General features: G+C 37.7%; 3 protein-coding genes across 15 annotated transcripts in view; 2 read left to right on the top strand and 1 right to left on the bottom strand.

The window, feature by feature from the left end:
- Nucleotides 1-27,130, top strand: part of cux2b (cut-like homeobox 2b) — a gene marked incomplete at its 5' end in the record, with an annotated part of 152,519 nt that extends 125,389 nt beyond the window's left edge. The window contains 14 exons of the mRNA XM_081348362.1: nt 3,301-3,349; nt 5,369-5,473; nt 5,714-5,911; nt 6,849-6,907; nt 6,990-7,038; nt 7,313-7,412; nt 8,336-8,980; nt 12,692-12,790; nt 15,532-16,346; nt 17,374-17,539; nt 19,706-19,987; nt 23,104-23,292; nt 24,235-24,511; nt 25,871-27,130. Coding sequence (XP_081204488.1) covers nt 3,301-3,349; nt 5,369-5,473; nt 5,714-5,911; nt 6,849-6,907; nt 6,990-7,038; nt 7,313-7,412; nt 8,336-8,980; nt 12,692-12,790; nt 15,532-16,346; nt 17,374-17,539; nt 19,706-19,987; nt 23,104-23,292; nt 24,235-24,511; nt 25,871-26,513 — 3,676 coding nt within the window. The 3' untranslated portion in view covers nt 26,514-27,130. The remainder of the gene's footprint in view (nt 1-3,300; nt 3,350-5,368; nt 5,474-5,713; nt 5,912-6,848; nt 6,908-6,989; nt 7,039-7,312; nt 7,413-8,335; nt 8,981-12,691; nt 12,791-15,531; nt 16,347-17,373; nt 17,540-19,705; nt 19,988-23,103; nt 23,293-24,234; nt 24,512-25,870) is intronic.
- A 5,096-nt stretch (nt 27,131-32,226) lies between these two features.
- On the top strand, nt 32,227-67,174 carry mtmr3 (myotubularin related protein 3). Of its 13 annotated transcripts, XR_014028992.1 has the most exons (23): nt 32,251-32,378; nt 39,060-39,141; nt 40,207-40,285; nt 42,935-43,027; nt 44,544-44,660; nt 47,550-47,570; nt 48,032-48,114; nt 49,814-49,980; nt 50,154-50,250; nt 50,451-50,564; nt 50,905-51,107; nt 51,390-51,521; nt 51,605-51,716; nt 53,922-54,117; nt 56,201-56,386; nt 56,485-56,655; nt 58,703-58,848; nt 59,463-60,831; nt 60,937-61,047; nt 62,468-62,556; nt 63,390-63,416; nt 64,006-64,059; nt 65,190-65,239. XR_014028992.1 is itself a non-coding variant. In XM_081349774.1 (22 exons), the coding sequence occupies exons 3-22, from the start codon at nt 40,283-40,285 to the stop codon at nt 65,359-65,361; spliced, it is 3,636 nt and encodes a 1,211-aa protein (XP_081205900.1). In that variant the 5' UTR covers nt 32,251-32,378; nt 39,060-39,141; nt 40,207-40,282; the 3' UTR covers nt 65,362-67,174. The 13 variants fall into 13 exon arrangements, 9 of the variants coding, with proteins under 9 accessions (XP_081205899.1, XP_081205901.1, XP_081205903.1 ...); XR_014028991.1 differs by lacking the exon at nt 47,550-47,570 and having other exon boundaries at nt 32,227-32,378; nt 65,190-67,169; XM_081349774.1 differs by lacking the exon at nt 63,390-63,416 and having other exon boundaries at nt 65,190-67,174.
- A 4,413-nt stretch (nt 67,175-71,587) lies between these two features.
- Nucleotides 71,588-125,526, bottom strand: citb (citron rho-interacting serine/threonine kinase b; the record flags this gene model as incomplete). The annotated part of the gene is made up of 37 exons (XM_081348091.1): nt 71,588-71,948; nt 73,960-74,133; nt 74,219-74,297; nt 75,215-75,295; nt 75,925-76,053; nt 76,313-76,421; nt 76,567-76,659; nt 76,792-76,931; nt 77,399-77,534; nt 77,657-77,737; nt 77,963-78,132; nt 79,019-79,123; nt 79,716-79,804; nt 81,300-81,474; nt 82,731-82,868; nt 83,864-83,887; nt 84,806-84,967; nt 86,178-86,376; nt 86,703-86,810; nt 87,557-87,697; nt 88,519-88,623; nt 88,699-88,834; nt 89,711-89,904; nt 93,001-93,198; nt 97,824-97,877; nt 99,409-99,606; nt 101,157-101,331; nt 103,404-103,513; nt 104,998-105,114; nt 105,402-105,497; nt 107,017-107,142; nt 110,949-111,089; nt 112,266-112,319; nt 112,529-112,582; nt 112,667-112,837; nt 125,183-125,302; nt 125,383-125,526. 37 exons carry the CDS (start codon nt 125,524-125,526, stop codon nt 71,588-71,590), a joined length of 4,887 nt encoding a protein of 1,628 aa, XP_081204217.1.
- Between the last annotated feature and the right edge of the window lie 7,193 nt (nt 125,527-132,719).

The following is a 132,719-nucleotide window of genomic DNA, read 5'->3' as shown; positions in this document are numbered from 1 at the left end:
TAAGACGCTTAATCACTGTGGCGACTGAAAATGTGTCCATGTTATGCTGATGTTTGTTGTGTTTCCTTTCTTTGTGATTTCATCTCAAGCTACATGTTTGATTTGTCTGAAGCGGAGCGTCTATTTTCGCCTCTGTTGCTTCTGTGAAACACAAAACCTCCATTACCATTTCCAGTCTCATCCAAAATTGAACTTCTCTGACCTTAGTTAATAAAGGTTTAAAGTTAGTCAAATACACAACCTAAACCAGCTGACATGGGTTCAAAATCTCTCCAGAGTTCGGGTGCATTGCATTATGGGATACCGCATCTGTTATGCACTTCACAAAATACTTTGCACATACACTACCGGTCAAAAGTTTTAGATCGGTAAGATTTTTCTAGCTCTGCATTTATTTGATTGAAAAATACAAACAAAAAGTCATATTTTGAAATATTATTACAATTTAAAATAGCTGTTTTCTATGTGAATATATTTAAGTGTAATTTATTCCTGTGATTTTCAGCATCAGTCTTCAGTGTCACATGATCCTTCAGAAATCATTCTAATATGATGATTTGATGCTCAAGAAACATGTATGATTATTATCAGTGTTGAAAACATTTTTATTTCATGATACTTTGATGAATAGAAAGTTCAAAAGAACAGCATTTATCTGAAATCTAAAGCTTTTGTAACATTAAACACTACCATTCAAAAGTTTGGGGTCAGTAAGAATTTTAATTTTATTTTTGGGGGAAATAGTTTTTTATTTTTTTTCATCAATGATGAGTTAAACTGATCAAAGGTTACAGTAAAGACATTTATAATGTTAGAAAATATTCTATTTTAAATAAATGCTGTTCTTTTGAACTTTCTATTCATCAAAGAATTTTGAAAAATAAATTGTACACAACTGTTTTCAACATTGATAATAATAATGAATGTTTCTTGAGCATCAAATCATCATATTAGAATGATTTCTGAAGGATCATGTGACACTGAAGACTGGAGTAATGATGCTGAAAATTCAGCTTTGATCACAGGAATAAATTAGATTTTAAAATATAGTCATTTTAAATTGTCATAATATTTCGCAATATTACTGTTTTTTATTTATTTATTTTGTATTAAATAAATGCAGCCTTTGTAAACAGGAGACTTCTTTTAAATACATAAATCTTATCTGATCGAAAACTTTTGATCAGTAGTGTATATGTAAAATACAATTATAACTTAAATAATATTACATTATATACAACTTAATGCTCATGCAGACCTCTTATACCCCGTCCTTTAACATATTTGCTCGTCTCAGAACATCATATTAAACCTGAAATAAATCTGGTCCGGTTCTGATGTGGTAGACCTGAGATGGCTCACCTCCTGGGCTTTGTTTAGTTCAGATCCAAGGGATATATTTTAATTTCTGTTCAGCTGATAAATTTCCATCTGATTCTCTTTCCGCAGCAAACAACGGCCGCTGATGATACGATTGCATTAGCGATCTCGACTTAGAAAGACTGAGAGACTCAAAGGCTCGCGAGCGCACTGAACGGCCCTCTCTTCAGACTAAATTTGTCTGATTGTGCTCTTAAAGCGAATCTCGTCTAATTGAGAAGGTATCTTTGTTTAGCGTAACCTCAGAGACTCACATGTTTAATCAATCTTTCACTTCTCTTTATTCCGCTGCCTCTCCACCTTTTGAAAATCAACTCCCTGATGGCTGAGAGGAAACCGTTGAACTTCAAACAAACCTTATGAATAATCTCCCCGAGACGCTATTCAAATGAGAGCTCTCTGATTGTGCCGAGCGCACGCGTGTGTGGGCATGTTGGGATACGATGATGCCGAACACGGCGCTAGATAAGATATGACTCACTCGACTCTAATGACAGCAAACCTGGCATTTTAGTGACTTCATTGTCTCCCTTAAGAACTTTTGAACTTGTTCGTTTATTTATTTCTTCTATTTGTGGTGTACGGGTTTCTCTGGAGTGCAGCGCAAGGACCCTTTTTAGGCAGATTCATGCGGACCCCAGTGTAAATACTGGAGTTTGGTGTTGTTTCTGCTATGTGATTTACATGCCAATGCTTTTAGCAATGTAGAATATCAGTGTTTTCCGATATCCAGTGATGGTGAAAGAAACTGTGACGTTACATCTTTCTCTCGCATTGCCTTCGCTTGCATTGCAACCAGTTTTGTGTATTTAATCTTATAAAGCAATTCTTTTAATGAATCACTCAAATAAACGTTGCCAGTTTGAATCAGTCTGATGAATCTTTATCCTAATGAACTGGATTAATATGTGAAGTTCTTACTTCCAGCAGCAATGTCCTACTAAAAATGCAAGACGTTTGTGAGTTTAAGTAGCCTACATGATATGACAACATATAGTTAAAAGTTTTTTTGTTTGTTTTTTACAAATTTATAAATTTGTTTTTATTTAAAAATATGAAAAATGGAACATTATATAATATCTGATTATAATATATAAAGTGTAAAAATGAATAACTTTTACTTTGAACTTTATTAAAAAAAATAAAGATTTATTAAAATATTTAAAAAAGTAAAATATTTTTAAATTAATATTGTATTTAGTAAAATATCATGTACATATATGTAAAATCAAATTATATCATGTGCATATATGTACATAATATTTCACTAAATACAATATTTATTTAAAAATATTTTACTTTATATATTTTAATAAATCTTTATTTATTTTTGATTAAGTTAAAAGTAAAAGTTATTCATTTTTACACTTTAAAAACAGTTTATTATTAAACACAATACATTTATTTTGGTCACGCTTTAGCTTAGGGTCCATTTCTCACTATTAATGACAACTTTTGCCCCAATCAACTCCTAATTACTGCTTATTAATTAATAGTTTGTAAGGTAGTTGTTAAGTTTAGGTATTGGGTATGATTAAGAATATAAAATATGGCCATGCAGAATAAGGCATTAATAAGTACTAATAAACGGCCAATATCCTAGTAATATGCATGCTAATAAGCAACTGAGAATTGGACCCTGAACTAAAGTGTTACCTTTATTTTTTATATTTATAAACGCCATAATTATCAGTATTAGGGTTTTAATTAATTCATAGCATCAGGGGTCTGTTGACCCCATCTAATCGCTGTTCATTTATTTTATGTGTAACACAAACATTTCACACAACTTCCTCTGGTTGGTGGCCGGTACTAAGTGAACCCGTCGCTCTGCACTTTTTATCACTTTAGTGGCATGAATCTGTGTGCAGTTGCGTGTGATGGTGGTCGGATGTTTAACGTGTGGTTTGTGTCTTCCAGAGTGGAGGAGATGGGAGCTCTAATGGTGAACCTGGAGAAGGCCAACCAGGTGAGTGTGTGCCCTCCTCTCAGCCTCTGATTGAGACGCTGTCGTCGTGAAGATAATCACCTTCCTAATCAAGCTTTGAGTTTAATTAGACCCTCTTCCTCCCCCACCACCCTCCTCGTCCTCGCTCTCGCAGACCCGTGATTACCCGCCACTCTTTCCCATGATGCCGTGCGAGCGGCGGAGGACAGGAGAGAGATGTGGCGAACGAGGAGGGCTGTTAGTTACTTCATTGCGCTGATTGCTTCCTTTTTTTCCACTGTGATTTGCTTTTTCTCCCTTTGCCAGCAGCTCTTAGATAAATGATTCGAAAATGAGTCATTAATTAGCAGGCCGAGTGTGACAGAGCAGGTAAACAGTTTGAGAAGAAAGTGCCTGCAAGTAAACACGCACCTCAGCAGAACGGAGCAGACGCGCGCTCGCTCTCGCTGTTTTACCTGTGGATGTTTCTCGCCACCTGGAAATCTCGTCTGATTGGGCTTTCGAGGGCGTTCTTGTTCCGTTCGGCCTGATTGTTCATTTGATTATGGATCTCTGGGAATGTTTGGCCTTGATTTGTATTGATGCTCAAATTGCCCTGTATTTGACTAAAAAACAGTCTGCGTTAACGTCGACTGAGAAAAAGAAAATCATTGCATGCAAAATATCAAAGTGAGCATCATTTATTTTCAAGAAAGACACTTTGTCAGAAAACAGTTTGAAATGATAAAACAATGCAAATCAAGACAAAAAGTATTGACACTAGAGTTCTACTTATAAACGTGTGAATGCCATTGTGTTAGAAATAAAATATCAAAGCAAGTGTCATCCGTGCTCAAATGCTGGAGGAGCTTTTCTGGGAACTACGTCCTCCTGGGAAGCTCCTGTGTACGAGTTGGGAAGTCATAATTATGATTCTCGTTCAAGAGATTTTGGTCTTAAAGTGTTTGGGAAATTCATATTTCTCTCTCTCTCTGTTTTCATCTTATTGAAAAAGACAGGAAGCATTTTTTAGCATTGATGCAACAGAAAAAAAAAAGATGTACATTAGATGTGCAATTGACGCTTTATCTGTGGCTTTTAGCATTTTTGTGCTGCCATAATGTAAGATGGAAAAGTAGGGTAGTATATTATCACAATTATTAAACCACACTGACCCTGTAAAGCCTGACAAAAATGATCCAACAGTTATTAGACAAAATATTTACAAAATGAGAATCATATTTGAGACATCAGGCTTTTATGGCTCATATGATATAGTGAGGATATGGAGCTCAGACTCACAGAGGAGAAAACATTGCAATTTTAATCAGAGGCAAAAATATGCAATTTGATGCAGATGCTGATATTTTTATGGCCAAAACACATGAAATTCTGATGCTTGTAATGTAAATCAATGAGATCTTTATAAGCAGATACTTGCTTATAATGCATATTAATATCAGCTGTCAACTCCCAATAATATGTCTTAGATATTTACTAAGATCAAATGTTTTATGATCAAAGCTCTGTAGTCTTAAAACATGTAATGCAATGCAATAAAATGATGATTGATAGATGAACAAATAAACCTTCCTCAAAAGCCTGATGATCATATTTGATACTCATGTATTTTTCTGGATAATAATTCTGGATAATCAAGTAAACCTCAGTTGCTTCAGTCCAGTAAGTGTTCATCTAGCAATATTACTAACAATATAAAAGTTATTCTTATGTTTACTTCATACAAATCACTGCAGATTTCACATCATATAGACACGTGAACCACAAGATGGAGGACGTTTTTACAGTTACACTAAAACGCCTTTTACTTGCTAAAAGACGACAGAAGGCATGTAGTTGATTGTGTGCAACCATTTTATCCTCATTATGAGGATAATTTAAAAGCCTTCGAAATTTGAGTATCACAGTTTCAGTTTCATTTTTCTGACTATTATTTGAGTGCGATGCAAGTGTCTAAAAACTTTCTTGGGGTTACGGTACACACACAAGCTGGATGTTCAGCTCCTCTAAAGTTGTCCAAACTTGTGTGTTTGATGTCAGAGAGCAGATTTGGCCCAGAGGGAGGTGGAGAGGCTGAGGGAGCAGCTCGCCGGCACTCAGAGCACTTCTAAAGGGACCGGCCCGTCAGAAGACCGACCCAAGGAGGTAAAGACCGAGTCTCGCTTTGAGATGAAAGCCGGACGACTCGCCTCGCCATAAATTGCCACCTTAACATGTCCAATCTGAAGTGGGAGGAAATGATCACTTGCTCCCACACCACTGGAACCTCATTAGTGGCTCTTTGAGGCGACGTGATTATAGGAAGCCAGAGAGCAGGATGGTATTTTGAAGTTGAAAAGAGAGTTTCATGTCCCCCTGATCTCCTCCTTTCATTGGTGGTCTCAGGAGAGGGAGCGCGAGGAGCGAGACGAGGGCGCGCTGTCACGGCTGGAGGTGGTGCTGTTCTCCAAGGACAGAGAGATCCTCAGACTGCTCGAGAACGTCCAGAGACTCCAGTTCACCTTACAGGAAGTCCAGGACTCGTCGGCCAATCAGATTGCAGAGCTGGAGCGGCAGCTGGCCTATAAGTCAGAAGCTATAGAGGTGAGAGCAGATCAAACTTCATTCATGTAGCTATAATATGAGGTCAGTCTATTATAGTTTAAAAGTATACTTTTACCACCAGCTTAATTGTTTCTATGCAACTCGATAACCACTGTTGCAGATGTGTTTAGGTTTAAAGAGGCGCATTTCCTTCATTGACATTTTCCACCTCTTGCATGTTGTTTATTACATATTTTTGGCTAATTTGATTATGATTTCAGTTTGATTTCAGATTTCAGTCATATGCATTTACATACATATGCATAGAATTCTCAGCTCCAATTTACTATGTTTACATTTACAGTACTTTATCTAAAGGAACTTACATTAAAGTATGTCAAATTGTGCAAAGATTGTGTAATAAACAAACTTTTTGTGCTCTTTCTGTAAACTGCCATTCAAAAGCTTTTTTTAAAAGAAATTAATATGCATCAAAATTGACAAAATATTTCTATTTCAAATAAATGCTCTTCTTTTGAACTTTCTGTTCATTAAGGAATCCTGAAAAATAAAATGTATCAGTTTCCACAAAAATATGAAGCAGCACAACTGTTTTCAACATTGATGATAATCAGAAATGTAGAGTGATTTCTGAAGGATCATGTGACACTGAAGACTGGAGTAATGATGCTGAAAATTCAGCTTTGATCACAGGAATAAATTACATTTTAAAATGTATTCACATAGAAAACTGTTCTTTTGAAATTGTAATAATATATCAAATAAATGCAGTGTCTGTGAACATAAAAGATGACGCAAAATGTAGCAATTTTTTATGCATTTTTAAATCAATGTGTGTTTCTTATAAATTTTGCAAGACACCAGATAGATCAGACTACAACACATGGGTTGTTCCTCCATCTGTTGTCGTTCAGCTTCTCTCATGACTGTATTGATTTAACAATGACCCATAATTAACATCTTGATTTGTGTGTAGACCCTGGAGGCCAAACTACAGTCCCAGATGGATTATGAAGAGATCAAAACAGAGCTCAGGTGAGGTATCCAGGAACACGGATATACTATAGCGATGACGTATCAGGATGATGATGTTAACGTGTCGTTGTGTGTCCTGCAGCATCCTCAAAGCCATGAAACTGGCATCGGCCAATGGAAGTTCATCCCAGGTGAGTGAAACAAGTGCTATTCCTGCAGAGAGCTTTAGGGTTTTTAACAGCTTTGCATTTTATTGACGTAAGGTCACGGACCCTCTCAACTAAAAGACAAATAAAGTTCCCCGTGAAAAACAGTTGTCAATGAGGAAACGCCACAGTGATCTGTGTGTAAACGCCTCACTAGCGTCATCCATAATGTAGATCTGCATTGATCACAAGAGTTTAACTGCCTGTCTGCCTGTGTGTGTGTGTGTGTGTGTGTGTGTGTGTGTGTGTGTGTGTGTAGGAATCGGCCAAAACCGCTGAGGCACTGCTGCTGGACAAAGAAGCCTTTCTACCCTCTCACAAATTTCTTGTGGATAAAGTCAGAGTTTTACACAACAGCGGTGAGGATGTGTGTGTGTGTGTGTGTGTGTTTCCGTTCACGGATGCGTCACTAAACTTTCCCCTTCTGTCTTTGAAGTACCTTGTAGAAGGGTTATTATAGTTAACTAAAACTAAAACCATAAAAAAAAAAAAAATGTTACTAAAATAAACTTAAAAAAAAAAGTAAAATGAACTTTAACTGAAATAAAATAAAATATTTAAAAAATATTACTGAAATTATTTTTATAAACCTTATTTTATTTCAGCTTGTTATCAAAGCAACGTTTCTCATTTTCATTTAGTTTAACTTGATCTACTGAAATAAAAAAATATAGACTTTTTTTTTAAAACATATAACTATTAAAAATGACAAACACAACAAAATTACAATTTACTAAAACTACAATAAAAGTGGAATATATATATATATATATATATATATATATATATATATAGCTAGACATTTTATGTGGTAAAGTATGTTGTATAATAAAGCTAAATTGTATCATTCTAAACTATATATATTGTCTGTGTTTTTATTTATTAACTGTTTTATTAAATTAAATAATTACTAATAATGTGTATATATGATTTATATATGTTTGTTAATATTAAATTAATCAAATATTTTTGTTTAATAATTCAAAACTGTATATATAGAATTTTATATATATATATATATATGTGCATACATTATTTATTAAATATATAATTATATGAATTTGATATATTTTGTTTATTTTGTTATCATTGCTATTAAACAGGTAATATAAGTCTAATAAAAACAGTCTAATAAAATGATCATTAAATAAAATAATTAATAATTATTTATAATTAGTACTTTATTTATTTAGTAGTTGTGTTTATATGGCTCATCCAGTCATATTTTAGAGAGATAACTATCAGTTTTTCCAGATAAACATGTGTGTTCTCTCTCTGTCAGATGAGGGTCATTCTGAGGACTCCAGCAAGAGCGTGAGTCGCCCGGCGGGGTCGTTCTCCTCTCCTCCGGGAACACTGCCCATAGATGGGCGCACTTCTTCCAGCCCAGGCCCGCCCGTCACTGACACGCCCTCCTCCACCCACGAACTGCCCCGCCCCTTCTCAGTGTCACCCTTCTCAGGCGAGAAACACCCCGGAGACCAGCTCCTGCAGAAGCAGCTCCTGTCTCCCCTCTTCAAGAAAGATGGCTCCTCCATCATGGCCTTCCCCACCGCCCTCTACGCTGCCAAAGCGGCCCTCATGTCAGCCAATCAGAACGCCTCTATGCCAGTCACAATGGAGACAGGCATGCCAAGCGACCAATCAGAGAGCGGGAGCTCAGGGGGAGGAGACGACGACCAGGTGGACACTGCAGAAATCGCTTTTCAGGTCAAAGAGCAGTTACTGAAACACAACATCGGTCAGCGTGTGTTCGGTCACTACGTGCTGGGCCTCTCACAGGGCTCGGTCAGCGAGATCCTGGCTCGACCCAAACCCTGGAGAAAACTCACCGTCAAAGGCAAAGAGCCTTTCATCAAGATGAAGCAGTTCCTGTCAGATGAGCAGAACATCCTGGCTTTACGCACCATCCAGGTCCGCCAGCGAGGTGAGTGAACCCGATCGACCCAGAGAAGCTGCGACACTCATTACGGCGGCGGTGGGACAGTCCTGCCTTTCAGTTTAAAGATGCAGTCCCCCTATTGACATCACACCACAATCACATCACAATCACATCAGTTATCACATTACAAACACATTCCCTATACCAACCTATATATGTGTGTATATATATATATATATATATATATATATATATATATATATATACAGGTGAAACCCGAAAAATTTGAATATCGTGCAAAAGTTCATTTATTTCAGTAATTCAACTTCCAAGGTGAAATTTGTTACAGCTTATGAACATTTTCAAAATTTCTGAGATTTTGAATTTGGGATTTTCATAAGCTGTAAGCCATAATCATCAAAATTATAACAAATAAAGGCTTGAAATATCTCACTTTGCATGTAATTTTCTATATAATATATTAGTTTCACCTTTTAAGTTGAATTACTGAAATAAATGAACTTTTGCACGATATTCTAATTTTTTTTAAGTTTCACCTTTGTATATATACAGTTTATATACATATACATAAATACATATATATATATATATATATATATATATATATATAATATCTGGTAATAATGCTTACATTTATATGACAATAAAGCTTGACCTTATTATATATAACTTACTTGGGTTAAAAAAACATGGTAGTATTTTTGATAAATTTTGTGAATTTCTCATGTAGAAGATCTTCTTGAAGCAGCATCCTTATTGGTCTACACAAAATTCCTATTAACCAATCCTGGTTTACGTTTAGGTCATGGGCGTCAGTTTGGTTTGAAATGTGGTGGGGACAGAGACGCATTTGGAAGTGCATTTTCAGAAGTGCTGGGTACAATGACGCATTCATTTTTTTTCTCTCTTTCGCGCAGGTTATAATACGATGTCCTGTAGCTCAGACACGGCCCCACTTTTCAACAGGCCCACCCAAAACTTTCAAAAAAAAAAAAAAAAAAAAATTGATAATTAATAATTTGATTAAAAAATAATCAATAATTATACAAAAAAATCGCCAATAACCTCATAATTTGTGCTAAAATAGTGCTTAGTTTTAAAAAGCATTTTTAAAAGCTGGTCATATTTTGATGTTTCTGCGTAAGTTCAGCAGACAGTGAGGTTCGGGTTTGTTCCGATCAGAGTGGAGAGCACATTTCTGAATATTCCGCTACGCTCGTCCACTTCGTAAAAGTAATGATTATGAATGCGTCTAAATGTGTCTAAATACGCCGTGAATGTGAATGTGTATCTTTATCACACGCTCAAAAACCTTAAGCAAGTAGTATCAGCCCCCAATCATGCAAAATTAATCAATGAATTAATCTTTTTGAAAATATATTTTATATTGGCTTTTTTATATTTCATATAGCCTATACGTTTTTTTAATATTATATATTATATAGGCCTAATAAGATTTATTTTTGTTAATAGGCTAGGCTATATCTCCATTAGAGATATAATTAAACAAAAAGTAGTCAAAACACATCTAACAGAACATAGACTAAGTTGTTTATTTTTTACAACATTGTGTTCTTATTTTGTTTAATTAAGATGTATAACGGATTGTCACCTTATAAACAGTCCCTTTTTTAATGGAATGATACACCCTTGTAATAAAGAAAAAGCTTCAGTGATAAAGAATATGAACGCAATGCATTTAATTATACATTAAGCGTTTTCCTTCCATAGAAACCCTTTATTATTTAAAATAGGTGGCTCGTGTCTTTCTATGGGAGGATGGCATAGCGGTGCACAGCAAATATTCAATGCATTCGATGAAAATATTCAATGGTATTCAATGCAAAACAAAAATTAAAAAATACAATTAGCCAATAAAATAAACAAATTATTGTGGCATTAATTAGCCCATAAAAAATATTTATTTTAAAGCCTAAACGAATTTGTTTAAAGAAAAACACCAGCGTTTGGCGTTTATCTGTAGCTATAGGCTAAGTGTTTCAGACGACCCTTTTCAAACAGACGCAAGAAAATGCAACAGAATTTGATTAGTTAAACATGAAGATGATTATCCGTCTGGCATGGCCGCTCGCTCTAACGTTAACCTAAATGTTTGTTGTTATGAAGCGTATATCCGAGTGTTTGTGCGGAGTGTGGAGCGCGCACTATATGACATGGATAGAGGCGCCGGTGCCATCACTCGCATTTTCCTATCAACAGTTGAAACCTACTCCATTTCTGGTCATACAGAAAATAATAATACATCAGTCGCAACTACGTTTACTTGTGTAAACTCACAACAAAACGGTGTGCCTTTGTAAAATAAAAGAAAACGAACAGGGCGCGCTTTCATGATTTCTGTGAAATGGACCGCGCCTCAAAAATGAACTGACAAACAGTGTATAGACAAGCCTCACAGACATGAGAAATATAACAATAAAGTTAATAAAAAAAATGTCCACCAACGAAAATCGAAATCCAATCGAAAGCAAATACGGTAGCTACCATCTGATTATGTAATCCTGTCCGTATAAAAGGCGCATCTTGGCTACATTACAGCGGAGATGTGGAGATATGTATGCAGGCAGCCTACACTGATTTAGAAAAGACTAGCTCATTAATAAACAATTAAAATGCATCGTTATTTTAAAACGACATAAGATTTCGTTATTAGACATAATTGAGGTGAAAAAATAATATGTGGCAGCAATGCGTCACCGTATGATTCTGCTATATTTACTTTTTAGCTATATAGGCTATTAAATCCAGGCAATTGGTTCATGAAACACTGATTAAAATTAAGATATAATTAATACAAAACGAAATTCACTTTAAAGAAAGGCAGCTGTTCTGTTTGAGGTGTCTGTGAAAGTTTTAAAGCAGTCTTTTAGTGCCGCTTTCAGACCGCTTTACTCCGTAACCGTAAACTTTTTTCCCTCATAAATGCGAACATGGAAAATAAAATAAAACGAATATTATAATGTTTTTTTGTTGGGTCAGACAATGATTACCAAATTTCTCTCTCATGCTCCTCACAACCACTGAAAACTGTCAAAAAATCGAACCAAAAGTCAAATTAATATGGACGGAAGTTAAAAGTGGTGGGTACAAAATGACTCATGAGGAAAACTGGTGGGTACACGTCCCCCCCGTCCCCCCCGAAATCGACGCCTATGGTTTAGGTTACACTTAAATATACTACCATGATTTCAATAACAATATCATCTTCACAGCCCTTAAAATGGCATTACATATATATATATATATATATATATATATATATATAACAAGAAAATTCTTTAGATTTTAGGTGAATATGATCCTGAAACGTTCTTGACAAGTTTTAAGAGAGATCACAACTAATATTATCCTCCTGCTGTGTCCTCTTATTCCACATTATGGAAGATAAATGTGTTGTTTCAAGTGTTTGAGCGATCCCACAGGCCCATCTGTCTCATCCTCTAAAGCCCACAGAACCGCTTCAGAACCCCAGAGAGAACCAGTCCAGGTTCCTGTACATCACTGTCTCTGTGCACAACTTCCGCACTGTGTTTGTTGTGATGCTCTCTCAGCGCTGTTTTCTTCCTCAGTTTTGAAAGTAAAGCTTTCACGTGTTAGTGCGCCCTCACTTGATGCCAGCTTCTCAAAGGCGGCCATTGATCTAGCAATCAAACGCAAGGCTTTGGATCTGCTCTCTGATCAGCCGGCCCACTCACCTCTCTCTCTCTCCGGCAGGGAGCATCACTCCTCGCATCCGAACTCCTGAAACTGGGTCAGATGATGCCATCAAGAATATTCTAGAGCAGGCCAAGAAGGAGATCCAGTCACAAAGAGGTGTGTAACGAGACGGCAAACACACACGCGGTTTATGAGCCGCACACAATAACACACAGCAGTGCGGAAGTGGATCTGCGCATATGATTGTTCTGATGTGTGTGTGTTTGTTGGAATCATCTACTCATGGTTCAGAATTACTTCTGCACTGCGCAAAAAAAAAAAAAATCTAAAATAAGATGCATTTACTTGAGAAACAAAATTGTCTCACTACAGAATATATCCTGATTCAAAAACTTTTTTTTTTTCATAAATATAAATAGAAGATAAAAATTAATCGTAAACATATGCTTAAATATATTTTTTAAGCCTAACTATAACAACATTTAGGGAGGCACATACAAAACATTTTTATAAATAAAATGTAATTAAAAAAGCCAAAAATAGATTCAGAAATATGTTCCCTGATAATAAGTTCTCTTAATGTCTCACGATGCTTTGCATCTAATCTAAATTCATCTTGTTTATTGAAGGATGTTGTGATTCAAAGACAAAAATATAGATTAAGAAAATATATTTTTTTAATATTTTGCATTCAACGACAAGGTCATGGGTTCCATTCCAATGAAACACGCATACTAATACAGGGTGCGTCATTATGCTATATATTATATGTTATAAATATAGCGTCAGCTATATTTAATTCTGAAATATTATAAATAATAATAGTTCTATTTATAATAGAAAGAAAAAAAAGTATGGATGCATAAGCATAATGTATGAAGACTTCAGATGCTAAAACCTCTAAGTCCGTCTGACATTTTTTCTTTTATTATATTGTTATTATTATATGTTTAGGTTCAGTAATTTCACTTTAATGACAATTAAAAGGTTATTAGTCAGTTATTGAAATGCCTTATTTTCAGAAATGTCCCTATTAAGAGTAAAATTAAAAACATAAAAACGACCATTTAAAATAGAAATGTCAGACGGACTGAGAGGTTTTTGCATCTGAAGTCTTCATATATTTTTCAGCACAAATAAAACAGAATTTAGTGATATATGTACTTAAAATAATCGTAATAATTTTAAAGATGTTTTTTCTGAAAATATATTCTCTAAATATCTTATACAATTTTGCTTTGCGAGTATATTTAGTTTCTTTATTAAAGAATGTTGAAATACCAAGACTAAAGTACAGATTGTGCAGTCTGATAGAAGCAACGACAAGATTACGGGTTTGATTCTCAGGAAACACACACACACTAACAAAAAGTGCATCTTATTCTTAAATGGGGCTGGTCATACACTTTACTTAATGGTCTACTTTATTTAATAATTAAGAAATTATTTTAAATAATAATAATTACTATTATATTTAGAATAATGTTTTTATTATAATGAAATATTTAAAAATTATTTTAATACATTATATTTTTTATTAAAATATATTTGTATTAAATATTACATTATGATAAAATAAAATGTTTTAATATTATAATGTATTTTAATAAATCATAATTATTTGGTATATGTTCACGTTCTAGTGCTAGTTTGGCTGTTTGCGTGTGTCTTGCTGTATTGTCAGCATCTCGTGTTTTAAATAACCCATGTTAAAGGAGAACTCCGGTCAATTTTAACATTGAGCTAATTTTTTTGTACATTTGGAGTGCTGTCAATACAGAGAACAACGACAAAAATCGGTGTTGCCTACACCGAGTTATTCTATTTTTAAAATTTGCACCCTGTTGACTTCAATGGGGCAAGTACTAAACCTGCTTTTAGCCTCTTATCATCCTTGATGTGTCATTACAAGTGCACAGCTAATGTGAGTGATTCCTTCTGAGTGAACACGAGTGAATCTGACTGCAGTAGATGTGAAAGATATGTATAAAAATTATGTTATTAAGTCCAAAGTAGTCGATTGCCGAGTTCACGCGCATAGGTTTAGTTACCTATGATCACGTGCGTGAACTCGGCAATCGATTACTTTGGACTTCAACCGAAAACAGGATGTAAACACAGGTATATGCGCTGGCTAAATTAACATCATTTTTATACATATCTTTCACATCTACTGCAGTCAGATTCACTCGTGTTCACTCTGAAGGAATCACTCACATTTTCTGTGCACTTGTAATGACACATCAAGGATGATAAGAGGCTAAAAGCAGGTTTAGTACTTGCCCCATTGAAGTCAACAGGGTGCAAATTTTAAAAATAGAATAACTCGGTGTAGGGAACACAGATTTTTGTCGTTGTTCTCTGTATTGACAGCACTCCAAATGTACAAAAAAATGAGCTCAATGTTAAAATTGACCGGAGTTCTCCTTTAAAGGTCCCATATTGTCAAAACTGAAATTTCCTGACTTTTTTCATGACAGCAGAGGTCTAGGGGCGATGAAACTACCATATAAGTTTCAAAACAGTCGATCCACAGACAAATGCACACAGCCTGCATTAAGTAGCTGTGCCTTTTCACGAGCCGTTGTGACTTCCGTATGAATGTGACGTCAGAACTACTCAGTCACCGCCTTCACCAATTGTGGGTCACTCAACAGGCCAATCAGAAGAGAGGCTCATGAATATTAAGTAGACAAATCGACCTGTTCTTGGCAGAGCTCCTGAGAAAGGAGCTGTAAAAATATATTGAGATGGTTTTTGGTACTTATACCGCAAATATATATTCTTAAGGACATCAAAACCTAAAATAAACTTCAGAAAGGTGAACAATATGGGACCTCTAAGGTAAAAGCATATTGGCCTGTAATGCGACTCTGGTGTGTGTGTGTGTTGGACAGGTGACTGTAAGTCGTCTCTGGGATGTTCATCGGGCCGGAACAGCTCTGGAGGAAGCAGCGGTTCTGACGAAACCATCAAGAGCATCTTGGAACAGGCCCGTCGGGAGATGCAGGCGCAGCAACAGGCCCTGCTGGAGATGGAGGTGTGCGGTCGGGGGTCCACCAGTGAACGTCTCGTCCCGCAGGATCCCACCAAACCTCAGCCGCCCCCCACGTCGCCCTTCATCAAGCAAGAAGAGGGCGTATCGGTGCCAGTGTGTGTGTCCAATCCCGCCGGCAGCCCTCAGACGCCCCTCAGCGTCCTGTCACCCGCCGCCTTCGTCCAAAACATCATCCGTAAAGTCAAGTCTGAGATCGGTGAAGCCGGCTCGTATTTCGACCAGCACTGGTCCGTGGAGCGCAGCGCCGTGGTAATGGGAATGAGCGGCACCTCTCACCCTTTCACCTCCGTCTCTCCCTCGCTCTCCTCCTCTTCGTCCACGTCGATGCCTCGTCCCTGGCCTCGGATGGAGAACGGAGACTGTCCTGTGAATGGCGAGGAGGCGTCCGCGCCGGAGGACGAGCCCGTGTTGAGTCGGCCGGTGGAAATTAAAGTGGAGCCGGACGCGTCGGGCGCCGAGACTCCCTGTGGAGCGGGACGGGTGTCGTACTTCCCCTCATACATCCCTCGAACCCTGAAGCCCACCGTCCCGCCGCTGACCCCCGAGCAGTACGAGATGTACATGTACCGAGAGGTGGACACCCTCGAGCTCACCCGGCAGGTGAAGGAGAAGCTGGCCAAGAACGGGATCTGCCAGAGGATCTTCGGAGAGAAGGTGGGATTGAAACGGCACAGCTGGAGAGAACGTTTCCATATTATAATGAGTCAAGATCAAAGCATGCATGAAAAAATCTAAAACTTATTTACACACAAAGCTGCCACAAATGTAATCTTATTGTGTGGAAACAGTAGAAATCTGATACCCACATCTAAACATTCATATCTAATTCTCCTCTTAAATTCAGATTTTTTTGTCATATGAAATCAAAACTACAGTAATATTTACTTTCTGGTCTTATTGTGAATGATTAATCTGTGCATATTGTTTAAAAGAAGAAATGAGAGCACAATGCTTGCCTTGCGGTTATTTATTTATTTTTGAAGAATTTGAACTGATATTTCTATTTCTTCTTGTTGGCGACCTCAACCGGGTTTGCATGCAATTACAATGTCTCATACTTCAATCCATGCAAAATAATACGAATATTACATTTCGAATAGTTTTTTGTCTTCATTTAGTACTTTATCTTCATTTTAAACTCTAGATCTATCATTTTATCATTTTAAACTGAAAAAAAAATCTAAGTGCCCTTTATAAACTACTGTTCAAAAGTTTAAGGTCAGTAAGATTTAAAGTTTTTGAAAGAGTCTCTTCTGCTGACCAAGGCTGCATTTATTGAATCAAAAATACAGTAAAAACAGTGATATTGTAAAATATTATCACAATTTAAAAGAATGGTTTTCTATTTGAATATATCGTAAAATATAATTTATTTTCAAAAGAACAGCATTTATTTGAAATAAAAATCTTTTGTAATATTATAAATGTCTTTACTGTGACTTTTGATCATTGCATCTGTTCTGAATGAAAGTATTTCTTTAAAAACAAATCTTCCTGACCCCAAACTTTTGAGTCCAGTAACGAACTGTCTGGAGCTCTTGTATTGTGTGTTGTGTTTTGCTGCCATCTAGTGGTCACTAGGATAGTTGATAATGAAAAGCAATGATGGTTTCTGTCCATGTGTGACATGACTTCAGGCTTATTTTGAATGTCTCAGCCTCTGTCTCTGTGTCTCTCGCAGGTGTTGGGTTTGTCTCAGGGCAGTGTGAGTGACATGTTATCCAGGCCTAAACCCTGGAGTAAACTCACCCAGAAGGGACGCGAGCCGTTCATACGCATGCAGCTCTGGCTGCTGGATCAGCTGGGTCACGGACTCAACCAGCTGCCCAACCACAGCCTCAGCCAGGGTCAGTCGTGCTTACACACACATCCCAACACACACACCGCCAGTGGGGGCTTCATAGGAGTTCTTTACAGGGTTCCCACGCCCACGGGTCCTTGAAATCCTTGAAAGTTTGTGAATCTGAAGAATTTTTTTTTTTTTTAAATAAACATGCATAGATTTACAGGTCCTTGAAAGTGCTTGAATTTATTTTGTGCAAGAAGTTTTCTGAAAAAAATTCCATATTATTCCCTCCGGTCCGCTAATGTGTTATTTCGCCAACACTTCGTGGCCTATGCACACTAGCTTGCTTGATTTACGTTACTTACGCGCATTTGCACCTGGTATGGTACCTCAACAACAACAAACGTGTCCCCACATTAAGTCCTTGAATTTGAGGGTATTGGACCTGGAAAGTCCTTGAAAGGTCCTTGAATTTGAAGTTAACGGAGGTGTGGGAACCCTGTCTTTAATGCAAAAGGAAGTTTAAAGGGACAATTCACCCAAAATTTTTAATTCTGTCATCAACTACTCTCATGATCATAGTTTAAATGTGAATAAAGGCATTAATTGAATGTTCATCAAATAAAGCGATCATGTCTTTTCTGAAGACTTGGATTAAATATTGATTATTTTACGATCTCTTTACTGTCAATGGAGGGATAGAAATCTCTCAGATTTTATTAAAATGTCTTAATTTATGTTCTGAAGAAGATTGAAAGTCTTATGGGTTTGGAATGACACGAGGGTGAGTAAATGATGGCAGATTTTTTGAGTGAACTATCTTTTTAAATTTTAAACTACCATTACATAATAGTGTTTGTTGTACCGGTTCAATAAAATCATTGCTTTTTTCTTCTGTATTTTGATAAAAGTTACTGTTATAGTAATGAACAAGTTAAACCAATCAGATAAACAAAATAAAATTATTATATATGTATATATGTATATGTATATGTGTATGTGTGTATATATATATATATAAATATATATATATATATATATATATATATATATATATATATATATACACAAACAGTATATTACGGTAAAGTGACTTTGGAATTCTGGTAATGATAGTTTTGGAGGGAAATGTGCTTAAGTTTCACGAAAATTATGTCAAAATGCAAAACATTAAAGTTAGGCTTCATTAACTGTAAGCAAAGTATGATTTCTTATTTGCTATTTGATTTCTGGGTAAAATGTTTTTGTTATCATTCTATAGACATGCTATTCCAGTCACACTTTCTTTTAGTTTGATGGTCACATCAGAAAATATATTTATATATATTAATAATAATTGTTAGGTGTGTTCATATTGTATTGCAGAACACTTGTGCTGCTATAGGTGGGATACGGTACGGTTAGGACAGGTGTGTAGGTTTAAGGATGGGTTATGGAGTAAGGGAAGGTCAACAGTGGAATTACAGGTGTAGTTACATGCAGGTATTTTTAAATATAAGTAGACTGGAATATACATTATGTACACAATAAGTGTATTGTATCAAATTTAAATGTCAGTAAATCATAGTTAAAGGGTTAGTTCACCCAAAAATGAGAATTCTGTCATTAATTACTCGCCCTCATGTTGTTCCAACCCCGTAAGACCTTCGTTCATCATCAGAACACAAATTAAGATATTTTTGATTAAATCTGAGAGCTGTCTCACTCCTCCATAGACTTCTAGGTAATCGATATCTGCCATCCCAGAAAAATTAGTAAAGACATTGTTAAAATAGTCCAAGTGACTACAGTGGCTCAAACTTAAGTTTATCAAGCGGCGAGAATACTTTTTGTGTGCAAAAAATAAGGACTTTATTCAACTCTTCATTTTCTTCTGTGTTTCTCTGAGTGAGTTCACGTAGTGTAACAGCGCAGCGCTTCTGGGTTGTACGTCAGAACGGAGGCTCACTATTGGCCAGCATCACACGCATCACATGACCAGCGTCGGCCAATAGTGAGCCTCCGTTCTGACGTACAACCCAGAAGCGCTGCACTGTTACACTATGTGAACTCACTCAGACCCACACAAAAGAAAATCAATAGTTGAATATAGTCGTTATTTATTTATTTTTATATACAGTGAGACCGTTATTGCATAGTTTTTAGTAGATTTACAGTATCATAACCTAATAAACCTAAAATGCTCCTGACCATAAACACTAATATGATCTTTGACGTTGGTTGTCAGATAAGAGCCCTGTGACGACCCGCTCGTCCCCGTCCCCTCCTGCGAGTCCTGAAGACGGACAGCCCAACATGAGCCTGGAGCCCGCGAGTCTGGCGCTGGAGAGCAGTAAGGAGAACCAGCAGCCTCAGCGTGCGGATCCTCACGGCCCGTGTGTGAGCGTCCCCCAGCACACACACACACACACACCGCTGGGCATCCAGGAGCTGGTGGCCATGTCTCCGGAGCTGGACACGTACGCCATCACCAAGAGAGTGAAGGAAGTTCTGACGGACAACAACTTAGGTGATTTACTGCACAATACACACGGCACTTTGTGAATGACAGGCGATGAGCGTTTTAGCGTGAGGTACACTGTTCAGAAGTTTTTTATATTTTTGAAGGAAATCTTTTATGCTCACCAAGGCTGCATTTATTTATTTGATACAGTGAAATATTATTACAATTTAAAATAACTTTTTTTCTATATGAATATATTATAAAGTGTAATTTATTCCTGTGATCAAAGCTGAATTTTCAGCATCATTACTCCAGTCTTCAGTGTCACATGATCCTTCAGAAATCATTCTGATATGATAAAGAAACATTTCTGATTATTATCAATGCTGAAAATATATTTTTCCAGATTCTTTGATGAATTGAAATTTCAACAGAACATGTATTTGAAATAGAAATCTTTTGTAACATTATTTTACTGTCACTGTTGATCAATTGAATGCATCCTTGCTTAATAAAAGTCGTCACCTTTGTTTTTATAGCACTTTATAATGCAATACCGATTTTTTTAAAGCAGCTTTACGTGATAACAGGAAAATGATAATTCAATGGTGCAAACAAACATAGATCAATTTGGCTGTAAAGCAGCTTTAAAAAGAATTGTTCGGCTGAAGTCATTTCAGTGTTGATTTAGTTCCGTTATAATTATTAAATGAGTTCAATTCGGCTATAAAGCCGCAGTGATGTCATTGTCCAGTTCAGTTCGGCTCTCGTACAGCAATGTCAGTACAGTCACATCAGTAATATTGTTCAATAAGCAAGCCAGAGGCAACAAAATGTGACAACATCAGGTGACAAAATGGAGAAAAACAGGTAAGACTTTACTTGAAGGGCTGTGCATAAGACTGACATGACACCTTCATAATCATGACGTGTCATACAATATGAAGGAGGTTTATGCATGTTTATGACAACTGTCATTAAGTGTCATTCGCTCAACTATGTCATTTTTAATGCAAATATGACATTGTTTGAGATGTCTTTTACCAACTTGACATTACCAATACATCATAACCTGTCATAAATGTGTCATAAACATGACATAGCAGATTAATCATCAGACTTAAGAAACTACTTGGCTTCATGGGTTAACATACATTATGTTTCTGACCACTTTTTTTCCATTGATACGAATTTAATTTGTCATTAAATTGTCGCTAAGTGTTAATACTCTCAAATAATTTTATAACAGTGTCATGAATATTTTTCTTGACCTCAACTACAGTGATACGAATTTAATTTGTCTATAAAATGTCATTAAGTGTTAATACTGTCAAATTATTTTATAACTCATACTGGAATACTGGAAAAAAAGTGGGCAGAAATATATTCATGACACAGTTATAATGGCCTCATGACAGCCAATGTCAAAACCAACCACATGACAGTTTAATGTAATGTTAACCCATAAAGCTAAGTAGTTTCTTGAGTTTGATGATTAATCTGCTATGTCATGTTTATGACACATTTATGACAGGTTATGATGTATTGTATTGAGATAAAACATGACAATCTGGGTCTCAGGTCAGGAAGCAGACAGACTGGCTAAACCGACCGTCTGCTAGCTCTCTCACGTCACCAAGGTCAGATAAATCCCATCACATAGAGCCTCTTTCACCCAGATATCATCACATAGAGACTGTGTCTGTGCCCCGAATTTGGAAATCCGAAAAACATTTCAACCCATCTAAGGTTAAAAATGTAATAAATTAAATTTAAAGGCTAAAGTGCCAACTAGTTTCTCCTTATGGAGGATCCCTTTACCACTCTACATATAAGGCGTTGTCGGGTAAATTCGGTTCGCGGATCTACCCCGAAGTGATAAAATTCTGTATCAAAAAATGTTAAGGCCAGACAAGTAGTTTTTAAGGCTTGGTTTGTAGGGAATTACAAACCTGCGCACATATATTCAAACGCGCATACCAATAGACTTGAACTCGTAATACGCATGTGCACGCCATCAGCGTTTCTCACAGGTTTCACGTTTAAAGTCTGTGTAGAGTTTCTTGTTAAAACGGTGTTGTGTTAGAGGCCCCTAAGTTAATAACTAATGATTGTTGCGGCGGAAGTGAATCAATCAAATTAACTTTAGTTGGAAAATAACTTTATTCAAGAACTACTATAAAGCCAAAACAATCTCTGTTACATTAAGCTCTCCTTGTATCTCTGTAAAGCCGCTTTGGAACAATCTACATTGTTAAAAGCGCTATATAAATGAAGATGACTTGACTTGACTATTGGTTTATGTCAAGTTGTCATAGCAAAGACATCTCAAACAATGTCATATTTGCATTAAAAATTACATAATTGAGCGAATGACACTTAATGACAATTGTCATAAACATGCATAAAACCTCCTTCATATTTATGTGTCATGTCATGATTATGAAGGTGTCATGTCAGTCTTATGCACAACCCTTCAAGAAAAGTGTTACTGTTTAAGTCCAGACTGCATCACAAGTCACAAAACAGATTGTGGATAAAGTAATAATTTATTTTAAAAAACTGTAGTGTTATGATTTCTAACATAGTCACGTTCTCTTGAAGTCCCCCTGTAGTCAATAATTGTATCTTTGATCACCAAAATTATATATTTAAATGCTTTTTCCTTGAAACAAATTCTTCATGCCTTAAAATATCTTGAATGTAACTCGACACCCTTGCCTCATTTAGTATTCGCCATTATATGAATATGCAAATGAGCCCCGCCTCAACTCACTCACTCAGCTCAGAGATCCACTGGTTGGCGATCACACGTTGATCTGATTGGTTACAAGGTAGTTTGTGACGTCAGAAACACCAGCGATTTCAAAGCGTGTTTTTGAGACTGTCTTTGGTTCACTGCAGTTTTAAGGAGAAAATACTCAGCAATGGATTCGACTTATGAATTTACACATGGTTTGTCTTAAAGCATATTAAAAACACCACATAGACACATAAACAACATTAAAAGCTGGATTTTCACCACAGGGGGACTTTAATATACACCCATGACAGGTAGTTAAAAACAAAAAAGTTTTGAATCTATTCATTGAAACGGACACTTTGATTCATGTCGAACATACAACTGAGGAGAATTATAAAGACTGTAGGCCAGGTCAGTAACAGTATATGTGTTTATGCAGGTCAGCGTCTGTTTGGAGAGAGCATTCTGGGATTGACCCAGGGTTCAGTGTCTGATCTGCTGTCCAGACCGAAGCCCTGGCATAAGCTCAGTCTGAAGGGTCGGGAGCCGTTCGTCCGCATGCAGCTGTGGCTCAACGACCCGCACAACGTGGACAAGCTCAGAGACGTCAAGAAAATGGAGAAGAAAGGTAATAAAGAGCAAACATCTATTCAGTTTTTCAGTGATTCTGCATCAGTTCACAATCAATTTTATTATGTGCACTGTAAAAATTACACTTATTTTTATCTTGTTTTCCTCTACAAATATCTAAACATTCTTAAAGCAAGATGCATTTACTTGAGAAGCAAAATGACTGAAGATATTAAGTCTTGTTTACCGATACAAATGTCTGCCTCTTTAAATGCTCAAGCTCTGTGAAGCAGGATGGATTCTGATTGTCTGTCAGTGTTAAATCAAGAAAAAAATGCTTACTAAGCATGTGTATGACCCACTTACTGTAAAAATGCAGTACTTGTAAAACATGCAGTAAAGTCATCTATCTGCTTAAATACGAAAAGTCTCTCTCTCTGAGATGTGAAAATCCTGAGGTTGGAGCTGAATGTCCTTTTTGCACCATTTTTCATGCATTTGAAAATTGTGCAAGATTAGAGCCTTAATTTCTGTCGTTAGGAAGTATTTTTCAGAGGTGTAATGAAACTTTATCTCTACGGCGTTATTTATTTTGGGGTTTTAAATATGTGTTGAAAAAAAGATTTGTATGTCAGTTGTTGAATTTTGTTTTAGACCAAGCAAAATTGGCTATTTATATAAGTAGGAAAAAGAAAGTCGAATCAAATTTGGGGCAGAAAGCAGTTGCTATGTTTTCAAACATGGTGCAAGCAAGAAGATTGATTGATTTTGCTTATTACAAGCATGTGGATGATCTTGTCACTTTTGAAGGTATTGAGGCATATGCAATGAGGCTTTGTGCTCTGTATTTGAAGGAGATTTGGTTTTTTTCACATTTCTTGTGATTTGGGGTGGCTCTTAATATTTATGCATATTGTAATTTAAATATACTGTGAAATGTATTTGTAATAAATTCAAATTCTCTCTCTGTCTCTCTCTCTCTCTCTCTCCTTTTCTCCAGCGTATCTGAAGAGGCGATACGGTCTGTTGAGTCCCGGCTCAGACAGCGATTCCCCCGGCGCTCATTCCGACTGCATCAGTCCAGGCCTGACCCCGCTGGAGCTCTGCCCGTTCAGCCAAGCCAAGAAACCTCGAGTGGTGCTGGCGGCGGAGGAGAAGGAGGCTCTGAGGAAAGCGTATCTCCAGGAGCCGTACCCCTCTCAGCACACCATCGAGATGCTGGCCGCACAGCTCAACCTCAAAACCAACACCGTCATCAACTGGTTCCACAACTACAGGTACCAATCTGATCCTTTCTGCTACTTATCTAGTCAAAAGTCAGCTAAAAGAGATGTCAAAGTTGTGTGCAAACTTTTTGAAGCTGTAAATGGGGTGTTGGCTCCCCCTGCTGGACATTTGAGGAGTTAGAAAAGAGAACATGATAACTGCACCAGTACTAATATTATTAAAGGGATGGATCGGAGTAATTTCAACCTAGGGTCGTTTGCACCATGACCTCGAGCCAAACACATCCCCCAACCCCAACCCCAGAAGCCTTTTTCCCCTTGGTCGAACATTATTAAAGTTAGAGCTTATTTCGAGATATCAGCCGGATGGCTTAGTGCAGGCGCTAATGGATCCAAGGATGTATCTCGTAAATTACCGCACTAATAATGCCTGGAATGGTACCAAACTTCTACAGTAGTACAAATAGGTTTCCCAAATCACCGAAGTGACCTCGACGTCCGGGTTAGCGTTTGCATTAGCTATCAGGCAAGTGTTATTTAAATAAACTCCTGATGTACTTTCCAATGCCTCGTTTTATGAGTACAGAACCTATCTGTACTACTGTAGTAGTTTATTAGTGGGGTAATTTACGGGATACGTCCTTGGATCCATTAGCGCCTGCACTAAGCCATCCGGCTGATATCTCGAAATAAGCTCTAACTTTAATAATGTTCGACCAAGGGGAAAAAGGCTTCTGGGGGGGTGTTTGCCTCGAGATTACTCAGAACCATCCCTTTTACCTTTGGTACCCCCAACCAGAGCACACTGTAAGATACAGTATCCCACAATGCATAGTTCTCAAACTGGAAGTCACATCAGCAGCAAACTATTATTATTATTTTTTTATCCATATGTTAATTTTCAGATGATAACTGGATGCACTGAATTACACATGCAATGCGGTGAGATCCAGTAGTTAGTTATTGTAGTATTGTTTATAAACTATCAGTATTTATTAATAGAATTTTCAGCTTTCATTTATTTATTTTCATTTTTATTTCCATTTTAATAGTTTTAGTTAACAATAACAACACTGATTAGATCACAGTAAGTGTATATTCACAGTAAATGTATAAGTAAAGCTTTACAATAAGGTTCATTAGATAACATTAGTTAATGTATTAACTAACATGAACTAACATTTTTTGTTACAGTATTTATTAATCTTTGTTAATGTTAGTTAATAAAAATACAACTCTTCATTGTTTGTTCCTGTTAGTTCACAGTGCATTAACTAATGTTAACAAATACAAACTTTGATTTTAATAACGTATTCGTAAAGCGTTGACATTAATATTAACTAAGATTAATAAATGCTGAAGTGAGTGTTATCTTTGTCCTGAGCTCGTTTTACCATCATCCGCCCACAGGTCCCGTATGCGACGAGAGGTCCTGATGGAGGGTCTCCAAGACAACGACACGGACGCCGAACACAACAACTACTCCCCCCTGGCGTCCCACAGCCCCGCGTCGGACCGGGACGACAGGAACCCGCTCCACGGTCGTCCTCTCAGCGCCGGCCCTCGCCGCTTCAGCTTCAAACAGGAGGACGAGGACGAGGAGCTGCGCGGGAGGCAGGCCAAGTGCTTCTCTGTGGGCGTCCAGTTCTCTCCGCTGAAGAGTGACCCGGGCCGAGGGGACGAGGATGCGGGCCTCAGTCAGGGTCCTCAGAGGAACAGCTCAGCGGAGTCGCCCGAGGATCCCGTCAGCTTCAAAGCTTCGTCCGAACCGTCCCGGAGCAGCCTGGAGGTGTCCCTCAACTCGCCCTCGGCCGCGTCCTCACCCGGCCTCATGATGTCCGTGTCCCCCGTCCCGTCCTCGTCCGCCCCCATCTCTCCATCACTGCCCTCCCTTCCGGCCCCGACCAACTACAGCCTGGAGTCGCCCTCGCTCAACCCCAAACTCAACAAAAGCACTCAGAGACGCAACGAGAAGATGGCCAACCTCAACAACATCATCCACCGGCTGGAGCGAGCCGCCAACCGCGAGGAAACGCTGGAGTGGGAGTTCTAGAAGGAGATGGTCGCACGAGCCGCCCTGACGAAAAAACCTGGCCGTCAGATATATTTATAAACACCTTTTAGCTATTTTGATAAAGTAACTTTGAATTCTACGTCACAGCACTAGCTGGTGTTGTTTTAAACAGCGGAGGAGAGCAAACGTAGCGGTGTCATGAAATGCACACTGACGTCTTGTAGATTGCCACTGGGTGAGATTATTCAAATAAAAGACCTCTGTCTTAAGCCATCAAAAAAGCACTACTTATTTAAAAAAACAACAAAAGAGAAAGACAATGACCAAATTTGCTAATTTTTGAATAGCAATTTTTCAACTTTTGTCTGTAAGACGGGACACGAAGTCGAGTGACGTGCGACAGCTTCACTTTGACCGAGGGATAGTCCTAAAAGACTCTAAATAGTGAACATTGCATATGTATTTAGTTTCTTGGTGACATGTTTTGGAACTTTTGTTATACAAGCGTACAACGTGTGATTGTGTGTGTTGTAGAAATCGTCTGCAATAGCCTTCTCTGAACAAGATGTAGCATGGAACATAATTTACCCTCTATTTCCTCTCTAGATAGTAACCTGTGATATACTTGAGCGATACTATAAAAAGAGAAAAACGGCAAAAAACAAGAAAAAAGGAAATGTTTTAAAAAAAGTCGGTGCGACGGTAGATGCATTTTTGATTTCGTGAACGTGTCATTTTTTTTTATTTATTTTTTATTGGATACTTTGAGGTTTTACACCAGGGCTCTTGTGCACAGTTCACACACTGCAAAAAAAATAATGCTTTTCCTACTCTTGTGTTCCAGCACAAAAATCGAAACAAAATAGATTTACTTCAGAAAGTGAAGTGAGAAGTTGTTTACTGAACAATTGCTCAAAATGAAATGAGTTTGTGCTTAAACCAAGAGGAAATATCTGTCAGTGGGGTGAGAATTGTACGAATTCTTGAATTTAATTCTTTCCGCCATGGATAAAAATACATTTCTCACATTTCTGAATTTTTTTCAATTTATATCTAACATTACTGAGGAAAAAAAGTCAGAATTGCAAGATAAAAAGTTTTTTTATTCTGTTTTAACTTAATTTTGAGGATTTAAAACCGTAATATCTTCAGTCATTTTGATATTTGTACTGGAAAACAAGAGAAAAACGCTAAGTTAGGAAATGTGTTTTTGCAGTGCACATCCTCAATAATTCATCACACCTGTACCTCACTGTCCCGACGAGCTGGTCTCACACAAACACACGGCCCAGTGCACTTCCTGCGACCTCGAACGCTTCAAACACACCTTTACGCCCAGAGAGGTTTGGATATAAATGTAAGATAGGTTTCAAAGGAGCCTGAGCGACCACCGACGGAGAGACTGCTGGGGTGGGACGGGGGTTATTAGCATGCATGTGTTTTAAACTGATCAGTGATCCAGTCGTGGTCTCGGGTGGTACTCGCTTTATCATTCTTCATCCATCTATCCGTCCATGTTTCCTCCCGCATGAGAGTCGTGGGCCTCCCTCCGAATGATGTCACTTCCTGTGGAGAATGACTGTATGCTTATCTAAGGCAGTGTAACACTTTACGTTCAGGTCATTTTATAATTAAGGCATTTTAGCAGGGAGTTTAAAATAAATGCACTTCAACTCACATACTGGAGATCAGACGAGAATCTGTTTTTTAGTGCGCTTTAATCGTTTCTTTATCATCCCATGAGCACTTGGTCTCGTTTGCTGTATTCCAGTGATTTTGATACTTATTTCCAGGTGCTCTTTCTACTGCAGGAGATTCATGGAAATTTTACTTCATAATAATTATTCAAAGGCCGGAAAACACACTCTTCTCAAGCTGTGAATGCTTCTTCAGCACATTTGCAAGAATACAGACTTAAATGTGCTGTATGTGAGGTTTTTATTTTATTTTGGAATCGCACACACAGTATTTTACAGATATCACAGAAATAGGTCTCTTGAGAAATCACAATCTCACAATCCTCTGTAGACGATAAAACAGAGTCAAGCGGCCTGTGGTTGTCAGCCAATCAGATGCTCTCTGCCTGTCAATCATTTTACATGTTCAGGTTGTTTTGAAGAGAGGGCATTAAAGGGATAGTTCACCCAAAAACAAGAGTTTCTTTGATCCGTTGAACACAAAAGAAGATATTTTGAAGAATATCAGTAACCAAACAAGTTTTGGACCCCATTGACTTCTATAGTATGAGAAATAAAATACTATGGGGCTCATCAAATGTTTGGTCACATGTGCTTGTGTTTATCAGTGGATTGCTTTCTGACACATTTCGCTCGTGTTGATAGAAATACTGGCATTCACATCCTCGCTTAGAGTCTGTTTCAGGCCTAATACTGAGTAACACTAAATCAAAAGCAGACACACTGAATGCATTTGAGGTCTGAACACAATGACCAAAGCAAAACAAACACTCTTTCCCTCTAAGGACGGCCTGTTTGTTTTCTGTAACCTAGCGAACACTGAAACATGCAGCTTTTTAGACCTCGCAAACCGTGAAATCCAGTAATAATTCAGATGAATCCTCATGTTTGATCAATCCAGATGTTCTCCATTGGTGCGTTTTTGCTGCTGTTGATTGAAATACTGTTTTTTTTATTTATAATATTATAAAACATTGACGTTTCTTTCCTACTGTATCATGTTTTATACTCGATATTTACAGCTACACGAGAAAAATACACGCAGCACTTAGAAAAATGTGAGAAAGTACAGCAATTATTCCGAATTTGTGTTCTTTGCCTTCATGTCTTGTCGAGGTTGTTAGAAAACACTTGCACATGTCTTAATAGTACTGAGGGTCGGATCTTAAAACATATGTAAATATATATATAGATATTACACATTTACTGAAAAGGATATATCTTAGGTCCTTGACACTAGCGTGCTGATGATATTTAATAGAGTGTACAGTTATATTAACCAAACACATAGAGCCAGGGGTGGTCTGGCAAGCTTGCCCATGTTCTAGAAACTTCTCAGGGTAGACTTGCTTCTCTAAGCTTTACAAAACCTGTCAGGTCGCACCACTGGTCAACGTTTACTGTTCCTAACCGCCGTTCGCTTTTCAGTTGACTGATTATGTGATTTGTACATCTGATCAATTGGGAAATAAGAATCTCATGTACTTTTAATGCGTACTCTTATTATTAATAACAAGCAACCAGACACCAACTTCTGAACAAAACAGAAAATCTGAATGCATCTCATCTGAACTCGTGACTGAAGCAATTAGTGCTGATTCAAATGAAACCTCAACGACTACTTTTCTCTCTCTCTCTCTCATGCTATTGTTCATGTAATGAAACTTTCCTGTTGACAACAGATGTTTTGACCATTTTAAACTGCTTTCATTTTCTTTTTAACATTTGTATTTTGCATGCCTTGTTTTATCTGCAAGGATCGGGAATGTTTGAGTGGGTTTCCCCCCCAAGAAATCAGCACTTACACATAGTTTCACTTCTTGCTGGTTATAATGGATGAGACTGTATTAGGCACTTTCCACAAATGCAGTACAGTGCTCTTTTTCTTTCTTTCTTTTTTTTTTTGAGAATGATTAGGCGACAAATTATCATTACATATACTGTAAATTTAACCAAGCATGAAAATTAGGTTGTTTTTTCTAGATACCACTTAAAATGCTCTGTCTCATCGCAGAGGTCTTGACCTTCTCCTGCAAAAATGTCATAATTTTGACCATTGAAAGTCTACTACTGAAAAAAAACTTGTACTTAAAGGGATACTTCAGCGATTAGCATTAAGCTTTGTATCAGTAGAAACCCGGTAGTATTTTCGAATGACGTGCTTCCCTCCCTCATGTCCCCCTGAGACGAGAGATTTCTGTATCGTGTGTCTGGAAAAAAAACTCAGATGACTCAAAAATCATCATTTATCGTCATCTGAGTCTCTTCTGTCCAGAGGCGAGAGACTCCAGCCAGTAGGAGGAGCTCGTCCCGCATGTCTTCAACCCGCCCATAGGGGGATCTCACGATAGAACGCCGTCTTTTCAGTGTCGAGTCGACTAGTAGCCTAGTTGTATCATTTCTCCCGACACTGCCCTCTGTAACCGGTAGGCGTGGCTTGGGAGTGGCCTCGTAGGGCAGCGAAGCAAGTGCATTCTGGGAGTTGTTGTCTTTCATCCACATGAGCCAAAAATACATTTTCAGGCTTTTCTCAGTCTAGAAGGCACCAACTTCTAAAATAATTTCACATTTCTACTACATAAATGACCCAATTTAAATACACATTCATCTTTCCAGCGGTGAAATATCCCTTTAAGACCAAAAATCATGTTTAGCTGTCCGTTTTCCATCACTGTTATCACATGATTTGACCCCAATGCAAATAAATCCTCATAAAATAAATAGAACATTAAACGGACTCCTGAGGATGATTATAAACATTTTATGAAGGTAACGCACCTCCTTTCACCAACTATTCGCTGAAAAGGAAAAAAAGACTTTGTTTCGTTAAGCATTTCAGGGCCTGTGTTGTACCCTGTTTGTGGAAAGTGCCATTCCAGTATAATAAAATTAGTGGGCATAAGTAACTCGGCCAAAACAAGATTATTTAATATCTGTGGTGCTTGAGTGTGTTTGTATTTGAATTATTTCAGAGCCCTAGGAAACACTGGCCTTTTCTTTATTTGAATAGTAAAATATTAAACCGCCTCACTGAAGAATTAAAAAACTCTCAGACTTGAAATCTTAATTGTCAGTTCTGCTTATGATTTAATGTGTGTGTTTGGAGTTTGTACTGTGTGTAAATGAGGCTCTGTGGTGAGTATGCGATTGAATTCGACACAAGCGGGAGGCAAATCTCTGTGTTTGGTTGTTTCTCTTTTGCGCATTTTTTTCCTCTTTCCAACGTTTGCGCACATTTCCCATGACCTGATGGCAGAGCACTTAAAGCTTTGGTTGTTAAAGAGAGGACAAATAAATGTCAAATGTCATGTGTCTTTTAATCACATATGTACCAAGTCATTATTGAATACAGTACATCATTGTATAAACCTTTTTTGTCTGTGTGTTTTTTTACACCTCATACTCTAGTAATTTTCACTGTAAAAGGCTTTGCATTGCCAAAGCATTGGTAACTTTAAATTACAGGCACATTACAAACAAGTCCAGTTGCATTAATGCCCTTCTTGTCATTTCATGAATTTGAACCAATTTGAAAATATGAGAAAAGTGGAATTAAAGTGGCTAACGGTTATTTAATAATGAAGTGTTTATCGGGTAGGGTTAGGGGCAGGTGAAGGGTTTTATTGTCCCAATAAAGCATTATTTATTTAATATAATTTTAACTCAATATGTTATTATTGCACATGCCTACTGTTTTATAATGTAGGCTTACTAAAATACACACGTGCAAATAGTATCTGACTACTATTTACACTTATTGCAAAGAAAATACATTTATTTGTACATGGTGTAGCTAGCCTAAATGGTGAATCTATCCCTATTTGCGCTTAGTGTAAATATTGCCACTAAACAGCACTTTCTCACTGTGATAAGTTGTTTAGGTATGCATGGAATTGACTCAAAATTAACCTGAAAAATATGTACTGTAATTATTTATTTATTCATGTATATAAGCAGCATTACTTCCACTTCAAAGCTTGTTTACATATCCGCCCCTCCCCCACAGCGCGCTCGAACGTGATGACGCAATTTGCGCCGTGACGTCACGACGTCGGGGAGGCTGCGATGACGACGGGATTCCACAGTGGGACGGGCCGACTCTGCAAATGGCTACGAGGTGCAATTTGTCGATTTCTTCATCGTTAATCTCCTCTCCTGCGACTCGGAAGAAAGAGTATACCCGCTCTGCCTCGCAGGCTGCCTTCAGGTGAGTGAGCTGTGTCGTTTTAACCCGAGATGCGGGTGTTTTTCGCCGTGTTTTGAGGCCTTATCTGAGGGGTCCGCCCTCTGCTCGCGACAACAACAACAACAGACGCCGAAACGGGCCTCGACTGAGGATACATTTAATAAACGCTTCACATGAGCTGTAAAAAAATCACAGTGGTTTAGAGGGTTGTGCTATTAAGTTGGTTTGATATACATTTGACCCCTGACAGGGGTAGAAATGCGGCCTTTTAGCTCAGTTTCTGTCGGTTACTTCGCTCGAGCTCCAGTCAGTGAAACAGCCGCCGCGCGACTGACTGACAGTTCGAGCGCGAGCGCCTTACAACAGTTCACCATGGTAACCAGCTTTATGCAATTGATATGGCTATAAAACTGCCACGATTACCAAGGAAGAGAAAAGAAAATGATATAAGCCATTTACTGCAGTAGTGAGGCGATAACTATGGGTGCCATGGTATAATGACTGTTATAAAAAAACAAAGCATTATGCATCATAAAGCAATATTTTCAGGTCATTTTTGTTACAATAACTGTCATGTTATCAGCATAATAACATATACTACTGTTGTTGTTACTACAGTAACTTCGCTTTTTGGAGGAGATCCTGTAATTACCATGACCTCACAGTTCTCTAATAATTATGGTATTTTGGTGGAGACTATGATTACTATGGCGTCGTGAAAATGATGCTTTATGTGTCTCCGTAACATATTAATAATACTCATTTAATAAATTATGTGGACAGTTTTATTGTTGTAGTAACAGCAATTGCCATGGGGAGACCATATTTTCCAGCAGAATGAATGGGACTTGTACTTCTGCTGCACTCTATACCCAGTAAACACAGTTTTACTGCAGTAACTACAGTGTTTTGAAGGGAATCTTCAGTAAGGCTTGCTGTAGAAAGGCATGTGTTGGGTTTGTTTGTTTCCGTCAGATCCGCGTGGTGTTGGACGGGTATAGATGATCCTTTGGCTCTCCTGCTCTTGTTTTGGTGTTGGGTTTCTCATGTGTGGTCAATCTGACTGACTCATGGTGTGACTCTGGGATAAAATGCATCATTAAAGGTTAACTCTTCTGCTGGATGAGCACAAATGCATGACTTCCAAACTCAGCGGTTGATCAAACCCGAATCACTGACTGTGTGTTTTGAGCCTGTTTGAGCAATCAATAGTAAACCAGAGTGACAGGAGGGCGAGTGGTTGAGTTTATGAATGAACTCCAGCAATGCTGAGAGATAATAATAATAAACATCTGTTTCTGCTGTTTGTTTAAGCACAGCACACCCACAAATAAAGCATTTGGACAATTACGCCATCCGAAAAAATGCCGTAAGCTGCAGAAGCTTTCACTTTTCTTCATCAGTTTGGAAGTCTTAATGTCTTTGGTGATTTGGTCTTTGGACTTGTTCCACTAAGGCTACGTTCAGACTGCAGGTAAATGTGGCACAAATCCGATTTTTCTGCTCACATGTGACTCCGATCTGTTTTTCTCATGACAGTGTGAACAGCACAAATCACATGGAAATTGATCTTTTAAATTCCAATTTGTGCCAATCCGTTCCAGTCCGACACAGGACGGATGTTTTGCAACGCGACCACAGTCTGAACAGTCATATAGGAATTCATGCGACTTTGTCCCGTTTTTTCCCGGGACAGTCCTGTATTTCAGATCTATTTTTAGGGTCCCGACCTATTATGAAAAAAAAACATGCTTTGTCCCGTATTTCTTCTTTCCTAAATTGTCTTTGCAGGGTGATTGTAGGGCTGTGCGATATAGCTAAAAAATGTATTACAATATAATGTTTCATATCGTTCGGTATCGATAATTAATGAAATTTTTATAACTTTTTTTTTTAAAGACAAGAAGAAAATTTTCAATTGAAAATGTATGTATCCGCATTATTAAGGCAAACAACAAATGATATTAGTTTTAGCCGTCAAAAAACTAAATAAAATGTCAACAAAAAGTTCAGTTCATCTTCGGAACACAAATTAAAGGGATAGTTCACCCAAAAATGAAAATTTTGTCATCATTTACTCTCCCTCAAGTTGTTCAAAACCTGTATGACTAAGATATTTTGAAGAATGTCGGTAACCAAATGATTGATGGACCCCATTGACTTCCATAGTAGGAAAAAAAAATACTATGGATGTCAATGGGGACCAGCAACTGTTTAATTACCAACCTTCTTTAAAATATCTTCTTTTGTGTTTAGCAGAAGAAAGGAAATCATACAGGTTTGGAACAACTTGAGGGAGAGTAAATGATGACACAATTTTCATTTTTGGGTGAACTATCCCTTTAAGATAATCAGCGCAGCACTTCTGGGTTGTACGTCAGAACGTAGGCTCACTATTGGCCGACGCTGGTCATGTGTGTGATGCTGGCCAATAGTGAGCCTACGTTCTGATGTACAACCCAGAATTTGTACAGAATATCTTAATTTGTGTTCTGAAGATGAACGAAAGTCTTACGGGGTTGGAACAACATGAGGGAGAGTAATTACTGACAGATTTTTCATTTTTGGGTGAACTAACCCTTTAAGAAAAAATAACTCAATGCAGTATCGCTCTGAATGACACACACCAGAATCTCTCTGACAGCGCGTGCGATCCCAAATTCAGTTTCCTTTGCACCTGAATAGTGAAATACAGTCCACGTTTGTTAAAATGCCCATCGTGTGGAGTACATATCTCACGTAAATACAATCGGTTATGGCTTAAGTGAACGTAAACAGCTTGGTGAAAACCAGCTAGGCTATAAGTCATTATTAGATCCTAGCGTTCTGTCTTAAGTGACAGCAGCCTAAAATATCTGTCTGTGTCATTAATGTTAATCAAACAACAAAAGATAAAATAAGATCAAATAAAACCTACTGTACCTGAAAAATGTAGTTTATTTAGATCTTGTTTTGTCATTTGATTCTTTTTTTTTTTCCTGTCCCATGAGAAATCTGGTCACCCGGCTACTTTTACATCACTCTAGATAGATATTCATCACAATTCTGCTCTCATGTGATGATAAAGATCTCTCAAAAGATTTTACATACCTGACGTTATCAAGACAGTTGTGAAATGTATTCAGTGGAAGGACAGTGATGTGTCAGAACTCATAAGTACTACAGTGACAACTAGGGCTGCACGATATTGAAGAAAAATGCAATAACTCGTTAAATAATGTGATATTCGATATGCGATACGATAATGCTTAAAGTGTGTAAAATAAACTTAAATTATCTTTAAAATATATTTAAAATTATATAACCTACATGTGTTTCACATTCTTTTTGTGACAAGAAAACATCCCTACAACTTCTGAAAGTGAACATCAGTGTTTTACTGTGGCATAATTTAACATCAGTGTAAACCACGGGTTCAGGAAGGCCTACATTAGGTTTATTTAACAACAGAAACTGAATAATCAAATGTACAAATATATTTAATTCATATTTCATACAGTGAAAACTTAGCAGTTTAGTTTTGACTGTATGAATGAAATATATACTGATTCTTATTAAAGCTACAAAAGTTATTCAGTCGAGAGCAGTGAGTGATTTTCTCTTTGTCTTTTGTTCACCCCAGTTATTGCAAGCCAATATATACATTTGCGATATTTCGATAATTTTGATATATTGTGCAGCCCTATTGACAACTCTTGTATCATAAATGTTTAAAAACTCTGCTCTCTTTTTTCACACCCTCATCTTTATTTTTCATATTGCCTGCACTTAATTTCGCTGGCTTCGGCGGCAAATCACTCTCTATATAATCACTCTTCACGGCAAATAAATGCGTAATCGTTTGCTTTAATGTCTTCCTTATTTACTTCCGTATGACAGTGTGCTGCGTGACGTCTTTTTATCGTTTTTTGCTTTTATCGTCCATAATCTGATATTGGCCACATTTAAAACAATACAATGCAAAATGATTATGTATTCATTCAGGCATTTTGAATGTCCAAATACTGATTGGAGCCATTGTATATTTTCCTGTCTTGCAAGTTTAGTTTATTTCCCACCGTTGCTGAATCTCCAGCACCACAGCAAATGAAATCATACTTTATTAAAGTTAGATAAAAAGGCTGTGTGCAACAAAATAATGGCACTACAAAAAAATGCTATTATTTTATAGATGTCCTTACAGGATGCATGCTAAATAAATACACCGTTTTTTTTCCCATTTATTTATTTCCAGTTCCAGTCAAATGATAAATGTTTATATAACACATTCTTAGAAATCTGAATGATTGTTTCTAGTTAAAATAATGACAGAAAAATATAAACGTGCCATGCCATTCATGAATGTGCCCTTTGACATGGGACAATAAGGAGGAGTAGCGTTAGGTAATCGCTGGTTGGTGTTTTAGTAAAATGAAACTGAATCAGTCCCAACGGTGGTTCAGGAATGAGAACACACAGTGCAGATTGACCTTTGGGACAGTAAGAGTGACACCTGAGATGGAAAGAAAAATACTGAATGATTCTTCTGTCCACCTGCAGTCAGTTGACCTAAAAGAAAGTGGAGAATTCTCCAGAAAACCGTTGTTTCTGAATACCCAACACTGCCTGAAACTTGTTTTGCTTTTACAGACCAGTTTGAAAATGGTTTGGCACTCCACAAAACTAAGGCCGTTTTTTATCCAGCTGAAAACGCTAGGTGCTCTGCCGAAAACGCCTAGCTATGAGCGCTTGAGAGCGTTTTGGCAGCGCTGCATTTTTTCCAGTTGAGACGCTTTGCTTGTTATGATACGGAATATCCGCGAAAGTGTTACTAGTTTCTCATTTCACACATATTTTGTTTCTGTGTTGATTCTATATTAAAATGTTGATACAATGTAACGTATTTTCTCTGGCTCTTGTTTTAAATGATTTTGTTCCGTTATTATGCTAGTTGTTGTCGTCTGTTGACGTTGTACAAGCAGAATTTGGCGGTGTGGTATTAGTCCCGCCCCTCCTCCACTGTGATTGGATGGTTAGGTAAAAGGTGACCGTGATGAGCGCTGCGTTTACCCAAGCGTGCCGCACAAGCCCTAAAAAGTGAAGCCAAAACATTTCGATCATCCCCCGGTGACTGGTCCTAGTATAGGTCATAAGCCCCGCCTCCCCGTGTTATTCAACGAGACCAACTAAACAATTAAATTACACTTAAAATATCTTTTTTCCAAAGGTGGTTTCTTTCATTTGCTGTCGTTTTTATCACGCTGATGTAAGTTCAAGTGTCTGTTTCAAAAATAAGTTGTTTTTTAGTTAGTTACGTGATGCGGTGGTGTGACGTCATGATTGACAGCTGTGATTGACAGGTTCTCTGAGCAAAGTAGTCACTGAAGCACCAACGGACATTTTTTCGGGATCTTAGGAGAACGGAGGAGATTGTATTTACTTTATTTTAACAAGCCTCTTGTCGTACTGCAATCAATTTTGAAAAAAGTGTGCAGAATCCACTCTCTCTGAGTGCATTCAGCGAGAGTGAGGGCGGAGCATTGATTTCGCGGCTTTACTTCCTGCTCACGACTGCGCAGGTCTGGTCCCGAGATCGCTGCTGCGCAGACTCAAGTTCCAATATGTCAGCGCCATATCGGGACACTGGCGGCTTCAGTTCTCATCAATTGAAGAGAGCGACGGGGCGTCGTCCATCTTTTTTTTCAGTCTATGGTTTTACCCAAAGTTGAACATTCTTCAACTCTCGGCGACACACGGCCTAACAGACTTTTTCATGTTGAACCGTTTGCATGTACTCAAATGATCCCACATTGCAAGTCAGTCATTTGTTCAGATCATTAGGGCCAATCAGATTGAAGACAGACCCCTCAGCTGTAGTAAACACGAGCGTTTGCCTGTTAGAGATATGTTTTATCAGTAGTTTCCAGACGGCTTCAATGTGGCCTCCACTTGAAGCATGTGTTTGAATGTTTTTGTGTATGGATGCTGTTGCCCTCTGGTCATGAACCAACTAAACTCCCTCCACATGACTCTCAGGAGACAAACCGGTCACTGAAATCATCCCGTCCATGACACGCTTTACTGCTGCTCTGTTTAGTCTATGACAATTTCGGTTTTGTTGTCTTCTGTGGAACAGTATCAGCTCATTCTTTATGCATCTTTTAGCACAGCTTCACAGATAGCGTTCATAGGAAGGATAGTAAAAACCGGTTGGTGTTGTCGGTTGATGCACCTCCAGAAAAGAGAAATAAATGACATAATGGTGTTTTTCATGTGTATTTTATGTACAGTTTATGAACTACTGGGGTGTCTGTGCTTGTCGCAGTGTTTTACTTGTTTTCTTCCAAGCAAACTTTGATTCTAAAGTACAGTTTATTGAATGCTTTGTGGCTGTGTAGTTTTGAGCTCATCCATATGCTGGTGTTCTCCTATAAGAAATGAACTGTTTTTGCTGGTAAATAAGTGATATACTATATCTTTGAAAAGCCTTTGAATCAATCAGTTGTGATTCAGCCTGAAATAATCTGCAATAAAGCTTCTGTTCCTGATGAGTATATTGACTGTAGATGAATGGCTGTGTAATGTCATGCTTCACTTCCCACCTTTGCCCACAGAGTACCTGGTGTAAAAAGTGTGAAAAGCTGTATTGTCAGCGATGTTATGCAGTGTTTGTTTGGAAATAGAGAGTGACGGATTAAAGTCTTTTTTCTCCTCTTTCCACAGGTTTCAATGTCATAACACTGAGTGACGGTACCAGCGTGGGATCGTCCAAAACAAACCTCACCTCATTGTTTTTAAGAGTTTGGTAAGACCCAAGTGTGTGTCTTTGAATTAAGGCTTGGTTAATATAGTTTGACTTTGTTTGCATTTGTATTCCCAATCAGAGGAACCATAATTTCAACCAAATCCATTATTGCTTAGTAATTACTAATTAAAATGAATTACTAGGGCTGCACGATATTGAAGAAAAATGCGATATGCGATAGGGCTGTCAAACGATTAATCGCGATTAATCACATCCAAAATAAAAGTTTGTGTTTACATAATTTATGTCTGTGTACGGAGTATAATTATTTTCTATATATAAATACACACACATGCATATATATATTTAAGAAAATGTGTTATTTATATATAAAATATTTATATATAATATAAATTATATATAATATAAATATATATACACAGTATATACATGCAAATATTTCTTAAATATATACATGCATGTGTGTGTATTTATATATAGAAAATAATTATACACCATACACACACATGTATTATGTAAAAACAAACTTTTATTTTGGATGCGATTAATCGCGATTAATCGTTTGACAGCCCTAATATGCCATACGATAATGCTTAAAGTGTGTAAAATAAACGTATTAAAATATATTTAAAATTATATAACCTACATACGTGTTTCACATTTTTTTTGTGACAAGAAAACATCCCTACAACTTCTGAAAGTGAACATCAGGGTTTTACTGTGGCATAAGAAGTGTTATTTTAACATCAGTGTAAACCACGGGTTCAGGAAGGCCTACATTAGGGTTTAACACCAGAAACTGAATAATCACATGTAAAAACTAAAACACTGCTTAGTTTTCACTGATTGAATTAAATATAAACTGATTCTTATTAAAGCTACAAAAGTTATTCAGCCGAGAGCAGTGAGTGTTTTCTCTTTGTCTTTTGTTCATGACCCCAGTTATTGCAAGCCGTTGCGATATGCATATCGCGATATATACATTTGCGCTATTTCGATAATTTCGATATATTGTGCAGCCCTACTAATTACATGACATTGTTATTTAGGAAAGTAGTAGACAAATTAAAAGTAAACATTGTTCTTTTTTTTTTCTTCACTCAGATTGAAGTCTCCGAGAAAGAGCTGACGAGTGGTTGAAGACACGACAGTGTTGCACCCGCACTCCTTCACCGGGGCTATGGTAAACAAACACCACCAACGTCTTTCTCTCTTTCCCTGCGCGTGACTCCCTGGCACTGGTTCAAATGCTGAATCGGAAACTGCTCATTGATTTCTCAGGCCTTTAATTAGCTGAAATGAACGCCACTCAGACAGTGTCAAAGTCCCGTCCTGACTGCTGTCTCAGCGCAGATCAATGCCCTCTTTAGACAGACAGACAGACGGGATGAATGGATAGATGTGTGCTAGTGTCATCAGTGTGTGCCGCTCGTTATAAAACAGTTCCGGCTTTAAATTCTGATGGGATGAAATACGTTCACAGCTGTTAGACGCATTAAGATAGATGATAGACGCATCATCTGTGACCAGCAATTGATTTATATATTAATACACATTCTATACACATGCTTGGCAACTGTAAACAGCCTACAGTTTGTAGAATGAATGAATGAATAAATGATCATTCATGCTTTATATCACATTGCTCTTGCAGCCGTTTTACTGACGCACAAGTCACTAGAGTTCTGAATTACAGTGATTTTTTTTAAGGGATTTTATCCGCTCTGCTGCATGTCATAACTAACAACGAGGTAAAATCACTGCAACTGGAATATAAGCTTTATTATGAACCTTTCATTTTGAGAGAAACCAACAGAGACATCATTTACTGTGATGGTTGCGTTTGAATCTGTATATGTCTGTGTTCAGCAAAGTGTACCTCATTTTCTTGTTTGCTGAAGTGTCAGGACAGTTTAACAAACGCCTTCGTTCTATGTGCGAATTCTGATTGATGTGTTTGTTTACACGTTCTTAATGAGTTATGCACATTATTGTTTGTTTGCTATTCCGTCCGTTTGTGCCCTGTAATGTTCTTTCCCTGTGCCCACAATGAGCCGCCCCGGCCCGGCCCCTCTTGTGTGTTTACTGAGCTGTGCTGAGGGCCATTGTCAGCATTACACACAGATGCCTATGCTGCTGATCCAGCAAATACACACAGATAGATAGATAGACAGACCGATGGATGGATGGATGGATGGAAAGATAGACAGAAAGATAGATAGACAGACAGATAGATAGATAGATAGACAGACAGACAGGTAGATAGACGCATAGACAGATAGATAGATAGACAGATAGATAGACTGATAGATAGATGGATAGACAACAGACGGATAGATGGATAGATAGATAGATAGATAGATAGATAGATAGATAGATAGATAGATAGATAGATAGATAGATAGATAGATAGATAGATAGATAGATAGATAGATAGATAGATAGATAGATAGATAGATAGATAGATAGATAGATAGATAGATTAGAGAACATTAAACGGATAGAAAAAGAGTACATGGTTTATACAGAACCACACCTCCTCTGATCATATCTCATCCAGTACACTCCTGTCTTTGACTGGGCAGCATTTTATGGCACAACCAGATCACTCCGTCTTGAGGACTCCCGTGTTTGAGCTAGACAACATGGCGACACAGCTGCCCTCTCTCACAGAGTCTCTCCTATTTGTGGAAACTGAGTCCAAACATTCTCTGCCAATCTGTACTCTCAAGGCGACCGCGGGCCGTAGCCTCTCATTCCTGCAGACAGAAGTGAATGGAGTGACTTTTGCCCTGCACATCGCTGTCATGAATCATGAAGCTTGTGCTGAACGCAGCACACAACTCTTAACAATATGTTTTGCACTGAAATTAAATTTATACACTGTCATGCATTAAGGTCGCCGTTTTTATTTGTTTAATGTTTTTGGTTTCTACATAATTCCCATACTTTCATTTGTGTTAGTTCGTTTTGATGACTACTATTATTCTAAGTAAGTAGATGTGTCCAAACCTTTCACTGGCATTGCATGTTTATGTGTCTCTCACTGGCATCTGTGTGAGTGATAGTAGTAGCCATGATTTACTATAACTTTTCTCCTTGAGAGTCTTATGTAAAGCCGGCTACTGTATCGGTTACAGGAGTGCCTGTTGTATCAGAAATAGCTGAAGTGACCTCAGAGCAGGAAGTCCTGGCAAACTCTCCATTTGCCAATTCAAATGTTTTGCTATTCTGAAGCCCAGCCAAAAATGGTATTGGTTTAGGTAACGCTGTGATCACTCTCTCCCCAGTTTAACTTAGATAATCACTCATTTAATCAGAGGTTTAGTCATGAACAATGTTTTATCCGTATAACAGCGTGGCTTTTGGCCCCCGGGAATGATAAAGCTGGAAAAGGAGTTTGTACATTTATAACGTGTGATGTCAAATATTTAGCCTTTGATAAAGACGCTCACACACTCTTGTATTGTTGCAGCAGAACATAAATTATGTGAAGTGGAGTGAATAATGAAAACATGTCCGTCTCACATCAGAAACAAAGAATAAATGTAGATTTATATGGGTTTATAATTTTTTTAAATAAATTATTTAAAGTATTTTGCATAAAGAAAATGTCTCCTTTTTTAGAACCATTTCGATTCTTTGCATTATATTGCATAGATTTTTAATGACATTTATTTGGCACATTTCCCTGCCAAATATATCTGAAGTATATATAATATAAATTATATATATATATATAATTAATTTATTTTTTAGCTTCATTATTCTTGATGGTATTTCACAACATAGTGTAATGCAGTGCATTACTTATCCATATTCTGCTTGACAGGAGGAGGAGGAGGGGCAGCAGAGTCTGGAGTGCATCCAGGCCAATCAGATCTTCCCTCGCAAGCCCCCTATCCTGGAGGAAGATGATCTTCAGGTAAGTGGGGGATCAAGACCACTGCCAAGATGAATGATGTTTATTAGGGTGTAGTGGGACCATTAAAATAACTATTATTTGATTCTGACCAAGAGGGGAAATTCAAAAACAAAAAACATTCTCTAACCCAGTTTATTGTTCATTGACTACTATTATTATGCCATTCATTGATTTATCTCCCCCAAAAGTATAAACATTGAAACCCCCCCCCCCCCCAAAGCACCATCAGAACATTGAGAGCGATCCGCTCAGGTCCGCCAATCTCTTTCCAGCTCAACCTATAGCGAGCGTTTGGGGCGTGGCTACTGTAGCAGGTGGCTACTGATGCATTACATGGGAAAAGACAGTCTGTTTTGGTTACAGTAGTGCAACCCAAAATTTGCTGCATTTAGATCTTCAAAGATTAAACAGGTCATGAACATGTGAAAGCAAAGCGGGCATTGCGAATCAATGCGCTACAATGGATGCTTCACTACATCATTATCATGCACTCATCCAGAAAGACAAATGCTCCAATTCATAAGGTTTACTTTGATGTGTCCAGTGTAAACAGCCTCAAATATGTTTTGCATGTGCTTAAAAAAATGCCCCCGGTGCAGATACATTGGGTGGGTTTATTATAAGCAAGACACTCTCGGTTACTCTGGACAGAGTGTTAATTAGCCTACTCAATTGCTTACTTATGACACATAGCAACACAGCTGAAAGTATACCTAATATGTTGGACCTTTTTTTTTTTTAAATAGCCTACTTTTACCTGTTGAGACATGCCTTCACAAGTACCCGTAAGAGCTGTGATTGAGTTTGGGGAGGCGCAACGTATCGCAGAAACTTCTGCACATTCTTCACCTTTAAGTCCGGTTTAAAGGTGGCCTGGTTTTAATCATAAATGTGCTCGCAATGTGTAGCCTGTCCCAAATAGTAGGCAGCTGCTTTGTTCAAAACCGAAGACTGCATTACTTGCATCTCGTAGAAAGCACTGTGAATATTTTTATTCAAGATAATATACGTGTCACACATGACTAACTATTAACAGCATTTCAAATCATTTAATTATGAGGTACAATTTCTGTTTTGATGATATGTCGACAGTAGAAAAGCGAGAGAGCCCACTAGGTTTCAAAACAGCCTTTGTTATCAGCACCCCTGACAGGAAGACTCGTGAATGGTATTTTTCTGCTGATAGTGTTTATTTTGTAAATGCCTAAATAATTGCACTGGTCTTATTTGAACATGTCAAGTCAAGTCAACTTTATTTATATAGCGCTTTTCACAATACAGATTGTATCAAAGCAGCTTCACAATATTAAATAAAATAGTACATCAGTGTTTGTTTCTAGTGGAAAACGTCCACGTTTGGTAATGCTGATCAATAGTATTGTTGATTGATTAATTAAATTAAGTATCCCCAACTGAGCAAGCCAAAGGCAACAGTGGCAAGGAACCGAAAAACTCCATCAGGTGACCTTATTTGAACATGTTGGATATACGTTTCTGATATTATCATCTGTTGTAGGTGCCCTTCCCAGAGCTGCATGGAGAGTTTACAGAGTACGTGGGCAGGGCGGAAGATGCCGTCATCGCCATGTCCAGCTACCGCCTGCACATCAAGTTTAAAGAGTCGGTTGTTAATGTGAGTGTGTGATTTTTCATCACTTTACAAATGTGCTTTATATTACCAGATCTCCTTGAACTGCAAATAGAGGTTTTAATAGTCTGTAGCTAAGGATATGAGTCTGGGAAGTATTATTTTTTATAAAAAAACATTTACTGAGTTGTTGTTGCCAAAGTTTGCCAAACACAAATGTATGAGCTCTTTGTTCTTCACAGAATATACTAAAACCTACTTGGCAGAGATATGAAACAAAGAGCAATGAACAGTTTACATCTCTAAGCAGTTGAAGTGGAATAAACAGATATTCTGCATCTAAACTAAATGAAACTAAACTGAGCAATGTTTGCATTTCAGGCATTTTCTCATTTGTTCCTCTTTTAATTCAGCTGGTTTTCAAAAGTACATCTGACTTGAATGTGGCCCAAATATAATTTTTTTCTCCTCATGCAACACAGCAATGCTTTGTGCATATTTGACAATGTGAACGGGGAAAATCACACCAAATCTGCTCAGTTCAATCTGGGCCACATTAATATGCGGAAATATATTGGGTGCCTTTTTTTTTTTTTTTTTTTTTTTTGCTGTGTGACTTTTATTTTTTCACCCTCAGCTGAGTGAAACTCTATCGTGTTGTGCTGTAGTGGATGTATGGCGTATAATCTAGCCAGCCCAGTGGTCACTGAAAGATACTTTTATGTGGTGCATGGCATGCTGCTATATTTAGAGCCTACAGATGTTGTGAAGGGTATTTAGGGACAGAGAGCCACAGTTACATCAGGCACTCTTAACACTGGCTAGTGGCCATCACCCTGTATGTGTATTGAACAGGTCTGTCTTTATTAGCTGTTCTCTTTCACAGTTTCTTCCTGGGTCTGTTGCCATGGTTGCGGTGGCTTTTTGATTGGGATTGTCCACCCCCATGCTTTCAACATGGCACTATATTAAGGTTTTGGTTACATACTAATAACCTGCTCTGCTGTACCCCTCATAGACCAGCAGTCATGATTCAGTGTAGCACACAGAGCTGCCTGTCCCTGAACGACTGCTGGAATGGTCCACAAGATGAGAGAAGGAATATTCTGGGTTAAATGCAGAATATTATCTGGCATTCTGTCAGAAGATTGTAAAAATGCATGTAAATTACATTTACAGTAATGCACTTACAATGGCAGCCTATGGGGACTGTTTACTGGATGGTTTAAAACGGATGTACAGCCACTTTTTTGTTTTGAAGATTAAGTGTGTAATTTATGTGCCATTTAATATAATTTCAACATTTTTTTGCATCCACTCCACTCCAAACTGTTTTGCATTAGGGTTCTGATCTCTGTTGGGGTTAATTTTGCATTAATGACTGTCTGGCTGCACATTATCCCTTAAATGTTTTCTGTTCTTGACTCTTTCCTGCTGAGCTTTCATTGTAAGTGCACTACAAACTGAGAGACAAAATTATTATCAAAATTATTGCCTGTGATAATTCACAGATACCGTTAAGTTTCAATTGTTTATACCGAAATATTCCTTCAACGTGTTGTGCTCTTCTGTTTGTTTAAATGCGATCTGGGTTTGTTTGTGGCTGGTGGTTGATCAGCTCAGTGCTGATTCATCAGCCACTTATTCACCAGAGTAAATGAGTGTGACGCGCTCTGTGTGCCTGTGAAAGAGGGAGTGTGTTGTGCGTGAGAAGAAGAGAGAGTGATGTGTGTGTTTGACACTGTGAGTGTGTGTCTACAGACCAGCCAGTGAGGCAACTAAGCTGTTGTACAGTGCTGGGACTTGAAAGAGGAAGGATATTGAGATAATGTGATTACTGTTGTTTCTGTTAAAGTGTCTTTTTTTTTCCCCGCAGAGTGCAGGAGTCTTGAGACGTGTTTTTTAAAGTTGAACTTGGCATGCCTTATGGATTGTGTTTAATAACAGGAACATTGCTTAGAGCAAAGGTTTCGAAGTCTGATAGTAATTGGATGATTTTCTGTACTATTTATATAAAATTTTTATATAAATAGTACGTATAAATATAGTTTTATATACATTTTTATATAAATAAGTAAAAATTAATTCCAAATGCTGGTAGGTATATATTTGTATATTCAAGAAGGTTTGCACACGACGGTACCTCACAAAAGTGATTTCGGACAGACTTCTGAGGCATCATAATGGTTTAATGATCTACAACAAAATAGAGCGATCTTTGGTGATAACCAAGCAAATATTTAATTAGTATGCATTAATTTATCACTTGAAATGACAACAAAAGTGGAAAAAGTTGGTCAAAAACGTACATTTGCACACAAACCGACTACCAACCGTAACTTTAATACGATATATATATATATATATATATATATATATATATATATATATATATATATATATATATATATATATATATATATATATATATATATATATATTTTTAGCTCAGTAGGCCCCTTCTGTCTCAAATCATGATCACTGGATTCGGATGTGCATTGTTGCCTTCATACCTTCTTTACATGTCCTGTCTTCAGCTTTCGGACTCAGCCAATCCGTTTTTTTGGCCATAGCTGATCACATGCCTGACTTTGATACCAACACACTTTTTAATGGCTGTAGTGCTGGTGCTTTAAAGGGGTTCAATTTAGAGAGACCTTTTTGGAGAAAAAAATACTAATCTTAGTAGTTAACTTCCTAAATTACTACTAGTTTGCCATCCATAATATGGATCAGTTCATATCTCACAAATGTGTTTTAGTGTTCTCTAACCCTTTAACAAGCGCCCTAGGAATGTTTGAGTGTGGCCAGATTAGTACAGTGGAATTTAACCGCAGCCCAGGAATGTGTGTATCACAGATGAGCCAAAACTCGCTGTGTACACGTCCACCTCGTGACTCTGTCTTCCCTCTCTTTTTCTTTCTCTGTGAACAGAATTGTTCGTGTGAGGTGTCAGTAAGTAATCACAGAACGATCTGTTTGTGTGCATGATGTTGCGAGCTGCAGTTTTGAGAGCCGTGGTCAGATGTGACTTGCATGCGGTCAACACGTGATCACACGCAAGTTCCAGAGCTTAAAGGGGAACTGCGTTTTCAAACGCACAGTTGCAATGCTGTCCACACATACTTGATTGAAGCTGATTGGCATGCAAGGCCGTTCAACACTTGAGCTGCAGAACAAAGAATGAGATTGTCTGAAATAAGCTGCAGACGCTAATCACTAACCGTGTTTGTAAACTCTAAGCCCGTCTAAACTTTCAGTGTGATTCATTCAGCAGGTTGATTTAATCATTAGCATTGGGTGGGTTAATGGTGACTTCCGGTTTAGTTGCTCCGTGTGGTGTGCTGAGACTCACAGTGCCAGTAATGGAAAAATAATGTCTGAATGTCTATTCTGTCTCTCTCTCTCTCTTTCAGGTTCCCCTGCAGCTGATAGAAAGTGTAGAATGTCGGGAAATGTTTCAACTGCACATTACCTGCAAAGACTGCAAGGTCGTCAGGTGAGTCTATCTATTAGAGCTGCACAAATCATCATTAAAGGGGTCATGACATGAGAAATCAAATTTGCCTTGATCTTTTAACATAGAAGAGATCTTTGTACAATTAAAACATTCTGCAAGTTTTATAACTTAAAACATCTTCCTCATAAACAAATTTAATCAGCCACGAAAAACAGCTTGTTTTGATACTGGGTGACCTATGATGTCACACTGGCAAATATATTTGCATAAACCTGCCTCCAGAGCAAGACATCGACGAATAGTTATACATCATCGCACCACAGGCCCCGCCCACTGGCGTTCAGTCACTTAATGGCTGACACTTCTTACACTGGTTGTGAGCGTCGCGTCAAAAGCATAAGAACCCATTATAATCTCTGATGTCGTCTACACTAGATACAGTATTCAGGTGCGCGTTCAGTTTCTGACATCCTTCACACGAGTCTGTCAACCACAGGACAAATGAAATAGTGAAAGAACGTTCAATTTGACATGTACGGTTTAAACGGCTTGTTTGCGTCTCTTTACAGACTTTAAAAGGATCCCAGCATCGGAAACAATTGGACGGTGTACATTAATGTCGCCCCGGATCGTGTTGAAGGATTATATGTTTGTTTGGAGCATTTTATTTTGTCAGCGAGACACAGTGTAATTGAGATTTTTGCAAATAAACTTTTGTTGAAAGATGAAGCAGCCATCCTCTGTATTGGATCTGATAGCAGCTGCATCATGAACCATAAGTAAATGATTTCATAATGTTTTATATGTAAATGACGGTTTTATATGGATAATGTTTTCAAAACACTTACTCGCATGCAATTGCGAGTGGGCGTTGATACTGTTTCCTATCCAATGACAGTAGCCAATCATAACATTGTCCGTTTACTGACAAGCCTTAAAGGAGCCGCCCCTAAAAATGGGTAAAAGGTTTAAAGTAATTGTTTTTTCGCATACATATTTGGTTTTTTTTTTTTGTGCAAAAACTTTATTAACATTATACATGTGCACCTCAAAGAACATATTAGAATAATAAGAAAAGTCCATGTCATGACCCAATCTTGATTCAAACACCCACACGATCCTTTTATTCCTAAATGACAATGATTTAAGTCTATTAAACCTTTGACAAGTACGATCACAGCAAACATTCAGATCTGCGTTCGCACTGCCTCTTACCCAGAGAGAGCAGTTGTCATGTATAGATATTAAACAGCTTTACAAACATAACAATAATTCATATGATCACAGAAATACCGGTATAAAAGTTTATATTTCAGATATAAAACTGATGTCTGTGGTAGCGATCAAAATAATCTAATCACATTTTGAAAGTAACTTAAAAGTAAAAAGTAGGTGGTGACAAGTGGCTGTTAAAAAACTAAATGTCATTGAATCATTCATTCAAGAGATGTGTTCAAAAACGCTGAGAACCTCTAGTAAATTACATGTTATTTTGTTTAGCTGTATATTTAGAATCATGGGAGAATCATGATCTATTTAATCTCATTTTCTATGAAAACGTATCATTGTTAGTGTTATTTTTAAGCAGAATGTCTTGAATGACTATTATTGTGACTATTGAAAAGCAATAACCAGTTTGTGCAGTAATCCAGGTCAGCCCAGTCTGTCTCTCTGGCTCTCTTTGATTTCGTTTCCCTGTGTCCCTCTGATGCAGCAGATCTAATGTGTGTTTTGACAGGTGTCAGTTTTCAACATTTGAGCAGTGTCAGGAGTGGCTGAAAAGGCTGAGCGCGGTGGTCCGTCCACCCTCCCGGATAGAGGAGCTGTTTTCTTTCGCCTTCCACGCGTGGTGCGTGGATCTGTACACAGGAGAGAAGGAGCAGCATGGAGATCTGTGTAGGCCAGGTACTATTTAACCTGTGTGCTTAGACGTCTCACAAATAGTTTTATCTATGCATTTTATTTTAACACTTAAAAGATATAAATAAAAAGAACCTCACTAAATTTGTTCAGTCCTGCAACTAATCCATCAATCGAACATCCTTCAGAATTCATCTCAACTTGCCTCTATCTTTCAGGTGATCATGTGACGTCACGCTTCCATAACGAGGTGGAGCGGATGGGCTTCGACACTCAGAACGCCTGGAGAGTATCTGAGATCAACAACAAGTACAAGTGAGTGTTTCTCTCTCAAACTCATAACACTCTGAGTTTAAGAACATCTAAGCAGTCCTGGACACTCAACCCCGTCCTGCTGCGCTCAGTGGGTCTGTTCAGGGGCCGCGCACAAGATTAGATGACCTTAGACAGGCATCAGTCAGTCTGATGCCCTGATCTGATCACAGTGCCCTCTACTTGCCCCCTGGCACTACCAGGTTGTGTTCCAGCTACCCTCAAATGCTGCTGGTGCCAGCCTGGATTACTGATAAGGAGCTGGAGAATGTGGCGGCCTTCCGCTCCTGGAAGAGGTTTCCGGCCGTGGTTTATAGGTCAGTCAGCCACATCTGTTCATAAGCATGGAGAATTAAAACTGCTCCAAAACCTAGTGACAATTTTGGTAACACTTTATTTTACAGTGGCCTTGTTACACATTACATGTAGTTAATATAGTAATAACTATACATTGTGCATGATTACATGCAACTAACCCTAACCCTATAGTAAGTACATGTAGTTAATTAATATTACTCAGTACTTTAATGCATAATTACACTATAACAATGACACCTTAAATAAACTATTTTTAATATTTTTAGTTTTGGTTAACAATGACTGCACAGCCTAGAACCTTCAGGTTAATAGTCCAGGTCTTTCACCTCTCGTTCCCAGGCACCAGAGCACAGGGGCAGTGATCGCTCGCTGTGGTCAGCCTGAGGTCAGCTGGTGGGGCTGGAGGAATGCAGATGATGAGCACCTGGTGCAGTCCATCGCCAGAGCCTGTGCCGTGGACAGCAGCACTTGTAAAGGCGTCTCCAATGGCTCCTTCTCCCGCGAGTACACTAACGGAGCTGACCTCTCTGATGTGGACTTCGGTCAGAACTGAATTCTGTTCTTATTTAAGCCATAGACACTTAGAAAGGAACATGGCCTAATTCAAATTATAAAGCAGATGGTTTTAGTTGTCAAATCTGATAAAGGGTGATCATGGCAACATAAAATATGCTGCTGCTCACCAATTGGAATTAAGTATTCCAGAGGAATTTCCTATGAACTAACATCTTAAATTTCCTTTTCCGTACATTGATTATTGTGTGACTTATGCCTGTATAATGTCTATGCATACATGTTTATCTTCTGCTTGTCTCTTTCTATAGACTCGTCCATGACTAACAGCTCAGAGGTGGAGACACTGGCCATCCAACCTCGAAAGCTTCTGATCCTGGACGCCAGGTCATACGCTGCTGCCGTAGCCAACAGAGCCAAAGGTGGAGGGTGTGAATGCCCAGGTACTGTCTCATAGATGCTCTTTTAACAATCACAATAAAACGAGACACCCCCCTCATTAATGGCGTGTTGCTCTCCCCTGTAGAGTACTACCCTAACTGTGAGGTGGTGTTCATGGGTATGGCCAACATCCATTCCATCCGCAAGAGTTTCCAGTCTCTGCGCTTCCTCTGCACCCAAATGCCCGATCCAGCCAAGTAAGTCTTCCAGGGAACATCTGCTGCGGTTGCAGTGTGTCCCTTTGTTTATTTATATATTTCGACCTTTTAGGGATATGACGTTTTTTTCTTTAATACTTCAGTATTGTCAACCTGTTCAAATTAATTAAAATCTAAAGCCTACTAAAAATGACCCTCTTAATCTTTGTCTGGAGGAAAAACGTAATGATATTCAAAATAGTGGTATTGATTTTTTTTAACATATAAACCTTTCAAGACAGACCTACTATGAGTGTGAGGTTTTATGACATAAGTTTATCATTATTTGTGTCCATTGTGACCTCATAAACTTGTAACTCCTGCCAGTTATCTTCCTAGAATTATCTAAAATAGGATTAACTAATAATGTATTCAACATGTGTTGTTATTGTAAACAAAAAAAAACTAAACTAATGAAATACTGAAATGGAGCAGAAAAAGATGAAAAATGTACACATTGCACTTAAAATGAAAATTAGAAATGTTGCCTTGACAACTAACTGAAATAAGTTGAAGTACTAAAATTACTAAAGCTAAAATATTTATTTAAAAAAACGAATGAAAACAATAACATAACAAAATCGCTAAATCTTAAACTAAATTTGAAACTGAAAATATAAAAATAAAAGCTAATTCAAAATATGAATAAATACTATAGTAGTTTATAACTAAAATTACACTGGTCAACAAAATGCTTCTTTGCTTTGAATCCAATGTTCTATTTAAGCTAATTGGTTTGTTACAAATGCAGAAGTGCTTTAGTTTCTTCATTCTTCTCTTCCCGTCTATTGTTATTTCCCTGGCATCATTTCTGCCTGTGATTTCCAGCGCTGGCTCGTGTTTGCTTCCTTTCCATACGCGCCTTTTCCACGTATCCATTTGTTGTAAAGTCAACAGCGAGTCTTCCAAGTGACTCTTTTTCTGTTTCTGTCATTCTCTCTCTTTCTCTTTTTAGTCAGTATGATAAACTCTGACCAAGAGCTGTGTTTCTAGGCAACAGACATGAATTGTTGAGAGGGGAAAAAATCCAATTCCCTGCTCTGATTATTCTGATTGTAAATGTCTCTGCATGAGGTAGTAATGTTCATACAAAGGTGATTTCCTTTTAAACGTGATTTTGATTCATGTTCCTCGTGGGAACGATTATTTCGAATGTCTCCTCCGGTTACCTGCACTCTGTGTTTCCTTGACTAATGTCAGTTTGCTTTGGCTGCGTTTGAGCATGTTGAAAAACTTTTATAATGATTATTGATTCCCACACTTGTCAAACCACTTTTTTTTAGTCATTCTCAGTTTTCCATTAAGATTTAAGCACTGTTTTCCTGATGTGCATAAAGCGGTTTATACTTCTTTGGTGAATAGAAATAGAACAGCATTTATTTGAAATATAAATATTTTGTAATATTATGTCTTTACTCTTTTGTTCAATTTAATGCATCCTTGATAAATAAAAGTATTAATTTCTCTATAAAAAAAAACTCTACAGCATGCAAATACTGAATTGAATTCTCTTTCACATCTTCTTGCACTTGAATTGACAAATTCACACAAAATGTCAAAATGCCCATCTTGGAGAGTATTTTAAATTTGATTACTTAATTCAATTTATGTACCTGAAGACTACAGTTAGACCTCCCTGGAAAACCTGGAAAGCACTGTTTATTTGTGCTATTGCTCATAATTTGATTATTTGTTCTAATTTTATTTACTGACTGTTTACTTGGTTTTAATAATACTGGAAATGTATATAGTTCATCAAGAATCTGAAAATTGGTTGTCATAACCCTATTTATTAAGGTTGCATTGTTCAAACTTCAAACAGTGAAAATTTTGGCAGGGCAAGTAAAAATCTGAACTGAATTCCTTAACATTGAGCCCTGTAGTGTATATGTCATCACTTATTAAGTATTCAGCAACTTAATATATGAAAATATGCCACCTATGTTATACACAGATGTTTGTCAGCCATATTGCATTGCATGTTGTGTCAAATTACAAGTCTTAAAGTAAAAGAAAGGAAAACTGCTTTTTTTTAATTCAAAATATTATTAAACTTTTTCGTGCAAGAAACCTTGTATACTATAACCTTATATAGGTAAACGGTACTGATCTTCTTTTTTTTTTCTTCTTCACTTGAACACATTTCAGCACCCTAATCTTTAGATGTGTAGAAGTGTGTAATGGTGAGTTTTGTTGTGTTTTTAGCTGGCTGTCTGCTCTGGAGAGCACAAAGTGGCTGCAGCATCTGTCCCTCCTGCTCAAGGCGTCTCTGCTCGTAGTGAACGCCGTGGACCGCGACCACAGGCCCGTAATGGTGCACTGCTCAGACGGCTGGGATCGCACCCCTCAGATAGCGGCGCTGGCCAAACTCCTGCTGGACCCGTACTACCGCACCATTGAGGTGAGCTCTGCTGTAATGAACTAGCCTGGATGCCAGCCGAACTAAGCCCCGCCCACAACATTTGAGGTCGGGAAGTTCAGTCTGGACTTGATCCGTTGTGGAGCAACTATGCTCGAACCAGAGCTGTTTGGACCAATCAAATTGTCAGGGAGGGCTTTATACGATAATGGACAGATGATCAACAGTAACGTAATCATCCACGTCACCAAAGAGCGATTGGGTTGCGATAAGTTCTGTTGACAACTATGCGTCGCTCAACATGCGTCACTTACTCCTCTGCTCTGATTGGTTGTAGGTCTATCCAATTGAGTGCAGAGGCATTTTCTTTCCTGGTTTGGCTGAAACACGAGTATGACGATATGTCAGGCTTGTAATGAACAAAAACAGAGAAGAACATTAAAACTCTCTGAATTATTACAAAAGGAATTTGTAAGATAGATCACATGCTGGAAAAATCCACAAGGGCTTATTTTAAATCCTGTGGTTTGAAATGCTCACAAGGACATGTTTACATTGACAATGGCTTAGAGGAAATATAAAAATATTTGTAATGTTTCCTGAGCTTGAAGCCTGTGATTAACATAGAGTCACGGATGAAACAATGGAGAGTCGTTCTTATGCTGTAGTAAATCCCTGGGTTTTTGTGATTTCAGGTCATCAGAATTCACGTTGTACTGACTCTTTGAGGGTTAGAGTGGTGCTGCTGCACTTTATCAAGCCACATTTGATTTTTTTTTCCCAAATAATCGAGAATAGCAAGCTGTCAAGATATGGCAAGAGTAAATGGAAAACTTGATAGAAAACTAAAGTCCATGGATCTAGTTGTGGATCTGGATCTCGGGAGGTGCATGAGTCATCTTAAGCACTGGAGGAGGCATAACTGTATTTTAAACAGTCATATCTAATTTTCTGATGTTGAATACATGTTGTGCTTTGAAGGTGTTTGAAAAAAAAGACCAGGGGATGGATTCACAAGAACCTTCTTAAGGAACAAGTAAAAAAAAATCTTAATTTACTGTAAATTCTAAGTTTGTGAGAATGTTGAAATTCTTGAAATTGCAACAATTCTCATGAACTCATGAAATTCTCAAGAAGTTCTCATTTCTTAAGAAGAAAATGACGGGCGTTGGTGCTATTTGATTGAAAGGTGGGTATTGCCTAAGACTCATTGAATAAAAAACTCCTCAAAGCCTGTATTTTTGTTGCGACTGGCTTGATATGAGTATCACTCTGTGTGGTGTGTTTAATACGCCACGTCAAGTTAAAATAGCTATTTTTAAATGGCCTGTCTCAAGGTGTAGTGGTCTTTCCCATTCATCTGCACTCACGTCTTTCTCGCAATTTATCTAGAGTAAATGCGTCATGCATGTGCTGCGTCGCTAGTTCTAGCTTGAGTGAACACATCATATATATCACTTTAGTGATCACTCTTTTCATGATTGATCGTGTCACTTCAGAGTATTCATCCACATTCTTGCGACTAGTAATATGTATTATATGTAGCTAGTTATTTAGTAATTTGATTACTTTTATTGATCTCCTCATTTGTAAGTCAATTTGGGTAAAAGCACCTGCATGAAACATTCTTTCATTATTTGAAACAACCCAATAAATTCATTAAACATCTTACCTTTGGGTATTAAAGACAGGTTGGTGGTCATCCTAACTTTAAGAAGTTATTTCCATATTTTTAAGAACATTCTTTTCAGGAATATGAATACTTCTTTAGAAACGTTTTTGGGAATACAAAATATTCGGTAACACTTTATTTTACAGTGTCCTTGTTACATGTACTTACCATAGTAATAACAGTAAATTATGCATAATTACATGCAACTAACCCTCAACCAAACCCTAATCCTACCCTAACCCTATAGTAAGTACATGTAGTTGCTTTATTTTTACACCTTAAAATAAAGTGTAACCCAATATTCTTATCTTTTCTCTTAAGTTAGAAAATAAAGCAGTTAAGAAGAATTTTATTCTTAAGAATGTTTTGTGAATCCGGTCCCAGAATGCTCATATTTGGACTCTTCATTGTGAAAGCTGTTGATATCATATAAACTCTCCGCTCCACTTTCAGGGTTTTCAGGTGCTGGTTGAGACCGAGTGGTTGGACTTCGGTCACAAGTTCGCAGACCGATGTGGTCACGGAGAGAACGCGGAAGACTTAAACGAGAGATGTCCTGTCTTCCTGCAGTGGCTAGACTGTGTGCACCAGCTCCAAAGACAATTCCCATGTTCCTTTGAGTTCAACGAAGCCTTTCTGGTAGGTCACAGTTCCTGCAAACCTTTATGTTTCTTGTTGTACTTCGATTTAACTATTTGTTGAACTAGCTCTGAATTCTTTCGGCTTTGTGTGTTCAGGTGAAGCTTGTGCAGCACACATACTCGTGTCTGTTCGGGACGTTCCTGTGTAACAGCGGGAAGGAGAGGGAAGACAGACACATCCAGGAAAGAACCTGCTCAGTGTGGTCTCTCCTCAGAGCTGCCAACCGCTCCTTCGGAAACATGCTGTACTCCTCTCATTCAGAAACCGTACGTCACCTCTTCTTCTCTCTTTTACTCATCACTCTTTTATGAACATTTGCTCATCTCTTGTGTAGTGGTCGACTGATACGAGGTTTTCAATAGCTTATGACAAAATCTAAAGAGCGGATATAATAGATTTTGTTTTTAAATAGTCTTGCGTAACTTTCAGAAGTTTGGTGTCACTAAGATTTGTTTTAATGTTTTTCGAAAGAAGTCTCTTCTGCTCACCAAGGCTGCATTTATTTGATCACATAAAATACAGTAAAAGCAGTAATATTGTAAATATGTTATTACAGTATAATGTAACTGTTTTCTATTTGAATATATTTTAAAATGTAATTTATGTGATGCAAAGCTAAATTTCTCTTCAGTCACATGATACTTCATAAATCATTCTAATATGCAGCTGCTTACTGTTTACAATGTTAAACAGTAATACATTTAGTTTTTCTATTTTAATATGTAATATTTTTATGTAAACAAAATAGAAATCTTTTGTGACATTATAAATGTCTGTAATTCTTTTGATCAGTAGTGTATAATATAATTAGAAAAGTTGAAGAAATGCTGAAATGTTAAACATTTATTGTATACAATTTTTATTTAATAAAGGAAATGTTTGCTCTGAAATTCAGACTTCTTGAGTACAAATATAATTAATAATATGAAAACAAAAATCTGCCCATTATTTGGCATGGCCCATATTTCAGCCCATTGCTAGTCATGTCTGTACTCCACTGATTCTATTCATAGCAAGGTTTTCTTTTCTTTTTTCTTTTTCTTCCTAACACCTTTACCTAATAATTCATACTGTTTTGTAAAGTGAGTACACATGAAGGGAGGCGTTTACTGGCTTCAGAACGAATGCTTGCATTCCTCTCCAGTACTCAAGAGACCCGGCGCTGTCGTTTCCTTTCATTTCCTGTTTCTTAGGAATAGTTCACACTGCCCCAACAAAAACAGTGTCCTGACTTTTTAGTAGATTTTTTTGTTGGTAAAAAAAAGGATTTCTATTTACTATTCATTAATTGGTATTTCACTTTTAAGCATTTAACATTTCAAGTACTTCAAATTACACTAAATAAAAATTAGAAATATTTTTTTTGTCACTGATCATTTTATTTCAGTTAATGTAATTTTTTTTTAAATTGATTTTGTTTTAGTTAACAATAACAACACTGTTCGTGGGTCAATGTGATGATGACAACCAATTTTTATGTAAATAGCCTTTTACAACAATTTTAGTTTTTGTACCTCAAACTTTCAGTTTCAGTGGTATATTGATTTACACTTGATAAAAAATGCTTTCTTGGGTGCCTTTTCTCTTTTATTTCTGCTTGGATTGGATCAATTGAACTAAAAACATCAGGTGAATTTCACTTGGGTCATAGTACATAACGAAATTCAAATAAAGAAACAATTATTTTTAGAAAAATATTGTTTTCTTTTCTTTTGATTTTTTTTTTGGGGGCGTGAAATATGACCTAGATATTTCTATGTGAGATTCACCCATTTTAAAATTCTGTCAGGACCACTATCGTCAAAGATGATTAACAATTAGCATACAGTTTGGATTGGTGGTGTGGTTACGTTCTGGGCAAGATTTCCCTGCCCATCCATGTAGCCTGTACCAATAAAAATGAATAAAAAGAATGTTTTATAAATGAAACATAAATAAAAAATATATTTATAAATAAAAAATAAAAAGCCTGTACCAATAAAAAGAACATTAATGATGTCTGCATGACAATAATTTAATGTGACAACATAAAGCAAAGTAAATGACAGTCTGATTTGAAGATGAATATCAGAATTCCTGACTGTGGACAAAAGGAGGAGCTGGGGATGGAGGAGGGTAATAAGCTTCTGAGCAATGCGATAAAGCTGCTGATAATACTGAATGGACCGTATATATAGGGACGCTGTGATAGGCGTCATATTCCTATAGGTAGACGTGGATCAGCTGATGTGAGCATGACCTGCCAGAACTAATGCTGAGCTTGATCATAACATCAAGCATACATTTTTATGATATCTCTTCTGTTTCTTTTAGGTGCTTCATCCTGTGTGTCACGTACGCAATCTCTTGTTATGGACAGCAGTTTACCTACCCAGCTCTTCACCCACAACCCCTTCAGATGACTCCTGTGCCCCATACCTCGCACCTGGTGCCAACCCTGAGGACCAGCCCCTGGGCAGGTAATTGGTTAATGTTAACTGATAGCAAAATGCTTTACACTCTGAAATACTTTGTATTACAGAAATAAAATGAAATCAAATTTATTTCTACAGCTAATCATGATGTTAATGTTTATAATATCTTTAAGCTTTATAGTTGCATTTAGCAGATTAGAGCTGGGTGATAATATAAATATACATTTTGCAATGATACAAGCAATCAAGCAGTTGAGATTTGCTATATAGTATACATCACCTTATGTGAGTGTACGGTACTATGCAGATAAAGTCGGATATAATATATATATATCCAAACTTAATATATAGATAGCCGTGCGCCAATACAGTTTACATTTTTGCAACGATATAAACAATCATGCAGCCGAGATTTGCTATATAGTGCATAATGCTTTACATGAATATACTGGATGCGGAAAAGTGGGATGTACTATATATACAACTTTGAATATATTGCTGGGCTATAATAGTTTACATTTTTCAGCGATATAACAATCAAGCAGTTTTCTGCTATATAGTACATACAGTATAGTAAGGTTGGATATACTTATTTTAGTACATGTAAATGGTGTTTCATGTTGACTTGAGCTTGATTTTGTTTTGTTTTGTGCCCACAGGCGTCCTAAAACCCGGTCGTTTGAAAACTTGCCTAGCGCTTGTGAAGTTGGAAACCCTCTGACCTCCAATCGACGTTCCAGCGACCCCAGTTTGAATGAGAAATGGCAGGACCATCGCAGATCTCTGGAGCTCAACATTGGGACAGGGACTGAAGGTGCTGCATCTCCAGATCCAGACGAGAGGGTCAACGGACAGACCGTGGTGGGGATTATGGGAACATTGCCCAGTGGGGGAACTGAGAATGGGGAGGGGCCTGAGGATGTCAGATTGCCAATGATGGAGGGGGTTGATGAGGCAGAGCTGACAGTGGGTGTGGCTATGGGCCAAATGGAGAACATTCTCCAGGAAGCTACAAAAGACGAGTCTGCATCAGATAGCCGCAGAGACGCAAAGACAGACCACGCTAAGAGTGATGATATCATCAAGAGTGATGATATTGCACATTCAGAAGAAAGTAACAGTGGTATTGAGGATGCTCAGGAGAGCAAAGCTAAAAGCCTTGGAAATGGAAATGTCAATGGCCATTGTTCAGAAGAGGGTAATTCTGAAGCGTCGTCTTCTGCTCTCAGCCAGGATACCTCGGGAAGCCAAGACTCGGAGGAAGTAACCCTCGAGAAATGCATGATACAAGAACACAACCCTTCTTGTAGCACGGCTAATTTCCCTCCCAATGGCCTCAGGACTCTGAGTAACGGCCATGGAGTCGAGAAACCACCAGGACGAGACGTCATTGAGCAACGTCTTTCTCTTTTAGAGAGCTCCACAGAAACGCTCACGGAGGACTTGGGCGTTTTGCAGGAGAGTCTGGCACCCTTAATTATTCCGCCTCCTCTCAAAGCCCTCGCTGAATCGTCGTGCCTCAAACAGGGTCTCCGCACAGCAGCCAACCCGCAAGGCGCTCCCAGGACTTTAAACAACACCCCTAAACGGCCGTCTCTCAGTGCCTTTCCGCCCTCCACTGACCTCCTCCACTCTGTGTGTAACGGAGACTCCCCCGACCCTGAGCCCTCCACGCCACGCACAAACGGGGAACGGGCCACGCTTAGCCGACAGGTGTCACTCGCTAGCTGTGGCTCGCTGACCCTCCACGCACGGGGCGCCTGCTCCCACCATCGCTGCCTGCACTTAGGGTTTCTGGGCCGGCCGAGCTTCAGCCCCCCAGAGCCCCCTTCAGTCCGAAACCATCTCGACGATGACGGGTTGACCCTGCACACGGACGCCGTGCAGCAAAGGCTGCGGCAGATCGAAGCGGGTCACCAGCTGGAGGTGGACGCTCTGAAGAGGCAGGTACAGGAGCTCTGGAGCCGTCTGGAGAGCCATCAGGCTGCTGGGATGCTGCGACTCAACGGAGACATAGGAGATGAAGTGGTGAGCCGTGCACACTAGTGTTTAATTCCCCTCGCATGGTTTGGGTTTGTGTTTTTCAGCTAGGTTTATCTTAACAGACGTTTTTTTCCCCATCTCTCTTGTCAGACCTCAATCACAGACTCCGACTTCAACCTGGAGCACAACTGTCTGTCCCGCTGCAGCACTGAACTCTTTTCTGAGGCCAGCTGGGAACAGGTGGACAAGCAGGACACTGAGGTACAGAATTAAACTAGTTTGACTGTGTTTATTTTAAAGGTAGGGTAGGCAATTTCAGAGAGGCTAGCAATAGCAAGCTAGCGTTGAAAGCATACGATCCCACCCTCCCTTCAGTACGCTCTCCAAAGCTACGCCTCCTCCAAAACACATGAATGAGCACAGCCAGAGCAGAGTCTGCAAAGTGTTACACGTTAAATTACCATAACAATAACGATAATAAACTTGCAAAGCTCTGACTTGCATCACCTGACTGCTGCAGATTCATTTCGCCATTGATAGTATTGCCATAGAAATCCGAATCCAAAGATGTGATCAGCTCCGAGTAGAACGTCACGGGCTGCCATCTCGTAATTACAGTTACGACATGGCGTGAACTCAACATAAGCTCGTTGCATAGCCGCGCTGATGACGTGTGAGATGCGCGGAAGTATGCAAATACATAGGTTGACAGGCAGGTAGGACATCGTATCATTGCATTAGAACCCAATGCAAAGATTGGACTAACATTTTTTGGTCCTGAGACCTGAGAAAATATATGTACATGTTTTAATATGTAGACAAATTCCACAACTGATTGCTATCAGGATGTGAAGAGAGTTTCAACCAGTATAACAAAAAAGTGTTTATGAAAAACATTGCCTACCCTACCTTTAATCTTTGTTTTGTTTATATGACTGTTATTGTACTAGAAAGACTTTGGATTTGTTGCACCGGTGTATGGAGAAAGAATATAAGGTCGGTAAGTTTTTTCAATGTTTTCGAAAGTAGTCTCTTCTGCTCACCAAGGCTTCATTAATTTTTATCAAAAATACAGTAAAAATAGTCATTTTGTGAAATATTATTAGTTTAAAATAACTGCATATATTTCAATGTTTCAAAATGTAATTTATATCCTGTGATCAAAGCTGAATTTTCAGCATCATTGCTCCAGTCTTCAGTGTCACATGATCCTTCATTCAATATGCCGAATTGCTGCTCAAAAAACATTGATTATTATCAATATAATTTTCAGGATTAATAAGAACAGCATTTATTTGAATTAATAATCTCTTGTAACATTATACCGTCTTTACTGTCACTTTTGATCAATTTAATGCTTCCTTGCTGAATTAAAAAAAGCTTACTGACTCCAAACTTTTGAACAGTAGTGTATATAAACAATTATTTGAGAGTTTAGAATTTATGTTAATAATATTTCTGCTGACTTTAAGGAAATTATGACATTAAATGTGTCCCAATTTACTTATTAAAAACTGATTCCTCATTGCATGTTAGTCTAAAGAAATTTAGATTTTCATCAAAATATTTTGAAAATACATCACATTACTTGTGTAATGCATTGTGAATGCCATTTTATGCAATTTTTTAAGTCGTTATTAGCCAGTTGGTCCCTTTATTTAGAGCTCAGTATTTGTTGCAGGTGACCCGGTGGTACCCGGACCATCTGGCTGCTCAGTGCTACGGCTGTGAGAGAGGATTCTGGCTGGCCACTAGAAAGCACCACTGCAGGTTCGACAACATCACACAAAGAACACATCTCTACAGCCTTCTTTCTGTTACTATTTCTTTCTGGCTCTTGTACCATGTACATGTACCTTTTTTTAGGGTCAGATGCATTAGTGTTGACTCACTTTCTTCTTGACGTCTCTGGAAAACCTTGTTTTTTTTTTTTCCTCTCTAAAATTCCAATGGTCGTCCAGTAAACAGAAATGTTTCATGACTCCTAACTCATTACAGCAGCACTTGTAAACACAGCAGATTAAACAAGCTACCCAACTGTGAGGACTCTTACAAACTGCCCCGATGAGTAAACGGCAATATGGTTTCCTATTGAAATTGTGCAAATATCAAGCATAGTTTCAGTTTTTAGCACCAGAAAGCTCCTTCTGAACGCCTACTGTCTACATAGGCAGCATTCTGACTGAAATGGAAGCTCATAACAAGTGATTGATTTGAAATGCTAAATAGTGAAGTGCATGATAGATTGCAAAAGATCATAAACTTAATAAACAAATATACAAATACTTCAATTTATAGTAGTAGAGTTCCAACTAATTAAAATGGACTATCACCAAATATTTGAGTACATTGTTATTTTCAGCAATGCATGAAATATTATTTGCAGTCTCTTATATTTCTTTCAACTCCATCTGCCATTTTGAAAGATTTTTGCCACAATGCATTCTGGGATTCTGTTAAAGTATCCTTAGATTTGGCCTAAAAACAAAGGTACAGCCTTAATTGTGTCAGGCCAGTGATGCCTACAAATGCTTTCTAGTTAGAAATCTCACTAGGTTTTACACTACTAGGATTTGAAGTTCATTTCTCCTCCTGTACCACAGAGGCAAGGAGCGTATGGAAGAGGTTTGGTGAGAATTGCCCTCTCTCTCTGTCATTCTCAGGCTCGTATGTCCTGTTAACCCTGCATCGCTTCAGAGTGACCTAACCCTCTCCTCCTCCATCTCTTCATAGGGTTGAAGTGGGCCGTCTCTGTTATGGTTTAGGGGAAATTGTACCGTAGTAATTACACAGGATCCAGAGAGCCAGTCTAAGAGAGAACAGAGGGGTTTTGCCTTTTCATTTTCATGTCTTCTATTCATTCACTAATGTTCAGAGTGTAGTCAGTAAGGTTTTTATATATATATATATAAAGAAATGCATAAAATTAATCAGTAAAGACATCTATAATAGGAAAAAAATGTAAAAGCCTCTTTTGAACTTTATTAATCAAAGACTCCTGAGCAACAGAATTCTAGTTCTTCAGCATCAAATCATCATATTAGAATAATTTCTGAAGGATCATGTGACTAAAGGCTTGAGTAATGATGCTGAAAATTCAGCTTTGATCACTGGAATAAATTACATTTTAAAAATATATGCACACAGGAAACAGTTATTTTTAAATTGTAACAATATTTCACAAAATTACTGTTTTTGCTTTATCTGTTTTTGCTTTAGATCAAATAAATGCAGCCTTGGTGAGCAGAAGACACTTCTTTCAAGACCAGTAGTGTAAATAAATCTAATCTTTTAAATAAAATGCTGTAAAAGTGTCAAATATGGACACTTGAAATCCCTTTCTAAGGTTTTCCTGCACCAAATCCAGCCATAATTCAGTTTTTCTATAACCATTTTCCACCCTCACTGTTTTTTTAGACCTATAATATATTTCCATATTTGAAAAATGATTTGTTTAGTCTTTTTGCATGTAAATTGAGTTAACACTGCAACTGCACAGGCTTTGGCATGTAAATGAGGTCACATGTTAATGTGCTTGTGCTCCTGGTGCCAGTACCATGATGATTTGTGAATATACCTGCAGTATTTCTATAGACTACGTCAAACTCACTTCATAAGAGCCAGAAAGTCCTGTTTTCAGTGATAAGGCTCAGGGAAACTGGAAGTCATGGAGATTCATGGATGGAAATTGTGATTGATTTTATGTAAAGCCTCTCCTTGTGTGTTCTCTCTGCCCATGCAGCTGTGCATGTGTGTTTGAGTATGATGGTAATACATGAAGGGCTGCATGATTCTGTATAACACACAGTGTGTGGCGCTGATGATGCACCTCTTCTCACTCCTTTGTGATTACAGTAATTAGATGTTTTCTTGCAGTAAGTCTGCATGTGTCTGGGCTTCATTTCGTCCAGACCTGAAGAAACCCCTCCCACCATTAACACTTTAACACTGTCGTTTCCTGTTCAGGACGTGATCGGGAACTTTTTAATATTTATATATTTTGTACAATGTTACTAGTAAAATGTGTTTAAATTATGGCTATCGCTATGTATTTATTTGAGGAGCTTTCTTAGTGATCAGATTTTATCTAAATAATATCAATAAGAATAATTCTTATTTTTATTATATTTCAAAAATGTAGTGCATTCAGTTTGAAAGCATTCATATCCTCATTATTGTTATTTTAAATTATAGTGCTTTTTCTGTAGGTTTAATTGTTTTAAATGTAGTGCATTCAGTTCTAATGCTACAAAAAAAAACGTCTTATATATTCTAGGTAGCTTAAATTCTAGAAGTGATTTAAAGGTACTAATTCGATTCTTTTTTTTTCTCTGACTCCCCACTCCTCCTCTGTCTCTCGCTCTCTCTCTCTCTACTTCCCCAACCTCTACCGCCCCCTGCAGGAATTGTGGGAATGTGTTCTGTGCCAGCTGTTGCGATCAGAAGATCCCGGTGCCAAGCCAGCAGTTGTTCGAGCCCAGTCGTGTGTGTAGGTCGTGTTTCAGCAACCTGCAGGTTCCCGCATCGGCTCTGGAGATGGAGCTGGACAAACCCATCACGGCCAGCTCCAACTGATCCCAGACCTGCACACGGACAACTGCCGAGGACCCACAGGACGAGAGGTAGAAGCTCCACAGACTGAAGTCGCTTCTTTCCCACCCGAAAGGGAATCATGTATATATGGAACGATGTGGAACGCACAGAGAGTCGTCCAGGGAGGAGAGGAGGCTTAGCACTTTCAGTTGGCGTTTGCAGAAGAGACTTATATTGCGGAGGCGGGTTACGATTGAGAGCTTGTCTTCGTTTGCGATGACACTTGTCCTGTACCTGCTGCACAGAGGGAAGGTTTTCACCAACCAGCGGACGGCGTGCGAGAGTAGGGTTTCCTCCCTCGTCATCTCACAAAGATCACAGGGTGAAAGGTGCTTCTGGGACGAGTCCGCAAGATCCTAGCTTTGTTTTTTGAGTTCTCATCTCGTCTTTCAACAATCTGCTTTTTTTTCCCTTTCTTTTTGAGGTTGCACAAGTGATTCTGGGTGCCACACAGCATTCAAACAGTCTAGGGTTTGAATGCACCAAATTTCCAGATTCTTGGTTAGTTACTCCAAAGTACGTTCTCAAATAGAAACCATTAACTTTCTCTCTAATGTTGACTGTATAGTGACAGGAAGTGATGTCAGCACGGGCCGCTAGAGGGCGCTCTTGTCTTTCTGATCTGCTGTGTGGACGCCGGCTGGTTTAGACACGTCTGCTTCTGAGACCTTCTCACTAATGCTTTATTTTTTTTTTTTTGTAACATACATGCGAGACAAATGAGATAATATATTAGAATGATATAAGAACGAGACTTATAGCTTTTAAGATGAGAAATTGTATAGAATTCTTGAGTAGTGGCTCACTAAATTAGTCACCAAATATAAGTTGTGTTGTTTTCCCCAGTTGTAGCCATTTGGGGCTTTTCTTTTAATGTATTTCTTATTTTTGTCCTCCCAGTGATGCTGAACAGTCGTATGTGGAGAGAGATGTATGTGATATGCTGCATTATTGCCCCAGATGTTTTTTTTTTGTTTTTTTTTATGCGCTCTCAACACTTATTTATTATCAAGTTTTTGTTTGAATTGTATGTTCAATCCTGACAATTGATACACCACAGGATAATCAGTGTTGATGGGTGTGAGCTGCCTTTGCACTGAAGATGAAGCCCCTTCCACACACACACATTTGAGAAATGACGCACAAATCACAATCAAAATCTCTTTAGCTTGCCTTTCCCAGTTTATCCACTTTTTTTTGGAGGTTAATTCTGACGTTTCCCTCAATCAGCCGATCTTTCAGCCAGAGTTCACCTGATAATACGTTTACTCACCCTCAGAATTCGGAGAATCTTCATGCGACTCTTTTCCATGTAATGACAGTTCATAGCGACTGCAAGTTTTATTGTATTGCTTTTGTCTTTTTTTGGGAGCTTGATGGATGTGATCACTATTATATGGAAAAGAGTTCAATGAAAAAGTTAAACTACAGCAAGCAAGGGAGTAAATAATGACAATTTGAATTGTTTGCGGTGAACTATAACCTTGACATTGGGCTCGCCAGCTGATGTTATAATGACCTGGAAGCTCCTGAGAGTTTAGGGCCGTGATGATGGGCGTTAATTCCTAAAGCTGATGACCTCTGCTCCTCTTGGTGGAAGTCGGTGCAAGAGTGCTTTCAGTGTCACCGGTGCGACAGCTTTTGCATTAACGCCAATCCATGAATGTGAATCACTTTTTTTTTTTTTTTTCCAGAAAGAGTAAATTCCATGGGTTTGTATTTTGCACATTGGTAATCATCAGAAATACACTGTTGCAGATTTCTGTAAGAATTAAACAAAGTGGAATTCCAACTGAACCGACTCCTGGACTCAATTCACTGATCCGACTGTGTTTACACTGCACCGTCACAAACGAAGATTCACAAACTGTTTTTCAGCCAAACCCCTTTTACCTAAAATGTTTACTTGAAGTCCGCCTGAGATTGTAAGTTAATATTTTAATAATGTAACAACTGGTCACATAGGCAGGTAAACAATTCAAATATTGAATCTTTTTAGTTTTTTTTTATTAAAATGTTATATCATTTTTATTGTTTTTTTTTAATTATTATAATTATACATTTAGCATTTGCTTTTCATGAACTTCCTCGCAAACACCCAGTTTGAGAAATCCTGATTTAGTCAATAACATCAGTGTACACTTCTGCTCATTTAACTCCACTATAATAAATCTTTCTCCATTAAAGTTGTTGATATAAAATCTTCTTGCTTAAAGTATTCCTTAGAGGCTTTAACATTAACTTTCAGTGAAAATGTATAAAACTAATAAACTAGAGCCTCGTTTACATTGACATTTAACTGCATATAATGCATTTAAACCACATTTATTTGATGTTTATTTACACAGACCACTTACCAAATCTTGGTTGTTTAATTAGAGACAGAAAAAGCTAATTATACATTATAAAAATAAACGAGCTTTTGTATCTGACCCATTAAACAGCCTCGATATGCTTTTTACAAATGGGGTTGTTCATACTATAGACCTTATGCGCCAGAGAAGCAAGTGCTCAGCCATCTTTAGAATTTAGTGTTTGATCTTGTGTTTTTGTGGTAGCTTCCATGGTATCACTGTCGAAGAATAATTAGCTGGTAAAGTGGATTTATTTATTGCTTATTTGAACAAATTATCATGAGCATTGTAACATTTGAAGTGGATGTCATGACAAATGTCAGTAGAACGGCAAGATTTTAGTTCATTTATAAATCTGTAAGATCTTCATGCTGTGGAATTGCAAACTGGAAGACAGAACACAACGAGCGGAGAGCTGAAAAGGGTCGGGGTTACATAAGGTTGAGAAAAATGAGACCAATAATAGGTTACAAAAGAGTTAATAAATGAAATGTGGTGCATGAATGGACCAGCAGTCAATAGATTGACATTCTGTAGCATTACATTACAGTGGTGATGAAGAGCGTTGTCTTGTTTAACTGCGTGTTTTTATATGAAATACTGTTGTACTGGCTGTATATGTTCTACATTTATATTACAAATGGTGCACATTTTTAAATAAAGTAGGCCTACTTTATATGCAATGCTGTTAGCTCAGAAATAACATGGCAACAATTAAAAGTGAAAACTTATGGTTTTGAAATGTAAATAATAATACATAATGATGCACCGCTTTCAAATCCCTCAATCCCAGCGGTTGGACTCGGATGATGAATAGTTAAAGGGGTGGTTGATTATTATGATTTCACTTTAACTTTAGTTAGTGTGTAATGTTGCTGTTTGAGGATAAACAAAATCTGCAAAGTTACAACGCTCAAAGTTCAAAGCAAAGGGAGATATTTGCTTTTAAAGAAATCGCTTTTTAAGGACTACAACAAACGGCTGGTAGGGACTTCATCACATTCCTTCCGGGTTAGTGACATCACCAACCCTAAAATTTACATAAACCCCGCCCCTGAACACGATTTATAGATTATCAAGACAGAATATGCTAATCAATGACTAGAAGATAACTACACATCAGCAACATAAATTCGTCAACTAACCATTCAGAAATGTTCAGTTGCTTCTACATGTTGTCACTTCTTCTTGAGTCTCTCCATCATTGACTCCGGTTCGAACTTAAAAGTCTGTAAATTTTTGACATGTTCAGTGCATGTCTGTGTGAGGTAAAAGGACACAAGCTGTTGAAGCTCCGCCCGCTGTGCCGGGAGTAGCAGCTCATTTGCATTTAAAGGAACAGACACAAAACAGTGCGTTTTTGCTCACCCTCAAAAAGTGACAACTTTAACATGCTATATAAAAATATCTGGGGTATTTTGAGCTAAAACTTCACATACACACTCTGGGGACATCAGAGACTTATTTTACATCGTATGAATAGGGCATTAAACCACCCCTTTAATGGATTGAAAAGCGCTTGCTTGTGAACACGTGATGTTCTGACAGACCCAAAAAATAAATAATAAATAAATGACTCAACGCTAAGAATACGGTATGGCTCATACTTTATTAGTGTTTAATATAGTGTCATTTCTTTATACAAAAAAGAAAGCTCAAGGTAAGCAGCCTTGTAGGTTGAAAAACATCGATTATCAATATTAAGGTAGTACATAACGGGACGCCCCAAGTCAGATTTATCATGCGTTTGATAGGATCACTCAGGCGTTTAGTTACAATTACCCGTGAACTCGAAAAGCCGCTAACTGAGCTTCATATCCCACGAGGAACGACAGGTCTTCTACAAACCCTACCGGACGTGATCACACAGCTCAACAGGACGACGTCCGTTAACGAGAAAGCAGCAGAAATTTCCAGAAGAGCCCCGTGGATTTGCTGCTGTGTGTCGACGAAAGCTTCGTTATTTCCAACAAAATACGATATAAGTTCACTTGAACATCACAAGGACACTTGTTGTAGCGAGAACATGACGTGTCTCCTTAAAAAGATTTACAAGCTCAAACTCTATTAGCATAAAAATATACAATGTGCAGTAGGTTCGATAATGTCAGTCAAATATATCTTAAAAAACCGGACAAACTAATTAAGAGCAGCCAAATTGACTGTTTACCACATTAGCATACAACATTAAGGGAAATAAAACCTTTTCTGTACTTTTCTGTAGGAAACCCATTTCAACTGTCTATACAAACAGTTTAATAGCATAAAAAATAGACTTCATTGCTTCATCAGTCAAGTTCCGTTTAGCTATAAAAATTTAAATCACCATATTTACAATGTGCTAATCATGTGGTTAAAGGAATATCCCGGGTTCAATATAGCTCTAAAGCATTTGTGGTTTGCTGATTACCACAGATCATAATTTTATCTAAACCAAAAATGGTGGTTACAAGATCAATGAAAGTAGCTAAATTTTTAATGCGAGCTAAAATTGCTCACTAAACTGGTCAGTGCAGTTATATATCCAATAAAATAACTTCAGTTATGATTATGTAAAACCAGTAAATGTGGAATACTAGAATGAGCCCGTTTACATGAAGAAAAAATAACACGTAGAGTGTCCCAGCCAATAAATGGAAGTTTTATTACTGTTTTATTATGTTTTCTGAAAGTCATGTATATTCAATAATTAAATATTAACTAATGTGGATACATTTACAGAACAGAAATATGAACATTGGAAAAAGCCAGATTCTTGTTTCATTCTGTTCACGTATTAGAGTTGAAGTTTTTCATAAATCAGAAACTACTGTTTTTTGTAATGTTTTCAGGAATAAAATGTTATACAAGTCATCAGGCAAATACTATATTAACATTTACCTTAAGTAAATAAATATGAATAAAACGTGAAAGTGCTGCAGATTTCTGGGGAAAAAAACACCACTTTTAGAGATATGTATTGTAATTGCTAATAGATAATGTCTACTAAACAGTTAAATGGGCAATTCCACGCAAAACTGTCACATCCATAACGCCAACTCAATAACATGGCATTGAGTTGGCGTTATGGATGTGACAGTTTTGCGTGGAATTGCCCAAATGTGTATTTTGGATGTTTACTTTCCTCAAGTCTGATAGAAGCAAGTTATAGAAGCAAAATAGCCCAAAATCTCAGCCAGTGCCTGAAGAAATCAATGGGTTTTGCCTGTAGTGTCTTGCCTTAAAGTCATATAGTCCTGTTTACTTCCACTGTAAATGTATTACTGTAACCACAATTTGTACTCCCCCCAAAAAAAGAATGGAAGAGAGTCTAAATGATTCTCTGTGGTGATGGCCATTATGCCACGAAATGCTATCATAGAGTTTTTCCACTGAACCCGAGATATTCCTTCAAGGTCTTCGCCCAAAAAACTGCAGTTCACAATGGACCTTCATGAATGGTTACAGCATGGACAGATTTTACAACATCAGCAGCACAATGTCCCAGACTCGAGTGAAACAACATGGCTCGGTTCACGGTTACAGGCATGAGATGATACAGTTCAGAGTTTTACGGAGCGCCTGTTAAATCCACGCTGGAAGTGGACGATGGCTCTTACGTCATCCCTCCGGGACGTTCTCAGACTGAAGACTGGTCCCAAACCTACACCACCACCAGGATAAAGAGGTCACTTCAACACTTCCCTGTCTGACGCAGAAACATCATTACTGCTGCAAAGGATGCTGATTTTCCCAGAGACTGGGCATTAACTGTGCACCCTGTTTGAGGCCATAACTAGAAGGAATTTAACTAAGCAGCGGATGTTCATGTATTTGTGCATGCATGAACATCGCCAAACCTGAGGTTTGTATCCCTAGAAGGATACACAGTTAACGTGGCAGTGTCTCGTGCGTACCTTGTTGACGGGCGTCAGCTGGGTGCGTACAGAGCTAGTGTGAAGCCGCGAGCGCTCTCGGTCTCTCTCGCTGCCGCTGCTCTCGAAGCGCCCGGGCGAGCGCTCTCTTCGGCTGTCTAGCACAGCTCGACCGGGGGATTTCTCGCGCTCCAGAGGCCGGGCCGGAGATTTGTCCCGCCGGAACTCGGTACGGCCCTCGCGGTAGCGGTGAGGAGTGCTGGGCTCGCGGTGAAGCGGCCCCTCCTGGGCCCCGGGACCCGAGGCCAGGCGCTTGGAGATGTGCTCGTTGTACGTGGGCGGCCCACGCTTGTTTGGGCTGCTGTGGAGGTCAGATTAATGGCTGATTTGGGTAAATGCATGATGCACGGATACGCATGTGCATGTGAAATATTCAAGCATTAAAGGGATAGTTCACCCAAAAATTTTAATTAGCCCTCACCCTGAAGCCATCCTAGGTGTATACGACATTCTTCTTTCAGACGAATACAATCAGAGTTGTATTAAAAAATGTCTTGGCTCTTCCAAGCTTTACAATGGCAGTGAATGGGTGTATGTTTTTGGGAGTCCATCAAAGCGCATCCATCCATTATAAAAGTGCTCCACACGGCTCTGCAGGGGTTAATAAAGGCCTTCTGAAGTGAAGCGATGTGTTTGTGTAAGAAAAATATCCATATTTAAAACTTTATGGACTAAAATAACTAGATTCCGGCAAACGGACGTACGCAAGTCGACTAACGCCAAAAGAGCAACACTGGACGATGTATGACGTAGATGTAGGAGTAGCGTAAGCTTTGACGCCTCTCGCGGTTCAAACAAACAGGGTTTGTCAACTGCGTTCGTCATTACGTTGTGCGTCAAGTTCAAGAGTTGCTCTTTCGCCGTAAATCAATGCGTACGGCCATTTGTTGGAAGCTAGTTATTTTAGTCGATAAAGTTTTAAATATGGATATTTTTCATACACAATCGCATCGCTTCGCTTCAGAAGGCCTTTATTAACCCCCCCAGAGCCGTGTGGAGCACTTTTATAATGGATGGATGCGCTTTGATGGACTTCCAAAAACATACACCCATTCACTGCCATTATAAAGCTTAGAAGAGCCAGGACATTTTTTTATATAACTCCGATTGTATTCGTCTGAAAGGAGTCGTATACACCTAGGATGGCTTCAGGGTGAGTGAATCATGGGCTAATTAAAATTTTTGGGTGAACTATCCCTTTAAGCAACTCAACGCGTTGTGTGATTTTTCCACAGGTAAGGGATGTTCTCAGCGAGAATCCCTTGAACCGTGGGAAGATCACTGAAATGCACAAGCTCAAATATTTGATTGCTTTTAAACAATGAAAGGAGCAGCAATTTTATAACAGACGTCAGTTTTTGCTGGGATTAGGAATGGAATGGAAAAGTGACTTTTGGCAGAACATGAAAGAAAGTTGTTGCAACCGTTTCAGATTGAATATGTTTTTTTAACAGAATTACATCACTTGCTATTGGCTGAATCCTTTCATTGCCTGTTTGCTTTTACGGCAGGAAGGAGTTCACCTGTCCAGTACCTGTGCTGTTATTGTTACCTAAAAATTTAAAAAATGTATATTGTTAAATGAAATAAGACTGAAGTAAAATAAAATATCAATTATTAGATGAAAAACTTAGAAATGTTGCCATGGCAACTAATTGAAATAAAATAAGTCCACGTTGAAGTGTTAAAATTACTAGAAGTAAAAATGAAAATAAATAAATGAAAGATAAAAGTTCAATTAAAAAAAGTATTACACTTAAATTAAAAAGAAAATATAAAAATAAAAGATCATTCAAAATATTAATACATACTAATACTACAATATCACATTAAATAATATGAACATAACACGGTACAGAAAACACTGTGGCAATCATGTCAGATTATAGATCTAGCAAACATGTCATCCTTTTTCTTCTCATTTTGCCAGAAATACATAAATACACAAATAGTATGTTCAGATTACAACATTATTGTTCATTGTATTTTAATGTTTCCGGCTCTCTGTTTTCTGCTCAGAATGAACCAAAATGAAAAAAACACTGAATCTCATTCACTAATAATTGCGTACATTACTCATATTTATACATACATTTTAACTTCTCACTTAATTCACAACACATGCATACACTCATCAATCTTTTAACCTCGTTGGAATGTTGATGAATTTGGAGTTTTCTAAATGAGCGGCCGTGTGCCGAAGGTAATTAATTCACATAAAACACTCCTAAACCATCTCCATTTAAGAACTCGTTAAATCATATTTCAAAGCGGGACTGTAAGTTTAATATATTGTGGTAAATAACCCGCACCTCCTGCTGGAGCCGGTCCTCTGCAGTTCCCCGGACTCTCTCACCAGGCTGCCCTTACAGCAGATGACCCGCAGTTTGTTCTGGTAGGACGAGGCCAGATAGATGGCGCCAGACGATATGGCCGGTCCCAGGTAACGGGGGTTAGGAATGTCCAGGTGAGCGAAACTGGGAGGCCTGTTTTAAAGGGGATTTAGTGTCACTCTCAAGTCCTCCTGTTATTCTGGTTTCTTATGTGCATGCAGTGTTTCTGTCATCCTACCCAAGAGCTGCGTGTCCCTGAATCTCAATGACATCCAGCGAGTTGAAGTTGGTCACAAACAGATACGGCTCTCTGAAAGCTGGAAACAGACAGATGCTTCAGTTAGTGACTCTGAAGATTAGAGATGCACGGTCGACCGGACATAAATTGCTTCTTTTTTTTTTTTTTTTTAAGTCAATCTCTATTCCAGACTTGCACACAAACTGCATTGCAATCATTTCCCAAAATTTATTTTGTGTTGAAATATTATAAAATCTGTAAACAGGACGTTAACACAGACCAGGTACAAACACTGTACCAGGCACAGCTAGCTCACTGTTTGAGATGCCTGAAATATTGGATGAAATATATAAATATTGAATTGGGGGTGGGGGGTTATATGAATGTATCTCTGTAGGGAACTGACTGTCTTGTGTCAGTCTTGCAGCGCCGCTTTGTGTACAGCGGTAAAAGCTATATCCTATATATGTTCCATTAGCGCCACCTACTGTCAAAGAGTGAATCTGCATTTGGATTCAGTTCGTCTGCTGTTTTGTCACAAAGCTAAAGTCAGGCCATTCTGTTTTAGCTTTAAATCTTGAAATTATACAATCCAATTATAAAAACAACTGCTCATTCTGCATGTTTGAAGCATCTTTGTTTGGGTCATGATTAAATGCAGTGGTTGCTTCTTATTTCAAGAAGGCTACTGATATATATATATATATATATATATATATATATATATATATATATATATATATATATATATATATATATATATATATATATATATATATATATATATATATATATATATATATATATAGGCTTGGTCTGTTATAGAGCAAATAAACAACAAATAAATTTCCTTAAAGGAAGAAAACAAAAAAAAATCCAGTATTAGAATTGGCCAATTTGCTTAAAAAAAAAATCATGATCAGTGCATCCATACTGAAGATGAACATTATTACATTTTGCACATTTGGGTTTGTCAAAAAAAGAAGACTGGCTAACCGAATGTCAGGGGAAGTCGACTCCACTTGAGATCATCAGGACGACTTCTTCGACCATAAGCATCCACGAACACACCGATCTCTGTTATCAGAAATTTAATAGAAAACAGTGTAAAAAAAATCAATACAATTTAAAAAAATCAATAATTTTTTTTTTTTAATTGTATTGTTCATCTAGGAACTGTGCCGGCTGTAGCTATTGTATACTACCCACTATTTCTAAAATATAGATGGAGTAGTATGGAGTTTTCAGCAATAAAATTGTAAAAAATGTTTCATAATGTAGCATGTTGCATTGTCGTCACATTTAATGTTTAATTCTGCAGCTGGCAGCATCCAATTATAAATACAATTGTAGAAAATTTCAAAATACCTTATTTATTTCAGTTATAAATAAGGTTTTATGACTAATATAGTTATTTTGATTGTTTTGTCTTAACTTTTGGTTAATCAAAGAAATAGGTTGATTTCATTTCATTCACCACATTGACAATGGAAAGTAAAGTCAAGTATTGCACTGATAGAAAACTGAGTATTCAATAAAACAGAACAAAGGGCATAGTTCATACATAAATTACAGGAAAAAACAGCAGCAAACGTGTTTGGAACAACATGACGGTGAGTAAATAATGATTTTGTCTCAACTATTGCTTTAATATTGTCATGCAATAGGAGACGGCTGTAGTTTAGACGGTGTGACGGGTGTCTGACCGTGGAAGCAGAGCAGATATTCCTCCTTCTGTGGAGTGCTGGACACCTGGACGATGGAGATGGGGAAACAGTGGGAGGATCCAGTGAACACAGCGGACGCCAGCGACACGTCATTCTTGTCCAGGAACTCTGCCAAACACAGCCCATCATGCAAAACGCTGTTTACATAATGCACAATTACAAATTATAAGTGCCTGATCATGTTCTCACAAATGGCCCGCCAGCCGGTCCAACCTGATATCTGCACTGGAACATGCAAATGTGGAGAAAATGACTAGCGAAATGCTTTTAAATTACAGATCCATCACATCTACATCCCCGATGATACAGGAGACTGAGGTCTGACCCTCATCTAACTGGCTCACAGGACCGTCACTGTAATACCTACCATCCAGAACACACTGCTTCATCTCAATCTCGTAGAATTTATTGGTACCAATGATGATGCTGTAGCTGGTGAAGTGGATGCAGCTGCACGGCTCGAGCGTTTCAATCTCCTGAGAGATGAAGAGAAGGATCATTAGAGGTGTGTCCGTGTGAAGGAGTTTAGAAAGCAAAGCACATCAACCACTGTCACATCAAATTTAGCAAACAGCTGCAAAGACGAGTTCTTTTGCTTCAAGAATCTCAAACGTTACTTGCCTTCCGTATACAGAACTTGTTCAGATTGTCGTTGTATCGCAGAATCGTGACTTTATTGGGCATTGCAGCACAAATGCATGGACCATTTTCTATCTAAAGCAAGAGTAGACACAAAATACTGTGTAAGGTACAAATCTGTTGGGTTACATGTCACAAAGGGCATGATGCAACACATTGCACTAAAAATAGTGGAAGTTGCAAATGCAGTAAAACACACGGCCTTACCCTGCCTGTGGCAAACAGATGACAGCCCTTGACGGTCTCAAAGATATATGGCACAATCTCTGGCAGTGTGGGGAGGTGAGACTGGGACAAAGACTGTTTCACCTTCTTAATCTCCACCAGACACAGCGCCCGCTCATCCCCTACAACACATCATCATAATCCACTTATTTCACATGCATCCCTTGCAAAACAGTACTGCAATAATGCCATGGCATTTTGATTAATACCTAATGATGTACCAAGGTATTTTCATGAAGGTATTTACAATTTTAAGAATTTGCACGGAATCCACAAACTGAAAAATATTTTTACCTTGAATTCACAAGTCGCTTTTGATATAGCCAAACAATATGCATTTTTTTATGCATTTGCCAGACGTTTTTATCTAAAGCGTATACATTTGTATTAGTTCATGCAGTCCCTTGAAATCGAACCCATGACCTTGGTGTTGCAGGCACCATGCTCTACTGTTTGAGCTTCAGGAATAAATAGGACAAAAATGCATGATATTATGGTACTTTTGTCAATGTTGCAAGGGCTCTTAGTCAGAATCCTTTAGTTTTGGTTTCTGAAACCCGCAGTAATGGTTCACGATCTCTCAGCTCACCCACGATCATCAGCAGCTTGTCGTGGTCCTTGATGATGTGGATCTGAAACACGGATCCCAGTCCCGGGATGTGAGTGAGGGAGTTTTTAATCACGTTCAGGGCGTAGAGACCCTCCTCTGAGCCAACCAACACGATCTGAGGACAAAAACAAGATAACCCGACGACTGTGTATCAGACTAACATAGACTGAAAATAAAGGAATAAACCTTGAAAATTCAAACCGATTGAGAGTAAAATTAGGGGATTGACACAGATACCTGGTCAGTCAATGGAAGGGTGCAGTTGATATCCAGACGGTCGTCTCCTTCTAGCTTGAGTAAAGAGTTACCCAACAATTTCTGTACAAAAACACCATCATGAGCATGCAAAAGTGTTTAAAACATACATTTTATATTTTATGCACTTCGCAGCCATTTTTATTCAAAGAGAATCGCAGTGCATTCAAGATATACTGTACACTTCAGACTGTGCCAATCTGTACAGTTAAAATGTTTTCCCCCTATATCGTCACACACGCTCTTTAAATGTCAGAACGAGTGGTGTTTCTGGTTCGTCTCACTCACAGCATCTGCTTCAGCTTTCTCTCTCGCTCCACGACTGCTGGCCACGATGGCTTCCAGCACGGCCACCCAGCGCTGCTTCTCCGAGAACCCTGAAGTCATGAGGTACAGGGTCTGACCGGGCCAGCACGTCGACTGAGGAGACGACTCCAACTTCATCACGTACGGCACATCTGAGCGCATACAAATGTGCATGTTAGAGGACAGGAAAACACGTTTCTTCCTCCAGTCATCGGCTACTTTCTGAATCCACATCCAAAAAAAATTCACAATTAATTACAAAGAAATGGAAAGTAATACATTGAACTAAACGAAGTTTTTGAGTAAAAAGACTGAAATAGTATTTTCTTGTCAAATGTGCTCTAATAATCATTACCAGATTTTTTTTGGGTAGCGGCTATTTGCACTAAGTAAAAATAGCATATTTTCTTAATGACAGATGCTATTTACACTAAGTTTAAGTATCAATAGATTCTAATTACACTAAGTGAAAATAGTGATAGATTCTATTTAAACTATAGAAGTAGGCCAATAAGTGCAAATAGTAGTTAGATGCTATTTCAACTTATAAATAGTGGCACTGGCAGATACCATTTGCACCTCAGTGTTGTTGTACATTAAATGGTATGCAATAATAACAGGGTAAATGATTATATTTATTAAAATTATTAAATGGATGCCACCTTATTGGGACAATAAAGCCCTCCCTACCCTAACCGATAAACATTTTATTATTAAACACGTTTATTTCCACTTTTCAAATATTTTCTATTGAAAAGAAATACTTTAACGATCTGATGCATGATGGCAAAAGGGAACAAGTTCGGCAAAAGGAACTCGAACTTCGAACTCGGGTTGATTTCCATCAAAACTTTCTGCCACGCGTCTGTCTTACCCCTACACTAATGCTACTAATGACGATCCAGCGTCTTCCGTACTTTTGTCTGGCCCAATCAGACGTCAGTGGGCGGAGTTAGTGTAAATAGCCTCTGCTAAAAAGCCGGGCTTTTTGCACTTAGTGTAAATAGACACTCTGTAATTCCTCAGAAGGTTTGTCACCTGTCTTGGCAGTGTTGGGCAGCTCAGAGGCTCCGACAGAAGAATGAACAGTCACGTCTCCATCAGCGAGACACAACTCAAACTCATCCAGCGCCTTCACCGACTCTGAGAGGACAGATTATACATCATTCACAACATTCCATACCTGTCGAACATATTCCCTGCTGGAAAACAGATCAAACTAGCTTGATTAAGGTGGTAACTAGTTTAACATGGTTTCTAGCTGGTCATTTATGGTCATTCCCAGCTAGAAAAAGTGTTTTTTTAATCAAATTCAAGTTAAATACACAACCATACACAAGTCTGATTTGCTTTTTATCACTTTCCATACACTGAATGAAATAAAATGAACAGATCAGAAATAAAATCTGCAAGTTTTCATAAATCAGAAATAGAATTTACAACATTGGCCATAAACCTGGTTTCCGCTGGTCAGACTGGTTTGGATTGATGGTTTTAGAGGGGTTTTGTCAGACCAGCAGACCTCCTCAAGCTGGTCTTCTATGTCTAGATGGTTGATTTGTTGATCAGCTTGGTCAGGATAAAACACAAGCTACTACAATCCAACCTTCAGCAAGACCACCGTAAGCGGGTATGATTCAAGATTTTCCAGCAGGGATGAACTGTTGTTCTGTTATAACATGCAGTGTGCAAACTGAACTGATGCACATTGGGAAAAGCAAGAATATTCACAGACCGTCTCTTGGTTCTGTCTCGTACGTGATCACTTTATATCCATCCAACAACACGTACTTCCTCTCCCAGCCCTGACCACGCTTCCCATTTCTGCAGGAGAACAACCACAATTCCAGGCACATTTAGCATTCACGTTTTCCTCCCTTTTGGTATTTGAACATTTTTATGACCAGACAAGTCATTTGTTGAAGTCAATTTGTAAAGTGAGACTACACGCCTGCGCGCATATATATTCAAATGCGCATACCTATAGACTAAACGCGTAATATGCATGTGCACGCCGTCATCGTTTTCACAGACTTGCGTTTTTGAAGTTTACGCTGAAATAACGTTTTGTTTTTGTTTTTATTCAATGCTTGCACCTTGGAACCTATTTCAAGGTTTGTGTTCTCGAGCCACCAGGCACTGTTGTTGTGCGAATGAGCAGCCGGAGCGCATTAAGGGATTAGTTCACTTTCAAAAAATTTTTTGCTGATAAATTACTCACCCCGATGTCATCCAAGATATCCATGTCTTTCTTTAGTCGAAAAGAAATTAAGGTTTTGAGGAAAACATTCCAGGATTTTTCTACACAGAATGGACTTCAATGGCAACCAACTATACCAATGTTCAAAGAAGGTTCAAATGTCCGTCTCAATGCAGCTTCAAAGTCTCGACACGATCCCAGTCGAGAAATAAGAGTCTTATCTAGTGAAACGATCGGCCATTTAAAAAAAAAATTATATATAAATACTTTTTAACCACAAATGAGATATGCATCTCTGAGATATGCCACGCATTGCGTCATCACGTTGGAAAGGTCACACGTCACGTCATCTGTCTAAGTTATTTGTCTGTTCTCTGGTTCAAAAGGGTGAAAAACTCCATCTCATTTTCTCCTCCAACTTCAAAATCGTCCGACATCTTATATTTTTTTCGTGACCTTTCCAATTTGATTATGTAATACGTGGCGCATCTCACAGATGGTACAAGATGGGCATTTGTGGTTAAAAAGTATATATATATATATATTTTTATTTATTTTTTAGAAAATGGCCGATCGTTTCACTAGATAAGACTCTTATTTCTCGACTGGGATCGTGTCGAGACTTTGAAGCTGCATTGAGACGGACATTTGAACCTTCTTTGAACACTGGTATAGTTGGTTGCCATTGAAGTCCATTCTGTGTAGAAAAATCCTGGAACGTTTTCCTCAAAAACCTTAATTTCTTTTCCACTGAAGAAAGAAAGACATGGATATCTTGGATGACATCGGGGTGAGTAAATTATCAGCAAAAAAATTTTTGAAAGTGAACTAATCCTTTAAGGGTTTTCTGTTTTCTGTTAGAACGCTGTCGTGTTAGCGGCCTCTAAGTTAATAACTAATGATCTTTGCAACGAAAGTGAATCAATCAATCAAAACTAACTTTAGCAGGACAACAACTTTATTCTAGAGCTGCTGTAAAGCCAAAACAATCTCTTTTACTGTAATTTCCTATTATCACTGTAAAGCTGCTTTATGAAACAATCTATATTGTTAAAAGCGCTATATAAATGACGGTGACTTGACTTGTTTGCAGCAGGAGACCTGAGGTCACATGCTCACCTGGGCTGCTTCAGCCATCCTTCCAGCCTCATGTGTCCGCCAGCGTCTTTCAGGCCGGAGGTGCTTCCCTTCTCCCGACACAGAGCCTCGGACAGATGCAGCGCGTACTCGGTGGGAACGCCACAGGTGGCTGGGAGGTACGGGGAGCATTTCGGGTGGCACAAAGCATGGCATTCTAAAACAGGAGAAAGAAGAAACAGGATCAGCATCGTCAGCTTTAGCCCAGGCTGACATGATTGGCGCAGCAATCTATTAAAAAACAACAATGGACTCTTTTCACGTTTCTGTGGTTCTCAGAAACAGAAGTCATAGTTGGGTAAACTTCTGTTGTGGTGAAGGGAAAGGACTGCACAGCACATATAGCAAGAAAATAAATCCTTGCTCCAATAGCAAGAAAATAAATCCACAATAGTGTTTCTACGACTTTCCAAAACAGGAAAAAATATTGACAGATTGATTACATTTGGTCAGAAGAGAGAAAGATGTTAAATTTGCCTCTCATTCATTTACAAATGTAATGCCAAGGCAATATATCACAAAATATATTGCTAGTATAAATGTACTTTTGTTTATTAATGGAAATATGTGACCCTGGACCACAAAACCAGTCATAATATCATGAGATTTATACATCTCATGAATAAATAAGCTGAAGTTGAATTAGCAAGCTTTCCATTGCATGTTTGTTAGGATAGGACAATATTTGGTCGAGATACAACTATTGAAAATCTGGAATCTGAGGGTGCAAAAATATCGAAACATTGAGAAAATCTCCTTTAAAGTTATAAATCTATGTTCGCGTTTTAACTGCATCCACTCACAAAAATACATTTTTTAATATATTTACGGTGGGAAATTTATAAAATATCTTCATGGAACATAATCTTTACTTAATATCCTAATCATTATTGGCATAAAAGAAAAATTTATAATTTTGACCCATACAATGTATTGTTGGCTATTGCCACAAATATACCCGTGCGACTCGTGACTGGTGACGTGATCCAGGGTCACATATGAAAGCTAGATTTATTATGTTATGCTAAGTTTAAACTGATTGGGTCAAACAACAATGTTTAAGGAGGAAAAGTTGGTATCATATACAAAATATTTCCTAAACAAATTAAGCCAACTAATATTCATACTCTGGTAACCTGCAACTGTTGCCTTACAGAACTATTTCTCCCTGATTTTGGCAACTGCAAGTCTGCAAATATGTTTTGTTGATATAAATGAATGCATGATAAATAGGAAAAAAAACAATTAACTTAGGCAATGCAGTTCAATGAAAATACAGGTATTGGTCTCAGCAAGTACCAAAAATGAATATATATGTATCATACTCATGGAAAAAGTGGCATCAGCACATCCCTACCGTAAGTATAGTGATGGTGTATGTTTATTTGGAAAGGGTTTCGGTGTGATCCGTACCAATGCAGGTCGCGGCCTGCCGTCCAAAATGGACCGTGTCCAGACACACGGTGCAGCGAGCCGCCCTCATGTTGAGCCCCTGTGTGAAGCGGTGAGGAGTGTTGTGATGGATCCTGTCCTTCACACGTCTGGTGTACTCTAGAGGATCAAACACACGCTCTTAAATACGCTCTTATACCCGTCTATATAACTTATGCAAACAGGCCAAATCAAGCTGAAAACGTCCTCTCCTGAGAACATTTCTCCACCAGAGGATGAAGAAATCCCTGTACTGTCCAAGCTTGGTAGCTTGAGTACAAACATGCAAGGATTTCGGGAGTTCTCGCATTCTGCATGGCATACAGCAAGAGTATGGCCATAAATACGAGTGTATATACGAGATAAGCTCAGTGTCCTGACTGATCTGCGTGCGGGAGCTTCGGATATCCAGAATCAGTCCGTGATGTCCTGAGTGGAAGTCTGCAGCCAAACCATGATGACCTGATACCAAATTGAGTGTAGGACCCCCATAAAACTTCAACTGAAGCATTCGCTAGAATGACATGTTTGGATTTGGCCAGAGAGCTTATCTCTGCAGGAATAAAAAGATCATACCAAGAAAGAATAGATAACGGAGAGACGCCTGGTTCATTCTCAGGAAACAGTGCCATTTGTGTCTCCATGACTGAACACGGTCACATTATACTCTGTTTAGTGTGTATTTTTTTGTTTACATTTTTTTTTTATCTGAATATTAGCCAATTTGTATGTATACATATATATGTGTGTGTGTGTGTGTGTGTGTGTGTGTGTGTGTGTTTTCTAATGCATTTTATGCATAAAAATGCAGTTTGTCTGTGTCCCTCACTTTCTTTAAAACCCCTTTATGCTGAGACATTTCCCCATTTAATGATTTAAATATGATAAAAATAATGATTTGATCTTTATCATATTAAATCAAAGTCTTTCTGATCACATGGTTCAAACTAAAAAATTTGTACTTCATGATGTTTTTACTTTTTACTCATCTTGAAAGCTGAGCAGTAACCTTTTGAAACGAAAGCATAAATAATGAAATCATTGAAAAATCCTTATATTTCAAGCACATAAATGGCACGGTTTCTTGAGAGTGGGTCGCCTAAGGAAGAACTTACTTTCAGAAGTGACTCTCCTTATTTCTGTGGAACGACAACAAAGGGGACAGTGAGTGTGGACAGACATGAGCGAAAACATCTACTGTAAATACGTACGGTCTGGAGTCCTCTCATCTTATATTCAAACAGTAATCAGCATCAAATCAGCATTTTCCTACAAGCTTCTGATTTAAAGTGCACCTATTATGCTTTTTTGGGATATTACCAAGTGGCAACCTCCCTGTCTCTCTCTTGAAACCAACACGGAAGTTAATGAACTGCTGAAACGAGGCGTCAGTAATTCCACTCTGACTTCCTGCTCAAACCTACATAGTTTGTAACAAATTTGCATAATGCCAGCCTAGGCTCTTCATTGGCTGCTGGCAAATAATGCCTGCTTTGCCCCGCCCTCACGTTGTATCTAAGACTGGAAGGGTTTGGTTTGTGTTGTTCATGTCGAGAAAACGCAGCTTTCTGCTGCCAAAGCAAATCCACTTTGATGAGATTGATACGGTAAAACTAACGCCATCATTACTGTTCGAATCACTGTATATCAAGAGCTGAGGAAGAGCTGAAATTCAGATATGATAATGAGCGTTTGTTTTTAAACATGCACTGTAAGTGGTCGACCAATCACAACAGACTGGGCCGTCTGACCAATCAGAGCAGGGCAGCTCTCAGAGAGGCGGGGTTTAGAGAGACTGAATCCTTGAATCCTGAAGCTGCAATGTATATTATGAGAAAATGTAAGTGTTTTTTGACCTTGGATGCATGTAAACCTATTGTTAGAGACCTTCAAAACACAATTAGGAGCCTTTAAAATAGCATAATAGGGGCACTTTAATTTCCCTGTATTCTTAGCATGAGATGAAATGGCAAGAAGGACCAAGAGAACACAGTTGTTGTTTTGCTTAAGTTTTGAATATTAAAAAGGCTGCAAATGTCCCACGTCTCCGCTCTAACCTTCAGGATTGGCAGCGTCTTTCCTGCGGCCGGAGCTGGACGACATCAGACTGGGCTGGTGCTCTGGGGACTTGTTGGATTTGGTGGACATCATGAGCTGCTGGCGAGCCAGACCCGGGGTGGCTGGAGGACCGCTGTGCTCCAGAGCTTTATTAAACTGAACTGATGAGGGAACAGACTACAGTGAGACCACAGAGAGACCGTACAGAGATAAACATCACGTTTGAGAACATTACACACAGTGTGCGGCACGTTTGCTTAATTTTTAATCAAATTTCACTAATTCTTTATAGCACTCTACTGTTCAAAAGTCTCTTCTGCTCACCAAGGCTGCATTTATTTGATCGGAAATACAGTACACAGTAATATTGTAAAATATCATTACAATGTAAAGTAACTGTTCGCGATTTGAATATATTTTAAAGTGTAATTTATTCCTGTGATCAAAGCTGAATCTTCAGCATCATTACTCCAGTCTTCAGTGTCATATGATCCTTCAGAAATCATTCTAATATGATGATTTGATGCTCAAGAAACATTTATGATTATCAATGTTGAAAACAGTTGTGTTGCTTCATAATTTGGTGGAAACTATGATAATTTTTAAGGACACTATGATGAATAAAAAAGTTCAAAAGAACAGCATTTATTTGAAATAGAAATCTTTGTAATATATTATATTTGTAATAAATGTCATAACTCTCACTTTTGATCAATTTAATGCATCCTACTGAATAAAAATATTAACATTAATAAAAAAGAGTCCAAGTCTTTTGAACAGTAGTGTTTATTGCAATAATTGTAGTTATAATTAAAGTCTGTTTTATTATTCTCTCGTCATAATTAAGCAGAGACTTTTGAACTAATATATATGTGTGTGTGTGTGTGTGTGTGTGTGTGTGTGTGTGTGTGTGTGTGTGTGTGTGTGTGTGTGTGTGGAAAAGGAAGGCTATAGGAAGCATGTTTGTTTGGAAAAGGTGATGCTTCCCGTACCCTTAGAACAGGTTTAATCCATAACAATGTGCTGATTTGTTTTAATTATTTAAAAAATTTGATTCCTAATGAAATTTGACTTGTAATGTGGAACCAAATAAAGTATATAAAATGTGTTTGTGTGTGTGTGTGTGTGTGTGTGTGTGTGTGTGTGTGTGTGTGTGTGTGTGCGTGCGTGCGTGCGAGCATGCAGGTGTGTAAATATATATATGTGTGTTTGTGTAAAATATGTAATTTCAAAGTATTCCAAACCTATATGACTTTCTTTCTTCTGAGGAACACAAAAGGAGATTTTTATGGTGTGAAAAATGAAAACGAGCAAGCAGGTTCCAAATGTGACGACAGGGAAGATGAGTAAAAGTGTGTAACGGCGTCGCACCCTCTCTGAGCTCCAGGCGTGTTTTCTGCAGCGCTTCTTCCAGCTCTGAGCAGCGAGCTCGCTCTTTCTCCAGCGCGGTCTTCAGGTCGCTGTACTGCAGGGGAACAGGGGTCCCGGAGGGCACAGCGGACCCCTGCGCTTGACCCTGAGCCGCAAGAGCCGCCAGCAGATCCTCTCGACGCCGGCCACCAAAAAGCCCCTGCACCCAAAACACGAGACGAAGTGAATCGCTCAGGCTCACTCCTGTGCCCAGCTACAGGAGTTCAGTATGCTAGGACTCTATCCTGCTATTCCATCCCTAGATATCCAGTCAAATTAGGTGTCCCTTTCTACAACTCACATATTCAGGGCGGATATGGATATATATATATATATATATATATCTGAGATTTCTGATTGGCTGACGCGTTGCACGGTTAGTATGCGGTTATTGGCGTATGTAGCTCCAGGGACACCTAATGCGCAGCTCAGCAAGCAGTTAGTCAGATTAGTTAATGAAGTGAATTTACAGCGGATGACTCTGACCTTTTTCTTCTTAGAGGGGTGCTCTACCTTGGCCTGGAGGAAGTCTATGAGCTTGCTCTGCTGGGTGATGGTCCCCTCCATCTTGACCTTCTCGTGAGAATACGCCGCCTGCAGGGGAGCCAGAATACTCTTAGAAAACACCTTTGGGAATGTTCGGAATGAAACACTTCTTCAGATACCTAAAACCCGGCTAAAATCAAGGGGAGAACGAGCATTTGAAGTGGCCGGCCCCACACTGTGGAACAAGCTCCCACTTTATATTAGACTGACTTCCTCTCTGTCTGAGTTCAAGTTATGTCTCAAAATGTATTTATTTTCTGTCGCTTTTAGCTTACAATGATTGTTCTGTTTTAAACTGTTTATTATTATTTGTGTTACAAATGTTTATTAGCTTTATTTTCTATGTGTACATCGCTTTGGTCGGCCAGTGGCCGTTTTTAAATGTGCTCTAGAAATAAACTGAACTGAAACACTAGGGCTGAATCCGAAATCGCCCCCCACTATTCCCTACGTTAGTCCACTAACACTGCTCACATGAAGGAGTGAATTAAAACGAGTGAGTGAATTCAGACAGCTGTTGAGTGTACATCAGTTGGACACTCGTTATTGCGGTGCAATGTGGGACTGAAACGCACTATGGTTTCAGACAGCATACAAATGGCTGTCCCGTCAAATAATGCCCTATTTAAAGGGTCATGAAACCCTAAACCAAATTTTCTGAGATTTTAACAGAGGTATGTGTGTTGAACACCATTGAAGACAATGTTAGCATCTGTTAGATTTAATAGTAGGGGGAAAATGGATAAATTTTAGGGTTTTTTCTGCTATTTTGAAGAGTACATGTGTATGTGCACCTGTATGTTTTCCAGCTGGTACTCCAGGTCTGTTCGCTCAGTCTTCAGAAGGTCGGTCTGGTCCAGCGCGTCCTGAAGTCCTTGAGTCAGTCTGAAGATGTGGCTCTTCTGCATGTCCAGCTGCTGCTGCAGTTTCGCTTGCTGAGAAAATAAAGTCACAGCATGACACACACAGGCTATGCTAAGGATGCACGATTACACTTTAGAAGCCAGCCTTTATTAGTTATTATTGCAGAGATGGGGTTTGGGGCTGGGTCTGTGGGACTGTTTCTGGGGATTCACTTTTTATTTTGCATTCTCCTTACCATTGTCTCCTGTTCTTCCCTCAGACTCGTCCCCCAGAAAAAGTCCCACAGACCCAGCCCCAAACCCCATCTGTTAAAAATGAATAAAGGCTGGTTTCTAAAGTACTTCTTCCTGCCTCTATGTGTTAATGCTCATGGGTAACCTAAATGGGTTCCATTCAGACCTTAACATTAAGTATTTTACTGTTATATGTCAACAAGATTCAACAAGACATTTTCACCTGGCTATACCCAATGTTTAGATCTGTTGTGGTATTTATGCAAATTACATATACGTAATTAGATTATGCACCGTTTGTCCATGTTAACAAACAATTTTAAAAAACTTGTAATGCATTTTTTGTTTGTCTTGATGTAAGTAATCAACTCCGTAATTTTCATGGTGATATCTAAAGGTTAACATTTTTAACCTATTCACGTGAGAAAAAGAATGAATAGGCGTATGAATAGGCTATATTTGGGTCTTTTTCGAACCTTTCCTCAGGGCATTTTTTCCTTACTCAGGACATATTGAGGATACAAAATCAGTTGAGTTTGCTTTTGTTGCAAATTTTGTTCAACATTTTTCATAAAATGACTGGACTATTGATCATTTCAGCTGAAATCAATTTATTTATTAGTTAAATACGTGTTTTGCGTGCTAGTAAAGTGAAGCACCTCGTCCATGAGCCTCTGTTTGAGTTCTCGTTCGCTCTCCAGCTTCTGCTGCAGGCTGCGCGCGTTCATCTCCAGCATGGCGTGTTTCTTCTCCAGATCGCCCAGCTGATGAACACAGAGTGAGTATGCATGCATGTAGTCATCCAGCAGATGCTTTTATCCACAGTGACCCACACTTACGGTGTCAGAAAGACCTTCAGCTTTGAGTTTCTGGTCTTTCAGGGCCTGTTGCAGGGCCAGGATTTCAGCTTTATGTTCTTTCACGGCGAGTTCGACTGTCTGACGAGACTCAGAATTGCGCTGCTCTGCACGGAGTCTGGAGAACGAGAGAGAAGTTATCAAACAGTGAAGCGTTCGAGCGCCACAGTACGTCTCTTACCTCAGTGTTTCTGTTATATCTATACTTAACGTTCATTATGTAACTCTTATATAACTATGAGTACTTCTGGCCCTGTGGACGTTCAGAAAATAAACTATTTTTACTCACTTCTAGTTTATTTTGTACACTGATTATGCCCAACAGTTACATAAATATTTCACAGGAGAATTCTGTCATTTTTCGGAACCAACAAATGTCATTTCCATTACATCTCAAAGGATTTATTGTGTTTAATAGCAATCTGCGATGGAAACATTTAAAAATATTTTATAAATAAGTAGCATTTAATGTATCCTAAACACATACAATGAAAAAATATATATATATTTGCATTAAATATATGCATTTATTAATTTATTTTTTGCATCAATAAATGTCTTATTTTAGTCTAAGCTATGACATTAATTATAACTATCTGTTAACAATATTTGCATATTATTAAAATTTAATAATTTATTATATCTTAGTTTGCCGTTTTCATTGTATTAAAAATAACAATATAATTGTTTAGTAAAAAATAACACATTTTATAAATAAAAAATATTTATATATAATAAAAAATACACAAGTATATATTGTTATATATTTTATATTTATTTTATGCTAATTAACTTGATTTCTTATTATAAAATAATACAAAATTCTAGATTACAGAGAACAGAGAGACATTTGATTACTTTTTTTTTTTAATTTGAGCTTTCTAGCCAGACTTCAACTTACTGCTAGACCACGGCTCTGACATTGTCCAGTTGTGTGTGTGTGTGTGTGTGTGTGTGTGTGTGTGTGTGTGTGTGTGTGTGTGTGTTTCTGTACCTGTTCTGCTTCTCGTTGTCCAGTTGTCTCTGTATGTCTCTGGTTCTGCGCTCGGCCTGGTTCTTCTCCTCGTCCAGGGCCGATCTCCAGTTCTCCCACTGTCTCTCCTTCTCCAGGAGCTCATCGTTTAGTGTCTCCAGCTCCAGCACCTGCTCCTCCAGCATTGTACATGTCGTCTTCAGTGTCTCGATGTTCTACACACACACACACACACACACACACACACACACACGGGTTTCCATGTTTTATAGAGACTTTCCATAGACAAAATGATTTGTGTACAGGACAAACTGTATATTATCTCCCCTTACACTAACCCGACCCCTAACAGAAAACTTTCTGCATTTTTTATATTTTAAAAAAACATCACTTTTGATTTATTATAAGCTGTTTTCCTCATGGGGACCAAAAGTCCAAAAGTCCCAACAAGGTCAAGGATTTATTTTGGATATTGCCATCTCATTATGTTCCCATAATGTAGGGTTTACCAGGCCACACACACACACACACACACACACACTCACTCTCTCTCTCTCACACACACACTCTTACACATACACTCACAACAGTAATCATATAATTTTCCATGTATAATTTTCCTTAAATTTAATTTCATTATAGAAGTTTTCCATGATTTTCAAAAGATTTTTTTAATTTCCAATACTTTTCCCAAGCCTGGAAAGTACAATTTTAAAGTTACCAGATATTTCCAGGTTTCTATGACACTTATAATGTTACTCAAACAGCAATCATTTAAGTTTCCATGGCTTTTGTAGTTGTTCATAATTACTGGATGATTATTTTTTTGTCATCGCGATGCTGAATAATATCCAATACGTCCATAGACATGTGTTTTGCATTTGACGTACAATAAGTGGATTGAAACAGTGGCCAATAGCACACCTACAGTGTGACTCCATCATTTGTGCTGTGTGTTGGGGTGTGTGAAGAATAGCGGTCAAATTAAAAGAATCAGAATAATGAAAATGTAAACGGGAGTGAAGAGGGTTGTTTATGTCATGTAAACATCTCACTGCAATTATGTCCTTCCTCTGATTATTGTAAAAATAATATAAAATCACATTATTAGTGCACATGTAAACATAGTTAATGTGTAGCAGATAAATCATTTATTAGTAGATATAAGTAAATAACATTTTATAAGTTAAATACGTTTATTTAAATAAATTGATTTAATAAATTATTTATTTTCATTATAGAAGTTACTTTTTTTTTAAGAGTTTTTTTTATTATTAAGTTTTAAGATTTAATCAAATTTCCACGATTTTTCCTGGAAATTACCATTTTAAAATGACCAAATATTTCCCGATTTCTTTTACGCCTGGAACCTTTATAAAACGAAACAGATCAGCGATAACTTATTCAATACATCTCCTGCAAACCGACAGACAGGATCTGAGGAACTGCAGGATATGACGCTGAAATTATGCTGATAGATCCGGAAAGGAAGCAGCAGATTTTTCCTTTTTGACTTTCATTAGCAGATCCGGAATTCAGAGTCGCTGCCAATTGGAATTGATTCCCGGCAGGGGCTCGAGGGTGTCTCGCATCCGGCAGATGTGCTTGGAAGTGCATCTCAGTGGCAGGACTGGATATTACCACGTTTCATAAAGACACAGGACCGAAAGAGAAAGAGAGAGTCTCCAAATATAGCCTGCGTGCTTTTGCCCCTGTGAAGTCCAACGCTGGCAGGGCAGAGGAGCAGCGAGTGAATATGACACATCTCTGCCTCCTACCAGCATCTATGATTACCATCCGCTCCTGTTATACAACAGCGAGGACTGCACACCTACACACGCGTCCCACGCGCATACATCACCGCACACACACACACACACACACAACTCTCATCAAGCTGCGCCATCATCAAGCAATACAATAGAACCTGCGAGCATCGTTTTCCAGCTTATTAAACAGCTTTGTTTTAGCTCTGAGGAGGACAGCTGTGATTCGCTGTTTATTTGTTGTGTCATCACTTTTCAAGAACGGAAAATGATCATATACCGGTAACACAAACTTAAAAAACCTTTATCTCCCAGGAAAAAAGAGCTTACTAAACGCAAATATGGAATGCATATAAACTTTTTGGACATCAAAAATAAGTTCATGATCACATACTAACAACCATTCTAAATTTGGGGTTTCTTTTGCTCACTAAGGCTGCATTTATTTGATCAAAAATACAGTAAAAACTGTAATATTGTGAAATATTAGTACAATTTAATTTAACTGTTTTCTATGTGAATATATTATAAAATGTAATTTATATCCTTTGATCAAAGCTGAATTTTCAGCATCATTTGAATATGCTGATTTGATGATCAAGAAACATTTCTGACTATCATCAGTGTTGAAAAGTGCAAAAGAACAGCATTTATTTGAAATTGAAATCTTGCGAAACATTATACATACCTTTACTCTGTTGCTTTTGATCAATTTAATGCATCTTTGCAGAATAAAAGTATTGATTTTTTTTTTTTATCTCACTGACTCCAAACTTTTCAACAGTAGTGTACGTTTACATGGCTATGGAAGCTTGCTTTCGCCACAGAAAAAAAAAAAACATTTTAAAAGATAATTGCGACTTTTTATCTCACAATTGCGAGTTTACATCATCAGAATTGCGAGATATAAACTTGCAATTGCGAGTTATAAAGTCCAATTCTAAGGAAATAAAGACTGACTTTCTTCCTCAGAGTTTATATCTCACAATTCTGAGATAAAAAGTCAGAATTGTGAGATGTAAACTCGCAAAATTGTGAGAAAAAAAGTCAGAATTTCGAGATAAAAATTACCCCCTTTTTTTATTTTTTTTATTCTGTGGCGGAAACAAGCTTCCATACATGTCGATGCCTATTCAGTGCTAAAAAAATTGGCTTGCTGAAGTAATAAGGAGAAAAGAAACATATTATTGCTAAATAACAGAATAACTAAAGTGAAAGTTTTAATAAATTATCATTTTGGACTGAGTTGCAGTATGAACAATGAACTTTTAGCCCTTTAACGTGTTATAGTACCCCCTTGATGATTGGCAGGACTACATGTTTAGGCTCCTCCCGAACCAACATTTTGAACTTCATTCAAATTCATACATTACGTCCCTTTATGTCACTTTTGAGATGCTAATGACAGCTAAACATCCTATTTAGATTGAGCATCATCAGTTTAAACGCTGTTAAATTCATCCCCATCTCTCTCCCGCTGCGTCCGCACGTGTGTGTGACTCACGCAGCTGCTGATGGGGTTGTGTGTGTGTGTGTTCACTCCACCTGCTTCTGGTTGTTGAGGTGCATCTCTCGGTCGGACACCTCGCGGCGCAGGCGCTCCAGGTCCTGCTTGAGCTGCAGTCTCTCCTCGTTCTCGTCCGTCGCCTCGTCCAGCTGTTTGGACAGGTAGAAGTTCTGCCGGTTGAGGTCTGCGTTCTCCTGCGTGAGCTGCGTCAACTGCTCCTCCAGGTCCGTGATCACCTGATGCAGGTGCAAGAAAAAACACAGTGATGCTATATGTATGACACACACACTCCTGTTCAAGAGTTAGACATTTTTTGAAAGAAACTAATACTTTTATTCCGAAACGATGCACTAAATTGATCAAAAGTGACAGTAAAGACATTTATAATGTTACAAAAGATTCTATTGCAAATAACATTCTATTCATCAAAGTATCCTGGAAAACAAAATGCATCACAGTTTCCACAGAAATATGAAGCAGCACAACTGATAATAATGAATGTTTCTTGAGCATCAAATCATCATATTAGAGTGATTTCTGAAGGATCATGTGACACTGAAGACTGGAGTAATGATGCTGAAAATTCAGCTTTGATCACAGGAATAAATTACATTATATAATATATTCAAATAGAAAACAGCTATTTAAATTCTAATATTATTTCACAATATTATGATTTTACAGCCTTGCTAATAAATGCACAACTTATTTCAACAACAATACACACTTTTTACAGAATGATGAAGTTTTCATACATTTCCATGCTAAGAATAAAGATAAGCTGCAAAGTGGTCCATCTCGCTAAAAATGTCAGAGGTATGTGTGCTAACAAACTGTTCCCCACTAAAGAACAGCGTGATCATATCCTGATGCCTTTCCCCATCTTTCTTCCTAATGTCTCCCTGTCGCTCTTGACAGTCCTGTCCTAAAAACCCCTGCAGTGAATCAGGCGTGTGTTTAATCCTGTCAGAAATGTTCTTAAAGACTTTAACATCACTCCAAGCATGATGCAGAGTGACTCTGAACTTTATCAGAAACCCTACTTCGACTAAAACCATTTTTAGAAGCGTTTTCTCGCTTCAGAACACTTCCATCTGACAAACAGAAGAGATGCAGGTTTGCATGAAATTGCAGTGCTGGTCAAGTGTGTTGACGCACGCCAAGCAGAGCAGCGGTGCCAAACACTCCTCTGGTGCGGAGGAGGTTTCAGCGCTCATTATTACTGTCATTACTGTTAAAGGCACAGCGCCACGCTCACACACACTGACCCACTTTACTGACCAGAAACACACTTTTACCCTACTCTAGTGTATTTAGCCTGTGTTTAGGTTCACCTACTAAATCCCAAAATGCATCTGTCTGTCTTCTGCTGAGAGGCTGTCCGTATGATGCGGTTTCTGTGGTTTCTTGGATGGTTCCTCTGTGTTTTATAATATTGTTCAAGTTGAAATCTGATAGATTAGAAAAGCAATAGGATAAGATGGGAAAGATGCCTCCCTTATGCAGGGTTATTATCATGAACTAAAACTATTAAAACCAGTTTGATCATTTAAATGAAATTAAAATAAATGAAATTATTAAAATAAAATAAAATAAAATAAAATAAAATAAAATAAAATAAAATAAAATAAAATAAAATAAAATAAAATAAAATAAAAAATAAAATAAAATAAAATAAAATAAAATAAAATATAAATTAAAAATAAAATTAAAATAAAATTAAAATATTAGTTGAAAATTTGAAATATTACTTTGGCATTAAACTGAAATAAGTTTCAATTGAAGCACTAAAACTATTATCTAGAAATAAAAAATTAAACCTAAAAAGCAATATTTAAGTTTAGCACAGTATACATTGTTTTAAGGTTTTTTGTAGTAATTAAAACAAATAGTATTGCATTATGTTTTACAAGAAAATACTATTTCAGTCTTTCTACTTTAAAATTTCATGTTTAATTTATTCTTTCATTACTTTCCATTTCTTTGTAATTAATTGTGAAATTTACTAGCAACTTTTGAGTAAAAATGACGTGATTATGCATCAGCAAATGTGCCATCCCTTGCAGAATGTTTTCAAGTTGCTTCCTTCTACTCATAGATATTATCTGTCATTTTGTCGGACTAACAGATTTATAAATTCTTTTGTTCTTTTGTTTAAAAAATAGATTTAAGAATTCCATTGAAGGATTTCCCTCAGTTAGCCTATACGTTTTAATGAATAGCGAAGACATCTGAAATGTACTTATTGAATAATAATCCCATAAATTTCAGTAAGTATTAAATTAAAACACTAGTTACAACATGCCACTCTGTGCATTCACGAATAGACACATAAAGCTTCAATAGTCAACAACATAATATAATGTCATTGCTCACTATTTTCCAGAGACACAAAATTTGATTAAACTCAAAACTGTTCTGAATATCTAAATCTCACCAATATTGATATTTAGATTAATTGACAAAATTAAGAGGAGCATATTCACTCATTAAATGGATTTTGTGCCATCTATGGTAAAAAGAAAAAAAGCCTAGCACTGTTTTCAGTGATGCACATGCATTTAATATGCCTTTAATAAACAAAAAAAAAGTGCATAGGAATACAATATTATTTTATACACTTACTGTACAAAATACAGCTCAAAAATTGAGAAGATCAAAGCATGTTTAGCGGAAAGAAGCCGTCACCCAGGGGCTGGGATTATAAGAGCTTACGAAAGACACATGGAAGAGCAAACGCTGCTCTCCTGTCTGAGACTCACAGCAAAGCTTCAGACACTTCAACGCGGAGAAGAACTATTACCCTTAACCATATATGAGCAACAGTGATAGTTTCCCCTCTTATCAAAACAAGCCCCTATGTTTTCATTTTAATAAGCCAATGAAATTCTCATTTCCAAGTTTAGAAGTTCATCTGAGCTCCAGTTACAATTGCAAAGGTGTGATGAAGGAGAAATGTAATCTCAGGCCTCGGCGCAGAAGAGGAGATGAGCGCTGGGCCGGGTGAGAATATCGCATGGGAGATGCTCAAACAGCTTGAGTGTGGGTGGACAGTGAAAGTAGGGCAGAGATGCTCTGAGCTTGATAATAATCAAACACACTCCAGGGGCAAAGCAAACAAAAGCACCTCCTCCTGACATCAACAACTTTCTGGAGGTCTGAAAACAGATGCATTTGATAATGGTGGACGGCGTTATTTCCCACTAACTGTTTTTTTTTTTTTTTTTGGGGGGGGGGGGGGGTCTTAAAATAACATGATATATTAATATAGTAATCGTTCAATACCATGATATATGGGTTGCTTGACATGACATCAACAACAGTGTGACATGCTATACTTCATCTACAACTATTGCAAATGATTCTTTTAGAAATATCATACAATACATTCTGCTTTTTATTAACCGGTTTTAATTAAGAGATTATTTGTGTTGAGAGATTATTTGTATTAATTTAACTGGGGGGGGGCTTGACTAAATGATGCATATCAAAAGCTTGAGGTCATTATATAATATATTTTTTAAAAGGAATTAATACTTTTAATTGGCAAGTTGAAATTGATTAAAAGCGACAGTACAAACATGTTACAAACGATTTCTATTTCAAATAAATGCTGTTCTTTTGAGCTTTCTAATCATTAGAATGATATCTGAAGGATCATGTGACACTGAAGACTGGAGTAATGATGCTGAAAATTCAGCTTTGCATCAGGAATAAATTACATTTTACAATATATATCCAAATAGTATGGAAGCTTGTTTCCGCCACAGAATAAAACAATTGCGACTTTTTATCTCACAATTGCGAGTTTACATCTCGCAATTCTGACTTTATTTCTCAGAATTGCAAGATATAAAGTCAAAATTGCGTGAAATAAAGTTGCAAGTGCGTGTTATAAAGTCAGAATTGCGTGAAATAAAGTCGCAATTGCGTCTTATAAAGTCAGAATTGTGAGATATAAACTATTCTGAGGTTAAAAAAAAGAAAAAAAAAGTCCGTCTTTTTCCCCCCCTTAGAATTGGACGTTATATCTCACATTTTTGAGTTTATATCTCACAATTCTAAGAAAAGATGTATAAACTCGCAATTATGTGTTATAAAGTCAGAATTGAGTGATATAAAGTCGCAAATGCGAGAAAAAAAGTCAGAATTCTGACTTTATAAGATTATTATATCATTTCACGCAATTCTGACTTTATATCTCGCAATTCTGACTTTATAACACGCAATTGCGACTTTATTTCACGCAATTCTGACTTTATATCTATGGATGTAAACTCGCAATTGTGAGATAAAAAGTCGCAATTATCTTTTAAAATGTTTTATTCTGTGGTGGAAACAAGCTTCCATAAAATAGAAAGCAATTATTTTAAATGATAATAATAATAATAATAATTCACAATATTATAAAATTTTATGTTTTTACTGTTTTTCTGATAAAAAAATCCTTATTAAAAAACATTTTAAAAATCTTAAAGCCTCAAACTTTTGAACGATAGTTTAACGAACTTTAAAACTAAACGGTTACACCTTATTTCGTCCACTTTAGACATTCTATACACTTTGCAACTACTGTACGTCGACTAACTCTCATTAGAGTATTAGAAGACTGTTAGGTTAGTAGAATAAGTTGACGTGTAGTTGCAAAGTTACTTATAGTCAGTAGAATGTCTGAATGGGATATTGAAATAAAAAGTTACTAACTAAAATCTTGATATTGGGGGGGGGGGGGGGAGTGCTTTTTTATTTAGTGATTTAGTTCCTGTTCTGATGCATGTTCTGCCTGTACAGGTTAAACGGATGTGGGTCAGATGCTGTCACATTTGATGAGTCAAATACAGAGAAAAGCTCATTTGCATACCGCACAGCTGTCTCGCAGGGCATCAAACTTCCGCTGGATTTCATCCCGATGGGCCTTAAAAAAAAGAAACAAAATGAGTGTGAAAATCGGCATGTTTGCAAGAAGTGCACACTCTGGCAGAGAGTTCTGCAGTAAAGTGTGTTTGAGCAGAGCGCTGTGCAATGAACTCGAGTGTCATGACAGGTGTGATGTCATGCATGAGAGCGACTGGGCGCAGAGGAGCGTGGGAAGATGTTTACAGCACACTGAAGATGAGGAGCACAATGAGATTCTACAGAAACACATGATTATTCACTACCATGAGACATATATAGGAGATGAGTGGAGTCGGCAATATGATGGTATGAAGTCATATAGATTATATCAACTGCTGCTCCTTCAGAAGCCAGTTTGAAACTTTAGCTTGTCGAGCTACAAACCACTTGGTTAAATTACAGTCAATCTTACTTATGTTACTTAACCCTATAAAGCCTACTGTGCCATATTTGATACGCACTATATCATTATAGACATGATCAAATCTTCACTGTTGTACAAAATCCTCTTCATGCCTTCTGTCGTCTGATTAATAGTTTATGCTTTTTGTGCAAGCAAAATCTTTTAGTATAATTGTAAAAATGTCCACCTTAAGCTCGTGGTCCACTTGTCTTTATGCTGTGAAATCTACACTGATTTATATGAAGTAAACATTAGAATAACTTTTATATTTTTAGTAATATTTCAAGATGAACACTTAACTTAGATTTATTTACATAATTTCTTAGAAAAATCATGTTTAAATGTGAGTATCAAAGATGATCTTCGGGCTTTTGAGAAAGGTTTATTTGTTCATATCTCAATCATTTATTGCATTATACGCCTTAAACTACAGAGATTGATCATAAAACTAAGCATTTAAATATCATCTTACTAAGAGAGAGATATATAGAGAGACGACTGATATTTATATGCATTTTATGTAAGTATCTGCTGTGCTGTTATAAAGATCTCACTGATTTACATTACAAGCATCAAAATGTCATCTTACTTTTTAAAACATCATATAAATATCAGCACCTGCACCAAAATGCATATTTTTTCCTCAGTTTGAGCCTCTGAGTAAAGTCTGAGCTCCATGAGACTATATGAGCCATAAAAGCCTGATGCATTAAATATGATACTCAAGAAAAAAACACAAATGCAAACTTTTTTTTTTGTTTCAAAAAACGGTTCCATTTTTTTAAAGGGGAAATTAAGCTTTTATTTCAAATGTCAGATTTTACATGGTCAAAAATATAAAACTAACCACCATTAAGCTACTTAAAAAAAAACAAATATTTTTTTGTCAAGCTATTTAATGTAGCTAATGCAAAAACAATCCACCCTTTTGAAAAAGTAGTTACCTGAATGTTAAGCTACAAAAAAAGTATATAACTACATCCTATTAATTAATAACTGTTATGACGTTTTAAAGACATTTTAAACTGCACTATGCTACACTGCAGATCTCAGTAAATCTCAGTCTTAACTTTTGACACTCTGATTAAATTCTGCGTGAGGAAGGAGATGTTCCTCCTGGTTGATTGATCAGGATGTCAGCCCTCACCCTGAGGACGGTGATCTCCTCCTCGGCCTCTGCGGTCGTCTCCTCCAGCTCGGTCTTGGCCTGATGAAGCTGGTTCTCCAGGGCGTGACGTGCCGTCTGCAGGCTGCTGATCTGAGCTTCTCTCTCCTGCAGTGACAGCGTGAGCTCCGACACCTGCCTCTTGATCTCCAGCTTCTGCTCCTCGTGCTCCAGACCCATCTGTAGAGGAACAGAGTTATGGGTGAACCTCTGGGAAACACACCCAGGGCATATTTCACCCCAAAATCAATTAGTGATTACATTTCGGTCATGACAACTCTCTGAGCGTTTGGCGTGGTAATAGATACGACAGTGTTTTCGAGACTTGCTACTGCCAATACATACACAACACACTGCTGTGAGCAAGTAAGAAATGCTGCTGCTGTACAATATAGCGTACATGAATTACCCGTAGCAGATCTACTGTATACAGGTGGAGCTGGGGAAGGTGGAGGGTTTCTGAAAGAGCACTGCACTGCTACAGCAAATGCTGACCAAGTATTTGAAGGTTGAGCGGCCGCGAGCTCATTGGCAACTGATACAGCAGGTATTTTATTTAAATCAACAAATTAAATTTGGTGGTAAAAGAACAGTAAGTAGGACAAAAGAGACAGGTAATTAGGTATGAGTGCTGATATATTTAACAAAATGTTAAAGGCGATTTATTATTTTGTGCAATTTCATTCTTAATGTCTTAAGAGGGAATGTGCACTAATACTCAGGTAATTTCGCGTATAGATTAGTGTTTCTCATGTGTGTAAGCCTATATAAAATGGAGATTGACGTCACCAGTTGAAATAGCTTTACCCCCCGAAGCTCACGGTAGTGATGTAGTACTCGAGTCCGGTCTCGAGACCGATTTCTGCTTTCTCGGACTCGACTCGGACTTGTTCCTTCAAAGACTCGGTCTTGACTCGGACTCGATCCTTCAAAGACTCGGTCTTGACTCGGACTTGTTCCTTCAAAGACTCGGTCTTGACTCGGACTCGATCCTTCAAAGACTCGGTCTTGACTCGGACTCGGCATAGGCGGTCTCATCCCCATCACTAGTCCACTAGAATACATACCACTAGAAAATTTTAATTTGCTCTGCATGTCCTAACTATGTTTAAAAAAGTCAGGGTGGGCTTAACATGTTGATGACAGAGCAGCACTGTTGAAGCCGTTTAGAAAAATAGGCAGAAGATGACGCATGTGGTAGGGATTTTTTTAATGATAGTAAAAGCATAGTCCATATTAAGACGTTAAGACTGCTCCTCTAAACAATTCCCAATCTAGCTTAGTCTGTAGGCCTAACTGTTGATTATTAACTGGGGTGATATTAAATCATGAATATGAAAACTGACATGTTTTTATGGTCTTGGTCTCGACTCCTAAAGACTCGGTCTCGACTCGGACTTGCTTCCTCAAAGACTCGGTCTTGACTCGGACTTGCTTCCTCAAAGACTCGGTCTTGACTCGGACTCGACTGAATTTGAAAACCAACGGACTCGGTCTCGACTCGGACTCGACCCTTCAAAGACTCGGACTCGGCATAGGCGGTCTCGTCCCCATCACTAGCTCACGGTATAACTCGAACACTGTGTATATTGTTTTATATATTGTATTATTTGTGTTTTATTTGTCTTTTACTCTGTTAACGCTTTGGGTGTAAGAAAATCGCATTATAAATAAAATTTATTATTATTATTATTTTGATATTGGGCTGTAATATGGTTCATAATTCTCACCTCTCTGAGTCGGGCCTCTAGTTCCAGCACTCTACTCTTGTTAGCCTGTTCCTGTTGTGTCAGCTTCTCCAGATGTTCCTCCAGCTTTGCATTCTGGGCCTCCAGTTTCCCAGCCTGAGATTCCAGATAGAACTTTTGCTGCCTGAGTTCAGATATCATCTCCTCCTGGGCTTTCCTAAAAGATTATAAACAAGACTTCTAGGAGAAATCCCCCTAGCTGCTGGAAACACAGCTGTGTTTTGGTTAACCATCATCTCCACACCAGGTCAGCCGAGTTAATCTGACCATGTTGGCCTTGACCTTCCATTGCGGTTCAGCACTTTTCACCAAGCCTGTCAACCATCAACGCTGATCACTGTGCATCTTTCACAGGATTCATGCACTTCATGCACAGGATTCATGCACTTTGTAGTCAAATCAGCTTTCAGTAGGGTTTCTAAAACCTAGTAAAGCTGGTTAAACATGGAAGTCCTGCTGGTTAAAGGAACACGCCGACTTTTTGGGACTTTAGCTTATTCACGGTATCCCCCAGAGTTAGATAAGTCCATACACACCCTTCTCATCTCCGTGCCGTAACTCTGTCTGACGCACCCACTGCTAGCCTAGCTTAGCACAAAGACTGGAGGAAAATGGCTCCAGCTAGCATACTGCTCCCAATAAGTGACAAAATAACGCCAACATTTTCCTATTTACATGTTGTGATTTGTATTGTCACAGCGTGTTCAAATAACAAGGTCACATGAGACACCTAGCTGGAGCCGTTTACCCCCAGTCTTTGTGCTAAGCTAGGCTAACGGTGGGTGCGTCAGACAGAGTTATGGCACGCACGGAGATGAGAAGGGCTTATCTCCCAAAAGTCCCAAAAAGTTGGCGTGTTCCTTTAAGCTAGCCTGGGGTGCGTTTCCCATACAATGACGTAATTCACTGCTTAACTACCATAGTACGATGCATCGTTGAAGAAATCAACTAGCTAGTCACAAATGTTTCCCAAAACCTGGTTGTTCAACCATGTTGGTTAATGTTGTCACGCAGGTGGTGGAGTAATAACTACTTTTAATGAATCTGTTTGAGATTAAATTAATGCTAGATGTTTTGCTATAAATTACGGACATGTCATCTGATGACTTTTTCTCAGTTATTTTGCTCTATTTCCAGATTCAATCATTGGCTCGTTCTTAAGCACGTTCGCACATGCGCACTCTTCAAAAACGACGCTTCAAATCTCTTGACAAACTAAAAGACGTAAATGACATTTGTATGTTCTAAATGAAAGATATAGATTGCACTGAATGTCTGCTTGCTTATTTTGCTCTATCCACAGGTCGAGAGCTGTCGTTCCAAACACACAACTTTGCGATGTTGTATGCGAATGTTCGTTAGAACTATGGTTTTGGGAAAGACCGATAATGACAGAACTTGCGACCATAGTTGGCTAACGATGCTTTTGGGAAACACACCCCTGGTGGGGACATTAGCAAACCAGCATCTAAAACACAACACATAGGTTACTCTTTATGTTGTTCTTTTTCAGCAGGGATAATATGAAGCTGCTATGAAAGCCTTAATATAATGCAAATACTAGGTCATCGTTCATTAACTTTGTGCTTAACCCAGAAAATATGCCTTCATGGCACATTAGCCTGAAATTAACCTTTACATTCACCCATTTCAAATACAAATATCCATGGTTCGTTCATGTGAATGGCATACTATTATGTGAGAGCACGAGACCATTGCAAAAAAGTAAAGTGACTGTATCACTTGACCTCTAATGCAAACTACTTATAAAGAAAACCATGGTATTTGTCCAAAGAAATTAGTCTTACTGTGTATTTTACCGCTCTATGTGGCACAGCATGAAGCAGAATGGCTGATTGCTTTTATATAACAACAGGCAACTGCAATATGATTAAAGATAAATATTCAATAAATAATTAAGGGCCAGGTGCACTAACAGCACAAACCCTCTTTTGGCATTAAAAAACTACAGTCAGGATTTACTAAAGACATGCAGTGGAAAAATTTGCGCTGAAAAATGAAGAAATTTTTGCGGCTGACCTTATTGAATATGCATTTGTAGCATATATGCATACAACATTTATGGGAGGAGAGTATTTAAATGAATCATCCAAGGTGATTTACTAAGGTTTGCGCTAGTGAAGTTACTGGTATTTGCACCATTATTTAACATCTTAACCCATATCACTGAATCATCTCCAGTGTACATGGTCATGCATGTGAACTCACATGTTTTTCTGTGTGTAAAGGCTGCTGTTGGCTGCCAGCTTGTTGGCCTCGGACAGCTCAGCGATTCTCTGCTCCAGATTGGTCATCTTTGACTCCATGGCATTGATCGTCTAGAGTCGTTGATGAGTAAATTACACCACATCATTCAGAGTAGAACGTTGGTTAACATGTGTACTGTACTCTACACGTATGCAGAACCTGATGTGTTCCTGGATTAACATTCCAATCAACCAATCAGATTTGAGGTGCAAGTTTACAGTTTATGTCAAATTAAGGCTTACAACCGGGGTTAGGTGCTTTTGCATCAGTGTTATTCACCCTCTGATTTTAGGGATAACTTATGAGTAGGGTTAGGTTTAGGGATATGGTTAGGATTAAATTTTCAGACAGTAATGTTGCTCCAGGATCAACCAGGAACGCGTCAAACTCTGTAAAATCAGGATGTGCATGCAAGTACAGTATAGTCTTGTCAAAATTACTGGTAAATAAAAATGTAAATGATACCAGCCTTTCTAGAATATTAGTAGTTCCAAGCAGGTTATTATAGTTAACTAAAACTAAAACCATAAAAATCTGTTACTTGGAATAAAATAAATTTAATAAAATTTTAAAAAGTATTTTAGCTAGATTCCAAAGAAAACCGTTTAGTTTAACTTGATGTACTAAAATAACTAAAACTGAAATCAAAATTAATACAAACTATATATTTAAATAAATCTAATAAAAATGACAAAAACATAAAACAACAAAAAACTTAAACTAAAATTGAAAAAATAAAAACTAATTCAAACTATAAAAACTATAATAGTATCTCAATGATACTAAAATAACACTGGTGCAGAGAACCAATTAGTTTAATAAGTCATTTCAGTTCTGGGTTTTTCATTTCATTACCAACTTTTCACTTGACCTTTAATTAACAGAAAGTTTAACAGAAAGATATTTGATCGCTACATGCAAAGGTTTCAATTTATTATTTACTGTATGATTAGAAACAGGCTGAGAATTTCTGCCTGACGCACCTACTAATAATTAGTTATTAACTCATTTCATTTATTTAATATAATTTTATAAAAAATTTTAAACTTGCTTTTGTCTTTCGTATTACTTCTTTTTTTATTGTTTGTTTTTAATGTCTGTAACTCTTATTTTGTTTTCTTTTTTAGATTTGGATGTAAAGCACTTTGTGAAGTTTGCTCTAGAAAAAAAAAATACTTATTTACTTATTTTCAAATTATATATATATATATATAAATAAAAATAAATAAAAATAAAAAAGATAGTTCCAATAGTTTTTGCTGTTGTAGTGAATCATGACATTTTACTGGTATTGGTACCGACTACAGAAATGTTGGTATTGTGACAATACAAGAGTAGTATTACAGTAAACCATGCTGGTCTTTTCAGTAAAGTACATGCTTATTTGTTATTTTGCGGAAGCTTTTATGTAAATTGACTGATTTACTAGAAGGAAAGCGCTCACTTAGAATGATTGTCTTGCACAAGGATCAGTGTTACTGTGTTAGGTCACACTTTGTCATTCCCCAACTAAAATACACTAGGCTCTCAGGAAAAGCGAAATAACATGTGGTACCGCTGTCTGGTCACTGATCACTTTTCCCCGCTCGCGAGCCTCCTCCTCAAAAGCGCTCTGCTTGGACTCCAGCAATTCCTTCTCAGCCAAATCAGCCTTCATTTGAGTCTCCAACACCTACAAAACACACAAGCACTGGGTTATTACTGTACACCTGACAAATGAACAGAGACTACCTTCAAAATGAGGCCTTTAAAAGCTTAATCTGAATCCAAAGACAAACACAAGTCAGGATATTTTATTCAGTCGCTATAAATTTAATAACGAGCATTAAAGCTGGAGTATATTAGTGCTGTGCAAACGCCACGATGGAGGTAAACCGCTCTGTTGACTCTGTGAAACATCACTGATATTTGTCAGGAGCAGGAGAGTGTGTGCGTGCGTGTGTGTGCATTTGGCCCGACCTTGATCTTGTCTTCGTAAAGCTTTTCCTTCTGTTCCAGGTGTGCTTCCATTCGCTGTGCTGTCGCCTGCGTGTCACGCAAGTTCTCTTCCAGCTCCTGTGGAGGAACAGTTTATTGCTCACGAGTCTCAGTTATGTTTCATTTACTGTGAGCATTGCCTTGTCTCAGATGTTTCTCCTAAAATTTCAAGGAGAAATACAATTCTATAAATGAGACATGAAATTAATGTAGACAGCAGGATTAAGCAGAATTGGATGGGAAATATTTAAAAGATTTCTAACTTTTGATTGCAGAAAGGTAAATCTGAGTACAGATTACTAGGGTTTTTTTTATTTCTTAATAAAAAAAAGCAAAAGACTCCAAGTAATTTCACTGATGCAAAGGAAAAACAATAGGTCATTTTTAAATTGTTAACATATTTCATTAACGGGTCATCAGCAGTGTTATTTTAGTATTACTATAATAGTATTTATTAATATTATGAATTAGCTTTCATTTTTATATTTTCATTTTACATTTAATTTTTTGTTTATTTTAGTAATTATGTTATGTGCTTTTGTCATTTTTATTACATTATTTAAAGTAATAAAAAATATTTCCCATTTTAGTAATTTTGTTATGTGTTTGTCATTTTATTATATATATTTTTAAATATTTCTATTTAGCTGTAATTTATTTTTATTTCCATTTTAGTAATTTTAGTAATTAAACTTTCAGTTAGGCAACATTTCACATTTTCAAAAGTTGTTTTTTAAGATGATGTTTTTCATCCAATATTTATGTTTTTATTAATCTTTATTAATTTTTATTACAAAGTAAGTAGCAGATGTCTTTATCCAAACATAACATGTTAAGCCTGATATGAAATAATAGTCCGAAAAATCTTCCTCTTTTTTTGTTCTTTAACAGTTCATTGAACCTTTAGTTTACACAATTTAATTTTTTTTTTAAAGTTTGTAAATGTATTTTGTCGAGTATCATGTTTGGTATTTTGTAGTATTTTAAATTAAACTTTAAAAAAATTATTTCAGTCATAGACACCATTTCAGATTTCTAAGTTTAAGTTTTTCCTCTAATATTTTTTATTTTATTTCAGATTTATTTCAATAAATGAAAATGATTTAAAACTGGTTTCCATTTCGTTTGTAAGCACTTGTTAATCATGACTAAATCATATAAATCAATAATGCACAATGTAAATCATCAGGTTTAAAACACATCGTCATTGTGACACACATGATCATGGCCAAAGACTGAGATGATCCACTCCTGCAATCTGTCACTTTTGGAGCCGTGACAGGGCCAGAGAGCATGCTGGGAGCTGAGGAAAAGAAGCAGTGTAACTGCCAGGCTAAGCAGGTTGAAGAAAAACGAATAAAAGCAGGAAGTCTGTGTTTAATGCAACCGCGAGTGTTTGAGGAGGTGTATCGCGCGTGACTAATAAGTGTTACGCGTCTTAATTAAGTAGCTTTACTGCAAGCATGTGACACCTCCATCTCATCGACATGTGGCGTCCTCATCGCTCCAGTGTTTACCTGTTTGTTTGTGTGTGTGTTTCAGATACAGTATGTGTAAACCAGCAGGAGTTCAGCGCTCGCTGGAGTCTCAGTCTTACCATGATTTTATCGGCCATCTGTTGGATCTGCTGTGACTTGGTCTGAATGTCTTCTTTCAGTTTTGTTTCTCTCCGTTCCACCATCTCCAGTCTCTTCACCTGGTTCTCCAGGGTTTTCCTACCATCCTGTTCCATCCAAAAAACAATAAATATCTCACACTGATGATGCATTGCCATGTTATTCAGGCAGCTTGCGCTGAAAAAATGTGCTTTGTGTGAAAACAACGAAATTAATTGATTTTACTCAAGTCAAAAATATTACTTATGTCACTGAATCAGCATAAATACATTATATTACATTACATTACATGCATACAGATGCACCAACAAAATCATATTTGTAACCCTGCAGGGCTCGCAAAATTTCAAAATCGCTGGTAGCCCTTCGGGCAGGCACTCTCCAGATTTTGGTAGCCCGAAATGAATTTTACTAGCCCATATAAAAAGACTACATTTTTAATGTAGAATATTGGTTAGGAGTCAACACAATGAATCAAAAACTTTCAAAACACAAATATCAACAAATATGCATCTGATTCTAACTGAACTGAAATTTGTGTGACCAGTATGGAACATGAATCAGTCTGTGGCTCAGCCCCCAGTGAGGGTATGATAAAAAAATTAAATAATAAGTAACTCTTTAGTTTAGGGTTTAATGCTCACTATTAACTTGTTTCATTAACATGCAGATGGCAGGGTTTTTTCATCACTGAGGTCCCGAATGTGAGATATGCTAGTTAGGGGGGTTCGGGGGCACCCCTGAGAAAATTTTGATTTCTCTGATCTACATATGTGCATTTTAAGATGTTTTGAAGGCCAAAAAAATTGGATAACAATAGCTTTAAAACCATGTAAGTGGGCAGCTGATTATTTTTCTCTCCTCATCAGCATCACACTCCTATTCTCTTTGTTTTTCTCTTGCTCTGTCTCTTCCCCTCCTAAAGCTGAGCTTTGACCGATAGAGGCTTTTCATTTTTGTCTGTCAGTGAAAAGAGTAAACAAAGGGTCAACTGTTGATTTATGAATCATTTTCTCAGATGCATTAATTTACTGAAAGCTACTAGGAAAGCTAGGTAGCCTAACTAAGTTTATTGAATTCATTCACAATATGTACACATTCATTATTGATCTTATTCCTAATACAGGGCCGTAGACAGGGCTTTATAATCAAAGAGGTTCTACATTTAAGGTTATTAGGGGGTTTAAATTTTTTATTTCTCGGATATGTCCATTTCAAGATGTTTGAAGGCCAAAAAAGGATAAGAAATAGCTTTAAAACCATGTCAGCAGGCAGTAGATGATACCTGCTCTCACTTCTTATCCATCACTCTTTCTTTTTCTCTCAGTCTCCTCATCTTGCCATCTCTTCTCCCTACCTAAAGCTGAACTTTTTTAATTTACTGAAGGCTACAAATTGTATATTAATTCTCAACATGTACACATTCATTATTAATATTGTACCTATGATGAAAACGGCTTTGTTAATGCTAATGTCCCCTCACAATGACAGTAAACTAATTATTAGTCACATTACATAGGCCTATTTTCAGTTCCAAATGGCGAAATTCGACAAAAGTATATTCATTTGCATGATTATTTTTGTCATTTGTTTCACATTTATGACCTAAAAAAGCTGTCAAATATGAAATGTTTAGTTTAGCTACTTACATCTTATCTCGCACTTGACCGTAAACTGAAGCGTCGAGTCGCTCTGCTCAAATTCGCGCTCAGCAGCTTCTCTTGTGAACGTAAAGCCCGCCTACTTTGATTTGATTGGTCATTCTGACATTGACGAGCACCACAGACCAATGAGACTCAGATGAACACACACACACCCTGTCCTCTCTGTTTCTGACGTGCTCGGCGCCGCTTCGGATTGAAGATGAAGAACGCGCTGAATCTGACTGAAGCGAACACTATTTCAGATAGCCCGTCGGGCAGGCCGGTTATGCATTTTGGTAGCCCGACTGGAAAACACAATAGCCCCGGGACGTCGGGCAGGCGATTTTGCGAGCCCTGCCCTGGACCACAAAACCAGTCACATGGGTAATTTTTTTTAAATTGAGATATATACATCATATGAAAGCTTATCTGACAATATTTGGCAGATATAAAACTATTTGAACATCTGGAATCTGAGGGTGCAAAAAAAATCTAAACATTGAGAAAATCGCCTTTAAAGTTGTCTGTTTATGTTCGCGATTGTGCTGCATTCATTCACAAAAATAAATGTTTTATATATTTACAGTAGTAAATTCACTAAATATCTTCATGGAACATGATCTTTACTTAATATCCTAATGATTTTTGGCATAAAAGAAAAATCTATAATTTTGACCCATACAATGTATTGTTGGCTATTTCCACAAATATACCCGTGCGACTCGAGACTGGTGACGTGATCCAGGCTCACATATAATAGTTACAGTAGATCAGAATTTGGTCCTGAAACAATATTTAGTTTAGATATTAACAATATTTAGATCCATTGTTAAAATGGAAATTTACATCAGAATATTCATAAGTTTGAGGCTAAACATCAGCAACAGTGGATCGTAATGGATGAATTGAGTTGTTTATATTTCCATTTTTGCATTTGGCAAATACTTTTATCCAAAGTGACAAACATTGCATTCAAGGTCTAAAAAAAATTTTCAGTCCATGCATTCCTTGAGAATATATGTTTGTTTGTTTTTAACGCCATGCCAGCTTCTGTGAGTATTGTCATGATGAGAAAAATGTATGGAAGAACTATATCAGATTTTTATATCAGAGCATTTAAAGAGGCAGGCGACAAAAGCATGCTTAAAGGGATATTTCACCGCTGGAAAGATGAATGTGTATTTAAAATTGGGTCATTTATGTAGTAGAAATGTGAAATTATTTTAGAAGTTGGTGCCTTCTAGACTGAGAAAAGCCAGAAAATGTATTTTTGGCTCATGCGGATGAAAGACAACAACTCCCAGAATGCACTTGCTACGCTGCCCTACGAGGACACTCCCAAGCCACGCCTACCGGTTCCAGAGGGCAGTGTCGGGAGAAATGATACAACTAGGCTACTAGTCGACTCGAAACTGAAAAGACGGTGTTTTATCATGAGATCCCCCTATGGGCGGGTTGAAGACATGCGGGACGAGCTCCTCCTACTGGCTGGAGTCTCTCGCCTCTGGACAGAAAAGCCTCTGATGACGATAAATGACGATTTTTGAGTCATCTGAGTTTTTTTTCCAGACACACAATACAGAAATCTCTCGTCTCAGGGGGACATGAGGGAGGGAAGCACGTCATTCGGAAATACTACCGGGTTTCTACTGATACACAGATTAAAGGTGCTAATATAGTAGTTATCTTATAGTTATCACTCTTAGTGTGAACGTGCCTTAAAACTATATTTAATTTAACTTTGTTAAAAAGTGTTAAGTGTATAAAAGGTTTCTCACGGCATTATAAACAGCACCATCTAATAAAATATGCAGCAGGGATAAAGGATTTTGACAAGACGAACATGTTGGTGGATCTTCTCCTAGTATTAAAGACTTGTGTGTCATTCTGGAACGGCCTATTCAGCAACTGGTATAAATAATCTGGTCCCATCGATTTAAAACAATGATAGAAACTTCTCCAAACTTTGGGACTGATTTCATGGAGTTGGTTCATGGTTTATAGATCCCACTTGTTTGCCATTTGTTATCAGTACAAGAATGTATTATGTATTCGATCCATATTAGATCCATATTTGGGGGTACTGTGCAATTTTCAATGTCTTCACTGTGAATCAAACCCATAACATACTAGTGTTTGAGCTACAGGAATTGTTTCCTACTTATTCTCTGTGTAATAATAATAAAGTTGAATCTAATCTAATCATAATCATCATGATATTTGTAAATAAAGCCTGTTTAATTGAGTCAGATCGCTGGAGTTGCTGTGACCTCAGTCTCTCGCAGGCGTCTGCGCAGGCTGTCGGTGGAGTCCTCTTTAGTCTGCAGACGTTCCAGGTCTCGCTCCAGACGCTCTTTAGCATGACGAACGTTCTGTAGGAGATCCGTGGCTTCTGTGCTCGCCTTCACGGCCTGGAAGAAAAGGGAAGCTGCTAGGTCAAAAATGTGTACAGAAAAAGACAAAAAATTCCACAGTAAAAACATTTTGGTTAACTGAATATTAATCAGAAAACAGGAAAAAATGGTTCACTGTAAATGATCTTACCATATACGAGAGTGTTTAATGTTTAAGTTTGGCCTTGCATGTAATTTTACTGTAAAACACTGTCAATTGTATTGTTTTTGGAAGAACAAACCATATCATTTCAAATGAAAAACAGTAGAAGGGCAGCTTTGTTTCTTTTTATCACTATGGTGTTTTCTTTTCTTTTTACTTCATTATGGTGTTTCATGTTACATTTTCTGGCATGTAGTTCATGTTTATTGCATGTATTGTTTATTGAAGCTGCTCTGATGGTGTTTTGTGTGTGATTTCTGATGTCTATATACGACAGTATAATTCATCATGTGGCTTGCTGTTTTACCACCTGTATTATTATGGTGGTTATCACATTTTACGGTAATAAGTAGATTTTGGTAGTTCAAATAGCTTGGTATTTTAACATTATATCACTTAATTAAATATACAGTTAAAGTTGTAAAATAAACAGCCACCAATATGCCATTCTGTAATATCGGAAACATTGTCACTGTGTTTTTAAGGTGAATTTCTGGTAACTGCGGCTAACAGATTTACTGTAAATGACACTGTTACGCTATAAATATCGATCATAGATATCATAGATCATCTATCCATGGCAAGTCAAGTCAAATTTCTATAGTGCTTTATACAATACAGACTGTTTCAAAGCAGCTTCACATGAAAAATTCATCAACTATGCAATAAATTCAATTTCAGCTGTAAAGGAGCTCTTCAGAAAGTAAGTGTCATTATTCTGCTCAATTTACTTAACTGTGTCAATGTTGCAAAGTTCATCTATTATGAAACGAGTTCAATTCAGTTATAAGATAGCTAGATCCAGAGAAGATAATGGTGTCTTTATTCAGCTCAAGTCAGGTCAGTGTTGATTCAGTTCAGTTCAATAACAGTGTTGAAGTTGCAAAGTCAGTGTCATTATCAAGTTCAAATTTTGTTCTCATGCTATAGTGTCAATGCAGTAAATATTACCAAATATTAATTTAAAACAAACATAACAAATGTTTCAGATCTTCAAGCAGGGCTGAATTGGAAATAAATGTGCACGGTACCTTGGCAAGCTTCTCCTGGAGTTCTTCGGTCTTCACTTGTTGCTCTGCATTGGTCTGAGACATTTACAAATAAAGAAGCTTAAATACAAAAACGGCTGCATTAGCAATTTGATGAATTGATTTCTGGGCCAGACTGGTTCATTCTAGTTCATGCTATATTGTTGGTTACACTAGCACTAAATATGTTGGCCTTCTCAACAGTCTGTCTGCAAAAGGTAAATGGAAATAATGAGTTGTTATTGGTGATGTGGGACTGGATGTACCTTCTGTAATTTGGTCAGAAGCTCCTCCATCTCAGCTTTGCCTTGTTCTTTAGCCTAAAAAAACAGAAAAATATAGACTGATCAAACCTCGTCTAGCGTGCATCAGCTGGACAGTTCTTGTTTTGAAGTTGAACGAACCTTCTGAATCTTCTGCTGGTATTCCACAGCCTTCCTCTTGAGCTCCTCGCTGGTCTGACGAGACTCTTTCAGCTCAGATTCGTACAGGTCACTGCGACGGCGAGCGGCGGACAGGTTCTCTTCCAGCTGACGAATAGACACTCGCATTTCCTCCAGCTGAGCGTGGTACTCCTGCAGGGTCATTAATTGTTAAAATAGCACTTTAGTTTCTCTGTGTCCATGTCTATCAGAAAGAACAGAAACAATGTGTCTATTATTTAGTTCATACACTCTCTCTTAAAAATAAAGGAGATTTTCTCTGCAATGCCATGGAAGAACCATTTTTTGGTTCCCCAAAGAACCTTTCAGGCATCACTTTTTAAAAGAACCATTTTTTATTAATGTAAAGAACATTTTAATAATCTAATGAACCTTTTTCCACTGTAAAAAACCTCACTGGACACTCAAACTGAGCAAAGATATGCAATTTGGTGCCGATGCTGATATTTTTATGGCCAATAAGTAGAAATTCTGATGCTTGTAATGTAGATCAGTGAGATCTTTATAACAGCACAGCAGATACTTAGATAAAATGCGTATGAATATCAGTCGTCACTATATAAGTCTTAGTAACATGATATAAATGCTTAGTTTTATGATCAAAGCTGTAGTTTTAAAAAGTATAATGCAATGCAATGCAATGATGATTGATAGATGAACAAATAAACCTTCCTCAAAAGCCCTTGGCTCATATTTGATACTCATATTTTAACATGATTCTTGTAAAAAATGATGTATGGATAATCATGTAAACCTGAGTTGTTTCAGTCTAGTAAGTGTTCATCTTGAAATATTACTAACAGTGAGAATATAAAAGTTATTCTTATGGTACATCAGTGCAGATTTCACATCAAAAAAACATGTGATCCACAAGCTGAAGGTGAACGTTTGTATAGTTACACTTAAAGGCCTTTGACTTGCTAAAAAAAAAAAGACAATCAGAAGACAGAAGGCAATGTAGTAGATTGTGTGCAACAGGTTTTAAGCAACGTTTTGACTAAACTAATAGTTTAGGGGCCTTAGATGTTTCGTATCAAATATGACACTGTAGGCTTTATAGAGTAGAGTTAATATGTTTAGTGATTGTTTAATATCCTTGTGCTTTAACAGACACGCCATCACCCATATGGGAGAGAAGTATTACAAAAAGTATAAAGGATTCCAGTGAAGTACTTGGTTAACAGTTTTGTGCAAAATGGCAGAATCAAATAAAACAGGCGAATTAGAAGACCTTGTGAGAACATGAGAGGAGAGAGGAGATGAAATCAGTCTGAGTAACCGACCATGTGATACAGAGAGAGACCAGCACATGAAAAGCAGAGCGGAGAAGTGGATAAATAAGTGTGCTGAGTGGGTGAAAGGGCAGAGAGTGGGCGAATGCAGTGAGTGTGCCAGTCCGAGTCCGATCGGCTCTGGTCTTTTCATCAGCCATTAGCTACAGGTCACAAATCGCATGCGTTACGAAGCCATAATCGCCTAACGAGATGTCTTACGGCATTTTATGATAAATGGAAGCCTTGAGCTAACTAGAGGGGAAAAGGAAATCCGGCACGACAAGCATAGAAGATACAATCAGCAACTGCCTCTGTTTATTAAACATTGTAGTAAAGGATGTTAAACCGTGAGGAAAGGGACATTTCACACTTGTAATCTAGAAAGCGGGGTTAATATAACGTAGGCCAGTAATAGCTGTGTGTGTAAACCTCACTCCCCTGGCCTCAAGAGGCGCTCTGGCGGTAGAGGCTGCGGCCTTTACGGCATGCATTGTATAAACAGTGGCTGTGTCCGGGGGGGTGGGGTTGGGGGTGGGATTGTGGAGTCGGGAGTCGGGAGTCGACTCATTAACCCATGAGACCCCCTGAAAGCCTCAAAAGCAAAATTTGAAGGGGGTCTCAAATTTTGTACAAAAAAATAAAAATTAAATATTTTATTGTCACCAGTGTTAATTTCGTTTACAAAAACTATTACGAAAAATGTACTGATGACCTTACGACACCCAGGTCATTAAAGGATAACTGTGACTATATCAACACATGCAATATCGTTGACAAAAAAGACTAGACTGAAATGTGTTTAAAAAAATAAAACTTGACCAAAACCACTTATTTTTGTTGAATAAAGGAGGAGACAACACATTACAGACTGTTTTTACGAGCGTTCGTGCTTACGGTTGTCAGATTTCAATAATTTAAACCCCAGTCAGAGCTTTTCTGTTAAAAGAGCACGTTTTCTACCCGGTCTTTTCAATAGTATCTGGCAACCATGCGCGCTAGGGTGCATCAAAAAACACAATTCTTGAATTTTGATATGGCTGGGTGCTAAAAATGTTCCAATATATGTAGAAACAACACATGCAAAATATTTTTCCAGTACATGATGATTTAGGGGTGCCACCGCACATCTGTTTTTTTTGGATAAAGTGCTTAACAGTGCTCAATGGTCACAATGGAGATCTGAGGTAAACAATACTACAGCTCAAGAAAACTGAGATGATCTTTCTGTTTGAGGTGATCTTTCTGTGTTTGATATGTATTATTACATAATTACTATCATATCTGTAATTGTGTCTTTGTATACTTATTTATCATAAGTCATCTAAGTCATATTTATAGGTATTTGGTGCTCATTACACCTAGCTAACGTTAGCTAGCAACAGTTTGCTAACCACAGTTAGCTATCTATGTTAGCTAAGCTATTAAGCTTAACATCAACAGTATTCTAGAGTGGACAATATCATATTCAGAGTTTACAGTGGGGAGAACAAGTATTTGTTACACTGGCGATTTTGCAGGTTTTCCCACTTACAAAGCATGTAGAGGTCTGTAATTTTTATCATAGGCACACTTCAACTGTGAGAGACGGAATCTAAAACAAAAATTCAGAACCTGTATAAAAGGTCCACACACTCAATCAAACACACTCCAACCTCTCCACAATGGCCAAGACCAGAGAGCTGTGTAAGGACATCAGGGATAAAATTGTAGACCTGCACAAGGCTGGGATGGGCTACAGGACAATAGGCAAGAAGTTTGGTGAGAAGGCAACAACTGTTGGCGCAATTATTAGAAAATGGAATAAGTTCAAGATGACGGTCAATCTCCCTTGGTCTGGGGCACCATGCAAGATCTCACCTCGTGGGGCATCAATGATCATGAGGAAGGTGAGGGATCAGCCCAGAACTACACAGCAGGACCTGGTCAATGACCTGAAGAGAGCTGGGACCACAGTCTCAAAGAAAACCATTAGTAACACACTACGCCGTCATGGATTAAAATCCTGCAGTGCACGCAAGGTCCCCCTGCTCAAGACAGCGCATGTCCAGGCCCGTCTGAAGTTTGCCAATGACCATCTGGATGATCCAGAGGAGGAATGGGAGAAGGTCATGTGGTCTGATGAGACAGAAATAGAGCTTTTTGGTCTAAACTCCACTCGCCGTGTTTGGAGGAAGAAGAAGGATGAGTACAACCCCAAGAACACCATCCCAACCGTGAAGCATGGAGGTGGAAACATCATTCTTTGGGGATGCTTTTCTGCAAAGGGGACAGGACGACTGCACCGTATTGAGGGGAGGATGGATGGGGCCATGTATCACAAGATCTTGACCAACAACCTCCTTCCCTCAGTAAGAGCACTGAAGATGGGTGGTGGCTGGGTCTTCCAGAATGACAACGACCCGAAACACACAGCCAGGGCAACTAAGGAGTGGCTCCTTAAGAAGCATCTCAAGGTCCTGGAGTGGCCTAGCCAGTCTCCAGACCTGAACCCAATACAAAATGTTTGGAGGGAGCTGAAAGTCGGTATTGCCCAGCGACAGCCCCGATACCTGAAGGATCTGGAGAAGGTCTGTATGGAGGAGTGGGCCAAAATCCCTGCTGCAGTGTGTGCAAACCTGGTCAAAAACTACAGGAAACGTATGATCTCTGTAATTGCAAACAAAGGTTTCTGTACCAAAAATTAAGTTCTGCTTTTCTGATGTCAAGTCATCTTCATTTATATAGCGCTTTTAACAATGTAGATTGTTTCAAAGCAGCTTTACAGAGATAAGCGTATAATTTAAGATAACAGAGATTGTTTTGGCTTTATAGCAGTTCTTTATTTATTTGATGTATCAAATACTTATGTCATGCAATAAAATGCAAATTAATTAGTTAAAAATCATACAATGTGATTTTCTGGATTTCTGTTTTAGATTCTGTCACTCACAGTTGAGGAGTACCTATGATCAAAATTTCTATATGCTTTGTAAGTGGGAAAACCTGATAAATCTGCATTGTATCAAATACTTGTTCTCCCCACTGTAGATGTCTCATGTGTATTGAGAGTAGCATTGTAGTTGTTACAGTAAATTAACAGGGTAAGGCCACATGAACATGTCCCATTGACCTCCATTCATTTTGTCTATAGGACAAATGAATGGAGAATCTTGAAAGTTGAATTCTGAAAAATACCCAAGTTGCCCAAAGGGTTCAAACAAACAACTTTTACTTTGATAACCCTATAGAATATGTTACTGTATAAAAGTTCACTGTACTCAACATTTCCAGGTCAACCTTTTGCCAATTAGACTAAAAATTGCACATTTTTCGAAATTTCGCCAAAGTTCATGTGTTAGGTGGCACCCCTAAATCTCAATGGAATTCCTCAAAACTTTGCAAAAGTCATTTTTATGTTAATTGGAACAAAATGCAATGCCAGCCAAATTGATATTTTGAAATTAAAATTTACTATTCAAATTTGATGCACCCTAATGCGCGCGCGCTTTCACCACTGCTGAAGAAGCGCGGTCGGATGATCTGAAAACACAGACAAGTAAGCTGGAGTTCTTCATTTGAGATTTTCTACTTAAATTAAAGTGTCATTCAGTCGGTCTGTGTTCTGTCACGACCCGCTTGCACTGTTTGTGCAACTAAATCTGCAAACAAAATGCAGGCTTATATTGTAACACCACGATCGGTCATACTGCAGCTAGAGTATACCCATAATGCACTGTGACGGTTGACCACTTCCAGATGTAGTCGAACCGCTTTACTTTCATAGTGTAAACTCTCATGTGGTCGAATGTGTTCGAACAGCCACAAAAGAAGCCTACTCTACGCCTACAGTATGCATGAACATTATGGGAAGTGCACTAGACAGACAGGATTCAAACTTTGTCGGCAGGAGACCCAAGTTTTAGTTTGAAGATGAAAAACGTACCAAGCACAATGTTCTCTCACCATTCCTGATTTCTGGTCTTGTCAGAGCAGAAACGTGTGTTTCTCTGTTTTTTCAGTGTCAGAATTCCCTCACTCGTTTTCATTCACTCCATCAAGTGGACTATATCTATATTAGTGGAGTTTTATAGGGAATAGTGAATGAGGGATTGGGGGTGATTTTGGACACAGCTAGTCATCCAGGGTTTGAGGGGACAAATTAAGTAAAAAAAGAAAGAAACCATTTAATTCTTACTTTTAATAGTCCGATAAGTCCATTCAGTTACAGTCGGTATAAGTAATACGTGGATGCGCAATGCAAGAGCTTTTATGTAAACAGGTCATGTGCTTTATTCATCCAATCAGTGACACTGACTGCAAATAAGAATGTTAAACCAGGGTTTAGGAAAGTACAGTGAGACAACAGTTTATGAATACCCTGGATTAATTGCTAAGCCTGGGTAAATTATGGTCAATGTGAAACGTAAAGCAAAATAACCCAGGATTGCGTTTACCCTGGGCTAAGATAAGAATGACCCAGGGTTAACCATTTCAAGTGAAAAGCCCTTGAGACCAACTATTAATTTTGCGGTTGTCCCTTATATTACAATGCATTTAACAAAAGCAATAAGGCACTTGAGGCTGTGCTATATTGTGAACGTGGAGAGGTAAAACAGCCAAGTACACAAGAACAGATATAGAAGAGCATGTTTGTGATTTTTGTTTTATATTACCATAATGAAGATTATAATTATTCAACAGAAACGACAGAAAAGAGGTGCTTGACATTTTGTGAAATTGCCTTCCAAATGAAATTCATAATATGAAAAAAATCAGCTCAGAGTGAGTCAACACAATCTCCTTCTGTCAGTCCTCTATGCTAATGTGACTGCTTAATTATCAATAGTGAGCTAATTGCACAAATAATGTCAATTGTGACTATACCATTTTGTGATGTGGGCTGGAATCAAAACATCTGCATTAGTTTCAAGCACTAAAAAAGATCCTGAGCGCAACATTCATCCATCACAAAGAAATATCACAAATGAGATCTCTTGAATATCTCAATTGTCCAATCAGATTAAACGGAAAGCCAATTGAAGCTTTTGATTAAATCTCATGCTTTTCTAATTTTTCTTTGGAAATGTTTGTATTTTCAGCAATTCAGAAATACAGCACTTCAGATATCAGTAATCAGACATTGAAAAAAACATTATGATCAAACACCACATAATCTCATATGCATCTCCACAAGAGTTTAACAACAGATCTTGACAATGTCTTAAAATTTGGCTCATTAACGTCTACTTATTTTCAAGAGAAATATCAGAGACAAAGTTTATATCTATACCTCTTATAATATAAGAGTTTAGTTCAAGATGAACTAGAATTGAAATTAGTTCAACTGAACAATTACTTTAGTTCATGACTCCACGAAAAATAATGCAGTAAATAAACATTTTAGGCTTTTAAGACTGCATTTACATTATTCAAAGCAACTTTCAAATGAGTAAGTCCACTAAAAGCCAAAAAACTAAAAGCACAAATAAATCTGTCAGCCACTAAAACGTCCATCTGAACTGGAAATCACCCTCTAAAAGCAGCTCTCTGAAAATTACAGCTTAATGGGCCGATTCCCCCTGAGCTTAACAAACCAATAAGGAACTTCATATATTCAAAACTTTCTGTGCCACTTTATTTATTTTTTTTAATTTATTTTTTTTTAAGCACGAGAGAGCCCAAAAGCAAGTCATTTTCCCCCTTCAATAAAAAAAACTTAACCAAAACCTGTTCTAAGATTAATCACAACATTCCAAACTTTGATTAAAAGCTAAGATTTTAAATTCTTTAAATTATCAAAATCTTTCATTTTGATTAAAGTCTGGAAAAGGACGAAGGTATAACGCTGATGAGGAACTACTACTATTCCATAAAGTATTGCCAATGTCGTAATCAAATAAGGCCAAACTGTTGATTTCAAGTCACATGCTATGAGTATAAGATGGGCTGTAAATACAGTCTGAATTAGTGGTGGGGATTTTTAAGTGAATCTTTCAGCAAGTTATATTGTTACACAAATTAGGTGCGTCAAGTGACCGTCTTTAAGAGCGAGTCATTCGAATCATTCACTCAACTGATTCGTTCAAAAGTACCGATTTCTTTAAAGAATGACACAAGTGACTTTTTAAGAGGGAGTATTCGAATCATTCACTCAACTGATTCATTTAAACATACATATTTATTAAAGAATGACACAAGAGACTGTTTTTAAGAGGGAGTCCTTTGAATCATTCACTCAACTTATTTGTTCAAACATACCAATTCATTAAGGAAGGACAAGTGACTGTTTTTAAGAGAGAGTCATTCGAATCATTCACTCAACTGATTCGTTCAAACGTACAGATTTCTTTAAAGAATGACAAGTGAATTTTTAAGAGGGAGTATTCGAATCATTCACTCAACTGATTCATTTAAACATACAGATTTATTAAAGAACGACACAAGTGACTGTTTTTAAGAGGGAGTCCTTTGAATCATTCACTCAACTTATTTGTTCAAACATACCGATTCATTAAGGAAGGACAAGTGACTGTTTTTAAGAGAGAGTCATTCGAATCATTCACTCAACTGATTCGTTCAAATGTACCGATTTCTTTAAGGAATGACAAGTGTCTTTTTAAGAGGGAGTATTTGAGTCATTCACCCAACTGATTCATTTAAACATACAGATTTATTAAAGAACGACACAAGTGACTGTTTTTAAGAGGGAGTCCTTTGAATCATTCACTCAACTGATTCTTTCAAACACACGATTCATTAAGGAATGGAAAGTGACTGTTAAGAGGGAGTTCTTCAAATCATTCACTCAACTGATTCGTTTAAACACACGATTCATTAAGGAACGACACAAGTGACTGTTTTAGGAGAGATTCATTAGAATCATTCACTCAACTGATTCGTTCAAACACACGATTCATTAAGGAACGACAAAAGTGACTGTTTTAGGAGAGATTCATTAGAATCATTCACTCAACTGATTCGTTCAAACATACAGATTCATTCCGCAAAGAAACACATTGCTCAGAGAAAAAGCGGTTGTTCCTGCTTTGACTTTATTTGGGAATATTTTTGCCGGAGCAAAAAATAGACAAAGTAACTGTAAATATTATGTCTAAAACGTATGCTATTTAACATTAACTAATTGAACTATTTCAAAGTTTTTACATTGCAAGTTCACACATGTTACAACAATTTAAGTCCTTATGAGTTACACATTAATAATGAATTCTGAAAACAGAACATTTAGACTATGCGGCGGAGTTTGAAAGCATCAAACTAGTAGCAAAATCCTGCAGAACCAAACTAACAGTTTGATCAAATCTGTAGGATAAAACGAAAAGTGAACACACTTAATTTAAAGTCTGATTGCTGCTAATTCGAGACCTTTGCCAGCATGTCACGACAGCATTTCCACTGCATCTGCAACATCCTTCACTAGTGCTAGGTACCATTTTTGTCTCCATGGCAACCGCAGTGCGATGGAGTCTGGCTCTGGGGGAGACGTGCAAGAAGCGGCAGAAAGCAGGCTATTTTTCTATCATGTTCTTACCTTCACATTTCATTCTTCCGTCTTGCGTTCTGCATTACTTTACTTATTGCTTTAAGTGGCCATCGCTATTTCAGAGAGTGTTTCCGAAGCGGAGATGGACAGAGTTCATTTGTATATCAGCAGGGCTCTTTCTAGCAGATGCTCTATAATAATAAATAATCTGAGAAATCTGTGAAATGCTCACTTAGACCCCCCAGTGTTAAACAAAGACACAAAATGCTCCAATATATAGACAGAAATGAATGAACCACGATGCACTCACAGAAACTTTCCTGAAACCTCCGGTTATGTCATTCAGACTTACAGAAACCACTGCATACAGACACACACACAATGAATCCAGTCCTTTTTCCAGATCTTAAATCAAACACCTAAACCCTCTATATAATACTACATCTCATATTTCTCCATGCATCCAGTACAGCAACATACAGGGCTCATCTGAAGCTTTACATTTCATTTAGAAATGTCATTTATATAGTACATTTTTTATTATTTTAAAACTAAAAAAAACTGTTTTGCTTGTAATGTGTGTTTGTGCTATGATTCTGTATAATAAATGACATTTACAGTGATTGCCTTGTTAATGCAATAAAATATTTAAGTCTAAAATTCTGCAAAAACAAGCCGATTACACTTGAGTTCAATGAGTTCCCAGTATTTAACGTTAGATAATGCATTAACTAAAATGTTAATTGTTAGTTAATGTTAGCTCAGGACCGTTAATTATTATTAATAAATATATCTTTTGATTTTTATTATTAAATGTTGAAATTAACATTAAGATTAATACATGCTTTAGGTATTAAAATTCGATTCACAAGCTTGATTGAATTTGATACAATTCTGATTCAATTCAGTTCGGAAAAACATCTCTCAACTAATGCTGTAAACTAGTATACAGGAAGTCAGTTAGGCACATTACTATAATATAGAAAGTTAAAATTGGTTTAAATTAGTGCTGTAAAATCGATTAATCCCATATAACAGTTTTTGTTTATATAATATATACGTGTGTATATATTATTTTATATATATATTATATATATATATATATATATAGAGAGAGAGAGAGAGAGAGAGTATATATATATAGAGAGAGAGAGCGAGAGAGTGAGAGAGAGAGCAACTATATATTTACATATATATGTGTGTGTATACAGTATATATATATATGCACACACAAACGCACACACACACACACACACACACACACACACACACACATATATGTATCTAATATGTATTAGTATAATAATATATATAGGCCTACACACATTATATAAACAAAAACTTTTATGTTAGATGTGATTAATCGCGATTAATCAATGTGACAGCACAATTGCACACAAGGACGTTTTTATAATAAGAAAGTTATAATTCTAACTTAATAATTACATAATTATGTTTCTACTCCAATATGTTTTTTGGCTCTCCAATATACATTAAATTGAAGAACAGTAAGAAACTGCAATGAATATGTAATGTGGTGCATATATTTAGCAAAATGCTCCTCTCTAGAGTTCATTTTTCTAGCTGACTAACGAGCTGACGGTCGCTGAATGGCTTTTCTGAGGTAAATGTGATGTTATGTGACAATGTTTATAAGCTTTCCATGGTTGAAACACTGATTTGAGCGATTACATGATACGGATTTGGGTAAGTGGTACTGTATCTTTTAGCATACCTTCTGATGTTCATTCATGTTTATTTAAAGTATATTACATATATTTATTCCAGTATGATATTATGCTGTACCCGCATTGGATGAGCGGTTAGGAAAATTAATGGATGGATGATTCAGCTGAGGGCACCACTCTCACAGTGCATTATGGGTATTCTCTAGCTGTCGAGTGTAGATCGGTTGTACACTCATTTTTGCGGTGCATTGTGGGATTAAATGAGTGCACTCGATAATGTGCACTATGGTTTCGGATACCACTACAAATGGCTGTTCCCTCAAATAATGCCCTATTTAAAGGGACACTTCACCCATTTGCATTAAGCTTTGCATTGTTAGAAACCCAGTCATACTATTGAATGGTCGTGCAACACTCTCTCATTTTCCCCTGAGACGGGAGAAATCCGTTATTTACCTCTTACACTTCCTCCTACAATGATGCAAAAATCGTCATTTTGCGTCATTGTAGGAGGAAGTGTAAGGGGGGGGGATTTCTGTTGAGACTACAAGCACTAGTTCCTCATCTTTCCCAGGGGGCGGGACCCGCTCACGCTACAGACCTATTACAGATCAGTGGGTGGGACTTTACTCTCTGAAACTGAAAGCAATATCCTCCATCTTGTTTGAAGCTAAGCTAACAGGCGCTGTGGAGACAGATGTACAGTTATGACAATAGCGGAGGAGAGTGCTCAATATGATATAGACTAGAGGAAGAGGATTTCGGAAGTCTGATGCTTGAATCAGGTGTTTGTGGCTACCTTTACAAGCCGCATTATAGCGAAGAGCAGCCGAGGCAGAAGACCTGCCTGCCGCGGACGAGGAGCCCGGACTGGCTCGAGTTAGGGCGGACCGGTGGCGCCGGTGATCTCACTATGCAACTACGAACCGCTACGAACACAGAGATAGAGTCCGTCTGCGGCAAAGAATTTCAACGATGACAATTTCTCCTGGACGAAATCTCTGAATCAGACGAGGACACGGACGTTTGTGTTGAGAACTATCCTAGTTTCACACCGCATATGTTCTGACTGAACATCCAGGTACCATGCAATAATTCACCCTTTCGAAAGAAATACAAACGAGGAGTAATGCACTAATGAGTTCGCCAACTAACTAGACATTTTGTGTGAATGTGAAATGAATTTCAAGCTCTGGTGGTAGCTAGCCTTGTAGACGGAAGAGTGATTTCTCTTATAGGCAGATATGCGCTTTCTGGATTAGTGGGAGTGGCTTGCGGAGCTGTGCAATGTGGTGCATTGTGGGAGTTGTTGTCTTTCATACAAATGCGTCCTGAAGTTATTTTTTGTCTTTTCTCGGTCACAAAGGCACCAAATTCAAAATTTATTTTACATTTCGACTACATATATGACCCACTTTAAATAAAAAACAATGTTCAAATGGGTGAAATGACCCTTTAAGTACCCTGGAAATCCAGAGTTCTCAAGCTGAATTTGCTCAGCGAGTTTACTCTGGCGTCGGGTAATGATGCTCATTAAATATGCCCCTGTATCCGAGCTGCACCAATCACATCGGGTTATCTGATATAGGCGGGCCAGAGGCGAGATGAACAGAAGACGACAGCGCTGCGACGTCCAAGTCATTAGTAAACATTTCAAGATGGCTATGGATGAACACTAGTTGTTTGAAACGGCTTTGGCCGCTACAATGAACGAGTTAGACTTGGCTTTTTATCTAAAAGAGGAACAGAAGACGGCGCTCGAATCGTTCCTTTGCAAGAAGGGCGTTTTTGCTGTTTTGTCGACCGGATACGGCATGAGTCTAAGTGTATGGGGCTTGTTGTGATTGGTCGTAGTGTTATCCAATTCAAATGCGTGCTTGGTGCCGCCCCTCGAGCTGGCCGATTTTCATTAGTCGACGCAAGACCATTAATCTTTCAGATTTAGGTCTGGATTTCCAGGCTACTATTTAAGGGTATAGAGGGCGATTCCGGACACAGCCGATGTACATTGTCAAAAAGTGCATTGAATCCGAACCTGTTCTTTGATTTCCTGCAGTTTGTTGCTCTGTTCCCGTATATCGTGCAGAAGCTGCAGGGCTTTATCATCCTCCTGCGACACCTCCATGCGGGCCTGCTCCAAACTGCGCTTCAAACTCTGAAATGCACACACAAACACAAATCGAATTAGTCCAATTCAGATCACGGCACGTTTCCACATCTGGACAGTATACCCACACTGCACTCTGTGATGTAGGTGGCCAGGTCTTGTTCTAAAATGGTCCTCTGGGTTTCTGAAGCCTTGAGCTCCACGTCTTTCTGCTGCAAAACTGACTCCAGGTCCGACATCTTGCGCTGCACTTTTGAAATCTCCTGTTCCATCTTCCAAAACAACAAGGACAATATGCACACGCCTGAGGGATTGAATCATCCATAAAATAATATAAGACTTCACTGTGTAGTGCTGGTGACGTACCTTTGTATATGATTGTCTACGCTTCCTCTAGCAGTCTGAAAGCTTCGGCTCTAAAGGTCTTGGTCTCGGTGAGCTTGTAAGGCTGAAAGACGAGGTCTGAATAAACTTGCCCTTTCTAGAAGAAATAAAAACGGGAGATGTTGAGAAAAGCAACAAGAAACCACATTTAGACTTTAATTAAACCAAAACAAATGGCTGAAACTTCTGCTTATAGTAAACTAAACTAAAAAACAACTGTTGTTATGATTGTCCACAAAGTCAGCGAAACAATTAAATGCTCCGTTTCAGCTCTAATTAAGCCAAGAGATATGTAAATTGATTCAACTCTTCGGCGGAAATCTCAGAAGTTTCAACAATATGAGTACAAACAATAAATAATTAAACACTGCAATTATAATATTGCACATGATTCGATTCCAAACACAAGAGAACTAAAGGCAGATCAGAGTTAGAGATGCCAGGACACATTTCATTTCCATTTATTTTATCATCAAACTCGATTTTTACACAAGCTGCACAATTTAAGGAATCATTAATATACATTACCGTTTAAAAGTTTGGGGTCATTTTTTAAAGAAACGTCTTTTATTCAGCATTACATTAAAATTATGTTCTGCTGAACTTTCTATTCATCAAAGAATCGTGAAAAAATGTATCACAGTTTCCACTATTAAGCAGTGCAACTGTTTTCAACATTGATAATAATCAGAAATGTTTCTTGAGCATCAAATCATCATATTAGAGTGATTTCTGAAGGATCATGTGACACTGATGAGTGGAGTAATGATGCTGAAAATTCAGCTTTGATAACAGGAATAAATTACACTTTAAAATATATTCACATAGAAAACAGTTATTTGAAATTGGAATAATATTTCACAATATTACTGTTTTACTGTATTTGTGATAAAAAAATGCAGCCTTGGTGAGCAGAACAGATTCTTTCAAAATTATATATTTTTAAATCTTACTGCCCCCAAACTTTTGAACATTTACATTACATTTAGTCATTTAGTGGACGCTTTTCTCCAAAGCGACTTACAATTTAGGACTAAATTAAGCGAGTCATCGTGAAGAGGCAAAAACAACGCAAGAAGTGCTCAGTTCAGGCATTGGTCAGAGTAGCATAAGCCCGATAAGGGAGGATTAAAGGAAAAGGAAAGAATTGTTTAATTTTTTTTTTTACATGTAACACAAGCGGCACTGAGAAGAGTTCATGAACAGCATTTCTCTGACATAAAACTAAACTAAACTAATAATAATCGTCTTGCACTGATCATCTTGAACTTTTCATCCAATCAAATGCTCTCTGGTTTCTAGAACGAGAACATATACCGAAATCCTTCCTACCATTTTGCTTTCCGAATCCCACAAAACTGTAAGTATTGTGTGCTGTACGTGATATGAGCTCAGCACAGAGCGTATAGTGCGGTCTATTTTTAACAAGCCCAATCATATTAGATATGCACAGACTGTTTCTAACTGCCACTCTCCACTTGGCATCCTTGGAGATGGAGAGGGAAAATGAACGACAGAAGAAAAGAGCTCCTAATAAAAGCACAAGCATCTCTACTCCTCCATATCATTCCCTCTCTCTCTCTCTCTCTCTCTCTCGCTTTCCTTTCAGTAGCCTGAAGCTTTACAATTCAGCGTTAGGAGGCTTATAGATTACAAAACACACACACACACAAAACCCAAAAGATGCTTATGGAATCGTTTTCCAAACCCAAAGCAGCCGTGTGAACTCATGTTCACATTCGCAGAAACGTGCAGCCTGAAGGATCACACACACACACACACACCAAACATGTCAAACCTGCTGAAAGTCCCGTGACTCGCTTTCAAACGTGCGCTACAGACTCAAACCCGTGACTACAGGTGTTATAAATACACACACTGCACATCCAATGAGTGTATCACATGCACACAGATGTTATATATGAGATTAAACTATATGTACCATCAGTTTTTAGTCTAAAGTCTGCAAAAATGTCACTGCATTAGATCAAGTGTATCTGTGTGTCTCAAAGGCTGCAGGGTCTTTTCTCTTCACTTTTCTGAGAATCAGCTGGAGTTTTAGTGATTTTTAGTGGATGTGTGTTCGAGGAGTCTAGCAGAGGAACCACACTAACCATGAGAAGCACATTATTAACTACAAACATGATTCACTAAATTAAACTACATTCAAAAAAGAACTTTGATGATAATGATTTCAGAAATGAATATGAATTCTGTGTGAAGTGTTGAAGTGAACTAATCTGTGATCAAAGATTATCACATATCCTGGATCACAAAACCAGTCACATGTCGCACGGGTAAATTTGTGGCAATAGCCAATAATACGTTGTATGGGTCAAAACTATAGATTTTTATTTTATGCCAAAAATCATTAGGATATTAAGTAAAGATCATGTTCCATGAGGATATTTTGTAAATTTCCTATCATAAATATATAAAACATTTATTTTTGTGAGTGAATGCAGCACAATCGCCAACATAAATGGACTTTAAAGGAGATTTTCTCAATGTTTCGATTTTTTTGCACCCTCAGATTCCAGATGTTCAAATAACAATAACAATAACCATACATCAATGGAAGGCTTATTTATTCAGCTTTCATATGATGTATAGATCTCAATTTCAAAAATTTACCCAATGTGACTGGTTTTGTGGTCCAGGGTCACATATGGTGAGAGGTGAACATGCATTTCATGATTTTTTTCCTCAAAATAAACACAATCTGCATCCACCATAAAACATACCGTAGGTTACATAACCAGAACATGCAAATGGTCAGGCAAAAATATGATTATACTTCTGAAGCCAGCTGGATGCATAATATAATATGTAGAAAATCAACACAGTGTTTCAAGAGGAGACATGTTTTAATTATTCTGATTTCTCGGCTAATACTGATCTCTTGGGGAGGGAGAATAAGAGAAATGCAGCCGTAAAGAAACAAGAAACTAAACAAGAAACTCTGACCGAAGGGGCTGAAAATCACAACAGTTCTCAAAGCAGTTCTGACACACTTGACATGCTGAAGGCAAGAATGAATATTAAATCACTGATCTTGGAACATCAACGTGAACACAAGCTCATCTGATTGACAGAGGAGGTCAGTCATCATATTGATAAGTTCAATATCTGTACAACAGGTCTAACACTTGACTGTCATACTTTGATACAGAACTAATTAAATAAATAAAATCATCAAATTAAAATAAATAAATTCAATGAAATAAAACAATAAAAAACTGAGTGCTGAGTGTTGTCAAATCGATTAATCATGATTAATCGCATCTAACACAAAAGTTTGTGTTTATATAATGTGTGTGTGTTTGCGTGTGCGTAAATATATAATCATGATTAATCGATTTGACAGCACTATAATGAACACATTAAAATAAATAAATTCTATAAAATAAACTAAATAAAATAATTAATTGCGATTAATCGATTTGACAGCACAATAATGAACACATTAAAATAAATAAATTCTATAAAATAAAATAAATAAAATAATTAATTAAATAATTGTGATTAATCAATTTGACAGAACTATAGTGAACACATTAAAATAAATAAATCCTATCAAATAAAATAAAAAATTAATTGCGATTAATCGATTTGACCGCACTATAATGAACACATTAAAATAAATAAATTCTATAAAATAAACAAAATAAAATAATTTATTAATTAATTGTGATTAATAAATTTGACAGAACTATAGTGAACACGTTAAAATAAATAAATTCTACAAAATAAAATAAAAAATGAATTGCGATTAATCGATTTGACAGCACTATAATGAACACATTAAAATAAATAAATTCTATAAAATAAAATAAAAAATTAATTGTGATTAATCGATTTGACAGCACTATAATGAACACATAAAAATAAATAAATTCTATAAAAATAAACAAAACAATAATAAATAAATTGAACAAATTAAAATAAAATAATAAATTCAATAAAATTAATAAAATAAATAAATAAAAATTAACAAATTATCCGTATATAATAATGTAATAATGATATAATAAAGAACAAATTTAATAAATAAAGTAATAAATAAATAAACAAAGAGTTTTGAATGATCTCTTCAATTTTGGTAAATAGATACACAAACATGCACATGCATCAGGTGTCACTGAGTTCATTCACACAAATAAAGTGAAGATATTTCTGTTTGTAAAGATAACAGTCCGTTTCTGCTCGACTCGATGGATGCCGTCTGAGCTGCAGTCACGACCACACTGATCAACACATGTGCGTGAGTGCTCACTTTAATCACATTATTTAATCACATTATTTCTCAAAAATAATAATCAGTTATCTCTCTCTCTCTCTGTGTGTGTGTGGGGGATCGTGTTTGGGAGCGGATGAAAAGCTCTCGAGGATTACTGAGCGTGAGCATCACGACACACGCAGACTGCAGCATGAAATCATCTCACTGTCAAACTTACACACACTTTCAGACAACCCTGCTTTAATGTTAATGAGGATCACAGTGTCCTTAAAATCACTGCATTAATACTGTTCAAATACTGTTTCAGAATCATGCAATACTGATCTCTGCATACTGAGCCTGTATTACATATTGTGTAGATGTTGTCTAATAGAGAAAAATCCAAATTATGACAAGTTTATCAGGAGTGTTAGGATTATGAGAGCAATTCAGACCTGAACTGACTAAATATACTAATATTAGTAGGTTGTTTAACAAGGTCCCAAAGTCCCAAATGTTCATCTATTTGCTTCAGCGTGTGTTCTGAATCTGAGCCAATCCAGAGTGAGATTCAGACAGTTTAAGTGGCTTAATAACAGCTTGAGCGACAGAAAGACACGATTCCCCCTGAAATCTCCAACAGCCGGATTAAAGGACTTTGCGTCAGCGGCAACAGAATGAGGCGAACACAGGAAGTGATGCGTTATGGGCGTGTCCGAGCTCACCTTTTCTGGTAACTTTTTTGTTGGCATTCCCAATTCAACAGAAAGTGTCAAAAATGCAATTAAACAACATTATCCAATTCTTTCTGACGAGCTTGATTATAAACAGAAAAACATTTAGTTGAGTCTTCAGTAGCGGTGCATAGAGGGAGGAGGGAGGAAGAGAGAGAGAGAGAGAGAGAGAGAGAGAGAGGGAGAGGGAGAGAGATAGAGAGAGAGAGATAGAGAGAGACAGAGAGGGAGAGAGAGAGAGAGAGAGAGAGAGAGAGAGAGAGAGAGAGGGAGAGAGAGATAGAGAGAGACAGAGAGGGAGAGAGAGGGGGGGAGGGAGAGAGAGAGAGAGAGAGAGAGAGAGAGAGAGAGAGAGAGAGAGAGAGAGGGAGAGAGAGATAGAGAGAGAGGGGGGGAGGGAGAGAGAGAGAGAGAGAGAGAGGAAAGTGAAGGGATATGCTGTTTCCATAGAAATAAGTCCATTCTGTCACCTTCTTGCTACTCTTTTGCTCATACATTTCTATTCCACAACACCCACATGCTGTATCTGAACACACCTGAACTACACCACCAGGAATCAATACATACTTGATTTTGCTGAAGAAAATTCAGTGAGTGGTGCAAAACTTGCTGTCACGATGCCAGTGTGACATTGCTATGCGGACGCCAGGGTCAAAAGACTCTGGGATTTCTCTCCTTTGGGATTTTTCCACCTGTTTCAAGTTCCAGCGGGGGAATATAATGCATCTGAAAGTACAGCACACCTTGATTTGAGGAATCATTCATGTCTGGAGAACAAACGCTGCTCAACTTAATACTTAGTGTTAGTAGTTTGATCAAATCCTTACAAAATAAGGCAAAATGAAGGTTGATCTTGAAATGAAAGTTGTTTTTAAGGACCGCTTAAAATCGTATTTGTATTCCTTGGCATTTTAGTACATTAGTGCATGGATGTTTTTATGTTTTGTCTTGTTGTTCTTTTGCTTTTTATTGTAATGTACAGCACTTTGGACCTACTGTGGTAGCTAGCCTGTGAGGTGATGTATAAATAAAAGAACGAGATGAAACGAAACGAAACGAGAGTGGTTGTGTTGCGCTGTGATTTCTGATGTCCAGTGCAGTGGTGCTGTTCTCCAGACCTGGTGTCATGACACACACTCGCAGAGTTCACACGCTGACAGTGTGTTGGCATCTGTGTTGGCACCAACAGTCTCTCTGCGCCCATCTGAGACGCCACCTGGACGTATTCTCAGCTTTTGGAAGATCACAAATGACAATATGCAACAAGGAGTCGCATTTATTTATGATCCTTAACTGCAAACTGAACTGCAATGCCATTGTTTACACACAAATAAAGCCAAGATCACACAAACGTCCTTAATCTCTCTCTCTCTCTTTTTCTGCGGTTGTTAACAAACTCAAATGTTGTCTCTGATACTCACCCTAAAGGAGCCACGCTTGAGCTTGTGTTCTGCTGAGGATCCACTTTAGAGAGGGCAGGTCCGCAGCAGGGAAGCCCACGAGAGTTGAGTGGTCCTGGGCAGCCATGAGCTGGGGAACGGGCATCTGTGGCTGGAGCTTTCTGGAGGACTCATCCTCGGAGAGTTGTGCGGGAGAGCCGGATCAGATGCACTTGAGTGGGAAGAGAGAGAAGCACTGAGACGAGGAGGGAAGCGAGCTGTATCCTAGAGAAGACTGTGAATCGTGCACACCTCTCTCTCTCTCTCGCTCGCTCACTCACTCGCTCTCTCTCTCCACTGCAGAAGCTCTCTATAATCACAGTAATACAAGCAGACTGACTTAGTGTTGAAACTGCAAGCTCGCTCTCTCTCTCTCTCTCTCTCTCTCTCTCTCTCTCTCTCAGAACCGATATTTATCTTTACTCCCCACATCTGATTCCAGTTCAGACATTTTGTGCCTCACTGCTTCTGTCTATCTATCTATCTATCTATCTATCTATCTATCTATCTATCTATCTATCTATCTATCTATCTATCTATCTATCTATCTATCTATCTATCTATCTATCGCTCTGTTCTATCTATCTATCTATCTATCTATCTATCTATCTATCTATCTATCTATCTATCTATCTATCTATCTATCTATCTATCTATCTATCTATCTATCTATCTATCTATCTATCTAT

The sequence above is a fragment of the Scardinius erythrophthalmus genome, assembly GCF_964197995.2.
Source record: "Scardinius erythrophthalmus genome assembly, chromosome: 20".
NCBI classification, from domain to species: domain Eukaryota; kingdom Metazoa; phylum Chordata; class Actinopteri; order Cypriniformes; family Leuciscidae; genus Scardinius; species Scardinius erythrophthalmus.
The sequence above is the reverse complement of the archived record's forward strand: the minus strand, read 5'-3'. Positions and strand labels throughout refer to the sequence as shown.

Coding starts and splice junctions, on each gene's coding strand:
- mtmr3 (XM_081349773.1), top strand. Junction 51,522..51,604: donor TGGAGGGTGTGAATGCCCAG/GTACTGTCTCAT, acceptor TCTCCCCTGTAG/AGTACTACCCTAACTGTGAG. Junction 61,048..62,467: donor TGGACAAGCAGGACACTGAG/GTACAGAATTAA, acceptor TATTTGTTGCAG/GTGACCCGGTGGTACCCGGA.